Here is a 118,579-nt window from a genome sequence, read left to right on the forward strand (position 1 = left end):
AGACAACAAGAGACTTGGGACCACCCAAAGGTCTTCTATTTTTGGGCTACCAGAGCCTTGGGACCACCCAAAAATCTTCTAATTTGGACTACAAGAGTCCAACAGTGAAACGAGAGCAGAGCACGGGAGCCCACCTTCCTCCCAGCTGAAGACGAGGAAGACCACCACCCAACCTCACCTCCATCACTGCTTTCACCCGCCTCCTCCCTCCGGTTTCCGTCACCAGCGGGTGACCAAGCTGCCACCTCTGCTTCAGCCACCATCCTTTTTGGGGCTGGATCCGTCCACTTTGGGCTCGGCAATGAGCCCTGCCCGCCGCAATGACCGCCGGCGCCTGGGGACCGGTGGGGAGTTGGACCCCAAATCTTCCTCGGTGACTCCCCACGGCTGCTGGCCATCGGCCACGGTGGGGACGCCCCAGGAGAAGCTGTGACCGGCCACGCACTCCCACACCAGCTGGGCTGGGCTGCCCGAGGCTGGGGGTTTCACGTCGGGGACGAAGCCACACTCTTGGCCATGGCCATGGGAGAGGGCGACCAGGCGCTGCAAGGCATCGGCGTGGAGAAGGCTGGGTTCTGGGGTGCTTGGTCCTGGGTTAGGGCATGAAAAAAATAAGCGATTCGGTGATGAACAGGTCCAAAAATTCGACTTTTGGGTTGATTTTTGGTTCTCCGAACCCAATTAAAGATTTTTTGGTGTTGGATAACGTCAAAGGGCTCCCTCTGCCACCTCCCCACCTCCAACCTCCTGGTGTCCCCCACCCCATGAAGCACCCTCACAGCTGCTTCTTCCCTTCTTTCACAACCCCAAAACCTCACAAAGACCCCAAAAAGGAGCTGGGGGAGGGGACCACCATCCCCAACAAACCAACGGGGCAAGAGCCACCTCCGCGGCGACCCCAACCCCACACCGCCGCAAGCATCTCCTCCCAGGAAAGGGTGTCGTGCAATGCGAATTTTCACAATAAATGCATTTTGGGTGAAAAAATATAAAAGAAAATGTAGATGGGGGGTATCCATGGGGGAAAAAGGCACCTACCTGGGCTCAAAACACAACCCTGGGAGCTGTACCTGCGGAAGGAGGAGGCAGCGTGATCGACCTGAAGGTCGCCCCGACCCCACGGGGGTTTTTTTGGGGTATTTTTGGGGGGTTTTCTGGTCTACGGACCTGTCGAGGAGGAATTTGGCCAGCTGGGAGTGCAGGGCGAAGCCCAGCTGCTCCTTGAGGCGACACCACTGCTCCAGGTGGCCCCCCAGGCGGATTCGGCACTTGCTGCGGCGGGCGTCCAGCTCCCGGCGTTTCTGGCGGCGGACGCAATCGGGGGGCCCGCTGGCGGCCCGGGCGGGCCGGGATCCATGAGGGGGGGGGTCCTGGGGGGGTGATAAGGGGGTGATAATGGGGTGAGAGGGGGGGTGAGGGGGGGGCCCTGGGGGGGTGATAAGGGGGTGAAGGGGGGGTCTGGGGGGGTGATAAGGGGGTGAGGAGGGGGCTGGGGGGGGTGATAAGGGGGGTCTGGGGGGGTGATAAGGGGGTGAGGAGGGGGCTGGGGGGTGATAATGGGGTGATAAGGGGGTCTGGGGGGGTGATGAGGGGGTGAGGAGGGTTTAGGGGGGTGATAAGGGGGTTGGGGGGGTGATGAGGGGGTGGGGGGGGTCTGGGGGAGTGATGAGGGGGTGAGGGGGGGTGTTAAGGGATTGAGGGGGGGGTCTGGGGGGGGTGATAAGGGGGTGAGGAGGGGTCTGGGGGATGAGGAGGGGGTGATAAGGGGGTGAGGGGGGGTCTGGGGGGGTGATGAGGGGGGTGTGGAGGGGTCTGGGGGGGTGATGAGGGGGTAAAGGGGGGGTCTGAGGGGGTGAGGGAGGGGGCTGGGGGGGTGATGAGGGGGCTGGGGGGAGGGGGCTGGGGGGGTGGTGTGGGGGGGTCTGGGGGGGTGATAAGGGGGTGATAAGAGGGTGAGGGGGGGGCTGGGGCCAGGGCTATGGGGCCAGGGGCTCAGGGGGAGACCCCAAAAGCCAGGAGCCCCGCCCACAGATATTTAAACCCCGCCCCCTCCGAGCCACACCCCTCTAAGCCCCGCCCCATCTCTCATGGCCACGCCCCCCACCGCAGCCCTGACCCTGCGTGGTCACGCCCACCCCGTAGCCCCGCCCAGCGCTCCGTTTGACCACGCCCCTTCATCTACGAAGCCCCGCCCCGCCATCTAACCCCTCCTCCCCTTCCCACAAGCCACGCCCCCTTCCCACAAGCCCCTCCCCCTCATCAATTAGCCCCGCCCCCCTCCCTCACGACCCCCCCCCCCCCCCCCCCCCCCCCCCCCCCCCGCCCGACCCTGCTCCCGCCGCCGCCGCTCCTTAAAGCGGGCCCCGCAGCGGGGAAGGCGGGGCCATGATGGAGAAGGGGGCCAAGCTCCGCTCCGCCGCCCCGACCCGCACCGGAGCCTCCTCGCCCGCCGCTCAGCCCGCTCCGCCGGGCCCTTCTCCACCGTAACCCGAGGGGGCCCCACCCTGAGGCCGTGCCCCCTTTAAGAGCCGAGAGCCAACCCCCCCCCTCCCCCCCCCCATCGCTCACACTGCTCAGGAAGCGGCACAAAATGGCGGACGGCCCGCCCCCGCCACTGCGCATGCGCCTTGCGCCCCCCCCGCCTGGAGCCGGGTCCCGCGCGCAGGGGCTGACGGGAGTTGTAGTCCTCGGCCCTGTAATGGCGGAGGCTTCTCCAAGGGGGCTGAAATAAGGGGAAATATTCCCAATTTCGGGCATTTGGTTGTGAAATATTCCACATTACGTGCAACTTAGGCTTCACCACAGCCAGTTGTGCATGGGATCCTCTTCAAGAGCAGTTATGAGGCAGCGTCTGCCTCCCTCCCCAGCAGCCTGCCCCACACCACCCTTTTTTTGACCAAATTGCTCCTTTCTCACTTTTTTTCTAACCTAAACTTATTCTGCACACAGCCCAGGTCCCCAGTACAACTCTTGGCATCATTACAAAAGTGAAAGCAACAAATATCTTCAAATATGGCTTTTTTTGCCCCACCATTTTCCGTCTCCTTCCCCTCTCCCATTTCTCCCCAGGGCATTTCTTTGCTTTTATGACGTCCTCTTCCCCCCCCCCCAGAGGCCTCTTGAAGTTGTCAGAGTCTATTCTTTCTGTTTTATATACATTAAAACATACATGCAAATGAGTTGCCACCTCAGAGCAGAGAAAATGAATCCTAGTGCTTCAGCGCCACAGAATCACTCATTGTGGTTTATACACCTGGGGCTATTTTTTTTTTATTATTTTTTTTGCCAGAAACCATATGAAAATGTCGTCCTGTGCAACCCCGATCTTGTAAACCACCAGCCACAACGAGAAGAAGGTGGCCAAGGGCTACAGAGAGAAAAAAGGCCTTTTTTTTTTTTTTTTCCAGGAATCATATGAAAACGTCAGCTTGTGCAACCCTGATTCTGTCAGGGCTCATCCCACCTGCAGAATAAATAAAGAAACAAAGAAAAAAGCTGCCTTTTCACCTGCCTCCCCCCAAATCCCAGAACCTCATTTCCCCCTCTTCACACCAGCCACCCCTTTCCAAAATGCCCCCTGCGTGCTGAAAATACAGCAGCCCTAGCAGACAACACAAAGCCCGCAGGGGTGAGAAGGGACTTTATTTTGAAAGCAATGTGGTTTTTTTTTTATTATTTTTATTTTTTGTTTTTTTTCCCAAGTCGCTCAGAGCAGGACGGCGTCTTTCTGGCAGATCCACGCCAAGGCAGAGCCGCAGGTTTCCGAGATGATCCTGTCCTCCCTCAGCGCCCCGCAGGCTCCGCTGGCGTTCGGGGTGCTCAGGTTGAACCTGAGGGTGCAAGAGAGATCCCGTGGCACCTCACGGGGGTCCCTGAGGGGACATTGGAGGTGTCCAACCCCATATCCATCCCCTCCAGGCTTCTCCCAGGCTCTCACCGGCTCTGGTCCAGGCGGGAGCCATCCAGCCAGGTCCAACCCATCCCCACAGAGGGCTGGGAGAGGCCGATCCAGAAGTAGCGTGTGGGTTTCTGTATGACTCGATTTAGGAAGTCCTATGATGGGAAACGGGGCTGGTGACTATGGTGGTTTTTGCTGTCCCCACAACTGGCTCCCCCACCCAGCCAGGAGCCCTGCTGGCGTCCCTAATGCTACCCCAGAGCTTTGGGCACCCATCCCTGCACCCTATGGGTGCGGACCCCAAATTTCTGGACCCCACAGCCCCTCGGGTGCAACCCTGAGCCCCGTCCCACATCCTAGCCAGTATCAGCCCCGTTACCAGCTCGCCCTGGTCCTCTGGCACCAGCAGCTGGCTCTCTGATGGCTGCAGTTCTCCCGGCTCTCCCTCCAGGAGCTGCTCTTGCTGGTGACCCAAAAACACTTCCTCCTGTGCAGCGTCCACCCCACAGGACACAGCTTGCAGCCCCCACCGTCTGCAGACAGACAGACGGACAGACAAACAGCCACGCAAACAACCCCGTCACAGCGCCACGGGGTGGGTGATAGCGGGGTTCAGACAGGGGGGATGCAATATTTTAAGGGGGTTACCTCCAGGGGGGCACAGGCTCATCCTCAGCCCCAGGTGGGTGCAGCCCAGGGTGGCAAAACTTTGTCCCTGCGACGCGTTCCCGCACCCCACAGCCCCCTGGTGCCTCTCCACCAGCAGCCAAGACACTGGGGGAGAGGGACCCTGAGCCCAAACGGGGGTGTCCCCAGTCCCCAGCACCCCCGAAAAAGGACACCCAGGGGTGTCAACTCACCGCATATCGCAAAGGACAGCAGCAGAACGGCCACCAGGGCCCCAAGGAGGCAGCGGGGGGATCGCATGGGGGTGCGAATCCACCGTGGGGCGAAGCCTGGCTCGGGGTCCCTCGTGGCAGGGCCTGCAGCCAGGGGAAGGGACACAAAAGGAGAAGTGGCGGGGCCGAGAGCATCCGTCAGCCCTGTCCTCTGTCCCAGGGGGTGCCCCAATTCTTCAGAGCAAAAGGGTTTTGGGGGATGCAGCCGAGCCCGACGGTGACAAGATGGGAGCGAAACGGGGGCGCCAGCAGCCAGCGTCTGGGTGCCATGGGGTGGCCAAAAACCACAGGCAAGCATCCCCCCAAAGCATCCTCTCAGTTTCCCCAGCTTGAGCGACTCTCTGGGACCCCAAGAGCTGCTTCTTGCACCCCGCTTCTTCCCCCCGCCAAGCAGTCGCCACCTGGGGTATCCTCTCGCCACCACAAACCCGTGGTGGGGATGGAGGATCGGACCCCGCTACCTGCATCCCGGAGGGGTCCCGGCCTCTCCGCAGCACCCCGCTTGCATCGCCTGTCCAAGGCCATGTAGCCATCCTCATCCTCCATGGCAGGAGGACACGCGGCGGGTGGAGGGGACACGATGGAGTCCGGAGGACAGGAAACCAAAATGCTCAGAGCTGCACCGGTGAAGTGTGAACCAGCGGCGGGGCCGGAGCTTCCTGCCACAGCTCACGGCCGTTCAATGCCCCTGAAAGTTTTTGGGGTCACCAACACCCTCGCCTAGTGCCCGGGTGAGAGGCACAAGATCCTCCTGCCTCCCCCAGGCTCACGGTCCGCCCTATAAATTACATCCCTAATGAGAAGATAGGGGCAGACTTGGGTCTTAATGCTGTCTCATGGCCAAAAAAAGGTGCTTTTGTGTCTTTTAGTGTTTTTCCCCATCCTGGTGCATGCCCAGACAAATCCCTTTGATGGATACAAGGCACTGCTTCGTTGGGATTCCAGTAAAAAAGGCACACATGCTTGAAAGCAGCTAAGAAAGTGTTTAATTGATTAATTAATTTAGCTATTTCTATTTTTTTTATTAACACCAGCATTTAATCCTGTCTTCCCTGCTCTGCCAGGTGCCTTTGCTCAGCCTCTGCCGATGCACAGCTTTCCAGCTGTGTTCTTCCAGGATTTTCTTGCAAAGAAGAAACACAAAACCAAACCAAACCAAACTGGAAAAAAAAAAAATAATAATAATATAAATGAAACGCTGTTCTTTGTTTGTTTATTTATTTATTTATTTATTTATTTTTTCCTGTTCTCTTGTCACTGTAGCAAGTCACAGCTACAGATTGGTTTTTCACGCCGCGAAAAACCGTCGTGATCATCTAGGAGTTGTCGTTGCTCTGTCTCCCCCCTTGCCCTCTCCACCCTCAAGGAAAAAAATAAAAAAAATAAAAAAATAAATAAATGATAATTCTGTTCTGAGGGGAAAAAAGGCTATTTGGATACGCACCCTAAAGGATATGCACCCCAAAGGATACGCACCCGAAGGGATATGCGCCCTATTTTAAATATGTGGTCGGGCTAACCAGACCTCAAAAAGCCTCAAAATCACCGTTTTGCCCTCAGAAGAGGGAAGTTGAAGCAACATTCACCCACCCCTTTGCAGGGACATTTTGTCAGAGCAGTGAAAAAAAAAAAAAAAAAAAAAAAGGAAACATCTGGAAGTTTTTGCCATTATTTCTCCCCCTCTCTGCTTCTGCACCGGGGACAGGACATTTCAAACCGTCCTGTGAACGGGGTTTCTTCATCAAAAGCATCAGAGATTTGCTCCCCTTCCTCTTTTGGCAGCCAGGGTAACATGGTGAGGGCAACTCCAAGCAGCGAGCAGTGAGCTTTTGAGTCATTTCAGTTGCTTTTATTTATTTAATAATTTACATTCCATGTATGTGAAGGCGTAGCCGTGGCCAGGCATTGGGCAAAAGCAACGGCTTACGTAACGGGGGGCTGTCCTTCGTGATTCATTTAATCTCCGCACATTTATTGCAACAAATCACACCGGAGAAGACGCTCAGAAGGTAAGTTTGCCTCCGAGCAGCGAAATTCGGGGCCAGCTGAGCGAGCACCGCTCGGGCTCGGGGCTGAAACAGGAAGGAAACGAGCAGCCAGCCAGGGCGTCCTTCCCAACTTTTTTTTTCTTTCATTGCTTTAAAGTTCATTTGTTTACTTCGTTATTTGCTCCTTTGCCCGCCCTCTTCGTCTCTCTCTCGCCTTTCTTTTTTGCATTTCTGCTGTGTTTTATTTATTTATTTATTTATTTTTTCTCGTCCTCCTCTCGCTCGCTCCCTTCTTTCAATGAACTTGGCACCCGATGGGCGCACGCAGCGCCGTGGCTCGGCGAGGAGTGCCTCGAAAACCTCACGTTTCCCAAAACCCTTCTTTTTCAGCTGGCTTTATGAAAGTTGCTGCTGCCGCGGTGCTGGCTGAATTTTCTTGCAGCTCCTTAGCCTGCCCCTGCTCCTTTCTCCCCCACTCCGCTGCCTCCGCCCCGTGCATCTTCCTGTCCCCTTTTCCTTCCCTCACCCTCCTGCAATCTGCAAACCCTTTTCCCACCCACTTTTTCTCTACGTTTCCCCCCAGATCTCCAAAAATCCTCACACCCGGGGGGCTTTGCTGGCCCTCCATCCTCCTGTGCCCCCGGAGCTACAGGGAACCGTACAGCAGAGGTCCCCAAAATGCTTCTTTTCTCTTTTTCTTCATCCATTCCCAGCCCTCACGGAGCTGTGAAGCCGCCCACCTCCCCGGCATTTCCTCTGCTTCCCATCTTCCCAATTCTGGTGCAAAAAAAACCATTTTTGTTCTCACGGTACTGAGCTTAGCCCGAGGGAATATGCACTGCATGAGTTCATCGCCTGCCCTGCTCAGACCCTGAACGCTGCGAGGATCGCTTGTTTTGTACACATTAGTAGTAGTAGTGCTATTCCCGTTATTATTTCCCATTATTATTTTTATTTTCCTTTCGTTGCTGCCTTAATAAACTGTCTCTATCTCAACCCACAGGCTTTTTTTTTTTTTTTTTTTTTTTTTTCCCTCTGATTCTCTCCCACGTCCCAGAGACAGGGGGAGGGTAGGGCAGGAAGGTGGTGCAATAGTTGGTGTCGAGCTGCTGTGACATGAGGTCATAGCGCAGCACGGCTGCCGCTCCCTGTCAGATTCATAAAAGCTGGTGAAGAAGCAGAATTCACTTACTTGATGCACCGCTGGGGAAGTCCACATCTGAGCAGCAAAACGTGGGGCCAGCTGAGCAAGCAATGCTTGCAAGCAATGCAATGCTCAGAGCAAGCAATGCTCAGCTCGGGGCTGAGATGGGGAGGGAAGGAGCAGCCAGCCAGGGTGGGTTTCCCAACTTTTTTCTTTCATTTTAAAGATTTTTCTTTTTTGCTGTTGTTCCTTTGCCCTCTCCCATTTTTCCACCCTCTTTCAATTCTTTGTCTCTTTCTCGCCTTTCTTTGCGTTTTCACTGTGTTTTTTTTTGTTTGTTTGTTTTTGCCTCTTTGTTGTTGTTGTTGTTGTTTTGTTTGTTTTTTTTGTTCCCCCTTTTTTGTTGGTTTTTTTTTTTTTTTGTTCCCCCCTTTTTTTTTTCTGCTCCCCTCTTCTTCTCTGCCTTCACTTTCAATGCCAAAACTGCATCGGGTGAGCTCTCATGTTGCAGTGTGTGTGTGCATAAAACCCTCGTGTTGCCCAAATTGCTCCCTTTCAATTCCCTTTCAGAAACTAAACCCCAATGGAAGAGCTGTGTGAATCTGCTTGCAGACGTTGCGAGCTCCTTCCACCTCTTCCTTTCCTGAAGATGCTCAACACGCCCTGGGTGGGATCCTGCACGATATGCTTGGTGTTTCTCAACAGCTGGGTGCACGCTGGTGGAGCTACGGGGCCGAGCCTCGTGGTGCTGCTGTCTGCAGCCACCCAGGGATCTCTCCTTCAGCCTCGTTTTTCCACCTCATCACCCCGCTTGCTGGGCTTGCAGGGGAGGGGAACCGCATCCGAGCCTTGCCTTCTATGTTGTTTTTTTTTTTTTTAGCAGCACCAATGCCTTCTGACGTGCTAAGCACTCCTGGAGCAGTGAACACTATGGTGCAAGATGAGCAGAGTGGCCTCACCTCCCAATATGAGGACCCCGACCAGCCCCAGGACCCCCAGGACACGGCGGTGACCCTCTATGTTGAGATGTCCACAGATGCTGCACCCACAGGCAGAAACAGGACCCAAAGATGCCTGGGTGAGTGCAGGGCCAGTGCCCAGCTGGGTTTTGAGCTGTCCTCCTGCTGCTGCAGCACTTGTGGGGGTGAACCCCGTGCCAAGGAGGAGGGAAACAGGGTCGAGGGGTGTCCGTGATCCCCCTGGCATCGCCTTCTGGTCGTGCTGGCGACGTGAGGGCAGTGCTGCTTGTGGGACAGCCCCGTCCTCACCACAAATATCTTTTCCTTCTGCTGCAGGCAGGGTTTGCACAACCCAGCGACAGCGTGATGTGCTGCTATTCCTGGCCTTGATGCTGATTCTTAGCATTGCGCTGATAGGTAAGGGCAGAGTGGCCACCACCATCCCACCCCTCTACACAGAGCTGCCCGTGCCCCCCTGCAGCCGGGTTATAGAACTAGCCGGGGTTGCAACTGGGTGATCTGTAAGGTCCCTCCCAACCCGAGCCATGCTACGCAAAGCCCTCTGAGATCCTCCAGCCCAACCTTTAACGAGTCCACCACTAAACCATGCTCCTGAGTTCTACACCTACCCGTGTCTTGAAGACCTCCAGGGATGGTGACTCAACCACTTCCCCGGGCAGCCACAATCCCTTTGGTAAAGAAATTCCTCCTAATATACAACCTCAGCCTCCCCTGGTGTAGCCTGGGAGACTCTCCCCTTGTCTTACCACTTGGGAGGGAGAAGAGCCTGATCCCCCTCTTGCTATAACCTCATTTAATGTCCTCTTTGCTCTGCAGCAACCAGAAAACAGCGGGAGACAGCCCCGGTGCTGGCGTGCCCTTACAAATGGGTTGGGTACCGCAACGTCTGCTACTACCTGTCGGGGCAGCAGGAGCAAGGCAACTGGAGCTGGAGCCAGGAGCAGTGTTCGAGACACGGGGCCTCGCTGGTCGTGGTGAAAAAGGACTGGGAATTGGTGAGTGCGGGGTGCTGGGTGGCTGTGGGGCTGGGACAGCCGGGCGGGATGTCCCACAGCGGGGCAGCGAGTCCCGTGGGGCTGACGGAGCGCGGTGCTCCAGCAGCTTCTGACTGTCTGCCTCTCTCCTTGCCGCCCAGAAATTTCTGAGACAGTTCAAAGACAGCGGGGATTCCTGGCTTGGGCTGCGGAGACGGGGTGAACAACTGCAGTGGGTGGATGGCAGCAGCTTCAATTTGACGTGAGTCCTGCGAGGGGGCAGAGCCTGATGGCCCCGGTGTGCCGTGGCCGTGCACTGCTGCCAAAGGGCACGGGGAAGTGCAGAAGGCTGCAGTGGCATTCCTTGTCGTTGCAGGTTCCCGGTGCAGGGCGTCGCAGAGTGCGTCTACTTGAATGGCGAGGACGTGGCGACCTCAAGCTGTTGGCAGAGCCGGCCTTATATCTGCAGCAAGCCCCAGGCTGTGGGGGCAGCTCCTGAGAAAGATGGTGGAGAAAGGACTTTCTCCATGCTGGACACTGGCGGCTCCTCTCATTGATGAAGGATGATGCTCTTCAGAAATCCTTTCAAGTGTTTGCGTCTGTGGTTTTGAGGTCAAAACTGAAGCCTGATGACTAAGGATGGAACCTGAGGTGGAAGAGGTGCTGACTAACATCAGAGCTGAACAAGACTCAAACCTTACGGACCAGACCTGGGGATGATGTTCTCGACATCATCTGAAGAGCATCGACCACATTGCACTTTGTTGTGCCCCATGTTATTATTATTGTTATTGTTATTATTTATATATGGACAAAATGATTTTTCAAGCTCCCTTCCAATTACTAACTTTCTGTTATTCTGTGAAATATATTTTTATCCACCTATATACGTGCATGCGTTCCATTCCTATGGCCTTAGGGACAGTTTCGTGGGGGATCCCAGCCAGTAATTCCTTGAGCAGACAGAATTTTGTTCTCCTGAAGTTCAGGGTCCTCTTTTTGGAAGTTCAAGGTCTTCTGCTTTTTGCCAGACCCGTATTCCTCAGGGTCACCAACTCCACCAGGTAGTGGTCGTCACCAGGCAATCGAAACCTCTGTAAAGCTCTCTTCCACACTGGTGAGCACCAAGTCTAGTAAGGTTACACCTCGTGTCGGTCCGTCTATATTACCTGGACCAGGACGTTATCCTCAACAGACTCCAGGAATCTCCTGGATTGTCTGGATCTCACCATGCTGCTATCCCAGCAGATATCTGGGTGGTTGAAATCCTCCTCAGGACAAGAGCTTGTGAGCACAACAGTCAGGTGGGCTGTAGCAGACCCCAACCACCGGTCCTTTACCGGACCGATCCTTGATTTTCACCCACGAGCTCTCCGCCTGGTCGTGGCTGTTTCTCAGGCAGAGCTCTTCACAATCTATCCAATTCCTAATACAGGAATTATTTCCTCCCTTCTGAACAGTTCGTAGCCATCAACAGCCACACTCCAGTCCTGGGAATCATCCCACCAGCTTTCCATGATCTACATCCATGGTTCCCTACACGGTCTTCCTCCCAAAGACCACTGCCCACGTCCTGAAGACCCCAGCCCACAATTCTTGGGAGAAGTCAGGTTAAAAAGTTCAGTCTGGTTAAAAAGGGGAATAGAAAAAGCTTTTGGGGTGGTTTGTAAGCAAGGGATGCCTCGTAAGCAAATGGTGCTGCCTGATGGAAACAGCAGATGGCAACATCCCCATGAGAACCCTACAGCCCTCTTAGCAGAGCCCCAAGCTCACTTGCTCAGTCCAAACATGCTTGCCCAGTGCTCATTTTGTAGCTGGTATGGTGCTGTGTTTGGGATTTAAGATGGGAAGAATGTTGATATCACGCTGATGTCTTAATTGTTGCAGAGCTTACACCAAGCTGAGGACTTTTCAGCTTCTCGCTCTGTCCTGCAACCAGGCAAGCTGGGGGTGCAGCAGGAGCTGGGAGGGGACAGACCCAGGACAACTGCCCCAAACTGTCCAAAAGGGTATTCCACACCATTTATTATTAAAAAATTCATTTATTTTTTGTCTTAAGAAACGGTCTCTATCTCAGTCCAAAAGCTTTCATTTTTTTTTTATTTTTTTTTTTGATTCTCTCTGCAGTGTCACGGGTTGGGAAGGGGAGGTGGGGGGAGAAGTGGCTGAGTGGTGCTTATCTGTCAGTCGGGTTAAGCCATTACACCACCGCGTCCAAAAGAGGAGCACAGCTAAGAAATTCGACCCAAACCACCAGAAACCACCCTCCTCATCCTTTCAAGTTCAGTAACGGAAGCTCAGGTTCAGTAACGAAAGCTCAGGGGAAATGCGAGAAAGTGGCTGCTTTGTCTTCTTGCAAAACCATGACTCATGCTGGAGCCCGGCTTCCTGGGCAAGAGCCGAGCATCCGATGTGCGTTAATGAACCTTCTCTTCGTTGTCTTCAATAATACATGCTGTATGAGCCATGTATGGAAATGGGGGATATGGCCCTGAAGGAAGGAATAGCTGCTAAAGGGCTAACTGTAGAACTATAGCAGGTCTAGAGAAGTCACCCCATGGTGATTTTGCAAGTTTTAGCTCACACAGATGGACTAAACTGTGTGGAAACTAACCACAAGGAAAGGACTGAGGTGGGATAATCCTGGAAGACAAGGGATATCTATAACCATTGTAAACACTGGCTAGCAAGACATGAAAAGCAATAAAATGGGAAGACAGCTCATCCTCTGTTGAGCAAGAACTGGCTTAGATGAGTTTTGTGGCTGAGGTGGAAAGTCCATAAAGAGGAAGACGTACGACCTTCGCCCTGAGGACCCGGCCCACGACCACGAGGAAGCACTGTGCGTGCACAGCCAGGAGGAAGTGGAGGCAGAGACCGTGGCAATTTCTCAGAACTCATTGTAATAAAGACCATCCTTTTGTGGAGAGGTTCACAGAATCACAGAGTTGTCTAGGTTGGAAGAGACCTCAAGATCATCGAGTCTAACCTCTAACCTAACACCGAGAAGTGCTCCACTAAACCACATCGCTAAGTTCAACACCTAAACGTCTTTTAAAGACCTCCAGGGATGGTGACTCCACCACTTCGTGTAGTCCCGTGTGTCAGCTGCTGCTTTTAAACAATCCCTGCCACGACTGCAGAGATAAAAACCCCCATGACATGTATGCAAATAAATAAATTAAATAAATAACTCATACGCTCATTGCTCGCTGCTTGTTCTCTTAATGATGTTATCCCGGTGTCAAAAGAGGAAGAGGAGCAAATCCGTGATACTTTTGTTGAAGAAACCCGGTTCATGGGAAGATTTTTTAACACACACACACACCCTCCCCGGCGCAGGGGCAGAGGAGAGGAGGAATAATGGCAAAAGCTCCGGATGCAACATTTTTTTCTCAGCTGGACTGATGAAATGATGCAAAGGGGAGGGGATGCAGAAATGCAGCTACAACTCCCCTCTTCTTGAGGCAAAACTGGTGTTTTTGAGGCGCTTTGAGGTCTGGTTGGCTGTAGGACGCATATCCTTTAGGGCGCATATCCTTTAGGGTGCATATCCAAATACCTTTTTTTCCCCTCAAAACAGGATTATCATTTTTTATTTTTGTATCCTTGGGGATGCAGAGGGAAAGGGGGAGACAGGGCGACAATAACTCCTAGTTGATCAAGATGTTTTTTCATGGTGTGAAAAGTCAATCTGTAGCTGTGGTTTGCTATAACAGGAAAAAGAAACAATATTTTTGCTTTTGTTGTTGTTGGTTTTTGTTTTGTTTTGTTTTTTGTTTGGTTTGTGTGTGCTTTTTTTTTTTTTTTTTTTTTTTTTCCCCAATAAAATCCTGGAAGAACACATTTATTGGCTGCTTTCAAGCACGTGTACCTTTTTTACTGGAACCACAATGAAGCAGTGCCTTGTGCACATCAAGGGGATATGTCTGGGCCCACACGAGGATGAGGTAAAACAATAAAAGATACAAAAGGGTGGGCCGTGAGCCTGGAGGAGGCAGGAGGATCTTGTGCCCCTCACCTGAGCACCAGGTGTGTGCGGGTCCACTTCTCTCAGCTCGAGCTTCTTCCCAGCTCCGGTGCGCCCATTTCCAGTGACTTTCTGTACGAGCTTCTCTGAGCAGTTTGCTGAGTTTGTCTGAACCCATCTTCACGAGGCGATCAAAGAGCCTGTTCCCGTCCTGGTCTCCATTCTGCCAGCCTGCTCCTTTTCACTCCTTTTTCCTGCTTCTTTATTGATGTAACTTCATCGTGCTGCCTTCTTTTTTATCTTGAGGGCAGGCTCCCCTCTTATACCCTCCTCTCCACAGCAGTTCTTTTCAAAACAACTTTTCATTGGTCAAACAACTTTGCATATATCAGCAGCAAACACCCAGAAACATCCCTGCCTTAATGGTTGGAGAACAAGAGACCAGCTGGAGAACAAGAAACCAGAGACTGCATGGAGTCTCCTGAATCACCCTTCTTTGTTCCCTCTAAACTCTTTTATATTCCTGATGGCCTCATCCTTAAGAGTCTAATGTTATCTCAACCACGGGGCTTTCCAACCCCCATGGCCACACTCCCAAATCTCCCCCTTCTTTATTAATATCAACCATTGTCTCAACACGAATTACCACTCCATATATAACAGGGGCATTGCACGGCCGTGAGCTGTGGCAGGAAGCTCCGGCCCCGCCGCTGGTTCGCACTTCAGCGTTGCAGCTCTGAGCATTTGGGTTTCCTGTCCTCCGGACTCCATCGTGTCCCCTCCACCTGCCGCGTGTCCTCCTGCCATGGAGGATGAGGATGGCTACATGGCCTTGGACAGGCGGGGTGCTGCGAAGAGGCTGGGACCCCCCCGGGACGCAGGTAGCGGGGTCCGATCCTCTGTCCCCACCACGGGTTTGTGGTGGCGAGAGGATACCCCGGGGGGCGATTGCTTGGCGGGGGGAAGTAGCGGGGTGCAAGAAGCAGCTCTTGGGGTCCCAGAGAGTCGCTCAAGCTGGGGAAACTGAGAGGGGGCTTACAGGGGATGCTTGCCTTTGATAAGCTCGGTATTGTGGAACAAAAATGATTTTGCACCAGAACTGGGAACATGGGCAAGGACAGGAAATGCCAGAGAGGTGGTTCCATTCCTCCGTGAGGGCTGGAGATGGATGAAGTGTGAGAAAAGAGAGAGAAAGGAAGCATTTTTGGGACCTCTGCTCTACGGTACCCCCTTGCATGGCAAAGTACTCGGCAGTACACCCCCATTTTCTAGAATCATAACGTTGGTGTGTACTACCCCATAGGAGGTCAATTTCTGTACCAGCACACTTAAGGGGAATAGGAGAAATGGGACATAAGGTTCCCAGGGGACAGGGGGATGTCCCTGGGACAATGCCTACTGAGAGTCCTTTAGGAAGAATGCTAAGAAATCAGTTGCAGCAAGGTTTGTAGCTCTGGGGGAGCATGGAAGGATGGGGAGAGCATGCAGGGCTGATGCGTGTCTTTTGAAGGCACCTGCACTTGTTTGAGGACCTCCAGATGGATTTAGAGGTGGCTGCAGAGTCTGTCCTCACCCACCCAAAAAACCTGGCAACTGCCCATCCCACCAATGCCCCACCAGAGCCAGATCTTGCTTTCCCCCAGCATTACCCCCTTTATATTTTTTTTCTTCATCTCTGGGAGGAACTTCTTCAAACAGGAAGTTTTTGTAACCAGGCTATCCAAAATAATTATCTTGCAATTAAGTTATCTGGATGCAGATTTTTACATAAAAAAAAAAAATATATATATATATATATATATTTTAAGTTTTGCAAGCTATGGTCAAGATGGAGGCAGAGTCTTTGTGCAGCCTTTTTTTAGTTAGTGGTGGTGTGGTTTTTTTGACTAATTTTTTGGAACCGCAAAGGAAGTGAAATATAGAAGCGGGCCTCCCTCTGCTCACTACAGAAAATTGAGTACAAAACTTTTCATGTCAATGAGAGCTGAAGGCAGAGTAACAACAAACAGCAAAATGGACTGGTGGTGCTTTTTCCCCAGTCCTAGGAACTGCCAGCTTCTCCATGCAGCAGAGGTTAGGTCACGCTGGCATGAGAAAATGAAATTAAACATCAAGATAGTGCATATGTAAATTTGCTGCAGAAAATAAGCAAGGAAAAAAACCCTCTTTGCCTCTTCTGGTGCAAAAGTTACAGGATAAATTACTTGGCATGGAAGAAAAAGCAACAAATTGCAATCAAAACCATCCCTTTCCAGCTTTTGGGTTACACGCAACTGATGCCCAAGCGTATTCCAGGGAAGACCTACCAAATATCACCTTTCTCGTCCTTCCCTGACTATCTGCTGGTACGTGTTGGTCTGCCCCCATTAAAAATATATATATATATTATTTATTGGCTTTTATTTTGTCTTTTGTCACCTCTCTGCTCTCCTGACAGCTCAGCACCACAATGCTTACTGCACTCACTAAAGCCAAAAGGTGTTTCTGCACCTCCAGAGGTGCGACCTCCTCCTGCCTTGAGGATGTCTGCCTACCTGCCATCCTTCGACTGAAAGGGACCACCATCCCTGGAGGTCTTTAAAAAACATTTAGGTGTTGAGCTTAGGGATATGGTTTAGTGAAGGACTTGTTAGTTTTAGGTCAGAGGTTGGACTAGGTGATCTGGAAGGTCTCTTCCAACCTAGATGATTCTGTGAAAGGAAAGTCTGTTAAAAAAAAAAAAAAAAAAAAAAAAAAAAGACTACAAAAAGCCACTTCCTGGTGGTTCTAGATGCAGGCACAAGAACGTTAGTCATAACGCAAAGGTTGCCCGGGGATGTTGTCACTCCTGGGACGCTTCTGCGGGCAGGCAAACTGACCACAGCTGGGGAAATTATTTACGCCGATTTAAGGCAGACCAGAGGTGGCTCTTCAGCTGTTGAGAGGCGTCACAGTAAGTGCAATTTCGGGTGGTGGGCGCTCATGGCGAGCTTCATTTCCTCCAGGAAGAGCTGGCGTTTGGGTCTGCTTCCTTCTTGGCCAAGAAACATGGCCAAGCGCCAGTTGGGTTGCGGGGTTGATCCCGGTTTGTGCAGGCAAAGAAAGGAAGGAAGGAAAGAAGGAAGGACGGGGGAGAAGGAAGCTTGCAAACGGCCAGAGCTTCAACAATTTCACTGCTGGGGCTGCTCTCCCCGCAGCAAAAATCAGCCCCAACGCAAGCCGTTGGAAGTCAAAGCTTGGCAAAACACACCCAGGACCCTGGTGGAGAGGAGCTGTGGAGGGACCCAGGTCCCACCGGCCACCGTCTGCTCTAAATGAGGCCAATTTCCCAAGAGTTTGGGTCTGTCCCCGCATCCCCTCCAAGCTCCTGGAGGCTTTGCTTCAGCCAAAGCTGCACAACGGCGAGCAGCAGGACCCACGCAAGGAGGGTCCTGGGGTGGCAGATGCAAAGAGAAGGTTGTGATCGTTGGGTTTTCACTTTTTTGTGTGTGTGTGTGGAGGTAGCAAAGCATCTGCCAACTTCTGCTCAAACAGAGGGGCTTTATTTTGTTTTGTTTTATTTTATTTTATTTTATTTTATTTTATTTTATTTTATTTTATTTTATTTTATTTTATTTTATTTTATTTTGTTTTGTTTTGTTTTGTTTCGTTTCGTTTCGTTTCATTTCATTTCATTTCATTTCATTTCATTTCATTTCATTGTATTTTCATTTTATTTTACAAGAAAGCACTTTCTGAACAAAACCACGGACTCTTTCAGCTCCTGCCGTGTGCCCACGGTGGCACGGAGTCCTTCTGAAGCTGAGCGGGCTGGGCTACCTGGTGCTGCTGGTGCTGGTGGCGGTGCTCAGTGTGCAGGGTAAGTAAAACCCACGTGAAAACACATCTAAAACCCAAGCGATCACAAGGGAAAGTGTACTTTGTTTGTTGTTTTTTTCTTTTTTCTTCGCCAAGGGGAGGACAGGGTTTTATCTCAGGAACCATGTAGATGCCACGGGACGCATCCAACAAGAGTAAATCCCCTCTCAAAACAAACAAACAAACAAACAAAACAACAACAAAAACACAGAAAAACATACACACAAAAAAAAAAAAAAGGCTTTTAAAGCAAGTGTGGTGGACACAAGCAACATTTTTATGCTATTCCAAAAGTTGGGTGCAATCATGACCAGAAAAAGAGTTTGCACAATAGATCTGGAAACCCAACTCAGCCCTGCAAGGTTTTCATGGTGTTGTGCCCAAACAGCCTCAATCTCACCACAAAATTTTACCTCCAAGTTTTTCAGAAGACGCCGACACCTCCCAACGCTCTGCAGAACAAGAGTGAAGCCAGGGGAAGGAGCAGGACAGAGGAGTGTGTGATTCCCTCCCTGCTGCGCTACTTCTGCAACTGGAACGGCTCCGCAGGTAACCCCTTCCCCAGGGGGGTCCCTGGGGTGCAGTGGGTGTCCCCGGGGGGCTGCAAGCCCGGCTCAGTGACAATGAGCAAGGCGAGGAAGAGCTCGTTTTGCTGATCATCTCCATCCTCTGTGGGCCTCTGGGAGGAGGAGGCACCTCTCCACCTTCCCCATGCTCACTCCACCGTGTCCTCCTTGCGGTGGATGGGTGGGAAAAGCGGGCAGGAAAAATTTGGGAGGGGAGAGAGCTCCCTCCCCATTGCCTCTTGGCTAGTTTGAGCGAGACCTCGAGCACTTTTTGGAGTGTCTCATGGCTCCGTCTCCTCTCCAGGCCATGGGGGCTGCAAGCTGTGCCCCCCGTCTTGGCAGCTTTTTGGGGACCAGTGCTACCAGGTTTCCAAATCGACTGGGAATTGGATGGATGGTGAAAAAGACTGCAAAAGTCGGGGGTCCCATCTGGCCGTGCTCCGAAACACCACCGATATGGTAAGTGCAGAGTGGAGAAGGCTTGAAAAGGACCCAAAAGTCCTGGGTTTTGGTGGGTAGAGGGGCAAAAACGGCCCCGGAGCTGCTGGTTGGCGGCAGGAGGCTTGGTAGCTCCAAGCAACCACCTGCTAAGAGGTGGGAACAGGGCTGAATCACTTCCTAAAGGGCTTTGGAGGCCTCTTCCCACCTTTGGCACAGAAGGAAAGAAGGACACAGAGCTCAGGGGGAGCCTCTGGTGTCTTGGGCTCTGAATTTAAGCTCTTTCCACCCACTGAGCGAGGCAGCACCGAAGGCACAGGTGGTGTTTAGGGCCCATCTCTTTGAGGATAAACCAAATGGGTTCAAAAAGCCAGCTTTGCACCCCAACGAGCCTCTTGCTGAAGGCCTTCGGAAGCCACCACTCCTCTCCCATTTCCCAGGAGCACTTAAATGAGAGGATCCAGCAGGACAGCAAGGAGAAGCTGGCGGTGTGGATCGGATTAAAGGCATCCAACTACATATGGAAATGGGTGGACAACTCCTCCTTCGATGCCACCATGTGAGTACAGCTGCAACCCTCGTTGTGCGGAGCAGCTTTGCTCCACTTCAGCCCCAGTATCTTCAATATTTGGTATCTGCGACAGCTTTTTAATCCCCCCGAATGGCTTTATAGCCCATTAGTTGGCTGTACGAAGCGCTATAACCCAACATCTAGTCATGCCTACGCAGCCAACGTGGTTTTAATGCCCTGGGCATGCTCCAGTGGAGGAAGGAGCCAGATGGTAGTGCAAGCACAGCAATCTGCACGCGCATCTGGGCAAGCCAGCAGCAAGAAGCCTCCTGGAGCCCAGTGAGACAGGCTGGGGGAGAAGCTCCCGTTGCCCCCTCTCCCGAGAGCAAAAGGACCTGCTTTTGAGTGCTGACGGTTTTGGTTTGCAGGTTCGGTTCCCTTGGGAGTGTGGAGAACGGCTGCGTGACCTTCAGAGACAACAAGCTGGAGGTCGATGGCTGTGGGAGCAACCACAAGTGGGTTTGCCAGATAAAACCCTTCCATCTCCTTTCAAAGACTGCAGGAGACAGAGACCTGTGTGGTGCCCACCCCGAAAAGACCAGCCTGCAGGATGCTTGCTGCTAATATTTGGGGTGAAGCCAACCCTCCTTGTTACAGCTCTGCGAGGAATTTCGGGGTTTGAACCCGACCAATCCCAGCTGAGACTATCAGTGTATGGACTGGTGAAATTAGCATGTGGTTTATTTTTTTTTTATTAAAAAAAGCATACCTATATGTACACACAGACTGTATTTGTTGCATTCTTGCTTTGTCCTCCTTCCAACAGGAAACGTATAGTAAAAAAATAGCATAACTCCATAGCAAATCAGATTTGCAGGTTTCAGATTTATTATTACAAACATGCCATTTTCATCTGTAGAAAAATATAAACCAATTTTCTGCTGTACAATGAGAGAGAAAAGCACGACCATTGCTGACTTGAGTAGAATCATAGAACAGAATCATAACATAGAAGCATCGAGTTTCGCTTACTCTGTAGGCCTCACACAGGCTTACCCAAAAATTCATGACATGTGACTAAGAGCACAGATAAAATGCGTCTTAAACCCATACAGGCTTGCTGCAGTGACTGCTTCCCTGGGAAGCCTGTTCCAGTGTGCAACCACCCTCTCGGTGAAGAACCTCTTCCTGATGGCCAGCCTGAACTTCCCCTGCCTCAGCTTGACACCATTCCGTGGGTCCTATCCCTGGTCACTAAAGAGAAGAGATCGGTGCCTGTCCCTCCACTCCACCTCAGGAGGAAGCTGTAGGCCATGATGAGGTCTGCCATCAGCCTCCTCTTTTTGAGGCTGAACAGGCCAAGTGCCCTCAGCAGCTCCTCATACGTCTTCCCCTCTGGGCCCTTCACCATCTCTGTGGCTCTTCTCTGGACACTCTCCAACACTTTAATGTCCTTCTTGTGCTGTGGTGCCCAAAACTGCACACAGTACTTGAGGTGAAGCCGGCCCAGCACAGAGCAGAGCGGGACAATCACCTCCCTCAACCAATTAGTGATATAGTGCTTGATGCACCCCAGGGTATGGTTGGCCCTCCTGGCTGCCAGGGCAGACTGCTGGCTCATATTCATTCACCTTGCTATCAGCTAAAACTCCCACATCCCTCTCGTTGCTGGACAGCACAGAAGATTGACTGAGCCTGCAAGAATCTGAGCAGAAAATAAATTGTAATAATGTTGCTGCAAAAAAGCAGATTTAAGCAAGTTTTTTACCAGCTTTTGTGCTAGTTTTGGCACAAGCATTATGTTTATGGGATCTTTATTTGGGGTAAATCTTTTGCCTCCACTCGACGTAGTTGTTGGGCTTGCTGCAGATCCAGTATTTCTCCTTTTGGCAGAGGGCTGAGCTGATCTTCTCCTGGTTTAGGCACGCACAAGGGCCACCTCCCCGCACCTCAAACCTGCAATGCAGACACACTCAGGAGTGAGCAGAAGGTAAGAAAGCAGGAAAAGTACCCTAAAAACTGGAAGGAAAGCTGGGGTTTCCTCTCCTGGGAAGGTCGGAAGGGGCAGCATTCAAGGTTTAATAGGGGTTCAGAGCGCAGCATCCTTGGTCCGCACCAAGCCTCCCATGGAAAACCAGCGGTGCGGTGGCAGGTGAAGGTCCCCGTCCCAAACGAGGCCATCCCAGACCCTATAAGAACTCCTGCCCTAATTGCCAACCCAAAGTACCCAACCCCAGCAGGCAGAGAGACTGACCAGTTGTTGAAGGCTGTGCCGTTGGTCCACCTCCACTGGCCATTGACATCCTCGTGCAGCCCAAACCAGTGGTTTGCTTGGCCCTTGTAGCGCATCATGAAAGCCTTTAGAGAAAACAAACAAAAAAAAGGGGTTAGGTTGTTCTTTCTTCCTAAAATACAAGCTCCACCTCCAGCCTGCAGAGCACCTTGCAATAGGAAGGTGATTTGATTTGAGAGATGTGAATATTCTACAGTTTCACAGAAAAAGGAAGCCCCTTGAGAGCAAAGCTTAGGACAGGACCCAGCTGCATGTAGGGAGGGAGTTTTGGAGAAAATAACGTGATATTGCTCATGCCCCAGCCCAGGCTGGTGCTTTCCCCAGGGCATCTTCTCCTGGCTTTGGAAGTGGGTGAAATATGGGGGAAAATAGGTTTTTGTTCTTGACCCACACATTTTCCACACCAGAGCCGGCACTGGGACTCGTGCCCAGTTCTCACCAGTTCCTCCAGGCTGTCTATGGAGGTCAGGGAGGCTTCCATGGCCTTGCACTTCTCCAAGCTGGTGTTCCAGTTGCTTTCATTCTCCGAGAAATAGTAGCACTTGCTGTGGAAGACGATCCATTTGTCTGGGCACACGTCGGAGAATTGGGGATGTGATGAGCGAGACTGCTGCTGCACAACTGTAAAAGGAGAAAACCAAGCAGGTGAGATGCATGGATAGCCACAAAAAAAAAAAAAAAAAAAAAAAAAATTAATTATTTGTATTATATGGATGCACCAAGGAGGGGCACCTGCTTGGAAAGGCTGAGTAGAGCCTGGTTGAGGAGCCAAAAGGGAGTGCCCCGTGAAGCAGACTCAGTGCTATGCTTCGAGGGCTTCTCATCCTGCTGGGAAAACCCTGGAATTCCCCACTCCATCCCTGAAACAGGTTCCTGGCCCATCTCCCTGCCGTGGGGATGCTCCGGTGGGACTCACCAATCAAGACCACCACCAGAACGAGGACAACGACAATCAGCACCACACACAGCGGAGTCAGGAGCTTTTGTACACGACGACATTTTCTTCCCATCCCATGGGGGCTGGAGTCTGGTGGAGAAGAGAGCAGGAGATGTGTGCTGGGTCTTTCCACCCCCTATTTGCCCTTTTTCTGCTGGATCCACGGTTGATCCTATAACCCTCCCCCTTGGGATAGGAGCTCCCTTCTTTGAGGTCCTCCAGGTGATTCAGAGGTGGCTACATGGTAAAATTCAGAGTCTGTCCTCCCCCCACCAAAACACCCTGCCTGGTGCCCATCCCACCAGTGCCCCACTGGACCCAGATCTCGCTTTTCCCCAGCATTACCCCATTTAGATTGATTTTCTTCATCTCTTGGAGGGTTCAGCACTTCTTCTTGGTCAGGGTGAGTTTTTTCTTGGGCTCTTTTCCCCATGGCTGGAAAGGAAATGTCGGGTCCCACTGATCACATCCACACATCCAGGGCTGTCTCAGCAACTGGCTGACCACGCTGTGATAGCAAGGAGAGGGTTGAGTGTTGGGGGCCCAGCAAAGCCCCCCGGGTCTGAGGACTTGTGGGGATCTGGAGGGGACATGGGGAGACCGTGGTTGGGGAGAGGGCTTGTGGTCTGCTGGAGGGGAATGGAGGAAGGGTGAAAGAATGGGAGAAAAGAAAGAAAAGATGAAGAAAGAAAGAGAAGGGAAAAAAAGGAAAGAAAAGGAGAAAAGGAAAGAGAAGGAGAAAAGAGAAAGACAGGAGTTTAAACTGACTTTAAATGCTAAAATAAATTAAAAGAAGTGCACTGCCCATTAGGGTTCAAAGCTCAAAGGGAGTTGAGCTGTTTGTCACAGAGCACCCTCCGCCAGCTGGCTTCAGCCCAGCAAGCAAGCAAGAAGCTAAATTTGAAAAAGAAGCACAGGAGGTAATAAGCCACCATCAGTTTGTGCTGACATTCTTGGCTTGCAGCCATTCCGTATCTCAGTTTCCCCCGCAACGATAACAGGCTGTGCTGGCTGCTGTCCAAACAGCGCAGCTCTTGCACCACAGATCTTGGCACTGTTGTTGGGAAATAATTAACAAGAAAAGATTTTGTTTCCAAAATAGCCTTCATCCATGTTGCAAACTTTTAGGAATAAGCTCCTAAGGAGGAGAAAAGTTTTGGTTTTGAGTGAATACAGCAGCACGCAAGGAAAAATTGTAGGACCAATATTCAGTGCTAGGGGTCGTGCTGGGAAATAGTGTTTTCAAAGAAGTTTTAGGATTGAATTTGGTAGGGGGGAATAAACAGTGGTAATATGAGTGGGCTGCAGGTTCCCCAGACTCCGTACGACAAAGCCTGGCTTGGCTTCAGATTTGGCTTGCACACTGGGAAGCCTGCTCCAGTGTGCAACCACCCTCTCGGTGGAGAACCTCTTCGTGATGTCCAGCCTGAACTTCCCCTGCCTCAGCTTAACGCCGTTCCCACGGGTCCTATCACTGGTGATTATGGAGAATAGGTCACCTGCCTCTCCACTTTCCCCTTGTAAGGAAGTTGTAGACTGCGATGAGAGCTGCACACAGTACTCGAGGTGAAGCTGCACTGGTAGAGTAGAGCGGGACAATCACTTCCCTCGACTAACGATGCGACTAGCTTGTACCCAGGTTTCATCCTTCTTCCTCTCCCAGTCTTCTTTTTTTGCCGCAGCTCCACCCAGATTATTAATTCTACCGATTAATACTATTTTTTGCTTCTTTTCACCTTTATTCTTCTTTTCATTCCCTAGCAGAAGCAGCAATAAAGCCAGATGAAAAGGAACAATTTGGGCAATGTGGGGTTTTTTTTGGATCTATTCACAGAAACACATGGGTGGTGTGGAAGCTCATTGGGTACACATTTTTGGCATTAAAGAAAGGGAGAGAACAAGAGGAGACACAAACACATAAAGAAAAGTGAGAAAGAGACAGAGGGTAGAAAAATGGGAGAGGGCAAAGGAACATAAAAAAATCTTGGAGAAAAAAAAAAGAAGGAAAGAAGATGGAAACCCCTCCTGACTGGCTGCTCCTTCCCTCCCCATTTCAGCCCCTAGCCAAGCGTTCCTTGCTCAGCCAGCCCCAAATTTTGCTGTTCACACGTGGACTTACCCTAAGAGCAGTGTGTCTACTCGTGGTGTCTTATGTCTTGCTTGTGCTGCAATTCAATGAATGAGAGGAGTAGCTGCTGGTGGTGCAGGAACTGATACTTAAGAGCAAAGGGAGGGGTATCGCTCAGCCTACTGATCTTGAAGAAGAGCAGTGGTCATAGGAATGCCTCTCATGACCAATGTATGTGAAGTGACTCATACCTCACTGGCTGACCCTTGAACACCGGTTATAAATGTTTGCCTGTTAGCAAAAGGCGAAGGAAAGCAATCCTCTGTTACTTTTATTGAAGAAAGCCAGTGGAAGGAGTTTAAGGCCCCCGGGGGGAGTAATGCTGCATGTAGTGCTGTAACGCTGAAAGCACCAAAACAACATTTTATTGTCTGAGCTGGCTTACAAAGATTTGCATGCAAAGTGGGGGGCCACGGTAATGTGGCTTCACCTCTTCTTGGGGCAAAACTGAAGTTTTTGAGGATGTTTGAGGTCTGGTTTGCCACTCAAAATATCCTCTTGTCCCCTCAAAATAGGATTATCTTTTTGTTTGGTTGTTTGTTTTCTTGTGGGTACAGAGGGCAAAGGGGAGATGGGGTGAGGACGACTCCCAGGAGATCAAGATAATTTTTCCCCTTTCGGATGTGCAAGCACATGGCTGGGGGCTCAGAAAGGGGAACCTGTTTCCAACTGTTGTGGGTTTACGTGGCAAGGTTTCGGTAGCAGGACTCCACGTCCCAAAGGGCATCGAGCCCCATAGGATGCAGCCGAGTCTCTGCACATCTGGGGAACCTGAAAGACCCTGGCAGGAGAACGAGGGATGGATCCGATGGGGAAAAGTGAGCTGGGGGAGGGAGAATGAAACCATCTGGGCAGCAAAGCATTAAATGACCATGATTTCTACAATACTGGGCAAGATGACTAAGGCATTTTGCGGAAACTCAGTGGGAAGGAGGCAGAGCAAGCAGCCTTGTGCATTTGTGTGCCCTTCATTAACCATTGCTTTCCCTTCAGATATTCAAAGAATCAATCATCCAGGCGGGAAAAGACCCCCAAAAGGGAGACCCAGCCGTTCCCCTACCTCCGATGTCACCCACTAAACCGTGTCCCCAAGCACCACATCCAACCTTTCCTTTTTATGGAAAAAAAGGGAGCGGCCGTGTGATACAGCCGAGTCTGCGCACATTTGGGGAACCTGAAAGACCCTGCCAAGATCACGAGGGAGGGAAAAATGCTCGGGGGGGGGAAGGAAGGGAGGATGAAACCACCTGGGTTGCAAGGGTTTATTACTTCCAGCAGGCTGCTGTTGAGCATGATAATTTTAATAGTATGAATATTTAGAGAGCCTTTCTTATTTAATAAAATATTTTCATTTGACTCTGCAGAGCTATAAATAAATGGGAGGCTGCTGCTATGAGCAGCAGAAAGATACTTGGAAGAAAATACCAACTTTCTGGCACACATTTTCTGCCCGTTATCTGACTGTCCAGCCTGGATGCAGCTGTGTTTTTCTCTGTCTTCTTTCATTTTCCCCTGCGACAGAGAGGCACCAGCAGTGCCAAATAATGTAAGTAACCTTTTTTTAATTATTATTTTTATTTTTATTCCTGATGCTGGTGGGGGCAGAGCATTGTTGTTTTGTTCTCGTGACTCGGAGGCAGCTAGGAATGCAGCACGCTGTCTGCTTTTTATTCTCTACGCAGACACTGCCGAGTCTTTGTGTCTTTTTCTGTAGGAGTTTCATGGAGCAGAAAAAAAAAAATCAAAAAAAAACAGGTTTTGCATTTTTTAGCAACAGGGCTCTGTGGCAATGCCACGTATCGGCACGGGTTGAAAAGCCTCCAGCTGGTCCGTAGAGGGTCAAAAAGCCTTGAGTCAAAGAGCCAGGGAGCTGAAATTGGGTTTACAGATAACTGCATGTGCTGCCCTTCCCTTGGACCAAGCGGTGAGCTATAGGGATGTGAGCTGTGCGAGGTTTGGGCAAAGGATGCCTGAGCCTAATTCCAGGGATTTTTTTGAGCTAAAAACAAAAGAGGAGATTTAACCTGTGCAGCTGCAGAGTGACCAGCTGGAGTTATTTATTAAACCACCATTTGCTTGCCACCAGCTAATTAACTTCAATGGCGGTGAGGGGAAGAGAGTGCCTGCAGAATGTGCTGGAGGATGCAGGTAAGCTATGATTTGGGCACGGGGCTGCTGCTGCTGGGTGGATTTGGCTTATCGGAGCTGTTGTGTTGAGCTTACGGGGCAAGATTTGGGGAGCAGGGGGTGCCCACAAAGGAGCAGCAATGACAAAGCATTAGGGACCAACCTCAACCCCATTTCCCTGCCCAGCTCATGGGGAGCAGGTAGAAGAGGGTGGATGGGGCGGAATTTGGTTTTGTTTTGCTTTTAGTCCTCCCTGCTGCAGTCTGTTCTTAGCAGGCAATAAATTAGCAGGCAATAAATTACAATCTGTCTATACTGAGGCTGTTCTGGCTGTGTCATCGGGATCCCTTCTCCTTTTCTCAACCCTTGAGCTTTCTTTTCATCCTATTTTCTCCTCCAGCTCTTCGGGGATGGGGAGCAGGAGCAGCCCGATGGAGCCGAGCTGCCCACCAGCACCAAACAACCAGGCATAGGGTTTCTGTGTTTCTGTCCTTTTTTTTTTTTTTTTTTGCTTGGACAAAGAGCCTTTGTTTTCATTGCCAACATGTTTGCTGAGGCTGCTGCTGGATCAGGCAGTAAATTCTCTTCCCACTGGAGCCATGAAACTGAGACCAAAGTTTGCTCCTACAGATTTCAGCATGCTATCTGATGTGAAAACAGCCTTTATTGCCTTTTTTTTTTTTTTTTTCTTTTTTTTCTCCCAAACACACCAAGCTGTAGTCTGGGGCAGGAGCAGTTTGACTTCTGGGGATGAGTTGGTGCTGAGGAGGGTGGCAAAGAGCTGTTGTAAGGCAGCAAAGCTCTGCCCAGGTCCAACTTTATGCAAAATGGAGCAATTTAAAAACTGTACTGGGTCTGGCTGGGATGTTAACTTTCCCGGCAGCAGCCCATACAGTGCCGTACTCTGTACTTGTAGCTGGAACAGCAGTGTTACCACACCAGTGTTGTGTCTAGTGCTGAGCAGTGCTGGCACAGCATCGGGACTTTCTCTAACCCTCCTAGGGGGTGGGCAAAAAGGTGAGGAGGGAAACATCACTAGGGCAGCTGACCTAAACCAATCAAAGGGATATTCCGTACTGTGTGATGTCACACTCAGCAATAAAAGGTAGAAACAGGAAGAGGAGAGGAGGGGTGGGCTCTCGTTGGGAAAACATCGGTCCTCCTCTCGAACACCGGCTGCGTGCGTTGAGGCCTTGCTTCAAGGACTTGGTCAATCATCGCTCATTTGTGGGAAGTAGAGAATAATTTCTTTCCTCTGCACTTCCATATAGCCTTCATTTATTTTGTTTGTTTTCCTCTCTTCTTTTTATTTTTTCCTTTTCCCCTCTCTTTTCCCCTTTCCCTTTTTATTTCTCCTTAGTTAAACTGTTTAGTTCATGGTAGTCTTTATTTAATTGTTATTATTATTTCCCTTTAATTAAATTACCCTTATCTCAACCCGTGAGTTGTTCTTTGCTTTACTTCTCCCCCTCCTCATCTAAAGGAAGGGGAGTGAGAGAGCAGTTGTGGGGTTTAGCTGCCCAGCACGGTAAAACCACCACAAAAACAAAACCAGAAAAACTAAGACCTTTTTATGCTTTGCTTGGGAAATAAAGGGCCAGGCTGGTTTTGTCTGGGAAATTCTTGTGAAACAAAGCAGAAAAAAACAGCCGCATGGTCTGGATTTCCCAGTGTTTTGCCTGTTTACACAGAATAATCATCTGGGCTTTGTTCAGCGCACCTGGACGCTCTTCCTTTAAAGAGACTGAGCTCTTTTTGAGATGGAAATGATTCAGTGGCAATAGCTTCATCTGTGGTTTTCTTGTTTTATTGTTATTTTTTCTTTTTATTTATTTTCAGTTGTGAGCTGGGACATTTTCTGCAGCCTGTGGGACTGAACAAAGCTTGGAGTGAATATAAACAGCAAGAAATGAGGATGTTTTACCACGGGCTTTAAGAAAATGGTGCGTCCGGGCCTAATATAGCATCTCGGATATTTTTTAGAAGAGCTGGCTGGAGAAACAAACAAACAAACGAACAAAAAAAAACAACAGGAAAAAAAGGGACTTTGAGGATGTCAGAAGCCCTTCCTGATGCAGGTAAATAACCCCCGTGCTCTTTCCTTAATGGTCTTAAGGGCTGCCCTGCCTGCGATGGGTGGTTTGGATTTTAGGGTTATGTTGCTATAGTGTGTTCTTCTGGTGGGCTGTCTAAGTGGAGTGGGGGCTGGAGCCAAAAAACGTTGAAGAAATGGGGAAGTTATCGAGTCAGCACTTCCCCATGGCAAACAGAAGGTGCTGAAATGGTTTCCTGGCTCAGAAGCAATGGGCTCGAGCTCTCCTTCAAAGCCGGAAGGTGGAAACCATGCATCCGCCCCCGTCTGCTTTCCATCTCCCCCAAAATAAGGGGGTGAGCTGCTGCTGCAGCCCTTGGGCTGGCCCTAATGGGTACAGAGGGGTGTGTGGGGCCTGATCCTGCTCACGGGGCCAGGCAGGAGGCAGAGGGGCTCCTCCAAGTTCTTACCAGCCCCTTGGCTTTGTTATAGGTGAGGACCCCACTGCTGTGATGATGTCCCCACGCCAAGGAGCAACGGAGACGAGTAAGCACCAGTCCTGTTTTTGGGATGCCACAGTGCTGCTGGAGGTCATGGCAGGGCTTAGAGTTACATGGGCATAATTTAATTTAATTAAAATAGCTGGGGAGAGGAGCGTAAGGACGGGAAAGCTGTGAGAGGTATGGAATGGCCTGAGCTGTGGGTGTGGGTGCAATGCTCATATCCGAGCTTGAAGGGGATGGAAGTGATGCAATGAGCTCAGGCAGCCCTAAAATTCCTCAGAAGGCCTCTGAACTGAGCCTTTTCCCCCGGATAGGATAGGATATGTACTTTCTGGGTGTATTTTCAGGTGCTGGAGGGAATAGGGTGGCAGTGGGCAGCTCAGGGGGCTCTTGGAGGTACTTGTACCCCGTGTTTGTTGACCGTGCCTCTCCTCCATGCTCCGTTGCTTTGTTCTCCCTCCAGCTTTTAGCCTCAAGTGCCTTAAGGACAAACTGTTCCCCATCGGGGTCACCGTGCTCGTGACAGCGTTGCTGATCACCGTCATTGCCCTGGCGGGTAAGAGGATGGAGATGGCCCTACCAGAATCCTCTCCTCCCCTTTGGAAAACCCAGCGGTGAGGATAGGGCAGGGGCTGGGCATGGGATGCCGCAGGAAAACCTGGACGGGGGCAAAATTTGTCCCTAAAGGGGCCAAAACCGCCTCAAAACACTCTGCTCCAGGAGGAAGCTGCAGAAAGACCTTTATGGGGAGAGAAGGAGGTGTTTATTTCAGCCCCGAGTGGCTTCTGGAACTGAAAATGAATATTTTGAACAGAAAGGTGAAAACTACAAAAATAAAATGAGAAGTGGAAATGAACACGTTTTTTACAGGATTAGATCTCACAAATCATCACCACTGATTAAAATAAGCAGATTTCCTTCTGCTTATTTCCAGCCAGGAAATGTCCATCCTGCCCCTCTCCCATCCTTCCCACCTGCTCAGGAAAGGGCATCGGGTTCAGGGAGAAATGCTTCTACTTTGTGGATGTCGAGGCCAACTGGAACAAGAGCCAGAGCTTCTGCCTCTCCCAGGGAGCCCAGCTGGCCACCATCGACAGCCAGGAGGACTTGGTTAAGTGAGGGGTTTGCCGGATGATGGGGTGGCTTTTTGGGAAGCAGCTGTGGGGTTCCTTGGAGGGTGTAAGATAAAGATGGGCACAACATTTCTTCTTTGCTTTCCAGAGCTTCCTATTGCGTTACGGACGTGCCTTGCACTTCTGGGTCTGTCTGCATCGAGAGGGATCCGACCCCTGGAGATGGTGTAACGGGTCTCTCTTCAACAACCTGTACGTCCTGGCTGCTTTTCCTCACATTTTTTAATGGGCTGGGAGCAATTAACCACCCCTTCTTCTAATGCTTGGTCCTTGGTGTTACATATGGAGTGGTAATTCGTGTCAAGAAGATTGTTGATATTAATAAAGAAGGGGGAGATTTGAGAGTGTGGCCATGGGGGTTGGAAAGCCCCGTGGTTGAGATAACATTAGACTCTTAACGATGAGGCCATCAGGAATATAAAAGAGTTTAGAGGGAACAAAGAAGGGTGATTCAGGAGACTCCACGCAGTCTCAGGTTTCTTGTTCTCCAGATGGTCTCTTGTTCTCCAACCATTAAGGCAGGGATGCTTCTGGGTGTTTGCTGCTGATATATGCAAAGTTGTCTGACCAATGAAAAGTTGTTTTGAAAAGAACTGCTGTGGGGAGAAGGGTGTAAGAGGGGAGCCTGCCCTCAAGATAAAAAAGAAGGCAGCAAGATGAAGTTACATCAATAAAGAAGCAGGAGAAGAAGTGAAGAGGAACAGGCTGGCAGAATGGAGACCAGGATGGGAACAGGCACATTGATTGCCTCATGAAGATAGGTTCGGCCAAACTCAGCAAATCACTCAGAGAAGCTTGTACAGAAAGTCGCTGGAAATAGGCGCACTGGAGCTGGAGAGAAGCTCGAGCTGAGAGAAGCGGACCTGTGCACACAACTGCCCCTCGCTGGTCAGCAGCTACGCATTATGGGGAGTCATACGTCCTTAGGAACAAAGACTGTCCTGGTAACCTTACAGCTTATTCTCCTTCTTAACAATCGGACAGTTTATGAGCCTGAAACAGGGGACCAAACTGAGGTCAAGGTGTGGGACTCTGCAACTAAAAACGACAAGGTTGCAGTGGGATTGCTCGGCACCTGGCGAGCAGTCTCTGAGGCCTTAAAGAGCCGTGTGGGGTCACAGTCAGAGATGTGTGGTTTACCAGACAGTGAGGGAGCTGCGGGCTCTTTTACTGATCTGACTGCTACGCCATGGGCCCCTCTGCTGCTACAGCCATCGAAGGCTTTTGCTGTTCCGCCCCCTGCTGACCTAAACGTGGCTTTTGTCCCAGGCCTCATTGGCCTTGAAAAGGAGATGGATATGCTTTTCTTCGATCTGGGAAGAATGGGATACATAAGGCCCAAAGGCCAAGTTGCTTGACAACTTAAAGCGAGACATATTGTTCAAAAGGAATGGAAAATGGAGACTTGTTTGTAATCAAGAAAAGGAGTGGAAGATTGAGACTGTTAAGTCATGGAACTTAAAGGATTGTTTGTTACCTTTCCTGATTGTACATATGTATAGCTGTACTCGGGTTTAGTGCGTGTTTGTGAATATTAGTATTATAAATGAAGTCTCAACTCAATCTGAATTTAGTAATAATTATAAAAGCTATAAAAAGTATAAAAGCTATAAAAGGTATAAAAACTATAAAAGGCAAGTAAACAGGGCTGGGTGTGCGGGGAGTCTACGCTCCACCAACACGCACACATGAACATCAAACATTATAAATATACAGAACATTGCTTTTACATACTAAACCTGAGTACAGCTATACATATGTACAATCAGGAAAGGTAACAAACAATCCTTTAAGTTCCATGACTTAACAGTCTCAATCTTCCACTCCTTTTCTTGATTACAAACAAGTCTCCATTTTCCATTCCTTTTGAACAATATGTCTCCCTTTAAGTTGTCAAGCAACTCGGTCTTTGGGCCTTATGTATCCCGTTCTTCCCGGATTGAAGAAAAGCATATCCATCTCCCTTTTCAAGGCCAGTGAGGCCTGGGACAAAAGGCACGTCCAGGTCACCAGGGGGCGTAACAGCAAAAGCCTTTGACGGCTGTAGCGGGAGAGGGGCCGATGGCGTAGCAGTCAGATCAGTAAACGAGCCCGCAGCCCCCTCACTGTCTGGCAAACCACACATTTGTGATTGTGGCCCCACAGGGCTCTTTAAGGCCTCAGAGACTGCTCACCAGGTGCCGAGCAATCCCACTGCAACCTTGTCGTTTTTAGTTGCAGAGTCCCACACCTTGACCTCAATTTGGTCCCATGTTTCAGGCTCATAAACTGTCCGATTGTTAAGAAGGAGAATAAGCTGTAAGGTTACCAGGACAGTCTTTGTTCCTAAGGACGTATGACTCCCCATAATGCGTAGCTGCTGACCAGCGAGGGGCAGTTGTGTGCACAGGTCCGCTTCTCTCAGCTCGAGCTTCTCTCCAGCTCCAGTGCGCCTATTTCCAGCGACTTTCAGTACAAGCTTCTCTGAGTGATTTGCTGAGTTTGGCCGAACCCATCTTCATGAGGCAATCAATGTGCCTGTTCCCGTCCTGGTCTCCATTCTGACAGCCTGTTCCTTTTCATTCCTTCTTTCTGCTTCTTTATTGATGACATAACTTCATCACATCCTGTTGCCTTTTTTTTTTTTTTTTTTTTTTTTTTTTTTTTATCTTGAGGGCAGGCTCCCCTCTTATACCCTTGTCTCCACAGCAGTTCTTTTCAAAACAACTTTTCATTGGTCAGACAATTTTGAAAGTAACAACAGCAAACACCCAGAAACATCCATGCCTTAATGGCTGGAGAACAACAGACCAGCTGGAGAACAAGAAACCTGAGACTGCATGGAGTCTCCTGAATCACCCTTCTTTGTTCCCTCTAAACTCTTTTATATTCCTGATGGCCTCATCCTTAAGAGTCTAATGTTATGTCAATCACAGGGTTTTCCAACCCCCATGGCCACACTCCCAAGTCTCCCCCTTCTTTATTAATATCAACCATTTTCTCGACACCAATTACCATTCCATATATAACACTGGGAAGCAGCTTGTGGATGCAGAGGGCATCCCTGGATGAACCCATATGGGATTAATCAACCAAAAATATTCCTCCCTTCATGGAAGGGGGCAGACTTAGCTTTGCATAGGGGTCATTGTCCGCTGGAAAGGATTCTTCCTCCTCCTTCCAGCACCGTTTTCTTATGTGGGAGATGCTCAGCCCCTTGACTTCTCCTTCTGCTACTCTGTGCAGGTTTGATATCCGGGGCAATGGCCAATGTGCCTACATCAACAGTGATGGGGTCAGCAGTGACTGGTGCTCCCAGCTGAAGTATTCGGTCTGCAGCCACCCCCTGCAGAGCCCCAGGGGAGCGTGGAGGGGAGTAGAGCCCTGAGCTGCCCCTTTCAGCATCCTCCTGCGTCCTGGAGTCTCTTCCGAATTTACACCATGAAGATGATGAAGAGAAAGCTGCTACCATTAAATCCCCTTGCGTAGGGTTCCTGACGGTACTTTATTTAAAGAAATAACTATTAATTTATTTTAACTTCAGCTTGCAGAAGTAGAAACTCCTCGAAGCAACAGCGTGGAGTTCTGGGATCAAAGGATCCTTCAACCACTCGTGTCTTTGCAGCAGTTGCAGAGAGACTTGGGAATATCCAAAATGTTTGGAAAAAAACATTTTTCCAGCACTCTGAATATTGAGGGCTTGATGCCCTTGTTTGTGGGATTCAGATGTAGGAGGAGAAAGGGAAAGCGGAGGAAAGAAGCAGAGCTGGGAGAAGCCACCAGCCTCGAAGCTCTGTAGCTGCTTTTTGGCATCCTGGTGCTGTGTCCCATCCCGTTTGTGCCTTGTCGTGGCTCCCTCGGGTGAAGCTGTGCTTAAATCTTAGTGGCCTCTTTCTGGCAAATCCAATGCAACGGCGTGCTGCACAAGTGGGAGCGGAGCTGCCCCTTCAATATCGCCGCACAGGCATTCGCCTTCCTTTCCCCCATCACCTGCAGCCTGGGGAGCACCGTAAGCACGATTTTAGTCAACACAACAGAAAACACTTGGATGCTGCTTCCAGCAGCAACATTTCATCTCTTCAGATGGTTGTTTAGCCCCCCGAAAAACTTTAACCAAGTCAGCCGTTCAGCTTGGAGTGTAGCACCCTGTTTTCCTCCTGTTTCTCCAGAGAAAGCAATTTTCCAGCTTTTGCCCCCCCCCAAAAAAAACAAACAAACAAACAAAAAAAAAAAAAACACTCGTTTCTCCTCCCCATACACCCTCTGCTTTGTCTAATAAAAATTTATCTCTCCCAAAAGCTCTATTTTTTTTTTTTTTTTATATCAAAGTCCATGTGGCTACAGCAGGACCCCAGTTGCAAAATATCCCGGATTGGGGCATCTCCTTTTTAACCAGTTGCAATTTCCCTGCCTGAAATTACAGGGAAAATACGTAGGAAAAATGCTTTGATCACTTCTTCCTCTCCTTGCCGAGCAGCTGGGGGCTGCAGGCCCGCATTGCCCAAATTTCATTTGCTCCCCACCAGCTCAGGAAGGATTCTGGGGGGAGTTTGCTGTCAAGGAAGTGGGGTGAGCAACCCAAATTTCTCCTGGGATGGGGTTTTTGCACGGGGCTCGGGAACAACTCACAAATCATCCTGCAAAGGGGATCCATCCATCCACGTCCACTCCTTGCCCTGAGTCGGCATGGTGCTGAGCCCCGTCCAGCTCCCCGTTGTTTCTTTTCTCATGGCCCCAGTGAAGTTCTAGGGGAGGAGGAGGCAGACCCCATCTCCCTGTTTTTCCCCCCCTTTCTCTCCCTTTTCCCCCCTTCTCCCCCGTTTTCTCCCTCTCCCCGTTTTCCCCTCCTCCCCATTTCCTCCTCCACCCTTTTTCACCCCCTCCTCCTTTTTTCCCCCACTCTCTCTTTTTTTTTTTTTCCCACCTTATCCCCCTTTCCCCCTTATCCTCTTTTTCTCCCCCTTCCCCCCTTCTCTCCCTTTTCTTCCCCCTCCCTCTTTTTCCCCCCTCTTCACCTCCTTTTCTCCCCCTTCTCCCCTTTTAACCCCCTTCCATCCCTCTTTTCTCCCCCTTCTATTATTATTGTATTATTTTATTATTATTATTTCCCCCCTCTTTATTATTATTTATTTTCCCCCGACATCCAATTGTCTCTGCAACTTGGGCAGGCAGCATCAGCTGGAAAAAAAATCCGATTGCAGTCGTGATGCTTTCTCTTTGGTCCTTTACCTTCTCCTCCACGCTCTTCAGCACCACCAGCTCTGCCCTCCTGTCCTTGCAGTCACGTCCTGCCTCTTCCCAGGACAGGGTTTTTGCAGAAACCCAGTAGCATTTGGTGGCGAAGGGCTGCCAGCCCACAGGGCAGAGCCAGCAGCCCTCAGCACCTGGGGCAGGGGTTGGGGACGTGAGCTGGGTAAGGGGTGAAGCTGGGAGACCCCTCCCCAGGACCCTCCCAAGCTTTTCTCAACCCCCTGTTTTGTTTTGTTTTGTTTTTTAGGAGAAAAATCTTTATGAGAACTGGGGGGAAAGCTGGGGTTGGAGGGATAGGAGCAGAGGTTGAAGGTACAAAGAGGGGTGCATGGAGAGGGCAAGGATAAAGGTGACAACACGGAGGGAAAGCAGCAGGATAGTGAGGTCTAGGGGGGGCTTTCCCTCGCTGTTGGGCCCCGTTTTCTGCGTGGAGGGGGCCCAAAGCAAGCCAACACCCCCGTAACAGCGTGGGCTACCTGGTGCCTGGTGGCTCTCGGCCTCGCACAGCCGCTCTCTGAGCCCCAGCTGGAAGTAGTTCAGGGAGCAGTTGGAGCTGGGGGTGTCCTTGCCCAGGCAGGATTCCCAGGAGCATGAGCCAGTGGGATTGAGGCTGTTTCCATCTGAAATTGGGGAGCGGGATGGGTTTGACCCCAGGATGCAAGCAGTGGGGTGAAACCCTCGTGCGGAGCCACCCTCGGCGTGGGATGGAGCAAGGTGCTGCCGGAGGGAGCAGGGATTTGTGGCAGCACAGGCATCAAACCCACAAAACAACAAACAAACAATAAAAACAGCCTGGTGGGTCCAGGGGATGTTCTCCAAATATAGGCGAAATACGGAGCTGCCATGGCTTTTTGGGGGGGGATGTGATTTGTTTTCCCCCCACACACCCTGACACCCCGCCACTCACCGTGTCGCTGCAGCAGCCACACCACGATGCCCGCCAGGACGGCGGCCCCAACCCATCCGGTTCCCAGTATCACCCAGTACCACTGACGACCTGCAACGGGACCTGTATTGGGAGAGTAACCCACATCGTCGCCATCCCTTCCCTGTTTTAACCCCCTTCAGTTTGGTGTCCACGTCATGGGGACAGTCAAGTCTGTCCCCCCTCCCCCCCTCACCCTGCATCCTGCAAGGTGGCTTGGAGGGGAGCTGAGAAGCAAAAAAAACACCCACAAGCTGCCTCCCTCACTTGCCCGAGGTGATAAACAGCAGCTCAGCTCCTCTACATCCCGTGCTGCACCTGGGAGGGGGCTTGGGGGGGGTCCTGGCTCAAGGGAAGGGCACAAAATGAAGCCTTTGGGTGCTCAAAGCCACAATTGCTGCTCGGTTGCAGCCCGCTTGCAGAAGACCTCGTGCGAGGTGAGAAAGGGGAGCGTGCAAAAGCTCTGCAGGTAGCGGTGTCCTCGGGGAAATTCTCCTTGCAGCACATTTCAGAGAGATTTGGGGAAAGAAATCTGCTCGTGCAGCTGCTCTGCCCTGTAGCAGAGGTGGACAGCAAACATCCTCGAGAAAAATGAGGATTTGGGCCGGAAAAAAAAAACCTCTTCTTCCTGTGTTTCCCCCGCCCCATTCTAGGGCCCAGCAGCTCCGGGGTGGCACCAGGGACAGCACCAGCACCGTTTGTAGGGTGTCCAGCCCACCTCCCCCAAAAGATATAGGCCCAAAGCCCAAAGGGACCCCAGCACCCATGGGTACGAAGCAAATCCACTCACCGGGAGGCTTTGGGAGCTGTGGGATGCCTCTGGGACCCGGTGGCAACTGCAGGTCGGTGTAAACCGTTGTCAGCGCCATCGCCAGCAGTCCCCAAGGAGCAGCAGAGCCAGGTGCAGGGGCAGAAAAAGGAAATTATTATTATTTTATATATATATTTTTTCCTGGAGGTAAAGCTGGGTGAAGCGGCGCTGGGTGTCTGAGCCTCGCCTGCTGCCCTCTGCTCCCCAACCTGCTGAGGCCGCCCACAAAAAGCGGTTTCCGAAAGCGAAGCAGCCTCTGAGAGGTGCAAAGGGAAGGACATTTTATTTAGTTAGCATAAAACTTGAAAAAAATATATATATAGCAAAAAGAAATATCAAAATCAAAAGCATTAAAAAAGCAATAGCAACCCCTTCTTCTCCAGGAGAGCGGGGTCAGGGCAGGGCTTTCATCTCATTTATTATCATGTTTGTATTGCAATTATCTTCTTGCACAGAGGTTTCTGCACCTTGGCACCAAGCTGGGGAGGGGAGCATAACGCCCTTTTCCATGCAATTATCCCCAAAATTCCACTTAATAATCAGTACCTCTCCCTTTCCCACCTTTGGAGGTGAGGGTAAAACCTTGGAGGGGGGAAGAAGAAGCAGAAGCCACCAGCGCTCAGCCCCTTTGCCTCCAGCACCTCTGCAAGCCAGAGACAGGTGTAAGGGATGGGGATTTTAGCAAAAATAAATAAAATGAAATAGATTTTAAGGTAGAATCTGCACGGCTGCTCCCTCCCTAACATTTTTTGCAAAAGTGCTGCAAAACTGTTCCCTTGACAGCAGCATCGGGTGGTTTAGCACCTTTTCAGAACCTCATCCACGACAAGAGTTAACAGATTAACACCTCGTAATGTTTTGTGTCTTCGTTTAATTTTTAAGCCACCAAACCTCCCCATCCTCAGCCCTTCCTGCCTCTGGGCTTTTGAATTTTCTTGGTTTCTCTTGGATTCTGCACTTTCTCTTTTAAATAACCCCCAGGCGAATTTCTTTTCTTGCAAAAGAAATTTGCAGCAGCAAGAAGTCCACGCCAGGATGAAATTTCCTTCCTATTTTTATTTTTCATTTTAATTTATGGGCCCCTTCCAACTAAGGATATTCTATGATTCTGGTTTTTAAGTCCTAGCATCCTTGTTTCCTCTGATTTATTTTTGCTCCTTTTCACCCCATAGTTTAGCACCTTCATTCATTTTATTTTAATTTATATTCTCACAAATCGTGGGCAAGCATGAAGAGATGCTTCACCCCAAACATCACCCCCATCATCTCCCTTCCTTTAGATGGCTGAGGCTTTGGAGGTGCAAAATTTCCATTTTCCATAAATTTCTCCACCAAAAGTCTTTGGGAATATGGGCAGTGAAGAGCCACCTCATTAAGAAGGTTGGATGTAATGATTTCGTCAACGAACCTCGCTGGATTTATCAACTGAATTCAGGTTTGAGATATCTGAGCTCACATCGCAGCCTCTCCACCCCAACTATTGCTCCAGAGCAAAGAGTACAAGGGTTGCAGAGCAAAGTGGTGGAAACGTCTCCTCTGTTTGGGGTGGAGAGGACAAAAATTGGTGGAATTAATGACTGAGAGAAGCTTTTTGTGGAGAAGAGCTTGCACAAGCCTCTGTGGTTGGTGGTGGTGAACCAGCTGAAGAAATGCTCCAGGGGAAGAAATGGGTGAAAAACCTGCAACTTTTCCCACTTTTCCTGCAGCCCATCCCAAAATCCAAAACACCTTCACACACCAACCAATGCCAACTGGGTGACGGCTCCCATCATCGCGGCACGGATCCCCCAGACCCTTCTTGTCCCCTCTTAGGCTGGGGAAAACAACTGAAGCCCTGAGGTTTCCTCTTGCAGCACCAGTGCCCTGTTCTCCCTCCTGCTCTGTGAAGTACTGGAGGATGTGGCTTTGCTCTGCAGGTTGTTTTTTTGGTCAAATAAAGCAGACAAGAAATCATCATTCTCTACCAGACAGCCCCAAATGGGGATCCCAGGGCACAGCAGAAAGGATGCGTCCATCCCATTGTCCTTTGCCTACGTTTTGTGGCTGTACAAATTCATGTTGGGGATTTTTAGGTGTCCTTTCAACACCCAAAATTTTGGTTCAAATGATTTTGCATCCACTGTGTTTGATTTTTAGTTTTTTTTTTTTTTTTTTTTTTTTTTTTGTAAATAGTTTCCTCTTCCAAACTCCATCCTTCACCCAAAACCCAGAGCTTGGTCCATCCCAGTAGCCCGTCCCCTCTTTCCTGCTTCACCCCCTCTCTTTTGGGGCTGGAGCTGCCCAAAACTAACCTATAAACCCCCTTTTTATTCGACCACCTCAAACACAACCTTTCCCAACCCAAAACACATTATTATCACCTTATTTTCTCCGGTAGAGGGAGCAACACACAATGACTACTCCTGCTCTGGATCACAGAGGCTTCGCCCCAGCTGAGCCAAAGCTCCCTCCAGGCATGGGGCCCAATTCCGGAAAACTTCAAAAATCAGCGGATTAAAATTGAGCTTCGGGTTTGCGAAGGGCAGGGAGTAGGGGAATTGAGCCGGGCAAAATTCATTTACACTTGCAGGGAGCAAACCCGCTATAAAGCTGCCACTCAGCACGTTCAAAAACCCTTTTTTTCTCCATAAAAGGGATGTTTTCACCAGTCTGTGGCCAACCTAAATGTGCTCTTTCAAACCCAAGTGTGAAGAGACGCTGCTCTAGCTTTAAAGATAAAATTGAAAAAAAAAATAAAAATTGAAAGATGGCTTTCTTGCAAAATTTGTCATTTTTGAAGGAAATGGGGGTTGGACCTGATGATTTCTCGAGGTCCCTTCCAACCCCTACAATTTTATCATTCTGTGAAAACATAAAGCAAATTTCTAGGGACTCCTTCTGCCTTGGCGGCTGAGGAATTTGGTGCTCTGATTTCTGCTGGTTTAAAAGCAGAAAATACGGCCTGAATATATGGCATTTGATGGAGAGCTTCCAATGCCTTCTCATCGTGTGCTGCATGCTCTGCAGAGCTCCTGTGTCTCCAAGAGCTGCCCACAGCTTCAGCTGGGAGAAAATCTGTGTTTTAGCAAACGGGCAGTTTTCTAATGGAAATGTGCGCTTCTCTTTTTAGTTTTATTTTTTGGCCACTCCTTCTCAATATCTTCATTAGCAAGGGGGAGTGGTTAGAGCAAGGGGCAGTATTTAAAGGGGGAAAAAAAAAAAAAAAGTTTCTCAGCACACCGATCGCTGATCCACAGCTTTGGTAACACCCTTACTCACACAGCACTGGAGGAAGCAGGGAGAAGAGAGATTAGGAATAATGAACAACGCAGCATGAAATAATTTTCCGGGCCAAAACAACCGGGAATTGTTCCAGTGAGGAAGCTACACCCTGCTGTCATAAGCAGAACTTCTGGATGCTCTGAACTATCACGGCTGAGACTGGGAGGAGGCTCGGCGACAGCAGCACAGCCGCCTTTAACCACACAGGTGCTGGGATATGCCTGGGGAAAAAAATAATAATACATTTTGGGGGACTTCAGGGAGCAATTTGCAATGCCAAAGGGTGTCCAGGATGAGGAAAGCAGCCACGGGTGCACAAATGCACACAGCCGCTTGCTCCGCCTCCTTCCTGCTGAATTCCCACAAAATGCCTGGGTCATCTTGCTCAGTGCTGTGGAAATCACCGTCATTTATCTTGTTGCTGCCCAGATGGTTTCATTCTCCCTCCCCCAGCACGTTTTTCCCCATCGGATCCATCCCTCGTGCTCCTGGCAGGGTCCTTCAGGCTCCCCAAATGTGCAGAGACTCGGCTGCATCCTATGGGGCTCGATGTCCTTTGGGACGTGGAGTCCTGCTACTGAAACCTTGCCATGTAAACCCACAACAGATAGAGACACGCTCCCCTTTCTGAGCCCCCAGCCGTGTGTTTGCCCATCCTGAGGGGGAAAAATCATCTTGATCTCCTGGGAGTCGTCCTCTCCCCATCTCCCCTTTGCCCTCTGTACCCACAAGAAAACAAACAAGCAAACAAAAAGATAATCCTATTTTGAGGGGACAAAAGGTTATTTTGAGCAGCCAACCAGACCTCAAACATCCTCAAAAACTTCAGTTTTGCCCCAGGAAGAGGTGAGTCAAAGCCACATTACCATGACACCCACTTTGCATGCAAGTCTTTGCAAGCCAGCTCAGACAATAAAATGTTGTTTTGGTGCTTTCAGCGTTACAGCACTACATGCAGCATTACTCCCCCCGGGGGCCTTAAACTCCTTCCACTGGCTTTCTTCAATAAAAGTAACAGAGGATTGCTTTCCTTCGCCTTTTGCTAACAGGCAAACATTTATAACCTGTGTTCAAGTGGCAGCCAGCGAGGTTTGAGTCACTTTACATATATTGGTCAAGAGAGGCGTTCCTCCTGCCACTGCTCTTCTGCAGGATCACAGGCTGAGCAATACCCCTCCCCTCGCTTTAAGTTTAACTCCCTGCCTCTGCAGCACCTCCTCCTCTCCTTCACTGAATTGCAGCACAAGCAAGACTTAAGACACCACGAGTAGACACACTGCTCTTAGGGTAAGTCCACGTGTGAGTAGCAAAATTCGGGGCCGGCTGAGCAAGCAACGCTCGGCTAGGGGCTGAAATGGGGAGGGAAGGAGCAGCCAGTCAGGATGGGTTTCCATCTTCTTTCCTTCTTTTTTTTCTTAAGATTTTTTTTTTTTGTTCCCTTGCCCTCTCCCACTTTTCTACCCTCTGTCTCTTTCTCGCATTTCTTTACGTGTTTGTGCTGTTTTTTTTTTTTCTTTTTCTTTTTTTTTTCTTTTCTTCTTTTTTTCTCATTGTCCTCATTCTCAAATTGGAAAGCAATTTACCTCCAAAATTTGCTGTTGTGACAAAATTGAAAGCAGCAAGACCTGAAGTCACATCCTTTGCTGCCTTCTCACCTTGCCTTCTCCTCACCTTCTCCCCCCTCTGGTGTCTATGGGTTTAATAACCACAAAGGGCTCGTTTTTTCAGTCCTAGATTAACTGGTCCAGGGCAAGAAACCTGTGGCCATCTACCAATGGCCTTGCTGTCACATCTGCTCATGTAGAAATGGTTTTCGTGTCCCTTCCCCTAGGTGGTTGGCTGGGACCTATCCTGGCACCTTCCCAATGAGATCTTGGGTGTCTGTGACACAGAAAGGAGGTGGGATGGGGATCCTACTCCAGCAGCCTTTTTCCCCTATATTTTTTGGGAGCTCCAAAACCTGGCTGGGCTCAGCCAGCTCGAAGCAGGTGATGGATTCAGCCCTGGCCCTAAAACCAGTGCATTCCCCTTCCCGAGAAACAAACATGGTTGTGCTCACACTGCCCCAGTGGAGACCTTTCCGACGGGAAAAAATGCAGTGGGAAGATGGGGAAAGCACCAAAATGTACCCCAAAGTGCCCCTTGATGCTGGAAATTCTGGGGAAGGCTGAGCCATATCCTCTACGCAACTACCACAATGAGCTGTATCCTTTTTGAAACGATCTGAAAGGAACTTGTGGTGACCTGGGGGTCGGCCTGTTATTGCAGATAATTAACGATAGGACTAGAGGAAATGGCCCCAAGTAGTGCCAGGGGAGGTTAAGGTTGGAAATTTGGAGAAATTTTTTCCTCAGAATTAGTGATTAGGACTGGGAACAAGTTGCTCAGGGAGGTGTCTCAGTCAGCAAGAGATGGTAGAGTTCAGGAGACCTCAATGGTTAACCAGGCAACTGCTTGGCAAATTGAGTGGGAGAGGAGTGTCTAAAGGTCATGGGGCTGGCCATGTGGGAGGAATATAAGGCTGTTAGCTGATGTAGAGAGGCAACTAGGAAAGCAAAGGCCTCCCTAAAATTCAACCTTACTCAAGGGGTAAATGACAACAAAAGGGCTTCTTTAAATACATCACAGATACAACTAACATTAGGGGCATCGTAGGCACACTTTGCTTCACCAAGGGAGTTGTGCTTGACCAAGCTGACAGCCTTTCATGAGGACATAACTGGGTGGATAGAAGGTGGTAAAGCAGCGGATGTGGCTATCTTGATTTCAGTAAAGGCTTTGACACCATCTCCCACGGCATCCCCACAGCTAAACAGAGGAAGTGTGGTCTGGACGATGGGGTAGTGAGGTGGGCTGTGAAGAGGCTGAAGGGAAGAAGCCAGAGGGTTGTGGTCAGTGGGACGGAGTCAAGTTGGAGGCCTGTATCTCGTGGAGTCCCTCAGGGGTCGGTACTGGGAGACCAGTTGGGGAATTGGGCAGGGAGACCTTATGGCTCCCTACAGCTACCTGAAAGGAAGGTGTGGGAGCAGGGGGTCAGCCCCTTCTCACAGATAAGTAGTGATAGGACCTGAAGGAACAGCCCCAAGTAGTGCCAGGGGAGGTTGAGGTTGAAAATTAGGAGACACTTCTCAGAAAGTGTGGTTAGGCACTGGGACGGGTTGCCCAGGGAGGTGGTGGAGTCACCGTCCCTGGGGGTGTTCAGGGAAAGGTTGGACGTGGTGCTTGGGGACATGGTTTAGGGGGTGACATTGGTGGGAGGGGGATGGGTGGGCCTTCATTTTGGGGGTCTTTTCCCGCCTTGATGATTGATTCTTTGAATATCTGAAGTAAAACTAGACAAGGGCACACAAATGCACTTAGTCACTTCCTCCACACCCCCTCTGCCGTTTCGTTTCCCCGAAATGTTGTGGTTTTCTTGCTCAGTGATCACGCCCACTCTTTAACTCTTTGCTGCCCGAATAGTTTCATCTTCCCTCCCTCAGCACACCTGTCCATATCGGATCTGTTATAAAGAAACAAAGAAATGAAAGAAATAAAGAAACGTCCTTAGGAACAAAGACTGTCCTGGTAACCTTACAGCTTATTCTCCTTCTTAAAAATCGGACAGTTTATGAGCCTGAAACATGGGACCAAATTGAGGTCAAGGTGTGGGACTCTGCAACTAAAAATGACAAGGTTGCGGTGAGATTGCTGGGCACCTGGCGAGCAATTTCCGAGGCCTTAAAGAGCCATGCGGGGCCACAGTCATAAAAGTATGGTTTGCCAGACAGCGAGTGTTATAAATGAAGATACAACTCGATTTGAATTTCGTAATGTTTATAAAAGAATATTTATAAAAGGCAAGTAAACAGCGCTGGGTGTGCGGGGAGTCTACGCTCCACCAACACGCACACACGAACATCAAATGTTCCAAATATACAGAACATTTCTTTTACATACTAAACCCGAGTACACCTATACATACGTGCAATCAGAAAAGGTAACAAACAATCCTTTAAGTTCCATGACTTAACAGTCTCCATTTTCCATTCTTTTTCTTGATTACAAACAAGTCTCCATCTTCCATTCCTTTTGAACAATATGTCTCGCTTTAAGTTGTCAAGCAACTCGGTCTTTGGGCCTTATGTATCCCGTTCTTCCCGGATCGAAGAAAAGCATATCCATCTCCCATCTCCTTTTGAAGGTCAATAGTGCCTGGATCAAAAGGCACGTTCAGGTCAACAGGGAGCAGAACAGCAAAAGCCTTTGATGGCAGTAGCAGCAGAGGGGCCCATGGCGTAGCAGTTGGATCAGTAAACGAGCCCAAAGCTCCCTCACTGTCTGGCAAACCACACATTTTTGACTGTGGCCCCACACGGCTCTTTAAAGCCTCAGAGACTGCTCGCCAGGTGCCGAGCAATCCCACTGCAACCTTGTCGTTTCTAGTTGCAGAGTCCCACCCCTTAACCTCAATTTGGTCCCATGTTTCAGGCTCATAAACTGTCCGATTGTTAAGAAGGAGAATAAGCTGTAAGGTTACCAGGACTTTGTTCCTAAGGGTGTATGATTGCCCATAATGCGCAGCTGCTTATCAGCGAGGGGCAGTTGTGTGCACAGGTCCGCTTCTCTCAGCTCGAGCTTCTTTCCAGCTCCTGTGCACCTATTTCTAGCGACTTTCAGTACAAGCTTCTCTGAGCAGTTTGCTGAGTTTGGCCGAACCTATCTTCATGAGGCAATCAATGTGCCTGCTCCCGTCCTGGTCTCCATTCTACTAGCCTGCTCCTTTTCACTCCTTCTTTCTGCTTTTTTATTGATGACATAACTTCATCACATAGTGTTGCTTTCCTTTTTTACCTTGGAAGGCTGGCTCCCCTCTTATACCTTTGTCTCCACAGCAGTACTTTTCAAAAACAACTTTTCATTGGTCAAACAACTTTGCATATAACAACAGCAAACACCCAGCAACTTCCATGCCTTAATGGCTGGAGAACAAGAAACTGGAGACTGCATGGAGTCTCCTGAATCACCCTTCTTTGTTCCCTCTAAACTCTTTTATATTCCTGATGACCTCATCCTTAAGAGTCTGATGTTATCATCAACCACGGGGCTTTTTGACCGCCATGGCCAAATTCCACATCTCCCCCTTCTTTATTAATATCAACCAACTTCTTGACACGAATTATTATGCTTGATATCCTTTGGGACATGGAGTCCTGCTACCGAAACCCTGCCACATAAACCCACAACAGATGGAGACAGGCTCCCCTTTCTGAGCCCCCAGCTGTGAGTTTGCCCATCCTGAGGGGGAAAAATCATCTTGATCTCCTGGGAGTCGTCCTCGCCCCATCTCCCCTTTGCCCTCTGCACCCACAAGGAAACAAACAAACAAACAAAAAGATAATCTTATTTTGAGGGGACAAAAGATTATTTTGAGCAGCCCACCAGACCTCAAACAACTTCAGTTTTGCCACAGGAAGAGGTGAGTCAAAGCCACATTACTGTGGCCCCCCACTTTGCATGCAAACCTTTGCAAAGTAGCTCAGAGGGAAACACCTTGTGTTGTATTAGGACATGCAGAATTACTCCCCCTGGGGTCTTAAGTTCTCCCCACTTTGTTTCAAGAAAAATAACAGAAGATTGCTTTCCTTCCTCTTTCATAAACAGGAAAAAATTTGTAACAGAATTTCAAGGAACAGCCAGTGGTGTTTGGAAATCTTTAGCCCTCTTGGTCAAGAGGGTTATATATCTTGGTGAGAAGGCGTTCCTACCACATCAGCAGTAGGCAGGCTGAGTGCTACCCCTCCCTCGCTGTTACAGGACCGCGCAACAAACAGAATGACTCACACAGGAAACCAGGACTAGGCAGAGTACTGCTGGGGTAAGTCCACGTCTGAGAAACTAAATTTGGGGCTAGCAGAGCAAGAAACGCTCAACTCAGGGCTGAAATGGGGAGGGAATGAGCAGCCAGCCAGGGCGGGTCTCTATCTTCTTTATTTTTTTACAGATTTTTTTATTCCTTTCTCCTCTCCCGTTTTTCCACCCTCTTTGTCTCTTTCTCGCCTTTCTTTTTGCATTTGTGCTGTTTTTTTTCTCATTCTCCTCATGTTCTGTCCCTTTTTTAAATCCAAAATTGTGCACCCAGTGAGCTTGCCTGCCACTCATATTTTCTGGGAAAAGACAAAAAAAAAACACATTCCCAAATTTGTCCTTTTCAGCTGGCTTTAGTGAAGCTTCTGCTGCCTCAAGGGCTGTGTGAATCTTCTTGCAGATATTTAGAACTCCTAGGGGATTTTTTTTGTTTTGTTTTGTTTTCTGGTTTTAAACATTTCCATCTGTTTTTGCTGGATATTTTTGCCTGTTTGTTACTTTGGGAGAGCTTTTCCAGTTTCTCTTCTAGCTAAAGCATCTGGGTGCTTTCTTTGTGCTTTTCCTGGAAGGGAATTAAAAGAAAAATAAAGATGAAATGAAGCAAAAAATAATACTGATCAGTAGAATTAATAATCTGGAGGGAGCTGCAGTAAAAAAGCAGACTGGGGGGGGAAAGAAATAAAACCTGGTTACAAGCTCAGGCTCTTTTGAGTCTGCAGGGTGCAAAATCCACCAACGTGTGTGCTTTTTTCTAGGGAATTTTGCTTAATTTTACAATTGTTACAAAATGGAAGCTTAACCAAAAGGAGAAGAGAAGCTCTTCTCTTGAAATGAAGAAACGAAAGCATGTAACTATCAGTTTCCTTACTGGTATCAGAAACATTTGGTTTTCAGAGAAGTCTTAGTTGGGTTAGGGTAGTTTTAGCTCATGCAAGCCAAATTTGAAGCTGAGCCAGGCTTTGTACTACAGAGTTTGGGGTACCTGCATCCCACACTTGTTACAAATTTTTATTATCCCCTGCCAAATTCAATCCTAAAACTTCTTTCAAAATACTATTTCCCAGCACGACCCCTAGCACTGAATATTCCTCCTACAATTTTTCCTTGTGTGCTGCTGTATTCACTCAAAACCAAAACCTTTCTCCTCCTTAGGAGCTTATTCCTAAAAGTTTGCAATGTGGATGAAGGCTGTTTTGGAAATAGTTTTTTCTTGTTAATTATTTCCCAACAACAGTGACAAGATCTGTGGTGCAAGAGCTGCTCTGTTTGAACAGCAGCCAGCACAGCCTGTTATCGTTGCAGGGAAAACTGAGATACGGAATGGCTGCAAGCCAAGAATGTCAGCACAAACAGATGGTGACTTATTACCTCCTCTGCTTTTTTTCAAATTCAGCTTCCTGCTTGCTTGCTGAGCTGAAGCCAGCTGGGGGAGGGTGTTCTGTGACAAACAGCTCAACTCCCTTTGAGCTTTTAACCCTGATAGGCAGTGCACTTCCTTTAATTTTTTTTAGCATTTAAAGTCAGTTTAAACTTCTGTCTTTCTCTTTTCTCCTTCTCTTTCTTTTTCTCCTTTTCTTTCTCTCTTTTTTTTTTTTTCCTTCTCTTTCTTTCTTCATCTTTTCTTTCTTCCTTTCTCCCATCCTTTCACCCTTCCTCCATTCCCCTCCAGCAGACCACAAGCCCTCTCCCCAACCGTGGTCTCCCCATGTCCCCTCCAGATCCCCACAAGTCCTCAGACCCGGGGGGCTTTGCTGGCCCCCCAACACTCAACCCTCTCCTTGCTATCACAGTGTGCTCAGCCAGCTGCTGAGACAGCCCTGGATGTGTGGATGTGATCAGTGAGACCCGACATTTCCTTGCCAGCCATGGGGAAAGGAGCCCAAGAAAAAACTCACCCCGACCAAGAAGAAGTGCTGAACCCTCCAAGAGATGAAGAAAATCAATCTAAATGGGGTAATGCTGGGGGAAAGCGAGATCTGGGTCCAGTGGGGCACTGGTGGGATGGGCACCAGCCAGGGTGTTTTGGTGGGGGGAGGACAGACTCTGAATTTTACCTCTGAATCACCTGGAGGACCTCAAAGAAGGGAGCTCCTATCCCAAGGGGGAGGGTTATAGGATCAACCGTGGATCCAGCAGAAAAAGGGCAAATGGGGGGTGGAAAGACCCAGCCCACATCTCCTGCTCTCTTCTCCACCAGGCTCCAGCCCCCATGGGATGGAAAAGAAATGTCGTCGTGTACACAAGCTCCTGACTCCGCTGTGTGTGGTGCTGAGTGTCCTTGTCCTCATTCTGCTGGTGACCTTGATTGGTGAGTCCCACTGGAGCATCCCCACAGCAGGGAGATGGGCCAGGAACTTGTTTCAGGGATGGAGTGGGGAATTCCAGGGTTTTCCCAGCAGGATAAGAAGCCCCCCAAGCATAGCACTGAGCCTGCTTCATGGGCACCCCCTTTTGGCCCCTCAACCAGGCTCTACTCAGCCTTTCCAAGCAGGTGCCCCATTTTGGTGCATCCCAACCCCCCTACATTTGCTGGAGGGGAATACATATAATTAAAAAAATGCTATTTTTCTGCCTTTTTTTTTTTTTTTTTTTTTTTTTTGTGGCTGTCCGTGCATCTCACCTGCTCGGTTTTCTTCTTTTACAGTTGTGCGTCTGCAGTCTCACTCATCACATCCCCAATTCTCCGACGTGTGCCCAGCCATGTGGATTGGCTTCCACAGCAAGTGCTACTATTTCTCAAAGAATGAAAGCAACTGGAAAACCAGCTTGGAGAAGTGCAAGGCCATGGAAGCCTCCCTGACCTCCATAGACAGCCAGGAGGAACTGGTGAGAACTGGGCACGAGTCCCAATGCCTGCTCTGGTGTGGAAAATGTGTGGGACCAGACCAAAAACCCATTTTCCCCCAAATATCACCCACTGCCAAAGCCAGAAGAAGATGCTCTGGGGAAAGCAACAGCCCAGGCTGGGGAGTGAGCAATATCACATTATTTTCTCCAAAACTCCCTCCCTGCGTCCAGATGGGTGCTGTCCCGATCTTTGCCCTCAAGGGGCTTCCTTTTTCTGTGAAATTGTAGAATATTCACATCTCTCAAATCAAATCACCTTCCTATTGCAGGGTTCCTATTGCTGGCTGAGTTGTATTTTAGATAGACAGGATCACCTAAACCCTTTTCTTTCTTTCTTTTTTTTTTCCTTTTTTCTCTAAAGGCTTTCATCAAGCGCTACAAGGGCCCAGCAAACCACTGGTTCGGGCTGCACGAGGAAGACAATGGCCAGCTGAGGTGGACCAATGGGACAGCCTTCAACAACTGGTCAGTCCCTCCGCCTGTCAGGGTTGGGTGCTTCGGGTTGGCAATTAGGGCAGGAGTTCTTATAGGGTCTGGGATGGCCTCTTTTGGGACGGGGACCTTCTCCTGCCACCGCACCGCTGGTTTTCCATGGGAGGCTTGGTGCGGACCAAGGATGCTGTGCTCTGAACCCCTATTAAACCTTGAACACTGCCCCTTCCGACCTTCCCAAGAGAGGAAACCCCAGGTTTTCTTCCCGTTTTTAGGGTAGTTTTCCTACTTTCTGTTCTGCTCACTCCTGAGTGTGTCTGCATTGCAGGTTTGAGGTGCGGGGAGGTGGCCCTTGTGCGTACGTAAACCACGAGAGGATCAGCTCAGCCTTCTGCAACACAGAGAAATACTGGATCTGCAGCAAGCCCAACAACTACGTCGAGTGGAGGCAAAAGATTTACCCCTAGTAAAAGATCTCATAAATATAATGCTTGTGCCATGACTAGCACAAAAGCTGGTAAAAACTTCCTTAAACCTGCTTTTTTGCAGCAACATTATTACAATTTATTTTCTGCTCAGATTCTTGCAGGCTCATTCAATCTTCTGTGCTGTCCAGCAACGAGAGGGATCTGGCAGTTTTAGCTGAGAGCAAGGTGAATGAATATGAGCCAGCAGTCTGCCCTGTCAGCCAGGAGGGTTGCCCCAATATCTTCCATATTTGGTATCTGTGACAGCTTTTTAATCCCCCTGAATGGCTTTATAGCCCAATAGCTTGATGCATCCCATACCCCGGGGTGCATCAAGCACTATATCACTAATCAGTCGAGGGAGGTGATTGTCCCGCTATACTCTGCACTGGGCCGGCCTCCCCTTTGAGTACTGTGTGCAGTTTTGGGCACCACAGCACAAGAAGGACATTGAAGTGTTGGAGAGTGTCCAGAGAAGAGCCAGAGAGATGGTGAAGGGCCCAGAGGGGAAGACGTATGAGGAGCTGCTAAGGGGGCTTGACTTGTTCAGCCTCAAAAAGAGGAAGCTGATGGCAGACCTCATCATGGCCTACAGCTTCCTCCTGAGGTGGAGTGGAGGGACAGGCGCTGATCTCTTCTCTTTAGTGACCAGGGATAGGACCCGCGGAATGGTGTCAAGCTGAGGCAGGGGAAGTTCAGGCTGGCCATCAGGAAGAGGTTCTTCATCAAGAGGGTGGTTGCACGCTGGAACAGGCTCCCCAGGGAAGCAGTCACTGCAGCAAGCCTATTTGAGTTTAAGACGCATTTTATCTGTGCTCTTAGTCACATGGCATGAACTTTCATAATCCTGTATGTTTGTAACAACAGATTTGAAACCTACGAATCTGACGTGCTATGGAATTATGCTATTTTTTTCCTATACATTTTCTGTTGGAAGGAGGACAAAGCAAGAATGCGACAAATGCAGTCTGTGTGTACATATAAGTATGATTTTTTTTAATTAAAAAAAAAAATAAACCACATGCTAATTTCACCAGTCCATACACTGATAGTCTCAGCTGTGATTGGTTGGCTTCAAACCCCGAAATTACTCGCAGAGCTGTAACAAGGAGGGTTGGCTTCACCCCAAATATTAGCAGCAAGCATCCTGCAGGCTGGGCTTTTCGGGGTAGGCACCACACAGGTCTCTGTCTCCTGCAGTCTTTGAAAGGAGATGGAAGGGTTTTATCTGGCAAACCCACTTGTGGTCGCTCCCACAGCCATGGACCTCCAGCTTCTTGTCTTTCAATGTTGCGCAGCCGTTCTCTACACTCTGAAGGGAATTGAACCTGCAAACCAAAACCGTCAGCACTCAAAAGCAGCTCCTTTTGCTCTTGGGAGAGGGGGCAACGGGACCTTCTCTCCCAGCCTGTCTCACTGGGCTCCAGGAGGCTTCCTTCTGCGGGCTTGCCCAGATGCGCGTGCAGATTGCTGTGCTTGCACTACCATCTGGCTCCTTCCTCCACTGGAGCATGCCCAGGGCATTAAAACCACGTTGGCTGCGTAGGCATGACTAGATGTTGGGTTATAGCGCTTCGTACAGCCAACTAATGGGCTATAAAGCCATTCGGGGGGATTAAAAAGCTGTCGCAGATACCAAATATTGAAGATATTGGGGCAGAAGTGGAGCAAAGCTGCTCCGCACACCGCGGGTTGCAGCTGTACTCACATGGTGGCATCGAAGGAGGAGTTGTCCACCCATTTCCATGTGTAGTTGGATGACTTTAATCCGATCCACACCGTCAGCTTCTCCTTGCTGTCCTGCTGGATCCCCTCATTTAAGTGCTCCTGGGAAATGGGAGAGGAGCGGTGGCTTCTGAAGGCCTTCAGCAAGAGGCTCGTTAGGGTGCAAAGCTGGCTTTTTGAACCCATTTGGTTCATTCTCAAAGAGATGGGCCCTAAACACCACCTGTGCCTTCGGTGCTGCCTCGCTCAGTGGGTGGAAATTGCATAAATTCAGAGCCCGAGACACCAGAGGCTCCCCCTGAGCTCCATGTCCCTCCTTCTTCCCATGCCAAAGGTGGGAAGAGGCCTCCAAAGCCCTTTTAGTGGTGATTCAGCCCTGTTACCTCCTTAGTACGAAGTGGCTTGGAGCTACCAAGCCTCCTGCCGCCAACCAGCAGCTCCAGGGCAGTTTTTGCCCCTCTACCCACCAAAACCCAGGACTTTTGGGTCCTTTTCAAGCCTTCTCCACTCTGCACTTACCATATCGGTGGTGTTTCGGAGCACGGCCAGATGGGACCCCCGACTTTCGCAGTCTTTTTCACCATCCATCCAAGTCCCAGTCGATTTGGAAACCTGGTAGCACTGGTCCCCAAAAAGCTGCCAAGACGGGGGGCACAGCTTGCAGCCCCCGTGGCCTGGAGAGGACACGGAGCCATGAGACACCCCAAAATGTGCTCGGGGTCTTGCTCAAACCAGCCAAGAGGCACCGGGGAGGGAGCTCTCTCCCCTCCCAAATTTTTCCTGCCCGCTTTTCCCACCCATCCACCGCAAGGAGCACACAGTGGGGTGAACACAGGGAAGGTGGAGAGGTGCCTCCTCCTCCCAGAGGCCCACAGAGGATGGAGATGATCAGCAAAACGAGCTCTTCCTCACCATGCTCATTGACAAGGAGCCAGGTTTGCAGCCCCCCAGGGACACCCACTGCACCCCAGGGACCCCCCTGGGGAAGGGGTTACCTGCGGAGCCGTGCCAGAGGCAGATGTAGCGCAGCAGGGAGGGAATCACGCACTCCTCCGTCCTGCTCCTTCCTCCAGCCTCGCTCTTGTTTTGCAGAGCGTTGGGAGGAGTCGGCGTCTTCTGAAAAACTTGGAGGCAAAATTTTGGGGTGAGACTGAGGCTGTTTGAGGGCAACGTCGTGAAAACTGAGCAGGGCTGAGTTGGGTTCTCCAGGCTATTTTGCAAGCTCCCTTTCTGGTCATGACTATACCCAACTTTTGCAGAAGCATAAAAATGTTTCTTGTGTTCTCCACTCTTGCCTTAAAAGCAATTTTTTTGTTGTTTTTGTGTTTCATTGTTTGTTTCAGAGGGGATTTACTCTTGTTGGATGCATCTTGTGGGGCAAAATTGTCCCCATCCAAATGGAGATGGTCACTAGGATAAAACCCTGAACACCCCTTGGTGAAAAAGAAATAAAATTAAAAAATCCCTCGTGGTCGCTTGGGTTTTGGACGTGTTTATGAGTGCTTTTTACTCACCCAGCACACTGATCACCACCAGCAGCACCAGCAGCACCAGCAGCACCAAGTAGCTCAGCACACTCGGTTTCAGAAGGACTCCGTGCCACCGTGGGCATGTGGTAGGAGCTGAAAGAGTCCGTGGTTTTATTCAGAAAGCACTTTCTTGTAAATTAATATTTATTTACAATGAAAAGAAATAGATTGATATAAAATAATATCAAATAAATAAATAAATAAAATTTAATAAATACAATATAAAAATAATATATTTTTAGAGCTCCTCTCTTTGAGCAGATCTTGACAGATGCTTTGCTACCTGCACATAAACAAAACAAAAAAAAAAAAAAAAAAACAAAACAAACAAAAAAAAAAAAAAAACAAGTGAAAACCCAATGATCACAACCTTTCTGCTTCTCCCACCCCAGGACCCTCCTTACAAGGGTCTTGCTGCTTGCCGTGGGGCAGCTTTGGCTACAGCAAAGCCATCAGGGACTTGGAGGGGATGGGGAGAAGCTGAGCTGTAGCTTCCCAGTTACACCAAATTTATGGCTCTAGAAAATCGGTGTGTACTGCCGAGCACTTTGCCGTGCAAGGGAGTACTGTACAGCAGAAGTCCTAAAAATGCTTCCTTTCTCTCTCTTTTCTCACACTTCACCCATCTCCAGCCCTCATGGAACAACGGAACCACCTCTCTGGTATTTCCTCTGCTTTCTCATGTTCCCAGTTCTGGTGCAGAACCATTTTTATTCCACGATACTGAACTTATCACAGGCAAGCGTCCCCCCCAAGCCCCCTCTCAGTTTCCCCAGCTTGAGCGACTCTCTGGGACCCCAAGAGCTGCTTCTTGCACCCCGCTTCTTCCCCCCGCCAAGCAATCGCCACCCGGGGTATCCTCTCGCCACCACAAACCCGTGGTGGGGACGGAGGACCGGACCCCGCTACCTGTGTCCCGGGGGGGTCCCGGCCTCTCCGCAGCACCCCGCTTGCATCGCCTGTCCAAGGCCATGTAGCCATCCTCACCCTCCATGGCAGGAGGACACGCGGCAGGTGGAGGGGACACGATGGAGTCCGGAGGACAGGAAACCAAAATGCTCAGAGCTGCAACGCTGAAGTGCAAACCAGCGGCGGGGCCGGAGCTTCCTGCCACAGCTCACGGCCGTGCAATGCCCCTGTTATATATGGAGTGGTAATTCGTGTTGAGACAATGGTTGATATTAATAAAGAAGGGGGAGATTTGGGAGTGTGGCCATGGGGGTTGGAAAGCCCCGTGGTTGAGATAACATTAGACTCTTAAGGATGGGGCCATCAGGAATATAAAAGAGTTTAGAGGGAACAAAGAAGGGTGATTCAGGAGACTCCATGCAGTCTCAGGTTTCTTGTTCTCCAGCTGGTCTCTTGTTCTCCAGCCATTAAGGCATGGAAGTTGCTGGGTGTTTGCTGTTGTTATATGCAAAGGTGTTTGACCAATGAAAAGGTGTTTTGAAAAGAACTGCTGTGGAGACAAGGGTATAAGAGGGGAGGACAGCAAGGTGAATGAATATGAGCCAGCAGTCTGCCCTGGCAGCCAGGAGAGCCCTGGGGTGCATCAAGCACTATATCACTAATCAGTCGAGGGAGGTGACTGTCCTGCTCTGCTCTGCGCTGGGCCGGCCTCCCCTTCGAGTACTGTGTGCAGTTTTGGGCACCACAGCACAAGAAGGACATTAAAGTGTTGGAGAGTGTCCAGAGAAGAGCCACAGAGATGGTGAAGGGCCCAGAGGGGAAGACGTATGAGGAGCTGCTAAGGGGGCTTGACTTGTTCAGCCTCAAAAAGAGGAGGCTGATGGCAGACCTCATCATGGCCTACAGCTTCCTCCTGAGGTGGAGTGGAGGGACAGGCGCTGATCTCTTCTCTTTAGTGACCAGGGATAGGACCCACGGAATGGTGTCAAGCTGAGGCAGGGGAAGTTCAGGCTGGCCATCAGGAAGAGGTTCTTCATCAAGAGGGTGGTTGCACGCTGGAACAGGCTCCACAGGGAAGCAGTCACTGCAGCAAGCCTATTTGGGTTTAAGAAGCATTTTATCTGTGCTCTTAGTCACATGGCATGAATTTTTGTAAACCTGTATGTTTGTAATACTAGATCTGTAACCTACAAATCTGATGTGCTATGGAATTATGCTATTTTATTCCTATACCTTTTCTGTTGGAAGGAGGACAAAGCAAGAATGCAACAAATGCAGTCTGTCTGTACATATATTTTTTTTAATAAAAAAAAAATAAACCACATGCTAATTTCACCAGTCCATACACTGATAGTCTCAGCTGGGCTTAGTCGGGTTCAAACCCTGAAATTACTCGCAGAGCTGTAACAAGGAGGGTTGGCTTCACCCCAAATATTAGCAGCAAGCATCCTGCAGGCTGGTCTTTTCGGGGTGGGCACCACACAGGTCTCTGTCTCCTGCAGTCTTTGAAAGGAGATGGAAGGGTTTTATCTGGCAAACCCACTTCTCGTCGCTCCCACAGCTGTTGACCTCCAGCTTCTTGTCTTTCAATGTTGCGCAGTCGTTCTCTACACTCTGAAGGGAATTGAACCTGCAAACCAAAACCGTCAGCACTCAAAAGCAGCTCCTTTTGCTCTTGGGTGAGGGGGCAACGGGACCTTCTCCCCCAGCCTGTCTCACTGGGCTCCAGGAGGCTTCCTTCTGCGGGCTTGCCCAGATGCACGTGCAGATTGCTGTGCTTGCGCTACCATCTGGCTCCTTCCTCCACTGGAGCATGCCCAGGGCATTAAAACCACGTTGGCTGCGTAGGCGTGATTAGATGTTGGGTAATAGTGCTTCGTACAGCCAACTATTGGGCTATAAAGCCATTCGGGGGGATTAAAAAGCTGTCGCAGATACCAAATATTGAAGATACTGGGGCTGAAGTGGAGCAAAGCTGCTCCGCACACCGCGGGTTGCAGCTGTACTCACATGGTGGCATCGAAGGAGGAGTTGTCCACCCATTTCCATACGTAGTTGGATGCCTTTAATCCGATCCACACCGGTCGCTTGTCCTGGCGGATGATCTCACTTAAGTGCTCCTGGTGAATGGGAGAGGAGTGTTGGCTTCCGAAGGCCTTCAGCAAGAGGCTCGTTGGGGTGCAAAGCTGGCTTTATGAACCCATTTGCTTCATCCTCAAAGAGATGGGCCCTAAACACCACCTGTGCCTTGGGTGCTGCCTCACTCAGTGGGTGGAAATTGCTTAAATTCAGAGCCCGAGACACCAGAGGCTCCCCCTGAGCTCTGTGTCCCTCCTTCTTCCCATGCCAAAGGTGGGAAGAGGCCTCCAAAGCCCTTTTGGTGGTGATTCAGCCCTGTTACCTCCTTAGTACGAAGTTGCTTGGAGCTACCAAGCCTCCTGCCGCCAACCAGCAGCTCCGGGGCCGTTTTTGCCCCTCTACTCACCAAAACCCAGGACTTTTGGGTCCATTTCAAGCCTTCTCCACTCTGCACTTACCATATCGGTGGTGTTTCGGAGCACGGCCAGATGGGACCCCCGACTTTTGCAGTCTTTTTCACCATCCGTCCAATTCCCAGTCGATTTGGAAACCTGGTAGCACTGGTCCCCAAAAAGCTGCCAAGACGGGGGGCACAGCTTGCAGCCCCCATGGCCTGGAGAGGAGATGGAGCCGTGAGACACCCCAACAAGTGCTCGAGGTCTCGCTTAAACCAGTCAAGTGACACTGGGGAGGGTGCTCTCTCCCCTCCCAAATTTTTCCTGCCCACTTTTCCCACCCATCCACCACAAGGAGGACACGGTGGACTGAACACAGGGAAGGTGGAGAGGTGCCTCCTCCTCCCAGAGGCCCACAGAGGATGGAGATAATCAGCAAAACGAGCTCTTCCTCACCATGCTCATTGACACTGAGCCGGGCTTGCAGCCCCCCGGGGACACCCATCCCACCCCAGGGACCCCCCTGGGGAAGGGGTTACCTGCGGAGCCGTGCCAGAGGCAGATGTAGCGCAGCAGGGAGCGAATCACACACACCTCTGTCCTGCTCCTTCCCCCGGCCTCACTCTTGTTTTGCAGAGCGTTGGGAGGAGTCGGCGTCTTCTGAAAAACTTGGAGGCAAAATTTTGGGGTGAGACTGAAGCTGTTTGAGGGCAATGTCGTGAAAACCGAGCAGGGCTGAGTTGGGTTCTCCAAGCTATTTTGCAAGCTCCCTTTGTGGTCATGACTATACCCAACTTTTGCAGAAGCATAAAAATGTTTCTTGTGTTCTCCACTCTTGCCTTAAAAGCAATTTTTTTGTTGTTTTTGTGTTTCTTTGTTTGTTTCAGAGGGGATTTACTCTTGTTGGATGCATCTTGTGGGGCAAAATTGTCCCCATCCAAATGGAGATGGTCACTAGGATAAAACCCTGAACACCCCTTGGTGAAAAAGAAATAAAATAAAAATGTCCCTCGTGGTCACTTGGGTTTTGGATGTGTTTATGAGTGGTTTTTACTCACCCTGCACACTGATCACCACCACCAGCACCAGCAGCGCCAGGTAGCCCAGCCCGCTCAGTTTCAGAAGGACTCCGTGCCACCGTGGGCATGTGGTAGGAGCTGAAAGAGTCCGTGGTTTTATTCAGAAAGCACTTTCTTGTAAATTAAAATTTAAATACAACGAAAAGAAATAAATTGATATAAAATAATATCAAACAAATAAATAAAAAAAATAATAAATACAATATAAAAATAATATTTTCTTAGAGCTCCTCTCTTTGAGCAGATCTTGACAGATGCTTTGCTACCTGCACATAAACAAAACAAAACAAAACAAAAACAAAAACAAAAACAAAAACAAAAACAAAAACAAAAACAAAAAAAAAAAAAAAAAAAAAAAAAAACAAGTGAAAACCCAATGATCACAACCTTTCTGCTTCTCCCACCCCAGGACCCTCCTTACAAGGGTCTTGCTGCTTGCCGTGGGGCAGCTTTGGCTACAGCAAAGCCATCAGGAACTTGGAGGGGATGGGGAGAAGCTGAGCTGTAGCTTCCCAGTTACACCAAATTTATGGCTCTAGAAAATAGGTGTGTACTGCCGAGCACTTTGCCGTGCAAGGGAGTACTGTACAGCAGAAGTCCTAAAAATGCTTCCTTTCTCTCTCTTTTCTCACACTTCACCCATCTCCAGCCCTCATGGAACTATGGAACCACCTCTCTGGTATTTCCTCTGCTTTCTCATGTTCCCAGTTCTGGTGCAAAACCATTTTTATTCCACGATACTGAGCTTATCACAGACAAGTGTCCCCCCCAAGCCTCCTCTCAGTTTCCCCAGCTTGAGCGACTCTCTGGGACCCCAAGAGCTGCTTCTCGCACCCCACTTCTTCCCCCCGCCAAGCAATCGCCACCCGGGGTATCCTCTCGCCACCACAAAGCCGTGGTGGGGACGGAGGACCGGACCCCGCTACCTGCATCCCGGGGGGGTCTCGGCCTCTCCGCAGCACCCCGCTTGCATCGCCTGTCCAAGGCCATGTAGCCATCCTCATCCTCCATGGCAGGAGGACACGCAGCGGGTGGAGGGGACACGATGGAGTCTGGAGGACAGGAAACCAAAATGCTCAGAGCTGCAACGCTGAAGTGCAAACCAGTGGCGGGGCCAGAGCTTCCTGCCACAGCTCACGGCCGTGCAATGCCCCTGTTATATATGGAGTGGTAATTCGTGTTGAGACAATGGTTGATATTAATAAAGAAGGGGGAGATTTGGGAGTGTGGCCATGGGGGTTGGAAAGCCCCGTGGTTGAGATAACATTAGACTCTTAAGGATGGGGCCATCAGGAATATAAAAGAGTTTAGAGGGAACAAAGAAGGGTGATTCAGGAGACTCCATGCAGTCTCAGGTTTCTTGTTCTCCTGCTGGTCTCTTGTTCTCCAGCCATTAAGGCATGGAAGTTGCTGGGTGTTTGCTGTTGTTATATGCAAAGGTGTTTGACCAATGAAAAGGTGTTTTGAAAAGAACTGCTGTGGAGACAAGGGTATAAGAGGGGAGGACAGCAAGGTGAATGAATATGAGCCAGCAGTCTGCCCTGGCAGCCAGGAGAGCCCTGGGGTGCATCAAGCACTATATCACTAATCAGTCAAGGGAGGTGATTGTCCCGCTCTGCTCTGCGCTGGGCCGGCCTCCCCTTCGAGTACTGTGTGCAGTTTTGGGCACCACAGCACAAGAAGGACATTAAAGTGTTGGAGAGTGTCCAGAGAAGAGCCACAGAGATGGTGAAGGGCCCAGAGGGGAAGACGTATGAGGAGCTGCTGAGGGCACTTGGCCTGTTCAGCCTCAAAAAGAGGAGGCTGATGGCAGACCTCATCATGGCCTACAGCTTCCTCCTGAGGTGGAGTGGAGGGACAGGCGCCGATCTCTTCTCTTTAGTGACCAGGGATAGGACCCACGGAATGGTGTCAAGCTGAGGCAGGGGAAGTTCAGGCTGGCCATCAGGAAGAGGTTCTTCATCAAGAGGGTGGTTGCACACTGGAGCAGGCTCCCCAGGGAAGCAGTCACTGCAGCAAGCCTGTTTGGGTTTAAGAAGCATTTTATCTGTGCTCTTAGTCACATGGCATGAATTTCTGTAAACCTGTATGTTTGTAATACTAGATCTGTAACCTACAAATCTGATGTGCTATGGAATTATGCTATTTTTTTACTATACATTTTCTGTTGGAAGGAGGACAAAGCAAGAATGCAACAAATACAGTCTGTGTGTACATATAGGTATGGTTTTTTTTAATAAAAAAAAAAAAAAAACCACATGCTAATTTCACCAGTCCATACACTGATAGTCTCAGCTGGGCTTAGTCGGGTTCAAACCCTGAAATTACTCGCAGAGCTGTAACAAGGAGGGTTGGCTTCACCCCAAATATTAGCAGCAAGCATCCTGCAGGCTGGTCTTTTCGGGGTGGGCACCACACAGGTCTCTGTCTCCTGCAGTCTTTGAAAGGAGATGGAAGGGTTTTATCTGGCAAACCCACTTCTCGTCGCTCCCACAGCTGTTGACCTCCAGCTTCTTGTCTTTCAATGTTGCGCAGTCGTTCTCTACACTCTGAAGGGAATTGAACCTGCAAACCAAAACCGTCAGCACTCAAAAGCAGCTCCTTTTGCTCTTGGGTGAGGGGGCAACGGGACCTTCTCCCCCAGCCTGTCTCACTGGGCTCCAGGAGGCTTCCTTCTGCGGGCTTGCCCAGATGCACGTGCAGATTGCTGTGCTTGCACTACCATCTGGCTCCTTCCTCCACTGGAGCATGCCCAGGGCATTAAAACCACCTTGGCTGCGTAGGCATGATTAGATGTTGGGTAATAGTGCTTCGTACAGCCAACTATTGGGCTATAAAGCCATTCGGGGGGTTTAAAAAGCTGTCGCAGATACCAAATATTGAAGATACTGGGGCTGAAGTGGAGCAAAGCTGCTCCGCACACCGCGGGTTGCAGCTGTACTCACATGGTGGCATCGAAGGAGGAGTTGTCCACCCATTTCCATACGTAGTTGGATGCCTTTAATCCGATCCACACCGGTCGCTTGTCCTGGCGGATGATCTCACTTAAGTGCTCCTGGTGAATGGGAGAGGAGTGTTGGCTTCCGAAGGCCTTCAGCAAGAGGCTCGTTGGGGTGCAAAGCTGGCTTTATGAACCCATTTGCTTCATCCTCAAAGAGATGGGCCCTAAACACCACCTGTGCCTTGGGTGCTGCCTCACTCAGTGGGTGGAAATTGCTTAAATTCAGAGCCCGAGACACCAGAGGCTCCCCCTGAGCTCTGTGTCCCTCCTTCTTCCCATGCCAAAGGTGGGAAGAGGCCTCCAAAGCCCTTTAGGAAGTGATTCAGCCCTGTTCCCACCTCTTAGCAGGTGGTTGCTTGGAGCTACCAAGCCTCCTGCCACCAACCAGCAGCTCCGGGGCAGTTTTTGCCCCTCTACCCACCAAAACCCAGGACTTTTGGGTCGTTTCCAAGCCTTCTCCACTCTGCACTTACCATATCGGTGGTGTTTCGGAGCACGGCCAGATGGAACCCCCGACTTTTGCAGTCTTTTTCACCATCCATCCAAGTCCCAATTGATTTGGAAACCTGGTAGCACTGGTCCCCAAAAAGCTGCCAAGACGGGGGGCACAGCTTGCAGCCCCCATGATCTGGAGAGGAGATGGAGCCGTGAGACACCCCAACAAGTGCTCGAGGTCTCGCTTAAACCAGTCAAGTGACACTGGGGAGGGTGCTCTCTCCCCTCCCAAATTTTTCCTGCCCACTTTTCCCACCCATCCACCACAAGGAGGACACGGTGGACTGAACACAGGGAAGGTGGAGAGGTGCCTCCTCCTCCCAGAGGCCCACAGAGGATGGAGATAATCAGCAAAACGAGCTCTTCCTCACCATGCTCATTGACACCGAGCCGGGCTTGCAGCCCCCCGGGGACACCCATTGCACCCCAGGGACCCCCCTGGGGAAGGGGTTACCTGCGGAGCCATGCCAGCAGCAGAAGTAGCGCAGCAGGGAGCGAATCACACACACCTCTGTCCTGCTCCTTCCCCCGGCCTCACTCTTGTTTTGCAGAGCATTGGGAGGAGTCGGCATCTTCTGAAAAACTTGGAGGCAAAATTTTGGGGTGAGACTGAGGCTGTTTGAGGGCAATGTCGTGAAAACCGAGCAGGGCTGAGTTGGGTTCTCCAGGCTATTTTGCAAGCTCCCTTTGTGGTCATGACTATACCCAACTTTTGCAGAAGCATAAAAATGTTTCTTGTGTTCTCCACTCTTGCCTTAAAAGCAATTTTTTTGTTGTTTTTGTGTTTCTTTGTTTGTTTCAGAGGGGATTTACTCTTGTTGGATGCATCTTGTGGGGCAAAATTGTCCCCATCCAAATGGAGATGGTCACTAGGATAAAACCCTGAACGCCCCTTGGTGAAAAAGAAATAAAATAAAAAAGTCCCTCGTGGTCGCTTGGGTTTTGGACGTGTTTATGAGTGCTTTTTACTCACCCTGCACACTGATCACCACCAGCAGCACCAGCAGCGCCAGGTAGCCCAGCCCGCTCAGTTTCAGAAGGACTCCGTGCCACCGTGGGCATGTGGTAGGAGCTGAAAGAGTCCGTGGTTTTATTCAGAAAGCACTTTCTTGTAAATTAAAATTTATTTACAACGAAAAGAAATAGATTGATATAAAATAATATCAAATAAATAAATAAATAAAAATTAATAAATACAATATAAAAATAATATTTTTTTAGAGCTCCTCTCTTTGAGCAGATCTTGACAGATGCTTTGCTACCTGCACATAAACCAAAAAAACAAACAAAAACCAAGTGAAAACCCAATGATCACAACCTTTCTGCTTCTCCCACCCCAGGACCCTCCTTACAAGGGTCTTGCTGCTTGCCGTGGGGCAGCTTTGGCTACAGCAAAGCCATCAGGAACTTGGAGGGGATGGGGAGAAGCTGAGCTGTAGCTTCCCAGTTACACCAAATTTATGGCTCTAGAAAACAGGTGTGTACTGCCGAGCACTTTGCCGTGCAAGGGAGTACTGTACAGCAGAAGTCCTAAAAATGCTTCCTTTCTCTCTCTTTTCTCACACTTCACCCATCTCCAGCCCTCATGGAACAACGGAACCACTTCTCTGGTATTTCCTCTGCTTTCTCATGTTCCCAGTTCTGGTGCAGAACCATTTTTATTCCACGATACCGAGCTTATCACAGACAAGCGTCCCGCCCAAGCCTCCTCTCAGTTTCCCCAGCTTGAGCGACTCTCTGGGACCCCAAGAGCTGCTTCTTGCACCCCGCTTCTTCCCCCCGCCAAGCAATCGCCCCCCGGGGTATCCTCTCGCCACCACAAAGCCGTGGTGGGGATGGAGGACCGGACCCCGCTACCTGCATCCCGGGGGGGTCCCGGCCTCTTCGCAGCACCCCGCTTGCATCGCCTGTCCAAGGCCATGTAGCCATCCTCATCCTCCATGGCAGGAGGACACGCGGCAGGTGGAGGGGACACGATGGAGTCCGGAGGACAGGAAACCAAAATGCTCAGAGCTGCAACGCTGAAGTGCAAACCAGCGGTGGGGCCGGAGCTTCCTGCCACAGCTCACGGCCGTGCAATGCCCCTGTTATATATGGAGTGGTAATTCGTGTTGAGACAATGGTTGATATTAATAAAGAAGGGGGAGATTTGGGAGTGTGGCCATGGGGGTTGGAAAGCCCCGTGGTTGAGATAACATTAGACTCTTAAGGATGAGGCCATCAGGAATATAAAAGAGTTTAGAGGGAACAAAGAAGGGTGATTCAGGAGACTCCATGCAGTCTCAGGTTTCTTGTTCTCCAGCTGGTCTCTTGTTCTCCAACCATTAAGGCATGGAAGTTGCTGGGTGTTTGCTGTTGTTATATGCAAAGTTGTTTGACCAATGAAAAGGTGTTTTGAAAAGAACTGCTGTGGAGACAAGGGTATAAGAGGGGAGGATAGCAAGGTGAATGAATATGAGCCAGCAGTCTGCCCTGGCAGCCAGGAGAGCCCTGGGGGGCATCAAGCACTATATCACTAATCAGTCGAGGGAGGTGATTGTCCTGCTCTGCTCTGCGCTGGGCCGGCCTCCCCTTCGAGTACTGTGTGCAGTTTTGGGCACCACAGCACAAGAAGGACATTAAAGTGTTGGAGAGTGTCCAGAGAAGAGCCACAGAGATGGTGAAGGGCCCAGAGGGGAAGACGTATGAGGAGCTGCTGAGGGCACTTGGCCTGTTCAGCCTCAAAAAGAGGAGGCTGATGGCAGACCTCATCATGGCCTACAGCTTCCTCCTGAGGTGGAGTGGAGGGACAGGCGCCGATCTCTTCTCTTTAGTGACCAGGGATAGGACCCGCGGAATGGTGTCAAGCTGAGGCAGGGGAAGTTCAGGCTGGCCATCAGGAAGAGGTTCTTCACCGAGAGGGTGGTTGTACACTGGAACAGGCTCCCCAGGGAAGCAGTCACTGCAGCAAGCCTATTTGGGTTTAAGAAGCATTTTATCTGTGATCTTAGTCACATGGCATGAATTTTTGTAAACCTGTATGTTTGTAATACTAGATCTGTAACCTACAAATCTGATGTGCTATGGAACTATGCTATTTTTTTACTATACATTTTCTGTTGGAAGGAGGACAAAGCAAGAATGGAACAAATACAGTCTGTGTGTACATATAGGTATGTTTTTTTTTAATAAAAAAAAAATAAACCACATGCTAATTTCACCAGTCCATACACTGATAGTCTCAGCTGTGATTGGTTGGCTTCAAACCCCGAAATTCCTCGCAGAGCTGTAACAAGGAGGGTTGGCTTCACCCCAAACATTAGCAGCAAGCACCCTGCAGGCTGGTCTTTTCGGGGTGGGCACCACACAGGTCTCTGTCTCCTGCAGTCTTTGAAAGGAGATGGAAGGGTTCTGTCTGGCAAACCCACTTGTGGGCGCTCCCACAGCCATCAACCTCCAGCTTGTCTTTCAATGTTGCGCAGCCGTTCTTCTCTCTCCCAAGGGAATCGAACCTGCAAACCAAAACCGTCAGCAGTCAAAAGCAGCTCCTTTTGCTCTTGGGAGAGGGGGCAACGGGACCTTCTCTCCCAGCCTGTCTCACTGGGCTCCAGGAGGCTTCTTGCTGCGGGCTTGCCCAGATGCGCGTGCAGATTGCTGTGCTTGCACTACCATCTGGCTCCTTCCTCCACTGGAGCATGCCCAGGGCATTAAAACCACATTGGCTGCATAGGTGTGATGAGATGGTGGGTTACAGTGCTCAGTACAGCCAACTTTTGGGCTGTAAAGCCATTCGGGGGGTTTAAAAAGCTGTCGCAGACACCAAATATTGAAGATATTGGGGCTGAAGTGGAGCAAAGCTGCTCCGCACAACGAGGGTTGCAGCTGTACTCACGTGGTGGCATCGAAGGAGGAGTTGTCCACCCATTTCCATATGTTGTTGGATGCCTTTAATCCGATCCACACCGTCAGCTTCTCCTTGCTGTCCTGCTGGATCCCCTCATTTAAGTGCTCCTGGGAAATGGGAGAGGAGCGGTGGCTTCCAAAGGCCTTCAGCAAGAGGCTCGTTGGGGTGCAAAGCTGGCTTTTTGAACCCATTTGGTTCATTCTCAAAGAGATGGGCCCTAAACACCACCTGTGCCTTGGGTGCTGCCTCACTCAGTGGGTAGAAATTGCTTAAATTCAGAGCCCGAGACACCAGAGGCTCCCCCTGAGCTCCATGTCCCTCCTTCTTCCCATGCCAAAGGTGGGAAGAGGCCTCCAAAGCCCTTTTGGTGGTGATTCAGCCCTGTTACCTCCTTAGTACGAAGTGGCTTGGAGCTACCTAGCCTTCTGCCACCAACCAGCAGCTCCGGGGCCGTTTTTGCCCCTCTACTCACCAAAACCCAGGACTTTTGGGTCCATTTCAAGCCTTCTCCACTCTGCACTTACCATAGCAGTGGTGTTTCGGAGCACGGCCAGATGGGACCCCCGACTTTTGCAGTCTTTTTCACCATCCGTCCAATTCCCAGTCGATTTGGAAACCTGGTAGCACTGGTCCCCAAAAAGCTGCCAAGACGGGGGGCACAGCTTGCAGCCCCCGTGGTCTGGAGAGGAGACGGAGCCGTGAGACACCCCAACAAGTGCTCGAGGTCTCGCTTAAACCAGTCAAGTGACACTGGGGAGGGTGCTCTCTCCCCTCCCAAATTTTTCCTGCCCACTTTTCCCACCCATCCACCACAAGGAGGACACGGTGGGGTGAGCACGGGGAAGGTGGAGAGGTGCCTCCTCCTCCCAGAGGCCCACAGAGGATGGAGATGATCAGCAAAACGAGCTCTTCCTCACCATGCTCATTGACACTGAGCCGGGCTTGCAGCCCCCCGGGGACACCCACTGCACCCCAGGGACCCCCCTGGGGAAGGGGTTACCTGCGGAGCCGTGCCAGAGGCAGATGTAGCGCAGCAGGGAGGGAGTCACGCACTCCTCCATCCTGCTCCTTCCCGTGGCCTCACTCTTGTTTTGCAGAGCGTTGGGAGGAGTCGGCGTCTTCTGAAAAACTTGGAGGCAAAATTTTGGGGTGAGACTGAGGCTGTTTGAGGGCAACGTCGTGAAAACCGAGCAGGGCTGAGTTGGGTTCTCCAGGCTATTTTGCAAGCTCCCTTTGTGGTCATGACTATACCCAACTTTTGCAGAAGCATAAAAATGTTTCTTGTGTTCTCCACTCTTGCCTTAAAAGCAATTTTTTTGTTGTTTTTGTGTTTCTTTGTTTGTTTCAGAGGGGATTTACTCTTGTTGGATGCATCTTGTGGGGCAAAATTGTCCCCATCCAAATGGAGATGGTCACTAGGATAAAACCCTGAACACCCCTTGGTGAAAAAGAAATAAAATAAAAAAGTCCCTCGTGGTCGCTTGGGTTTTGGACGTGTTTATGAGTGGTTTTTACTCACCCTGCACACTGATCACCACCAGCAGCACCAGCAGCACCACGATGATCAGCACACTCAGTTTCAGAAGGACTCCGTGCCACCATGGGCATGTGGTAGGAGCTGAAAGAGTCCGTGGTTTTATTCAGAAAGCACTTTCTTGTAAATTAAAATTTAAATACAACGAAAAGAAATAGATTGATATAAAATAATATCAAATAAATAAATAAATACAAATTAATAAATACAATATAAAAATAATAATTTTTTTAGAGCTCCTCTCTTTGAGCAGATCTTGACAGATGCTTTGCTACCTGCACATAAACCAAAAAAAAAACAAACAAAAACCAAGTGAAAACCCAATGATCACAACCTTTCTGCTTCTCCCACCCCAGGACCCTCCTTACAAGGGTCTTGCTGCTTGCTGTGGGGCAGCTTTGGCTACAGCAAAGCCATCAGGGACTTGGAGGGGATGGGGAGAAGCTGAGCTGTAGCTTCCCAGTTACACCAAATTTATGGCTCTAGAAAATAGGTGTGTACTGCCGAGCACTTTGCCGTGCAAGGGAGTACTGTACAGCAGAAGTCCTAAAAATGCTTCCTTTCTCTCTCTTTTCTCACACTTCACCCATCTCCAGCCCACATGGAACAACGGAACCACCTCTCTGGTATTTCCTCTGCTTTCTCATGTTCCCAGTTCTGGTGCAGAACCATTTTTATTCCACGATACTGAACTTATCACAGGCAAGCGTCCCCCCCAAGCCCCCTCTCAGTTTCCCCAGCTTGAGCGACTCTCTGGGACCCCAAGAGCTGCTTCTTGCACCCCGCTTCTTCCCCCCGCCAAGCAATCGCCCCCCGGGGTATCCTCTTGCCACCACAAACCCGTGGTGGGGACGGAGGACCGGACCCCGCTACCTGCATCCCGGGGGGGTCTCGGCCTCTCCGCAGCACCCCGCTTGCATCGCCTGTCCAAGGCCATGTAGCCATCCTCATCCTCCATGGCAGGAGGACACGCGGCGGGTGGAGGGGACACGATGGAGTCTGGAGGACAGGAAACCAAAATGCTCAGAGCTGCAACGCTGAAGTGCAAACCAGCGGCGGGGCCGGAGCTTCCTGCCACAGCTCACGGCCGTGCAATGCCCCTGTTATATATGGAGTGGTAATTCGTGTTGAGACAATGGTTGATATTAATAAAGAAGGGGGAGATTTGGGAGTGTGGCCATGGGGGTTGGAAAGCCCCGTGGTTGAGATAACATTAGACTCTTAAGGATGAGGCCATCAGGAATATAAAAGAGTTTAGAGGGAACAAAGAAGGGTGATTCAGGAGACTCCATGCAGTCTCAGGTTTCTTGTTCTCCAGCTGGTCTCTTGTTCTCCAGCCATTAAGGCATGGAAGTTGCTGGGTGTTTGCTGTTGTTATATGCAAAGTTGTTTGACCAATGAAAAGGTGTTTTGAAAAGAACTGCTGTGGAGACAAGGGTATAAGAGGGGAGGATAGCAAGGTGAATGAATATGAGCCAGCAGTCTGCCCTGGCAGCCAGGAGAGCCCTGGGGTGCATCAAGCACTATATCACTAATCAGTCAAGGGAGGTGATTGTCCTGCTCTGCTCTGCGCTGGGCCGGCCTCCCCTTCGAGTACTGTGTGCAGTTTTGGGCACCACAGCACAACAAGGACATTAAAGTGTTGGAGAGTGTCCAGAGAAGAGCCACAGAGATGGTGAAGGGCCCAGAGGGGAAGACGTATGAGGAGCTGCTGAGGGCACTTGGCCTGTTCAGCCTCAAAAAGAGGAGGCTGATGGCAGACCTCATCATGGCCTACAGCTTCCTCCTGAGGTGGAGTGGAGGGACAGGCGCCGATCTCTTCTCTTTAGTGACCAGGGATAGGACCCACGGAATGGTGTCAAGCTGGGGCAGGGGAGGTTCAGGCTGGCCATCAGGAAGAGGTTCTTCACCGAGAGGGTGGTTGCACACTGGAACAGGCTCCCCAGGGAAGCAGTCACTGCAGCAAGCCTATTTGGGTTTAAGAAGCATTTTATCTGTGCTCTTAGTCACATGGCATGAATTTTTGTAAACCTGTATGTTTGTAATACTAGATCTGTAACCTACAAATCTGATGTGCTATGGAATTATGCTATTTTTTTACTATACATTTCCTGTTGGAAAGAGGACAAAGCAAGAATGCAACAAATGCAGTCTGTGTGTACATATAAGTATGTTTTTTTTAATAAAAAAAAATAAACCACATGCTAATTTCACCAGTCCATACACTGATAGTCTCAGCTGTGATTGGTTGGCTTCAAACCCCGAAATTACTCGCAGAGCTGTAACAAGGAGGGTTGGCTTCACCCCAAATATTAGCAGCAAGCATCCTGCAGGCTGGGCTTTTCGGGGTAGGCACCACACAGGTCTCTGTCTCCTGCAGTCTTTGAAAGGAGATGGAAGGGTTTTATCTGGCAAACCCACTTGTGGTCGCTCCCACAGCCATGGACCTCCAGCTTCTTGTCTTTCAATGTTGCGCAGCCGTTCTCTACACTCTGAAGGGAATTGAACCTGCAAACCAAAACCGTCAGCACTCAAAAGCAGCTCCTTTTGCTCTTGGGAGAGGGGGCAACGGGACCTTCTCCCCCAGCCTGTCTCACTGGGCTCCAGGAGGCTTCCTTCTGCGGGCTTGCCCAGATGCGCGTGCAGATTGCTGTGCTTGCACTACCATCTGGCTCCTTCCTCCACTGGAGCATGCCCAGGGCGTTAAAACCACGTTGGCTGCGTAGGCATGACTAGATGTTGGGTTATAGCGCTTCGTACAGCCAACTAATGGGCTATAAAGCCATTCGGGGGGATTAAAAAGCTGTCGCAGATACCAAATATTGAAGATATTGGGGCAGAAGTGGAGCAAAGCTGCTCCGCACACCGCGGGTTGCAGCTGTACTCACATGGTGGCATCGAAGGAGGAGTTGTCCACCCATTTCCATATGTAGTTGGATGCTTTTAATCCGATCCACACCGTCAGCTTCTCCTTGCTGTCCTGCTGGATCCCCTCATTTAAGTGCTCCTGGGAAATGGGAGAGGAGCGGTGGCTTCTGAAGGCCTTCAGCAAGAGGCTCGTTGGGGTGCAAAGCTGGCTTTTTGAACCCATTTGCTTCATTCTCAAAGAGATGGGCCCTAAACACCACCTGTGCCTTGGGTGCTGCCTCACTCAGTGGGTGGAAATTGCTTAAATTCAGAGCCCGAGACACCGGAGGCTCCCCCTGAGCTCCGTGTCCCTCCTTCTTCCCATGCCAAAGGTGGGAAGAGGCCTCCAAAGCCCTTTTGGTGGTGATTCAGCCCTGTTCCCTCCTTAGTACGAAGTTGCTTGGAGCTACCAAGCCTCCTGCCACCAACCAGCAGCTCCGGGCAGTTTTTGCCCCTCTACTCACCAAAACCCAGGACTTTTGGGTCCATTTCAAGCCTTCTCCACTCTGCACTTACCATATCGGTGGTGTTTCGGAGCACGGCCAGATGGGACCCCCGACTTTTGCAGTCTTTTTCACCATCCGTCCAATTCCCAGTCGATTTGGAAACCTGGTAGCACTGGTCCCCAAAAAGCTGCCAAGACTGGGGGCACAGCTTGCAGCCCCCATGGCCTGGAGAGGAGATGGAGCCGTGAGACACCCCAAAATGTGCTCGAGGTCTCGCTCAAACCAGTCAAGTGACACTGAGGAGGGAGCTCTCTCCCCTCCCAAATTTTTCCTGCCCACTTTTCCCACCCATCCACCGCAAGGAGCACACAGTGGGGTGAGCACGGGGAAGGTGGAGAGGTGCCTCCTCCTCCCAGAGGCCCACAGAGGATGGAGATGATCAGCAAAACGAGCTCTTCCTCACCATGCTCATTGACAAGGAGCCAGGTTTGCAGCCCCCCGGGGGCACCCATCCCACCCCAGGGACCCCCCCTGGGGAAGGGGTTACCTGCGGAGCCGTTCCAGTGGCAGAAGTAGCGCAGCAGGGAGGGAATCACGCACTCCTCTGTCCTGCTCCTTCCCCCGGCCTCGCTCTTGTTTTGCAGAGCGTTGGGAGGAGTCGGCGTCTTCTGAAAAACTTAGAGACAAAATTTTGGGGTGAGATTGAGGCTGTTTGGGGGCAACATTGTGAAAACCGAGCAGGGCTGAGTTGAGTTCCCCGAGCTATTGTGCAAGCGCCTTTTCTGGTCATAACCCAACTGTTGCAATAGCATAGAAATTTTGCCTTTTTTTTTTTTTTTCTTTTTTTTTTTTTCTTACCTTTTTTTTTGTTTTTGTTGTTGTGGTTTTGTGTTTGTGTGTTTGTTTTGAGAGGGCATTTACTCTTGCCCACATGGGTCAAAATTGTCCCCACCCAAACAGTATCACTATCCCAGTTCCTGGGATAGAACCCTGTCCTCCCCTTGGTGAGAAAAATAAAAAAATAATAATAAAAAAAAAAATAAAAGTACAATTTCCCTTGTGCTCGCTTGGGTTTTGGACATGTTTTCAAGTGGTTTTTACTCACCCTGCACACTGAGCAACACCACTAGCACCAGCAGCACCAAGTGGCTCAGCACACTCAGCTTCAGAAGGACTCCGTGCCACCGTGGGCACACGGCGGGAGCTGAAAGAGTCCATGGTTTTGTTCAGAAAGTGCTTTCTTGTAAATTAAAATGAAAATACAATGAAATGAAATAAATCAATAAAATACATTAATACCATATCACATCATATCATAATAAAATAAAATAAAATAGAGCCCCTCTGAGCAGAACTCGACAGACGCTTTGCTACCTCCACAAAAACAAAAAAAAAAAAAACAAGTGAAAAACCAATTATCGCAACCTTCTCTTTGCATTTCCCACCCCAGGACCCTCCTCGTGTGCGTCCCGCTGCTCGCCGTGGTGCAGCTTTGGCTGGAGCAAAGCCTCCAGGAGCTTGGAGGGGATGGGAAGCAGCTGGGCTGCGGCTTCCCAGTTGCACCAGTGGGGCCCAGTGGGGAAGGAGTCCCAGTGGCGGGCTTTGCTCCTGTTGGAGGCTGGGTGCTGAGGTTGGGCTCAGAAGCGAGGCCGTCACCTCCGAGTGCTCTGGGAGGCAGTGGGGGTCCTCAAGAGCAGGGGGGAAAGACCCAAACTCTTGGGAAATTGGCCTCATTTAGAGCTGGTGGGACTCAGGTCCCTCCACAGCTCCTCTCCACCAGGGTCCTGGGCGTGTTTTGCCAAGCTTTGACTTCCAACGGCTTGCGTTGGGGCTGATTTTTGCTGCGGGGAGAGCAGCCCCAGCAGTGAAATCGTTGAAGCTCTGGCCGTTTGCAAGCTTCCTTCTCCCCCGTCCTTCCTTCTTTCCTTCCTTCTTTTCTTTGCCCGCACAAACCGGGATCAACCCCGCAACCCAACTGGCTCTTGGCCGTTTTTCTTGGCCAAGACGCAAGCGGACCCAAACGCCAGCTCTTCCTGGAGCTCGCCGTGAGCGCCCACCACCCAAAATCACACTTACTGTGACGCCTCTCAGCAGGTGAAGAGCCCCCTCTGGGTTGCCTTAAATCAGCATAAATAATCTCCCCAGCCATGGTCAGCTCGCCCGCCTGCAGAAGCGTCCCAGGGGCGACAAAGTCCCCGGGCAACCCTTGCGTTACGACCAACCTTCTTGCGCCTGCGTCCAGAATCAGGAAATGGCTTTTTTTAGTCCTTTTTTTTTTTTTTTTTCTTTTTTTTTTTATAGATAGGTAGGTAGATATCTAGACGTATCCTACAGCCTTTTCCCTTCAATCAAAGTCTGGCAGGAGGAGGTCGCACCTCTGGAGGTGCAGAAACACCTTTTGGCTTTAGCGTCCGCAAGCCAGCACTGTGGTACTGAGCTGCCAGGAGGGCAGAGCGGTGACAAAAGACAAAATAAAAGCCCTTCAACCTTTATTTATTTATTTATTTATTTATTTTTAATGGGGGCAGGCCAACGTGTAGCAGCAGATAGTCGGGGAAGGAGGAGAAAGGTGGTATTTGCTGGGTCTTCCCTGGAATACGGCTTGGGCATCGCTTGCGTGTAACCCAAAAGCTGGAAGGGGATGGTTTTGATTGCAATTTGTTGCTTTTTCTTCCACGTCAAGTCATTTATCCTGTAACTTTTGCACCAGAAGAGGCCAAGAGGGTTTTTTTCCTTGCTTATTTTCTGCAACAAATTTACATATGCATGATCTTGATGTTTAATTTCATTTTCTCATGCCAACTTGACCTAGCCTCCGCTGCATGGAGCAGCTGGCACTTCCTAGGACTGGGGAAAAAGCACCACCAGTCCAATTTGCTGTTTGTTGCTGCTCTGCCTTCAGCTCTCATTGACCTCATGGAAAGTTTTGTACTCAATTTTCTGCGGTGAGCAGAGGCCGGCTCACTTCTGCATTTCTCTTCCTGCAGTGCTAAAAAGAAAAAAAAAATAAGAAAGAAAGAAAAAAAAAAAAAAACAACATCAAAGGCTGCACAAAGGGCCTGAGTCAATCTTGACCATAGCTTGCAAAAACAAAAACAAAAACAAAAAAAGTTTAAAAATAAAAATAAAATAATTTTTTAAAAGTGTGTTTTTTGCAAGACTTATTTTGGATAGCTTGATTGCAAGCACCTCCTTTTTGATCGCTTGATTGGAGAAACACCTTTTTTTGAATAATTTAGTTTCCGAAGCACCTATTTTCCGATTGCTTAATGGCAACACCTTTGGTGGCTAGCTTAATGGCAAATCCTCCTATTTTTGGCAGCTTAATTTCACCTTTTTCTTTGCATTTCTCCCCTTGCATGCATTTACCTGGTAACCCCATTTTTTAGAGGCAGGAAGGGACGAAAATCTGCATATATTTGCAGAGGCAAATTAAGGAGAGAGGCATTAAGGAGAGAGAGCACAGCCCAAGCAGGCTTTGTCGGAACAAGTCAGCTTGAAAGTGAGCCTCAGTGAAAACAGACACCGGCAACGGTCCAAGGACAACACCCCAAGCCACTCCTAGGGCAAAACATACATTATCTATACATGCAGTACCTCTATCTAAACTGCATGCATACTTGAAAATAGAAATACGAATATGTAAGATAAAATTATATGTAATATATAAACATTTAAAAGTAAATAAATATATGTAAAGTAAATATATAAATACATAGATACAATTATATACGTTTATTCTTATAAATATATGGGTATGCTTAAATATATAATTTATATGATATATATAATTTGCATTATATATATCATATGTTACATATATATAATTTATAATATATATAATATATATAATATATATTTATTATATATATTTATTATATATATATTTATTATGTATATTTACATGTACATATATTAATTCTCTGATTACAATAGTATATATAGAAACTACATATATAGAGAGAAAAATTCTATGTATTTATATAAATGCTATGTGTATATATCTGTAAATATTACGTGTATATCTCTATATAAACACTATGTGCATATATCTATAAATACTATGTGTATATATCTATGATATAAAAGCTATGTGTATATATAAATACTATATATATAGAATACTACATATTATATAGGGAGAAATAGTACGTATATATAGAGAAAAATACTATATTATATAAATTACTACATATATATATAAAACAGTACATATATATTAAATTCTATAAATTAAGTATATATAGTAATTCTATGATTAAAATACTATATAAAAATATAGTATATATAGTATATATATACTATATAGTATATATATATACTGTATATACTATATATACTATATATATAGTATATATATACACTATATATATAAAAATATATACTATATATATTATATATGATATATATAGTATATATATAGTATATATAAATAAATACTATATATATAAAAATATATACATATATATTTATAGCAACCCCCATGGAGTGAAGGTGGTGAGAGCAGAGCTGGAGGGGGGGCCAGGGAAGCAGCTGCTTCCTGCTCATGGGCATCTCCCCACCAGCTGCACGGCCCCTTCCCCAGCTGGATCCTCTGGAAAATCCCCCAGAAAAAAAAAAAAAAGAATAAATAAATAAATAAATAAATAATAAATTATTTGACACAAGGCTTCGCACTTCACACAGCAGCTCCCACACCGGCAGGACGCAGGTACTGGGGCTGGGGAGGGTTCGGGCTTGGAAGTGGGGGGAGAACGAGTTGCAAGGGGTAAAAAATGAGTTGCAGGGCGGAAAAAATGAATTGTAGTGAAAAAATAAAAAAAAACAGTTGTAAAGGAGGGGAAATCAAGCTCAAGGGGGGCAAAATCAAGTGGGGGAGAATCAATTGCAGGGGGAAAAATCCAGGATTGCTGCTCTGATGGTGCCCGACTGCTGGTTGGCAGTGGGTGGGCGGGGAGTTGATTTTGGTGCTGAATGGAACAAAATTCTTTCTTTTGCAAAGCCTTCACCCATCCCCAGCAAGGCTGAGGTGTAAAGGTGGTGTAAAATTAACATCAGAGGGAGGGGAAATTACATTTTTCTTTGAATGGTTGCAATGAGTTTGGCTTGAGCTTGGATGGACCTCGAAGACGACCACGATTTGAGAATCAGATGGAGAGAGCCCCCCCAAAAACGCATCCCTGCGTGGGTCACAGCTTCTGATGGGTGAAATCTTCTGGTTTTCAGGTCCCCCATCGCCACTCCACCTGCATCCCCCGAGATGAAGGAAATGAGGGAATATCCTGGCTTTTTGGGCACGGAAAGAAGCCAGCGGGGAGGTAACTGCAGAGCACTTGCCCGAACAAGGCTTTCTTCTGCCTTCTATAATCTGAGAACAAAATCAAGCTGATGTAAGGCCGAGGGGGTGGTAAGAAATACTGAGTCTTCCGTTTTCTAGCACTTCCCTCGAGAGGAAATTTTTTTAGCTCAGCGAGCACGAGGTGGAACTTTGCTAAAAAGTCACAGTTTGGAAGATCTTAGTTATGAATCCTCCGTGAGTCAGTGTTTGTTTTGTGTCTTCACCCCCTGGTTCTCAATTTAAGAATAAAGAGATGTTGGTAGAGAAGAAGGATGAAAATACTAAAAAAAAAAGAGCATGGAATTAGATAAATTAGCATACTATTATTGAACCTTTGCCTTCCTTTCTTCAACACTGCCTTATTTTGGTTCACCCGACTCTTCCTCCCATCTCCACCATCCTCTTGGTAGACCAAAGCAGGTGGGAAAGGGGATTTGGGGCCTTTCGAGATGTCCCAATTTTGAGCCATGGTTTTTCTATTGTCATATTTGCTGTCGGAATTATCGTCTGCAATGATTCCTGTTCATGGGGGAGGGAAAAGAGAGGGAAGGAGGGCTTGTGGCATGAGATGTGGTTCATGTGATGATGTGCAAGGAGGAGGAAGGGAAGGCAAACCTCATAGAAAACAGATGTTTCTTTGAGCTGAGTTAAGATAAGAGCGTGCTCTAGATCAGAAGACCCAGCCATGGGCTGAGCATGACTCGAGGCATTGCAAAACCCAAAGCATCTCGGTTCGGGTTGTGAAAGAAGTTCCTCGAGCTGTAATGATGACACAGAACCCAGAAATTCAAAGGAAATCGCTTCTGGGTACGGTGCAATGCCCACAGGCATTTCAGAGCAGAGGTTTGCAGCTGGAGCTGGGGAAAAGGCAACGTCCCCCTTCTAAGGAAGCGTATCCAAGAAGGAAAAACCCGAGAAATAAAGGATGAAATAAAGGAGAAATGAGGAATAAATCATTTTATTCCTCATGGGGAAGAATTCAAAACTTCTGGCTGTTTCTCACCCCAAATGATAGCGAGTACAACCAGTGTAGGGGAGAGACTGACCCCTTCCTCTTCCTCCTGGAGCAAAAGGAGGCAAAAAAAGCACGTTTTTGGGCTCAATTCCCTGGACCTGCAGTGTGCTCTTGCCCTTGGTGCTCCCAGGAAGGTGTTGAAGGTCTCTTCTCCTGCAGGTTCCAGCCTGGAGATGAAGCCAGGGGCACGCGTTGCCTGCCGGGTCACCATGGCAGTGGTGTTCCTGGTTCTGCTCGTCACCGCCATCGCTTTCGCAGGTGAGTGTGGAGGTGCTCACCGTGGAGACAACGTCTCTGTGCCCTCCAAAGACTCTTTGGGTCATTGCACTTGGGCCAAGTCCAGCCCCGTGCTCCTGACGAAGACAAAATCAAGGCCAGGAGGCGTCCCCTCCAGGTGAGGGCCAGTTTGATGAGCGCAAAAAACCAGAAAACCAAACCCATCTCCTCTGCGGCATCGTTCTTTAAAAAAAAAAATAAATAAATAAATCAGACTTTACCCACATGAGGCTTTTTTTGGCAAAGAAGGGGCTGGCCAAGCAGCAAGAGATGTTGACGCAAGTCTAGCCACACCAAGAAGGCCGCAGAAACAAGAGAAATGCTTTCGCTTTCATTTGTCCGCCGCTGCTTTGGTATTAACGTTGAATAGCAATACCTTAGGGCACGATTAGGCATATGACTTTTTGTAAATCCTCCCCAAACCCGCGTTGTTGGTGGCCTGTTTTCTGCTTCGAAGGTCCAGCCTCCCACATTTCTTGTCCCCCTTTGCTCTATCGATGACAGTGCACGCTTTTCAACCTCGCCCCCAGCCCTGTGCTCGGTGTCCGTTCGACTGGATCGGGTATCGAGGAAAATGCTACTATTTTTCGGAGGCTGAGAGGAACTGGACGTCCAGCCAGGACAACTGCTCAGCTCTCGGTGCTTCCCTGGCCATGTTCGACAGCGTGGAAGACTTGGTATGGAGACCCCCAGAAAAGCCACCGAGGTTTTTGCCACCTTTTGGTTTCCTTGCCTGCTATTTCAGTGTCTTCTTCCCAGTCCTGGGTCTTCTCCTCAAGCTTCTCCCCAAAGCCAACCAGTGCAAGACCTGTAGCAAAAAGGGGAAAAAAGAAAAAAAAAAGAAAAAAGAAAAATAACCTAGACAACAACGAAGTAGGTCTCTGCCTCAAAGATTATGGGTTTTGGTAACAGACTGAATAATTTAAGCACCAAAAGAGCGCAGGCGACTCGTAAAATGTAAATTATTGGTTGGAGGGAGGTTTCTGCAGATGACTTGCTGGGCACGTCCCGAAACCCTGAGAGCTGCCCTAAAGCCTTTTTTTGTTTTCCAGAGTTTCACAATGAGGTATAAAGGCATCTCGGAGCATTGGGTCGGCCTTTCACGGGACGGGGAGGAGCAACCATGGAAATGGGTGAACCGCTCGCGGCCGTCCCCCCTGTGAGTCTGCGGGGTTTTCATCGTTCTCGTGCTGGCTGCTGGTTCTCCAGCCCCAAAACTTGCGTTTTGTCTGGGATTTGGGACCAGCTCCAGAGGTAGAGGTGGGGCGATGAGACCCGGAGAGGGCCACGATGCTTCCAGAGCCGTTCTTTGCTTTTCGAGCTGAGAGGTGGAAGCAAGGGCAAAACGCTGTTAGATTCCCGCTTTTGATCGTTTTTTGTTCTTCTTAGAGATCATCGCTGAGATTTTTCTCCCTTTTCCTCTTTGAGGCCGGTTGTTTCTTCTGTCCTTCAGGTTTCAGGTCCAAGGGGGTGGCTTCTGTGCCTACCTGGGCGACACCGGGCTCCACTCCTCCCAGTGCAGCACGGAGAGAAACTGGGTTTGCACCAAGCCCGCGCTGAACAGCCCAGACAAAGGCAACAAGACAAGACGAGCTCGAAATCTTTGCATCAGCTCCTAAATACCCAAAGCAAACAGGGGAAGCGAAACAGGGGAAGCTCAGAAACTTTGAAGGAAGCTCAGGAGGGGAATTCAGCTGGGAACTGCTGAAGTTACTACTTGAATTTGCAACCCAACAGCTGATATTTTCTCACGGCAGCACGGTCATACGTGGCAATGACTCATTCACGACTCATTTCACAATGAAATGAAATATCAGAGCACCACAGAAGTCGCAAAGCTGCCAATGAAACCATGCCTGAGCGTGCAGAGGATTCACCCTAAGGAGACATCAAGATGCAGCGTGTACGGGGGGAAAAAAAAAAAAGGTCAAATGGCATGGGATTCGAGTTTTTCCCAATTTTTGGCAAGTTAAATCAGCAGTTTTCAAGCTTGCTCGGCTGGGAAAAGCTTTCCAGTTCCTTGCGAGCATGTGGAAACGGTGCAAGGACGGACTTCCAAGGATTTTCTGGAATCTTTTGCTTTGGGAATCTTTTTGCTTTGGGGATCTTTAGCTTTGGGGATCTTTTTGCTTTTCGGGTCTTCTGCAGGTGAAACACGAGACATTTGCACGGCTAACTCCATCCTGGGAGGGCGTTTTTTTGAGGAGCACCTCAGCTCGGAGACGGTTGGTGAAGGTGTGCCGGTGAGGATCGTAGGGTTCGTAGCAGCGCTCTTATTTTTGGTTCCATTTGGAAAACAACAGCATGAGAAACGGACTCCGGGAGCTTCAAGAGCTGGCTCCTCCCAGCAAGCAGCCAGCTCCAAATCAAGTCCACCAGTGCCACCTCCAGGACTGGAGATGGAGAAGCAAATCCACGGAAGAGCCTCCTCGTACAAACACCTCATGGGAAACGCGACCTTTCAGCCTTGATCTGGCTTGACTCGATCCCGTATTTTGAGGGCTTTTGATGCCCTTTGAGCTGTTTGCAAGAGTTTCACAAGATGAGGGGCTGTCAGAACCGGTGAGCGACGTGTTCGGTAACGAGTACCGACGTTGTAATTACTTCTCAAAGACAGAGCCAGCCTTAATCTGGCGTTTTCTGTTCTCTCTTTCCTTATTTTGCACACTGAGAGCTACAGCCTGCTTGCCTCTCCTGCTACACGCATGCTCCAACTGTTGTTATTAAGTCTTTTTGCCTCAAACGCAGCTAATTTAGCTTTAACTTGCTCTTGCAGCCCAAACTGGGAGAATTTTGCAGCGGTGGACTTGGCGCATTGCCTTTAGCTAAGCACATAAATTCAAGGCTTGTTGGTTTTCCTCCATCAGTCCCAGGCAGGGCACTTCCATGCAATAAAAACGCACTTTTGGTTAACAAATTCAATTCACCGGCCTGAAATAGAGCAGAAACCACTTCACCAAGATGCCAGTTCCTGCTGTTAGTCTTTTCTCCAGACTTCACACACCTAAATGTCACGAAGTCTGGCTTAGGTCAGCAAAGAACGAGGGCTTCCTGCACAAAACCCTTCCGCACCCCACCCTCAAGCATCATTTAGCATCGTTGTGTTCATCCAGGATCCAAAGCAGAGAATTTCTTATTTTTTTGGCAAAGATGATCTGCTGTTTCTCGAAGGCGCTGTCCTAAAAGCAAGATTTGGGTGACTTGCAGTGAAGTTTCCTGGGCTTTCTTAGGAAATCCTTAATATTTTCAGGAGATGTGGCACAGGGTGGAGCTCTGGTCTTATAATGAGAGAGTTTTCATGGAGGAGCAGAAAGCAGTGGGGTAAAACTCACCTCGTGCCGGATCCCAGGGTAACGCAAGAGGAAATAATAAAAGAGCCAGACTTAATAAATTTTTTTTTTTACTAAGAAATTGTACATAAATTAAAACAGTATGTAGAATAATAGTGTTGATAAAATACAAAGATACAGGGGAGCAGAGAAGCAAGAGAAAGGCACCGTTTATCTCCACGGGCACCATTTCACATTAACGTAGACCTGACTCAACTCCTACTTCCATCCAGCCTGGGAGCCCGTGAAGAGTTTGTTCGAGTACAGGAGGAATTTCAAGTATGCGAAGTTGTTCCTGGTCACAGCCCCACACCTGCTATTCACATTTCTCAGGATAGCACCAGCAGGGCTGATGGGTGACAGCTGATTTCCACCCCCAGCAGGAGCTCAGGGACTTCAGCCCAAGGCAGTGAGGTTGGAACAGGACCATCTTGAAGCCTTCTTCCAGTCCAAACCATTTCCACGATGCGGTTTGAGATATTCCCATCCTGTGACAGTTTCTGCCTGGGCACAATACTGATATCTCTTTGACAAAACACTGTATTTTAAAATGCTCCTCCTCCTCTGCTAAAAAAGTGCAAGTGCCCTTAGAAAAGGGTTTCAAGAGCTAAAAATGGACTTTTCCTACTACAGCCTTGGCTCTGCTATCTACCTTAATGCTATGCACTGATAAAGACGGAGCAAAAATGTAGTGCAGAAGAGCTTGAGATGACAAAAACGTTTTGCAGAAGCAACAGAACCGGGTAGTGGGAAGTGAAAAAAACTGAAAATGCTGCAGAAGCAGCAGCTATGCCAAAGCGCCACCTGCAGGCCTGAGGAATGAACCCTGGTCTTGTCAGTTCTCCAAAATATCCGCCAAGGCACCAAGGTGTGAGGTATTTTCTGTACGAGGCCTGGAGGCGCCCTGTCTGCCGGCCTCAGGGCTGCCTGGTGCAGATCCAGTGCCGCTCGCCGCTGCTGCGCGCGCTGGTGACTTTTTGGTTGTTCAAGAAAGCAAAATCCTCGCCTCCTCCGATGGGAAACCTGCAGGGGAGGCAGCGGGGTGAGCATCCTGCGTGCTTCCTGCCCCCTCGCCCCAAAAACCCCTGCGTGCAGAGCACGGCGGACTCACAATGAGCTGTCAAATTCGGTGCCATCGTCCCATTCCCAGCGCTGCCTCGGGTTCTGGCGGCTCAGCCCGATCCAGTGGTCGGGAGCACCTTTATAGCGCAGCACGAACTCCTGGGAGCAGAGGGGGAGCAGGGTTGAAAAGGGGGCTCACCGACACCCCCAGAGCTCTGCCCCCCACCCAAAATAAGAAAGGAGAAAAGCCCCAGCCTCACCAGCTCCTCCTCGGACTGGATCACGGCCAGGTTGGCGCCGCGCGCGTGGCAGTCAGCCCGGCTCCAGGTCTGGTTCTTTTCCATGTCGGAGAAGTAGAAACATTTCCCCTCGAACCCGATCCAAAAGCGGGGGCAGGAATACGCACGTTGAGAGAGCCCTAAGGACAAAGAAATCCAGGGGTTTGCAGGAGCAAAAAAAGGCAGCGGGGTTGGATACAGGCACTGAGCCTCCTTTTTTTCCCCCTCCCTGCAGCTGGGGCCACAGGGCAGAGCGGAAACCACCTGGGAACACTCACAGATGATAACGGAGATCAAAATCACTATGATGGCACCGAAGAACACGCATAGCTTCCAGGCCACAACTCTTCTAACCCTGTACCTGGTAAAAAGACCTGCAACAAAAAGAAGGGGGCGAAGTGAGGGGTCCCAGCGCCGTGCAGACCCCCGGCAGCAGGGCTGAGAGAAACCAGGCCCTCCCCACACCCTGGGGGTGCTGTTGGTGGTAAGGGGACGGTTGGACCTCCACGGAACGTCAGGGAACGGAAGAAACCTTGGAAGATCATCTAGGCCACTCCCTGATGGAGCAGGAGCACCTAAATCAACGGGCTTCTTGCCCCTCTGCACGTGCCCTCGTTTACATTTCAGTAAGTTTCTCCCCAGCCCGCTGAGGTCTCTCTCGCTGGGTGGCAGCGCAGCCTTCTGGCCTGTCAGGTCAGTGCCGCGAGGAACAACGTTGAGTTTTGCAAGAGAAGTTGTTTTTTGAAGCCAAAAATGCCACTCATCTCGCATCCTCAGAAGTGACCGTGCGCTACGGAAGTGGGTAGCGCGTTTAGCAAAGGGGAAGTGCCCACAGGCCCAAAAGAAGGAGGATAGCGAAGAGAAACAGAATGGAAGACCACAAGTGACAATCTAGTCACTAAAAGGAAGTGGTTAAAAAAAAAAAAAAAAAAAACAAAGGAGAAATTAACGGTAGGCCAAATACATGTAAAATTGTACATTTAGAGTACAGAAGAGCATGGAGGAGGTTTTGAACATGTAGTACTCTGCCAATATGTCAAAAGGGGAGAAATGAGGAGTCAGGTAACACAGAATAGAAGGGCGCGAGAAACTTTTACTCTGAGCACCTGCTTGCAGGACGCCTGCCATTGTAATCAGAACTCCAAGAAATCCCAGGAAATTCCAAAATTCGACGCTGTCTCATTAACCACATCTTTCACCAGCCATCCCAAGGCCTTGAAGCTTTTCTTTGTTCCCACGGCTCCCTTCCCTCTGGGACACGAGGGAGCTACTCCACCACCCGACCTCCTGCTCACACGCCCTGATGCTCCTCAGTCTCTCTTGCGACAGCTGCTGGGTGGCAAAGGAAGTGCCAAAATCCTCCCATAACTCATGACCGGGCGCTGCGGCTGCAGCACCTCCGAGGCCCCAACCTCGACTACTAACCTCCACCTCGGGGGCCTTTTCCAGCCTCGGTGGCTCTCTGACTCCCCACGGATCTGTCGCCCTCCAAACAGGGAAGGATGCTTACCCAAAACCCACTGCTTCACGCCTGCCTCAGAGCACTTACTCTCTGTCACAGAATTGTTATCCTCATTGTTGTGCTCCTCCACAGGCAGCGTCACATCCATATCTCAGGAGCCTCCCCTCAGTGGCCTCCAAGGGCCAAAATCTCCACGGGTCCTCTGAGGGCAGCTTGTGGCTGGGAAAGTAGCAGCCAGGGGCAGGCCACAAGGGGTGCTGCAGAGGAGGAAGGACCTGGAAGGAAGGGAGAAAGTCAGAAGAGACAGAAAAATGACAATAAAAACATGTGGGGAGGTGATGCCGCAGTGAGAAGGTAACGGTAGGCGGCGGCAGCGCCCCGGGCCCGGCGGCGGCAGCGCCCCGGGCCCGGCGGCGGCAGCGCCCCGGGCCCGGCGGCGGCAGCGCCCCGGGCCCGGCGGCGGCAGCGCCCCGGGCCCGGCGGCGGCAGCGCCCCGGGCCCGGCGGCGGCAGCGCCCCGGGCCCGGCGGCGGCAGCGCCCCGGGCCCGGCGGCGGCAGCGCCCCGGGCCCGGCGGCGGCAGCGCCCCGGGCCCGGCGGCGGCAGCGCCCCGGGCCCGGCGGCGGCAGCGCCCCGGGCCCGGCGGCGGCAGCGCCCCGGGCCCGGCGGCGGCAGCGCCCCGGGCCCGGCGGCGGCAGCGCCCCGGGCCCGGCGGCGGCAGCGCCCCGGGCCCGGCGGCGGCAGCGCCCCGGGCCCGGCGGCGGCAGCGCCCCGGGCCCGGCGGCGGCAGCGCCCCGGGCCCGGCGGCGGCAGCGCCCCGGGCCCGGCGGCGGCAGCGCCCCGGGCCCGGCGGCGGCAGCGCCCCGGGCCCGGCGGCGGCAGCGCCCCGGGCCCGGCGGCGGCAGCGCCCCGGGCCCGGCGGCGGCAGCGCCCCGGGCCCGGCGGCGGCAGCGCCCCGGGCCCGGCGGCGGCAGCGCCCCGGGCCCGGCGGCGGCAGCGCCCCGGGCCCGGCGGCGGCAGCGCCCCGGGCCCGGCGGCGGCAGCGCCCCGGGCCCGGCGGCGGCAGCGCCCCGGGCCCGGCGGCGGCAGCGCCCCGGGCCCGGCGGCGGCAGCGCCCCGGGCCCGGCGGCGGCAGCGCCCCGGGCCCGGCGGCGGCAGCGCCCCGGGCCCGGCGGCGGCAGCGCCCCGGGCCCGGCGGCGGCAGCGCCCCGGGCCCGGCGGCGGCAGCGCCCCGGGCCCGGCGGCGGCAGCGCCCCGGGCCCGGCGGCGGCAGCGCCCCGGGCCCGGCGGCGGCAGCGCCCCGGGCCCGGCGGCGGCAGCGCCCCGGGCCCGGCGGCGGCAGCGCCCCGGGCCCGGCGGCGGCAGCGCCCCGGGCCCGGCGGCGGCAGCGCCCCGGGCCCGGCGGCGGCAGCGCCCCGGGCCCGGCGGCGGCAGCGCCCCGGGCCCGGCGGCGGCAGCGCCCCGGGCCCGGCGGCGGCAGCGCCCCGGGCCCGGCGGCGGCAGCGCCCCGGGCCCGGCGGCGGCAGCGCCCCGGGCCCGGCGGCGGCAGCGCCCCGGGCCCGGCGGCGGCAGCGCCCCGGGCCCGGCGGCGGCAGCGCCCCGGGCCCGGCGGCGGCAGCGCCCCGGGCCCGGCGGCGGCAGCGCCCCGGGCCCGGCGGCGGCAGCGCCCCGGGCCCGGCGGCGGCAGCGCCCCGGGCCCGGCGGCGGCAGCGCCCCGGGCCCGGCGGCGGCAGCGCCCCGGGCCCGGCGGCGGCAGCGCCCCGGGCCCGGCGGCGGCAGCGCCCCGGGCCCGGCGGCGGCAGCGCCCCGGGCCCGGCGGCGGCAGCGCCCCGGGCCCGGCGGCGGCAGCGCCCCGGGCCCGGCGGCGGCAGCGCCCCGGGCCCGGCGGCGGCAGCGCCCCGGGCCCGGCGGCGGCAGCGCCCCGGGCCCGGCGGCGGCAGCGCCCCGGGCCCGGCGGCGGCAGCGCCCCGGGCCCGGCGGCGGCAGCGCCCCGGGCCCGGCGGCGGCAGCGCCCCGGGCCCGGCGGCGGCAGCGCCCCGGGCCCGGCGGCGGCAGCGCCCCGGGCCCGGCGGCGGCAGCGCCCCGGGCCCGGCGGCGGCAGCGCCCCGGGCGGCCCGGCGACCCCCCACGCCCAGGCCGAGGCCGGCCGGCGCAGCCCCCACCCCGAGCCCATTCATGGCTCAAACCCCAGCCCCGGCCCCAGCCCTAATCCCAGTGACCAACCTTAATCGCACCCCAATCTCAAAACACTGCCCGCCAGGTTGTAATGCAAAGCCACAGACACGGCATGCGCTCCTCATATACGGAAGAACATTTAAGCCAGCCTCCTATGTGGGTGGGGTAATCGGGGGCTCCTCCCAGCCCCGCTCCTTACAGGAGCCCTTCAAAGGGCTACACAAAACGTGGAACCCCCCCAGAAACCCTCCCCCCGAAGCCAAACTCACCGTGTGCTGCCGGCCCCTGCCGTGACCCCGGCCCCTGCCGCCATCCCGGGCCCTGCCGCGACTCCGGGCCCTGCCGCCATCTTGGCGCCGCGGAGGTCCCGCAGGTCCCGCTGCCTCCATGGCGGCGCAGAGCAGAGGAAGGGAGCGGTGACAGCAGCTCCAAGCGCTCGCCCGCGTGCAGCGCTGCGAGAACGCGCGTAAGAAGGTAGAAAAAAGGCCAAAAAAAAGGCAAAAAAACGACCAAAAACAGCGAATTTTTCCCTGTCCGGCCCCATAACGACAGCAACCACCGGAAAAGGGAGAACGTCGCTGCCATATGCAAATCAGCAGCCGACAGCCAATCAGCAGCCAGCAAGGGCGGGACAACGGAGGCGGCCAGCCAATCAGCGGCCGGAGCGAAGCCCGCCTCCTCTGTGGCGGCTCTGAGGGGAGGTCCCGGCCGCCATTTTGTGAAAGGCATTGTAGGGACTTTTTTTTTTTCCCTCATTTTTTTTTCCATTAAATCCCAACCCAAACGTATTACCTCCCGCACACCTCCTCCTTATAACAATAAAACCTGTTAATTTTGGTCTGAACCCAGTGATAATCGCACATTAATTGCTCAAATAAACGACAGTGGGGAAAACAGAGAAGGGAAGGGAAGGGATGGCAAATTCCTGTGAAAAAAAACTGATTTTAAACAATTTCATTTAAAACTCAGTTCTGTTATCAGGTAGCTGCAGGCGGTATTCAAGCAAATTCTGCTGAAATTAGGAAATTACGACAACAGCATTCAAGAGAATTCTGCTGAAATTTGGGAGTTTAATCAGGGTGGAAAGGCAGCATGGGTTTGGGGGAAAAAACAAAGTTTTCAGCTCAACACCAGCTCGTTAAACTATTAACATGCTTTTAATAACCCTAAAACCAGCAACTTTCAGCTGAGACTGGGGGTTCCGGCTCAAACCGCCACAAGACCCAAAACCTCCCAGATTTAACCCATAACAGAGACATTGGAGCCTGAGGCAGGTGGTGGAAATCACCCCAAATCCTGAAGAAAAAATAAAAGTACCATAAAATGAATATAAAAATAAAAGTAAAATAAAAATAAAAGTTAAAAAAGTAAAAAAATAAAAAAGTAAAAAAAAAATAATACAAATAAAGTAGCAGACCCATGAGCTACAGGCAGTGGAAATCACCCCAAATCCTCAAAAATAAAATAAATAAATTAATAATGATAATGATAATGATAATGATAATGATAATGATAATAATAATGAGGTGAAGGAGACTCATGAGCCACAAGTGGTGGAAAAAATAAAATAATTAATAAAAAGAGGTGATCCAGACCCGTGAGCTACAGATGGTGGAAATCACCCAACAGCCTGAAGAAAAAAAATAAAAAAAAATTGAAAATAAATGAACATAAATACTAAAAATGAATAAAAATGAACAAAATGAATAAAATTGAAGAAAAATGAAGAAACATAAACATAAATAAACACAAATTAAAATAAAATGAGGCGAGGCAGACCCATGAGCTATGGGCGGTGGAAATCACCCCAGACCCTGAAGACAAAAAATGAATAAAAATGAATAAAAATGAATGAATAAAAATGAATAAAAATGAAACGAGGTGAGGAAGACCCGTGAGCTACAGATGGTGGGAATCACCCCAAACCCTGACGGAAACAAAATCCAAATCATAACAATAACATGAGGCGAGGGGCGGCGAGGGGCGTCTCCGTTCCTCCTGGAAGCACCCGAAGGGTTTCGGGGGGACCCCGTCGCCGCCTCGTCAGGCCCTGGGGGGCAGTTTGATGGTGGAGAGCAGCACGCAGAAGTAGGGGAAGACCCTCTCGCCGCTGAAGGAGGCCACGCGGAAGGTGAAGACGCAGCAGCGGGTGCCCAGGGCGTAAAAGGAGACCTGCCCCACCTCGTAGTCCAAGTAGACCCCGATCTCCCCGCTGCGGAGCGGGACGAAGGTGTTGGAGGGCGCCGTGAGGGCCACGCAGAGCTCGTCGTACTTCTGCAAGCCCCAGATCTCGGCGTTGGGCTTGAAGAGGATCCGACCTTCCCTCCGCACCGATTCCCGAGCCACCCCCACGGTCCAGAAGCGCCCGCTCGCCTCCACCTCCCAGTAGTGGCGACCCGAGGTGAAGCCCTGGCTGCCCAACATGCACGGATCCGTGTCGAAACGGCCCGGACCCTGCGGCCAGCGGCGTCCCGGTCTGCCCCAGGTGGCCTCCTTGAGGTCCTCGGAGAGGATCACCTCGGGGCCGGCCGTGGTGGGATCCAGGGTGACATCCACTGGAAAGGGAAAGAGAGGAGGAGTCGGGAAGAAGCGCGAGCACAGAGGATCAACCGCCCCCCGAAAATCCACTCCAGTTGCTCGGTTTTCAAGGAGAAAGGGAGAGGAGGCGGAGAACCTCCAGGTGAAGCCAGAGATGGAGGTTCAAGGAGGTGGAGGACCTCCAGGTGAGGCTGGAGATGGAGGTGCAAGGAGGTGGAGGACCTCCAGGTGAGGCTGGAGATAGAGAATCCAGGAGATGGAGGCAGAAGGAGGTGAAGGACCTCCAGGTGAGGCTGGAGATGGAGGACACAAGAAGGTGAAGAACCTCTAGGTGAGGATGGAGATGGAGGACACAAGGATGTGGAGGACCTCCAGGTGAGGCTGGAGGTGAAGAACGTGGGAGATGAAGGCACAAGGAGTTGGAGAACCTCTAGTTGAGGTTGGAGATGGAGGCAGAAGGATGTGGAGGACCTCCAGGTGAGGTTGGAGATGGAGAATCCAGGAGATGGAGGTTCTCCAGGCGAGGCTAGAACTGGAGGAGCCTCACCCCCAACAGACTTCCCAGTTTATGGAGCCCAGAAGACACCAGGAATTGGGCCTTGGCTCCTTCTTGACCATTTTCTCTTACCTTGAAACTGTTTCGCTGCGTTGTAGTCCACAGCCAAGTCCCACGTGCACGGCCGGGGTTTGAGGAAGAAAGCCATCGCGCCCACCGTGTCCTCTCCTCCTGTCCAGAAGGGCCAAAAGAAGGACAAAAAAAAGAATAAAATTAAATTATTATCCCACATAATTGGCTCATCCACCATCTGTAGTCAAAACGCTTGAAAAAAATTGCTATTTTCCTCCAGCAGCCATCAAGGAGCTGGGTTTATTTAGGGCAAAACCCACAGATTTAATCTCTCAGATTAAATTTGAGATTAATCAAATTAATCAGATTATATCTCTCAGATTAAATCAGATTAAATCTCTCAATTCCTTGTCACTACAAAGGGAACACAAGGAGCGAGCCCGGACAAAGCAATCTTCCGCCAGATATGATTTATACCCAAAAATTCTCGTTTTGGGGCCAATTCAGCGACAAATCTGCCCTAAACCCACCCCTGCCTTCTCCTTGCTCTTTGGGCAACAAAAATGAATTTATTTTATTTAGAGGAGCAAGAAACATCCTTAAAATCGAGCTAAGTTGACACTGAGTTTCCAAAGGATAGTGTTTTGAGAGAAATGTTGCCAAAAGTGGAGAAATTTGCTTCCAGCCCCAGGGAAAAAGTGTGCACGGGGAGATAAGGGCTGGCACCGAAGGCTTCAAATCCCTCTTATTGAAGCCCAAAGCGGGGTTTTGCCCACAAAAAAATAAGTGCCTGTGGTAAACGGCTGCAGTTCTGAGCAGGAAAATTGTAAGAAAAGCCCCAAATAGTTGCAGAAATGCTACAAAACTCATAAAAAAAATATAAAAAAGGGAAAATTTAAAAAAAAAAAACAAAAAAACAAAAAACAAACAGACCCACCTTGCAGTGCTGGGATTTTCTCCTCTGTCAAAACTTTTTGGGTATTTCTTGGCCGTTTCCAGCGCCGATTTGGGGTTCCTCTGGCTGCTTTTTTCCCCCCACTTGTTTCTCCTCGCTTGGTTTTTCCCCTTTTGGCTTTTTTTCCCCCCGTTTCTCTGGCAGAGGCTCAGCGAAAGCTCGGTCCCGTCTCTGTCCCCGCCAGCTTTTATCAGCTGGGGGGGGAGGAGAGCCCCAATCTCCCGGCTGCAGACGGGGCCACGACACGTGTGATCACCTCCTGCCCGCTCCGATTGTGCCCTTTCTGCTTCAAGGCTACATTTTATATTTTCAATGCATTAAAAAAGAAAAAAAAAAAAGATAAAAAAAAAAAAGGAGAGAGGATGTGCTAAAAACCTGCATTCTTACACCGCAGCAGAAAGGAGGAATTTGGCGAACCAGCTGCGTTGCCATCAGCAAGAAAAGCCTGGAAACGTGACGATTTAGTCAACCACTTGCTTAAAAGTCATCTGGGGGCAGGACGAGGATGACAAACTCTGATTTTTCCACCCGGGAAGGTGGCGCTGGGGTAATGGGAACACCCCGGGGCGGGTCGCGGGATTTCGGCTTCGCCCCGTGCTGCTGCAAACCTCCGGTGGTGAAGCATGGAAGCAGCAAGGAGCCTCCACGCCGAGGCCGATCGCTCGCAGAATTTCCTCGCCGCTTTCTCCTGGCCCTGAAGAAACCCCGAGGGGTGAAAATCCTCCAGGTCGAGGCCGTCGGTGGCAATGGGCGAGCGGCTGCGGGCTCCGGCCACGAAGCTTTTTGGGACGCACCAGGAGGAGGAGGAGAAGGAGGAGGAGGAGGTGAGGCTGGCTGCGGGCATCCCGATGGGTTCGGCAGCTGGATGAGGCTGGCGCAAAGGGAAAATTTTTTTCATTTTGCGGTGCAAAAGCAAAAAGATTTGGCTCCTGAGGAGAAGCAGAAAGCTGGGGCCGGTTCCAGAGGTGGATTTGGGGAAGCTGCTTTCCTCCCCCAATTGACTGAGGATTTTAAAGCCAACAAGCCAAGCTGATCGCTTCATTATTTTTATTTTTTGGGGGTCTATATTTAGGAGAAAATCCAATCTCACCTACAATCCCTACGGAAAGTGTTAGCGGAGTTTTTAGACTGGAGAGTGGCCGACGAGAAACGCCGCCTGGACTACCTGGTAAGGGCCCTTTGGTGGTTCAGCAGCTCCGTTGGGGGCTTTGGGATTTTTTTTTTTTTCTTTTATTCTGCCCGAAACGCTCGGGAACATCCCCGCGACGCGCCCTGCAAAGCCCCACACCCGGTCGAGCCCGACCGCGCGGATCCCGGGCAGGTTTGGTGAGTGCTGCCTCCACGCCCAGCTGCGATTCCCCCGTGCACCTGCATATTAGCGTTTTAAATTGCTTTAATTAGCAGCATCGCTTCTTGAAATTCCATACCGAGCCCCCAAAGGGAAGTTTATTAGTAAGGAATTAAAACTTTCCCCTCGACGCTCACTTTCCGAGGCTCTGGTTTGGATTTTTGCGCTAATTATAAAAGCAAAAATGGTGATAGAAGGGGAAAAAGAGCAGAAAAAGCACCGGATAAACTGCACAACTCCCCTCCGGGCATTAATTAACCACATCCTGCTCTACCCCAGCCTTCCAACCCCCTGCCTCCAACCAAAGCGCTTTGTCCTTAGCTTAAAAAAGGAGGAAAATAAATCAGGTCTGGGGGAGACGCGCGGTCACGGGGGGGGAGGTTTCCCCTCCTGCTTCCTTCCCCCAGGAGACGAGCGAGGCCGAGCGGCGGCGCATCGGGGGCGAGTTCGAGCGGCTGCGGCGGCTGCTGGACGAGAAGGAGCGCGCGGTGCTGCAGAGGCTGGCCGAGCTCGACGCTGCCTTCGAGGCCGCCCAGGTGGAAAAAGCCTCGCGGGTGGCCGAGGAGATCGCGCGGCTCCACGGCCTCATCGGGCAGCTGGAGGCCGGGCGGCTGCCCCAGGTGAGGCTCCCGCTCGCCAGGATGAAGGTAAAACCCCCCAAAAACCACACACGGGGCCCTTAATCCCGTTTTTTTCCCTCCTTTTAGGATACCGGGAGCAGGTACGTGGCGCACCATCGCTTCCACACCTCATTACCCTGCTTCGAAGCCAATAAAACCCCAAAGCTTCACCCTCCAGGGATGAAACCAGCACCGCCACTTTCACTTTTCTGCTTCTCAGCACTACAAAACCCTCATCTCCCATTATTTCGGGTTTGTTACCTGCACGGGTTTAGCCCCGACCCTCACGCCGAGTCCACCTCTGTAATTTCTCTCCCCAGCTGGAACGAAGCGAGGCCGCAGCTTCCCCCCGAGCTGGAAAAGAGCCTGCGCTCCTGCCGCCGCCAGCACGCTGCCCTCGAGGAGGCTCTGAAAGAATTGCGAGGTAATTTTAGGAGGAAAAGGAGCTTGGGGGAAGGAGGCAGCGACTGAGGCGCATCCACCACCTCCCTGCCTCCTTCCTTCCAGACCCAGGGAGACCCAAACCGAAGCTGGAAACAGGAAAAATCCTGAGCACTGAGGAAAAGGGTAAGGCAGCTATTTTTATTTTTATTTTTTTTTTAAGTTTTTCTTCTTACTTCAGCTTTTCCTGGGCTTTGCCTCTGACCTGCGTGGGTCTCCCCTCAGCAAAGGGGACGCCAGATCCCGGCTCGGCTCCCCCGCAGGTTTTGGGGGACAGAAAAAGCGTGCGGTGGGACGAGGAGCAGGATAAGGCCAGGGAGCCCCAGCGATGCGAGGAGGCGCCGGGCGCCCTGGGCTGCGAGGGGGCTGCCCCGCGGCGCTGCTCGTGGGAGGTGGAGGAGAAGGCGCAGATAAGCGGACTCTGAAAGGGATCCCGGGCATCCCCCTTCCCGGCCATAAATGGGTTCAAACCGGCATTTTTCTGTGCACGTGATAGGTTTGTTTTAAAAAAAAAAAAACCAAAAAAAAAAAAAACAATTGATTATTTTCTCCTTCCTGGTTGCCATCCAAAGAGCGTGGGTGGGAGGAGGACTTGCGGTCCCATGCGGACCGGATTGAGAACTGCACCCGGCAGGTCCGCACCTGTGCATGGGAGGGGGAGACGGGGGACGTGCGGACCTGAGTGAGAACTTCATATGGGGCTGGGCAGCGGCGCGCTCCCCGCCCCGAGGTCTCCGGGCTCTGCCGGCGGAGCCGCCGCCGCCGCCGCTCCCCCGGGGGCTCTTTGAGGGACCGCGGGCGGCGCCTCCCTCCTTCCCCGCCTCCCTCCCTCTTTCCCTGCCGCCGTGCGCCCGTCGGGGAAGCCGCGGCGAGCGAGCGGCGCTGCCGCCGCGCTTTCATCAGCTCCGGCCACCCCGCGCGTACAGCCCCTCTGCTGAGCTCTCGGGGGTGGCTCTTAAAAGAGCCTTTGGGTTTAAGGTTTTATTGCTTTCTTCCACCGCGCGCTCCTAACGCTCCTCCTCAACCGCCGCCGCCGCCGCCGCCTCCGGGCGCCCGGCTGCCTCCGCACCCTCGGCCGCCGGCTCCGCTGGTGCCGCCGCGGTCTTGCCCCGAGGTCTCCTCGGCTTCTTCAGCCGCTGCGGGGTGGCTTTGACAGCGCGCCTCGGGCCCTTCGTCTTCCCCGCGGGGCGCTGGCGGGTTTCGCCGTCCGCCCTCTCGCTCCGCGCGACTCCCTCCATGCGCTCCTTACCGACGCGGCCGATGCGGAACGAGCCGGCGATGCCCGTGCCGGTTACGCGCTGCAGGAGCCCCTTGGTAACCAAACCGCCGAGCGCCGCCTTGAGGCGGCCGCTGTTCCTCACCACATCGTATCCCTCGGTGGCCAGCGTCTTCTTGATGAGAGCCAACGAGACGCCTTTGCGAGCCGTGGAAACGCAGACGGCGCGGAGAATGAGGTCCGACAGCGACGGCCGCCCCCGCTTCCTCGGCAGTTGCACCGCTAAGCCCGCCCGGGAGGTGGAAGGCTGGGACAGCGTGTTGCCGCGAGGCATGGCCGGTGCCACACCGGAGCCCCCACCGCCGTGCTTCGAGGCGCCGCTCCCCCCCCCTTCTCCGCTCCGCTCCCCGCGCCGCTCCCGCACGCGCCGCCGCCGACCTCCGACTGCGGGGTGGCGGGGTCCCCGCGGCCCCTTTATATAGCACCGGGCCGGACGGAACCGAGTCAACGTCCCCCCCCCCCTCCCCTCCCCGGCGGACGCAACAGGGTCAACCGCCGCGCGCCCCTGCTCCCCCCCCCACCCCCGGTTGGGCTCCCGCTGCCACCAAAACGCATTTTTCCGCCCCAAAATGGGGCATTTCTCCCCCAAAACCGCATCCTCTCGTCCTGGGACCTTTTCCTCCAGAAAAGCCATAGCTTTTTTTTTTTTTTTTTTTTTTTCCTGGATCCAGAAAAGCTGAGTTAAAGTCTCCTAAAGTACAGGAATTTGCCCCAAAAAGCCGAACACGGGACCAGGCATACAGCAGGTGCAACACATCCTTGCTCCAAGACGTTGGAGCTCCAAAACCTGCTCATAAGTAAAAAATAAACCTCACGTAAGAAGAGATATGGGCTTGCTTCCACACGTAATTTAATTTCCTTCTAGAAATTAAAAATTAGAGATGGAGAGAAATAACAGTTTCTGCAGGAATATTTTTATCCAGCACAGCTCTGGATTCCCCTGCTGCCGCTTGCAAGCTGGGCTGCCTCTTGGGAGGAAAAAGTAGCTGAAGCAACCGAGATTTAATTAAGCTTGAAATTACCCTCCTGGTGATTAACGCCCTGTGCCAGGTGTTTCCTGGAGGAAAGGGAAAAAGGGGAAGGAAAGGAAAGGAAAGGAAAGGAAAGGAAAAGAAAGGAAAGGAAAGGAAAGGAAAGGAAAGGAAAGGAAAGGAAAGGAAAGGAAAGGAAAGGAAAGGAAAGGAAAGGAAAGGAAAGGAAAGGAAAGGAAAGGAATTATTTTTTCCTTTTCTTTTTTTTTTCTACCTCGAGATCTGCCAGGATTTATTTTCCTTTCTTATTTTTATTTATTTATTTTTTAACGTTTTCTCGCGCCCCATCCTCGCGCACCAACGGCCCCTCGAGTCCCCCCCAGCGCGTGTGCGGCGCGGGGAGGGGGATCAGAAACTCCCCTTCTTATTGGCTGCCTGCCGAGCTGCGCGTTCCTATTGGCTGCGCGCAACAAACCAATGAGAACGCGCCTCTGCGATCCGCTAAGCTGAGCCTAGCTCGGCCCCTCCGGCCCCGCCTCTCAGAGGGGCGCTTTTGGGGTTTATTAACGGGGTTTGGCAGCATTTTTATTATTTTATTTATTTATTTTTAATTTATTTTATTCTATTTTATTCTCTTCTATTTTATTTTTATTTATTTTATTTTATTATATTTTTATTCTATTTTATTTATATTTTATTATTTTATTTTATTTTATTTTATTTTATTTTATTTTTATTCTATTTTATTTTATTCTATTTTATTTTATTTTTAGCAAATGCCTGCTGGGTTTTTGCACCACTCCTGCCTCTTTTCACCCTCGCTGCAAGCCACCTCCCGGGAGTTTCTGTGGTTTTCCTGGACAAAAACCAAACCAGATTCATTTGCGGCTCGGGCACCCGTTGTTTTTACAGCCATATCGGAGTTATTTTATTTTTTTATCAGCATAATTCATAACCGTAAAAACTTTTTGATAATCCTTTAAAAAAAAAAAAAAGTGGGTTACGATCTCTAAAAGTGAATATTTAAGTCAGAAACCCTTGCTCAGCTTGGTTCGCTGAATTAATTAGTAAATAAATGCATTTATAGCATTCCTTTCTGAGAAAAAGAGCCTGACGGCCTCAGCTTCCTCTTCCTTTTCGCTTCTTGGGTGGGGTTTCTCTTTTTTTTTATTATTTATTTATTTATTTTTCCTTTCGCTTTAAACCCCGCTGTGTTTACGGCCGGCTTCCAGGAAAAACCCAGCGCCCGGCCCCTCGCCGTGGGCGTTTCTCCGGTGGCCTCGCCGATTCCTCAGGACCATGGCCCAAGGAAACGCGGTGAGAAACCTCCAGGAGGAAGCCACCTGCGCCGTCTGCTTGGATTTTTTCCGCCAGCCCGTGATGCTCCTGGCTTGTGGCCACAACTTCTGCCGCTCCTGCGTCGCCCGCTGCGCCGAAAAAAGCCAAGACGGGGCCGGATCCTGCCCCCAGTGCCGCCTCCCTTTCCCCCCAGGAGGATTTTGCCCCAACAGGCAGCTGGCCAACGTGGTGGCCGTGGTGCGGGAGCTGGTGGAGGGCGAGCAGGATTTGTGCCTTGGGGGTGGGAGCCGAGCTCGTGGCGCAGACCTCGAGCATCGCGTCCCCCTCGCCGAGCCCCTCGAGGATCGGGTGAGCCAGGCCCCGCGGCCAAAAATGCTTGGATGAAAGTTGATTGCCCTCTCCTTCCCCAAATCACCCCTAAAAAATGCTTGGTGGTGAGAGAATTGCCCTCTCCCTCCCCAAATCCCACCAAAAAAATGCTTGGAGGCAAGAGAATTGCCTTCTCCTTCCCCAAATCACCCCAAAAAATGCTTGGATGTGAGAGAATTGCCCTCTCCCTCCCCAAATCCCCCCCCAAAAAAATGATTTCCCTTAAAACTCAGTTTTTCCGCCACGGGGTGAAGCTCTCTGCCTTCCTTCCCAGCACCCGGGAGAGGAAATTGGGCTGAAACGCTGCAATTTGGAGAGTTTTGAGCGAGTTTGGAGGAAGTGGGAGGGGTTGGCAGCCAAAAACGAGCGATTGAAACCCAAAAACCACAGGAGAAAAGGGGGGCCCCAAAAGGGTCTCACGAGGGAGGGAAAAGGGGGAGATTAATGGGACCTGGGGGGGGGGCTTTTAGGGGATTTAAGGAGCTCAGCCAAGAGGAGCAGCAGGCTGGGACCTCCAAATCTGGGCGTTTTAGGGCTTCTCACCTCTTTTTCCCACCCCTGCAGGAACCCACCCCGTCCTCCTCCACACCCCAGGAGCCCCTCGGACCCCCCCAAAATAAAATGCAAGAGGACGAGCGAGCGGCCACGCTGCTGACACCCCCGGGGGGGGCCCAGCAGGCGCTGCTGGTGGGTGCCAGATATTTTTAGGGCACAAAACGTGGCCCTTGACCCTTTTCCCTGCTCCCAGCCTCTTTTTTTTTTTTTTCTTTTTTTTTTTTTTTTTTCCCTCCCCAGGCACGAGTGGAGGCCGAGAGGCAGAAGCTGCTGGCGGTGCTGGGGGGGCTGCGGGGGGTCGTGGGCCAGCAGGAATCGTGGCTACTGGCCCGCCTGGGCCACCTACGGCGGGGGCTGGAGGAAGCCAAGGGCTGGCGAGGCGGTGGGAATCGCTGGGTGAGCCAAAATCCTCCCTAAAAAATCCCAATTTTCAGTTTTTTTGCACCAAAATAGTGCCTGAGCGTCTCTTTTCCTTCCTCCCCCCCAGGACGCCGGAGTCGCCCCCAGCAGGTACCGGGGGGGTTGTCGCCGCTGGGCAAAAAACATCGCTGGGAGCACGGCTTTGAGACACCATTTCTGGGCACAAATCTGCTATTTTTGGGACACAAAACTCCTTTACTTTGGGGCCACAAAAACTTCCACTTTGGGGCAAAAATCGCTCTATTTTGGGGGCACAAAACCCCTCTGGTTTTGGGCCATAAAATCCTCTATATTGGGGGGCACAAAAATCCTCTACTTTGGGGGCACAAAACAAAAAAAAATATTTTGGGGCCCAAAAAAGAAAAAAAATATAGTATTTTGGGGCCATAAAATCCTCTGTTTTCGGACACAAAACCCCTCTACACTGGGGGCACAAAAAGGACTCCATTTTGGGGCCCCAAACCTGGCTACTTTGGGGCACAAAAAAATTCTATTTTGGGACACAAAAATCCCCTACTTGGAGGCCAAAAAACTCTATTTTGGGGGCACCAAAAAAATATTTTGGGGGCATAAAAAAAACCTCTATTTTTGGGTCCAAACCCCCTCTATTCTGGGGGAAAAAAAAAACTATTTTGGAGGCCCAAATACCTCTACTTTGGGGTCATAAAACCCTCTATTTTTAGGCCATAAAATTCTCTATTTTGGGGCACCAAAAAAAAAAATAATAAAATAAATCAATTTTGGAGCACAAAACTCCTCTACTTTGGGGCACAAAATCCTCTACTTTTGGGCCATGAAACCCTCTACTTTGGGGCACAAAACCCTCTATTTTTGGGCACAAAACCCTCTATTTTTCGCTTCCCCCTGGCTTTACGGCACATTTTGGGGGGGGATTTGGGGTTTCCTGGCCAGGAGCCGCGGTGTTAAATATTCTGATTTTCCCCCCAACGAGGAGCACGGAGCCGAGGCCGCGGCCGCTGGAGCTCGAAGCGGAGCTCGAGGACTTCTCCCAAAAAAACAACGCCCTGGAAGCGGTGGTGGAGAGGCTCAAAGGTGCCTGGAGGGGAAAACAGGGCAAAAAACCGGTGATTTCGTGAGCAGAAAACGAAGCCTGGGCAGGGGGCAGGCGTCCCAAGAGCTGGCAAAATTGGGTTGGGAAGTCCAAATGCACCAAACACCCGTTAATTGAAAGAAAAAAATTAATAATTTTCACCCTAGAGACCCATTATAGCTCCCTTAAGGGAGGGAGAGCTGCAGACAATTAATTAGGGATTAAATCAGGGCATTAATTAAGTGTTCAGGGTATTAATTAGTTCTCCAGCCCTCTTAATGCCCAGAAGAGGTGGGGAAGGAGCAGGGCTGTAAATCTCTGGGTTTTTCTCTGTTTCCAGATGTCCTGGCTTGCTCCCTGGAGGAAGACCTGGGGGGATACCAGAAAGGTAAATCCTGCTAAATCCTCACCTTCTAGTTTCATATCCAATATTCGGGGCTGGAAAACCCAGGGCTGAGATTCTGGAGCAGTATTTGGAGCTGATAATCAGGTTCGACTCCCAAAACTGATGTTCTGGAGCAATATTTGGAGCAGGTGCAAGACCCAGAGCTGATAGGATGTGCAATATTTGGAGCTGATAATTGGGTTTAACTCCCAAAATTGATAATCTGGAGCGATATTTGGAGCTGATAATTGGGTTCAGCTCCCAAAACTGATAATTTGGAGCAATATTTGGAGCTGATAATCGGGTTTGACTCCCAAAACTGATAATCTGGAGCAATATTTGGAGTTGATAATTGGGTTCAACTCTCAAAAGTGATGATCTGGAGCAATACTTGGAGCAGGTGCAATACCCAGAGCTGATATTTGGAGCTGATAATTGGGTTCAGCTCCCCAAACTGATAATCTGGAGCAATATTTGGAGCTGATAATCGGGTGCAAGACCCAGAGCTGATAACTGGGGTGCAATATTTGGAGCTGATAATTGGGTTCAACTCCCAAAACCGATAATCTGGAGCAATATTTGGAGCTGTTAATTAGGTTCAGCTCCCAAAACTGATATTTGGAGCTGATAATTGGGTTCAAATCCTAGAGCTGAGATTGGGGTGCAGTATTTGGAGCTGTTAATTGGGTTCAGCTCCCAAAACTGATAATCTGGAGCAATATTTGGAGCTGATAATTGGGTTCAGCTCCCAAAACTGATAATCTGGAGCAATATTTGGAGCTGATAATCGGGAGCAAGACCCAGAGCTGAGATTGGGGTGCAATATTTGGAGCTGACGCCCTAGAGCAAAACCCGAAGCCGATATTGGGGTGCACTCTTTGGAGCTGATAACGGGATGCGCCAAATAATCAGGACTCAAGCATTGAACCCCCTTCTGTCCCCACAGCGAGCGTCACCCTGGACCCGGCCACCGCTCACCCCCAGATCCTGGTGTCCCCGGACGGCCGCAGCGCCCGGCGTCGCAAAACCCCTCGGGACCCTCCTCCGGGGAGCTCGGAGCGCTTCGAGGCTCTTCGTTGCGTCCTGGGCCGCCAGGGTTTCGCTGCAGGACGGCACCGTTGGGCCGTGGAGGTGCCGCCGGGACCCGACTGGGCTTTGGGGGTGGCTCGGGAATTCGTGCCCCGCAAGGGATGCTTCGGGTTGAGCCCCGCGCGGGGCGTTTGGGCTGTAGGGCAGTGGTTGGGGCAACTTCGGGCGCTCACCTGGCCCAGTCCCACTTGCCTGCCCTTGGCCCGGGTGCCGAAACGCATCGAGGTGGCCCTGGATTACGGGGGAGGGCGGGTGGCTTTCCGCGACGCCGACAGCGAGGCCGAGATCTTCGCCTTTCCCCCCGCCGCCTTCGCCGGCGAGAGGCTGAGGCCCCTGCTGTGGTTGGGAGAAGGGCCGGCCCTGCTCACTTTCTGCCCCTAAAAAGCCCCCCAAAGCCTCAGGTTTCACCCCAAACGCCTCCCTACCACTGTGTCCTGCCACTCACGCAGCGCCCGAGCTCAATAAACGGCTCTAAAAACCACCCTTGCTCCATTTGTTTTTTTCTTTCACCTCTTTTTTCCAGGCAGAAAGGATTCACCCGACTTAAATTTCACCCTCCTGATCCACACCAGGCTTGGACAGACCCCAAATTCCCCTTAAATGCAACAGAAGACCCCAAATTCCCTTTAAATGCAACAGGATGGACCCAAAATTCCCTTTAAATGCAACAGGATGGACCCCAAATTCCCCTTAAATGCATGGAAATGGACCCAAAACCCAGTGCAATTGCTTCGGGTTTCAGAATTGCTGAAATAAGTCCTAAAACCAGCGAAATAGGGGAAGTATCCTCATCTCCCACGGCTCTGGTTTCCCTCGCTTCGCATCTCCGCCCTTCCCCGTAGGAAACGCTGTGCCAAGGTTCCCATTTCACCATTTAATATTTGCCAGAAAGAGGGGAAAAAGAAAAAAAAAATACAAAGGAAATTGCACCCAGGCAAGCAGGAAGCAATTTCCCATATAAAGTGTTAAATCAAAGTCTATTTGAGGGGAAAATCCTCTTTTTGCTCATGCTTTTAGTATCCTGGAGGAAGAATCAGCACTGAATGAGAGCTTCTAATTAGGATTGAGAGCAAAAAGTGGAGAAAAAAAAGGAAATTAGGTCCCAAAGCTCAGCACCGTGGGGTTTTCCCCACCTGGAGCATCCCGATATCAAGCTCCTGGTGGTTTCTGTGTAGTATCCTGGCTGTTTGGACCAAAATTGTGGGTTTTTTTTGGTAATTCTGGCCTCCAGGCTCATCAGGACGCCCTCTTCCTCCTCCTGCAGGCATCGCAGCTCTGCCCTCTGCAGGTTCTGGTGGGTTTCTTGAACTCTCGGATGATTTTCCACTGGCACATGCCTGAAAAAAGGAAAAAAATACAGAAAAAAAAGAGGAAAAAATAAGGAATTAGCACATTTGTCTGCACACTCAGCCTCTCTTGGTGGGTTTTCTCTCTAGGTTGAGGCATGCACCTCCCAGCTGTCCCCTTCCTTGTTTTTTTTTTCCACTATTTTGTTAAATAAAAAGGATCAGGAGCTGGTTCATCATCACCTGGAGCATCAAATTCCCCACGGGAGTAGGCACAGGGATGGTCAAATCCTCCCCAGCACAGCACTGAGCCCAGGTCAGGTCACACCCAGCCACGTGCAACCTTGTGCACACCCAAAAATGGGGAGAAATGCCCCAAAAAATGAAAAATTCAGCACGGAGGAGATATTAGATGTGTTGTATAAGGGTTTTTTAAAGTGAAAAAGTCCATTTATGGATTGTGAACGCACACAGCCCTGAAAAGAAGGTTTTCTCACCAGAAAAAAAAGGGATTTATAATCAAGTTTTCCACTTTTCTTACCTGGTAATCCCATGCAGCTTGCTGGAGGGGGACAAGGCTCTGGAGCAGCGCTGATAACACAACTCCTCCCTGGGGGAAATCCTTTAAAATCCGCCTCAGGCCCTGGAAAAGCGAATTATTTTATTTTCCCCATTAAAACGGGCATTGCTCGGAGCTGTATTAGAGTAAACGCGTGGTGATATTGGGTGGAATTAGCCTGAGATTGGGGCTATTTGCTCTAATGAGATTTTAAGGGAGTTTTATAAGATAACAGACACCCAGAGGCAGAAGGAAAGGCAATTATTAAGGGGAAAACTGTGAGATTTAAGGGAAAATAAACACCACGAGGGTGGGTGAATGTGGTAACAGGGACCCAGAGCCCTCAGGGATCCCTTCCATGGATCTGGTCTGGGGCCGGGGAGGGGGCTTGGGTTATTTTTAGCTTGCACCGAGCGCTTTCAACCCATAGAAAGGAGAAATTGCATGAAAACCACGTCCTGTTCCTGCCCAGGTCGCTCGGGGACTTCACCCGGTGCCACAGTCGTTGCTGGGATGCGGGGCCAGGCTTTTATCACCATTTCACCACCTGTGAGCAAAAGGGAGGGGAAAGAGCAGGCTCGAGGGGGAAATTAAAACGTTTTTGAGACAGCAGGAGTGCATTATTCCAGATAAAGAACATAATAAATTGCTCTTAATGCTGGCTGATTTGGGGGGGTGCCAACAGCCCAGGACTCAGCAGGGTTAAAACCCTCCTTTCAACCCAAATTGCTCTGCCTGCTGCCACTCTCTGTGCCCCACTCACGAAAACTCAGCTTACCAGGCTAGGAGAGAGCACAAAACACCAGGAAAGGCACCGAGGAGCGCGGCTGGTTTCATCCCCAGGGCCCCAACAACTTAAATCAGGTCATCGACAAACCACAGCGGCTCAGATCTCCGCCAAACCAAAATTACAGCCCGGCGCAGCCTCGGTGGCGGAGGGTTTGTAATTCACTCTTCTCCACGAGGTAGTTTTTCCATTAGGTCGCTTTCAAAACAGAAGAGGTTGCTAAAGGGAGCCTTCTGGCACAAGCAACGTGCTTCTATTACGCCAACCAACGGCTCCTCGCGTGAATAAATTAAATTGCTTCTTGGCAGCGCCGTGCTCTGACAAGAGACAAGCTCCCGATGCTCTGATTTCTTCTCCTTTTCATCAGAAAAGCGTCAGAGAACTCCAAAGTCCACGTATCAAAGCCAAAACAGCAAACAAGCACAAACAAAAGAAAAAGTTGCCTTTCTGTGGAGCTCCACAGGCCCTGAGTCAGCTCGCTGGCGCTGACCCCGCATCGCTGCAGGGGAAATCAGACTCTTTTCCTCTGAATACACCTCACCAGCCTCGCGTCGGCGGCCTCGACAACAACCCTCTTGGCGTGGCGGGCACACAGCCCCCAATTTTCAAGCAGAGTCAGGAGGTGAACCTCACAGCCCGCCTGCAACGCTGCCCAGGCGGCCACATGGAGCCCAAATTCCCCCAGCAGCCTGCGAATAAACGCCGTAGGGAGCCTCAAAAAGAAGCGCTTCTGGGAAAACCAAAGTTTCTTACGCAGCGCCGAAACCCGAGAAGCCAGCGATGCCGGTGGAGGTTTTAATTTAGATTTTTTAATTGCTTTTTTACCACTCACCGGCTGCGGCCCCACCGCCTGCTTCACCCGCGCCATAGCCCCTGCGCTACCAAAATGGCTCACGCTTTGTCGCGCTGCCTTTTATAGGCGCCAGGCGCTCTCTGATTGGTCATCGCCCCCACAGCAGCGCTCCCATTGGTCACTCCACATGGCGCTCCCCCCCGCCCTCCAGAACAGACCTGATTGAAAACTGCGATCACGGCGAAGCGCGGCGGGCAATGGGGGGAGCGGACCTGAGTGAGGACTGCGCCGCTGCTCTCCACCATCGACCGTTCGGAAGCGTTAAAACTGCTTTTTTTTTTTTTTTTGCTCGTTTTTGGGGGGTTTTTAGTGAAAAAGGCAGCAGGGGGAGGGACGGGATCGCAGGGGACGCCGGTTAAATGTGGGATCTGTATAAAAAAGGAGGGGGTTGGGTAAAAATGCGGCTCAAAAGGCTCATTTTGGGATGTAACAGGTAAATTATAAAAATTTATAATTTCCCCCTAGAATTGAGTAAACAAATTTCCTCAAAAATTCACCCATAACAACAGCTCCTGGACAAACTGCAGCAGCAGGGCTGTGCCCTCGCCCTGCCTCATCCCCGGGGTGTTTTCTGTTAAATAATTTATTTTATTTGTGCCTTTCCCCAGGGTGAGCTCGGCAAGAAACCCAAACCGAGGAGAAATTTAAGAAAACATCAGTGCCCCGTGCCACCGCTTGAAAAGTGTTCATAATCCTAATACTTCCCCCTTTTTCTTCCTCGTCCCTAAAAATCACCCTGATTTAACCCAAAGCCCGCCGGGGAGCAGCAAATCCCCAGCTTGTTGCATCACTTTTCCCTCCCTACTTTCACCCCTTTACCCAGTCCTTCCCGCTGCCCTTTTCCCCTCTTTTTATCCCAATTTAATCGCTCCATTTCATAACCTTCCCTGCTCCAAAAAGAGGCGTTTTTTCCCTAAAAATAATAATCAGAACTGAGCATTTTTTTCTCATCCTAAACCCTCACTGCCCGCTTCAGCACGGGGCAACCCACGGGCCTCAACAAAGCCGCAGCTCGGGGTTTATTTGATATAAAAAACTGGGGGTTTTGTAAAATAAAAAGGGCTTTTTGGCTGCAAAAATGACACCCCCAGACCCAAATATAAATCCCCTGTACAAAAAGGGTGGTGCAGAACATATAGAGCAGGGAGCGGGGCGTAGGATGGGGCAGATGTAGTGAGGGGAGCAGCACGGAGCAGGATATAGGACACAGCCCCCTGTATATGGGATCCAGGCCATATGAAATATAGGGACCAGAGCACGCAGCCTGATGCAGATCCCAAACCATAAAGGGCTTAAAATATAGCAGCAAGGCCCTAAAGCCATATATAAGGACCAGATCCTACACAATATGGTCAGTTAACCCATATAAAGGAGTTTATGGCCTGTAATGCCCAGGCCATATAGGGCCCAGGCCATATATAACCCAATATAGGGTCCAGGATGTGCCGAGAGCCACAGCAAAACCAACAAAAAAATGAGGCTTTGGGGTTTGTTTTCTGTTTTTTTTTTTGTCGTCGTTTTCTTTTTTCCTTTTATTCTGGAAAATAATTTCTGCCTTCGGCGGCGCCGCTCTGGCCAAACCCCCGCGGATTCGGCTGCGGGGATGTTTTTCCCCCAAACCATCCCCCCCAAAAAAAAAAAAATAAAACCCCGCGCGGCTAAAATCTCCCCCGGCTGGAAGAAAACGCGCGAAAAAAAAACGCAATTTGGGGGAAATCAACCCGAAAAAGAAGACGATAAACGCAGCTGCTAACTCCAGCTGGGGTCGTAGCCCGTCCAGTCCGAGGGGGGCGCGAGGTAAACGCGCCGGCCGCGGTAGACGAAGCTGACGATGCCGCGGTAGCCGGCGCGGGGCACGCCGGATTTGAGGTCGTCCATGAGCCCCAAGGCTTTGGCGAAGGCTTTGAAGGAGTCGCGGCCGGTGTACTGCACTCGGACGGCGCCCAGCTCGCGGCGTTGGTTGCCCTGCAGCTCCTCCACCCGCACCTCGGGCGCCGCGTAGACGCGGGGCAGGAAGGAGCGTTCGTACTCCTCCTTTTTGAGGTAGGAGAGGTCCAGGCGGGTGAAAGGCACGAAGCGGTCGTTGAGCTTGATGAATTTCAGGTACTGGTCGAAAAACTGCCCGTGGCTCACCCCTTTGCGGCCGAAAGTCATGGTGCGGGATACCTCGGGGCGGATGCAGGAGCGGCCCCGCCGTTGCTCGGGTTGCCTCATCCAATCGTCCCAAAAAGCCCGCGGCCACTTGGGTTCCAGCTCGTCCCACAGCTCGGCGAGGAGCAGCCAGCCCAAACCGGGGAAGAAATCGGTGCGGTAAAGCAGCTCGGCCTGCCCGGCGTCCACCATCTGCTCCTTGCCGTTGTCGTTCCAAGCCGAGACGCACCAGAGGCTGCGGTCGGAGAGGAGGAGGGGAAAAGCGGCTTGGAAATACTCGAAAAAATCAGGGGCCACTTCCAAATCGTCCTCCACCACGATGGCGGCGCGGTAGCGGAAGGTGCGGAAGATTTGCCCCAAAGCCCAGCGGTAATGCCGGGCGATTTTATAATACCCTTGGAATTTTCGGTGCTCGGCGGGGACGGGGATGTCCCCGAGCTCGGGTTGACGGATGTGAGCCACGGCGTTGCCGTAGGAGGCGATGACCCGCGCCGTTTCGGCGTGCCCGCAGTCCTGGCTGACGATGACGGGGAAACGTTGGGCCGAGGGCCGGTAGCGGAGGAGTTTATCCAGGCAGCGCCGCACCGTGCTGCGGTCGCAAGCCATCACCAGCACCGGCAGCACCGTGGCGTCGCCCTCGGGTGCCACGGGGGGCGGGGAGGGAGTTTGGGGGGGTTTTTGGGGGGCCCGGCGGCGGCCCCAGAGCCCGCTGTAGCGGTGGATTTGGCGCAGGAGCTCTTTTTGGCGTTCCAGCTCGGTTTCGGCATCCTGCGCCAGGCGGATCACCTCCTCCGTCAGCCGGCCCCGCTCGGCCGAGGAAGAGGAGGAGGAGGAAGAAGGCGAGGAGGGCGGGCGGCTCCAGAGGAAGAGGAGGAGGAGGCCGTTCCAGGCGACGAAGAGCGCCGCCCCCCACAGCACCAGGCTGCTCTTCTTCAGCATCCTTCACCCGCGCCGCCGCTCACTCCGCCGCCATGGACCTGTGGGGGGACACAAACAAGGGGTTAGAGACCCCAAAAGGCCACCCTAATTCAGGAAATCCCATAAAAAGAGGGCAAAAATTGTTTTAGAGGGACATGGGGAACCAGGAAAAGCTCACTCTGCCACCATGGACCTGCGGGGGGGACACAGGAAGGGTTAGAGAGCCCCAAAAGGCCGCCCTAATTCAGGAAATCCCATAAAAAGGGGGCAAAAATTATTTTTTGGGGGAAAAAGGCATAGGGAAAATCTCACTCTGCCACCATGGACCTGAAGGGGGACACGTACAAGAGGGTTTCAAGCCCCAAAAGCCCACCCCAATACAGGAAACCCCATAAAAAGGGGGGAAAAGTGGTTTTAGGGGGACACGAGGAACCAGGAGAAGCTCACTCTGCCACCATGGACCTTCAGGGGGACATGAACGAGGGGTTAGGGAGCCCCAAAAGGCAACCCTAATTCAGGAAATCCCATAAAAAGGGGGCAAAAATTATTTTTTGGGGGAAAAAGGCATCGGGAAAATCTCACTCTGCCACCATGGACCTGAAGGGGGACACATACAAGAGGGTTTCGAGCCCCAAAAGCCCACCCCAATACAGGAAACCCCATAAAAAGGGTGCAAAAAATATTTTTTTGGGGGGAAAAAGGCATCAGGAAAAGCTCATTCTGCTGCTACAGACCTGCGGGGGGACACAGGAGGGGTTAGAGAGCCCCAAAAGCCCACCCCAATTCAGGAAATCCCATAAAAAGAGGGGAAAAATTGTTTTAGGGGGACACGAGGCACCAGGAAAAGCTCACTCTGCCACCATGGACCCGCAGGGGGACACGTACAAGAGGGTTTCGAGCCCCAAAAGCCCACCCCAATACAGGAAACCCCATAAAAAGGGGGCAAAAATTATTTTTTTGGGGAAAAAGGCATAGGGAAAAGCTCACTCCGCCGCCATGGACCTGCGGGGGGGACACAGGAGGGGTTAGAGAGCCCCAAAAGGCCGCCCTAATTCAGGAAATCCCATAAAAAGGGGGCAAAAATTATTTTTTTTGGGGGAAAAAGGCATCAGGAAAAGCTCATTCTGCTGCTACAGACCTGCGGGGGGACACAGGAGGGGTTAGAGAGCCCCAAAAGGCCGTCCTAATTCAGGAAATCCCATAAAAAGGGGGGAAAAGTGGTTTTAGGGGGACATGAGGCACCAGGAAAAGCTCACTCCGCTGCTATGGCCCTGCAGGGGGACACATACAAGAGGGTTTCAAGTCCCTAAAGCACAACCCAATTAAGAAAACCCCATAAAAAGGGGGGAAAAGTGATTTTAGGGGGGGGAAAAGGGACTGGGAAAAGCTCATTCTATCACCATGGACCTGCAGGGGGACATGCACGAGGGGTTTCGAGCCCCAAAAGCCCACCCCAATGCAGGAAATCCCATAAAAAGGGGGGAAAAAGTGGTTTTAGGGGGACATAAGGTACCAGGAAAAGCTCACTCCGCCACCATAGACTTGGAAAAGGGATTAGCGAGCCCCAAAAGCCCACCCCAATGCAGGCAGCCCCATAAAAAGGGGGAAAAAGTGAATTTAGGGGGGCACGAGACAGCGGGAAAAGCTCAGTCCCCCAAAAAAACCCCTTTTAGGACCCCCCCCCCGCGCCACGAGGGCAGCACCCGGCCAGAGGAAACCCCGAGAGGAAGCGAAACGCCCGCGGCCCCAACTCACCCGAGAGCCTCCCCCGAGAGACGTGGCACCGAGGGCGAAGAAAAACCCCAAAAGAAAGTCTAAATTAATTAATTAAGGGGAAAAAAAGGTCGAAATCCCCAGCACGGGGCTGAGTTCCCTCTCGGGGGAAGAGGGGCAGAGTCCGCCGGCGTGAAACATTAACCCGACGGGGCCGGGAAGGGAACGGAGGCGATTTGGGGTCAAAAAAGGGGGGAAAAGGATTAAAAAACCCTAAAAGCGAAGCCCCAGAAGGTTGCCGGGGGCCGGATCCTGCACGAGTTTTACTCACCCGGCTCCTGCCGGCGGAGGGAACACGTCAGCAAGGGGAGGAAAGGGGCGGAGAGGGGGGAAAAGGGGAAAAAAAAAAACAAAAAAAAATAAAAAAGGGAGATAAAGGATTGCTCAACCCCATATGGGGAGGGAGGGCAGCTCGGCTGGGCCCCGGCAGCTCAAGGGTTAACGGCGCGGGGCTGGAAAAGAGGGGGAAAAAGGGAAAAAGGGTTAAAAAAAATAAATAAAGGGAGGTGTGAGCAGGGGGAGGGGGAAGCAGCGGGGCTCTGGGTCGCGTCCCGATCCCAAAAGGAGGGGTTGGGGTCAGCAAAACGCCCCCCTCGGGCTGAAAAAGGGGGAAAAGGGTTAAAAAAGGGTGAATTGGGGATTTTTTTAGCTTATTTGGGGGGTTTTTAGCTTATTTGGGGAGTTTTTTTAGCTTATTTGGGGGGTTTTTAGCTTATTTGGGGAGGTTTTTTAGCTTATTTGGGGTCCCTGCGCAGGTAAAAGCAGCCCCAGGGGATGGGGATTAACCCCCAGCAGGGTTTTAGGGTCGCAGCCGTACCTGTAGGGGCAAAAGCAGGCGGTGGCACTCGCAGCCAGTCCCCAAATCTCCTTTTTTTTGCCTCAAAAAGGGGCCGGGGAGGACGAGGGGACGAGGTGTCAGTGCTGAGTAAGCGGAGCCGGGGATTTTCCCTGCCCTTGCGCCCGGGGAAGGGGGATTAGGGCCAGCGGGATCCCGCCCGCACCAAGAGCACACAAAACTCCTTCTGCCACCCCCAAATTCTTCGGTTTTTTACCCAAAACGGGCTCCTCTTTTCATCCGAGAAGGGAACGAGGCACCGCAGAGTCCCAGCAGAGAGAAACTTCCCGGGACAGCCCGAGGAAGTGGCATCAATTATCGTTAGGATCAGGAAATCCCAAAGATTCCCCTTTTTCCCCCCTTGTTTTTCCCATTCCTTTCTGTTTCGCTTCAAAAACGGGTGAAAACAAAGCGATTTCCGCCAAATTTGGGCAAAACAGTGATATTCACCCCAGTTTTTTTTGCTCGTCCAGGCTCTTCACGCAGAGGCTGAAGTCGGAGTTCAATAAGGACACAATAAGCATCCCATAAAACACCCAAATCCCCAAAAAAACTCGTTTAATACTACATTTAATAATTAAAATTAATTATTAATTTGCATTATCTTGGTGGCATAACTTTCTCACGAGGTTCTTGAGGGCGGTGTGCCAAAAATCCGCCCCCGTTTCCTTAAAAATCCATTTTTTTCCCCGTTTTCCAGGGGATTAAACGCATTTTGGGATGGAAAAGCAAGAAAATAGTTCATTTTGGGGGAAAATATTAAAATTTGGCGCTTACCTGGCTGCGGGGCCAGGGGGAGGGGGGTCGCTGGGGGGTCCCCCCCCCCCCCCTTTTCAGGGCCCCCCAAGGGCTCGATCCCTCGGGGTTTTGGGGTGAGGGCTCGGTGTGGGGTCGGCCGGGAGCTGTGGGTTCTGCTGCCTCCGTCCGGCCGTAGCAAGCTCTGAAAAGTGGAGAAAAAGGGGGAAAAAAAAGGGAGAAAAGTTAAAAAATTGGGTTATTTTCACGCAGGAGCCACCCTCGAGCCCTTCTTCCTCCTGTCCCCCAAATCCCTTGGGTATGGGGCGGCCCCAAAATGTCCCTATGGGTAAATCAGCCCCAAAATATTCCTATGAGGTAATAAATTTGCCCAAAAATGTCCCAATTGGGTAAAAAATTGGCCCCAAAATGTCCCCATGGGGTAAATCGGCCCCCTATGGGATAATAAATTGGCCCTAAAATGTCCCTATGGGATAAAATGGCCCCAAAATGCCCCCCAGTATCCCCATAGGGAAAAAAAAAAAAAAGGATAAAAGAAGGGGAAAAAGGGAAAAGAAGGGAAAAAGGGGAAAAAAGAGGGGAAAAGGGGAAAGGAAAAGGAAAGAAAAAGGGAAATGGGGAGGAAAAGGGGAAAAGGAGCCCCCCTAAATGCCCATAGGGAATAAGGGAGCCGTCCCCAACCCCGTATAGGGGACAGGGGAGGGCTCCTGGTATTAAAAATAGGGAAAAAAGAGGGAAATCGGGGAAAAATTAGGGAAAAATGATGAAAAAAAAAGGAAAAATGATGAAAAAAAGGAAAAAAGGAGGGACATAAGGAGGAAAAAGGAGGGAAAAAAGGTAAAAGGGCCCCTCCGAGCTCCTATAGGGTACAGGGGAGCCCCCCGGCCCTATAGGGCCCGTTATGGGGGGGTCCCGGCCCCCCTCAGCCCCCCCCCGGGCCCGGCCCCCCCCCCCGCCCCGGGCCCCGCTCCGGTACCGCGGCGCCTCCCGGCAGCGGCCGCCACTTCCGGTCCGCCGCGCCGGAAGCGACGCCATGGCAACGGCGAGGCCCCGCCCCCAACCCCCAAGCCCCGCCCCACCAGCCCTAAGCCCCCGCCCCCGTCCATCAAGCCACGCCCCCGGCGCTGCCCCGCTCCCCCCCCCCTCCTAAAAACAGCCTTTAAATCCCGTTTTCTCACGAAATCGACCCAAAATTTCACCTCAGGCCCGCGCCGCGCCGCGGAGCGCAGCCACCGACGCCCCCAGCGCGGCCACGGAGCGTTTTTTTTGCCCCCAATTTGGGTAAATTTAGCCATTTGGATCTAAAAATGGTGAAAATAAGCGATTTGGGGAGTTTTTTAAGTTTTTATCCCATTTCACCGCTCTTCATCCCTCCTGCTGCTGAGCTCAGTGGTTTTTAACTAATTACGGGCTAATTAATCAATGTAACGCCGCATTTTCAGCGCTTCATAATGAAAATCCTCCATAATCAGCACCAGCGAAAACTCCATTTCCCCAATAAAACAAAAATCAACTCTAAAACATTAATTTTGGGGCCACAAGCTGCAATTTTGGTCCATTTGGGTGGGGAAAACAGCATTTAGAGGCTGCTTCCCCCATCAACCCCCATGGCTTCCTGCAGAAAACCCGCCCTAACCGCTTTAACTCCCTTCCCACCGCCATTATTAAATAAAAATTAATCATTTAATAAATAAATGTAATTAATTATGGGAATTAAGGCGTTTTGGGGGCTGTTATTTTGACGGAAAACGCGCGTTTTGCCGGCGAAGTCCGGCAGGGGGCTCCCGCCGCGCCTCGCCGCCGCCATTTTGTAGCAGGAGGTGAGGGGCCGGAAGTGGCGTAGGGGAAGGGGGCGGGGCGACGCGAGGCGGCCGCTCTAGGCGGCGTGGTGGAGGTTGGACTTGTCTGCTCCGGGCGGTGGGGGGGCTATAGGGGGGGGATTATAGGGGATGGGGGGGATTTGGGGGTAAATGGGGGGGATTTGGGGCACTGGGAGGGGTGATTGGGGGCAGTAGGGGAGGGTTTGGGGTGATTTAGGGTGGTATGGGGTAATGGGGGGGCAGTAGGGGGGTGATTTAGGGCACTGGGGGATGATTTGGGGTAATTGGGGGCAATGGGGGGGCTATTTGGGGCAATAGGGAGGGATTTGGGGTAATTGGGTGTGGATTTGGGGTGATTGGGGGCAATGAGTGGGTGATTTGGGGGTAATTGGGGGTGATTTGGGATGATCGGGGGCACTGGGGGGGCTCTTTGGGGCAGTGGGGGGTGATTGGGGGTAATTGGGGTGGATTTGGGGTGATTGGGGTAATGGGGGAGCAATAGGGGGGTGTTTTGGGGTGATCAGGGCCGACTGGGGGGCACTGGGGGGGCTATTTGGGCTAATGGGGGGGCCGATTTGGGGCAACGGGGGGGTAATTGGAGTCAATTTAGGGTGATGGGGGCAATTGGGGGGGGGATTTGGGGGCAATAAGAGGTAATGGGGGGGGATTTGGGGGGCAATTAGGGGTAATGGGGGGGGGGTCATTCAGGGATTTTTTGGGGGGATTGGGGGCGATCAGAGGGTGTTTAGGGCTGATTGGGGGGGATTTGGGGCGATTTGGGGCAACGGGGATTATTTGGGGCAGTTTTTGGGGGGGATTTGGGGTAACTGGGAGGGGATTTGGGGTGATTGGGGGGGGATTTGGGGCAATTTGGGGCGATTTGGGGCAATGGGGAGGAATTGGGGGATTACAGAGGGGAAAAAACGCCTCAGAAAGGATTTGGGGCGCCGTGCCTAACGGGGCCGAAAGACGAGGACATGGGGGGCACGGAGGCGACCCTATAACCCCCCCCGCGTCCCCAAAAAAGCCATGGAGCCCCCCCCCTCGTCGTGCTTCCAATCCTGCCTGGATTTCTGCCCCGAATGCGGCTCCATCCTGCCCCGACCCGGCCCCCCTCAGCACCGTCCTCTGCCCCCGCTGCGCCTTCGCCCTCGACATCGCCGGTGGGGTTTTTTTTTTGGGGTGGGGGGGCACCTAAAACCCCCCCCCCGATCCCAAAAAACCCCTACGACCCTAAATTTTTGCCCTTTTTTGGGTAGATTTTGAGGGCCGGGCCGTGCGAAGCGCCCTGGAGTTCAACCGCCTGCAGGCCGGGGGGGGGGGGGGGCGAGGCCCCGAGCCTGCCCCCCAAGCCGAGGGGCCGGTGGTGAGTGGGGGCACCCCAAAACCTTCCCCCCCCCACCCCCAAAAAAAAACCCCACAACCTGAAACCCCCTTAGGGTGGCTGGAAACCCCCCCAGAAACGCGATCCTCAGCCCACAAATCCCGTTGGGATGGGTTTAAAGCCCCCCCATTTTGGGGACCCCCACCCCAAAATCCCCATTTTTATGGGTATTAAAGCCCCCCCAAATTGGCACCCCAACCCTAAAATCCCCTTTTTATGGGTATAAAGCCCCCCCAAATTGAGACCCCCACCCCAAAATCCAATTTTTATGGGCATAAAGCCCCCCCAAATTGGCACTCCCACCCCAAAATCCCCTTTTTATGGGTATAACCCCCCCCCCAAAATTGAGACCCTCACCCCCCAAATCCCCCTGGGATCCCTTTAACCCCCCCCATTTTGGGCCTCCCACCCCCAAATCCCCTTTTTATGTGTATAAACCCCCCCCCAAATTGAGACCCTCACCCCCAAATCCCCCCCAATCCCTTTAATGCCCCTTCATTTGGCCCCCCCCCACCCAAAATCCCTTTTTATTCCTACAAACCCCCCCATTTCACCCCCCCCCCACCCCATAAACCCCCCCCTAGAACGTAACCACATCCCCATAACCCCCCCCCCCGGGCGGGCTTCAAACCCCTCCGGGATCCCAATTCGGGGGTGTCACACCCTCAAAAACCCCCCGAAATTTTTTTTTTGGGGTGGGGGGGTCCAGGTGGAGCGGCGCTGCCCCCGCTGCGGCCATGAGGGGATGGCCTACCACACCCGCCAGATGCGCTCGGCCGACGAGGGCCAAACCGTCTTCTACACCTGCACCCGCTGCCGGTGAGACCCCCCCCCCAAAAAAAATCCCCCCCCCAACACATCGGGGACAACCCCTAAAAAAGCGGGGACCCCCCCCAAAAAAAAACGGGGACCCCAAAAAAAGGATCCCTCCGTAACCGCCCCCCTCTTCTCTCTGCAGGTTTCAGGAGAAGGAGGATTCGTGACGGGGATATTTGCCCCCCCCCCGGGAATATTTGCCCCCCCATGTTGATATTTGCCCCCCCCATGTCGATATTTGCCCCCCCATGTCGATATTTGCCCCCCCCCTTTGTTATTTGCCCCTTTTGTGGTGTTATTTGCCCCCCACCCCTCCCTGTATGGGGAATAAAAGCCCCCGTGGGGCCGTTTTAGGGTTGTTGTGGGTGTCTTAATTGCCCCCCCTGCCCCATAATGCCCCCCCCCAGGTCATAAACTGCCCCCTTCACCCCTATTTACCCCCCCAAATTGCCCCCTTACCCCATATTTACCCCCCCAAGCCCCTTAATTGCCCCTTTTACCCCCCCAGCCCTACACCAGCCCCCAAACCTCTTTAATTGCCCCCTGAGCTGCCCCCCCCAGTCCACCAACTGCCCCCTTTGCCCCTATTTACCCCCCCCCAATCCCCTTAATTGCCCCTTTGGACACCTGAATTGTCCCCCACACCCCCCTATTTACCCCCCCCCAAATCCCTTAATTGCCCCCTTTTACACCCCCCCAACCCTAAATCACCCCCCTACCTCTTTAATTACCCCTGAACTACCCCCCCCCGGTTATAAACTGCCTCCCTTGCCCCTATTTGCCCCCCTAAGCCCCTTAATTGCCCCTTGGACACTTGAATTGCCCCCCATGCCCCCTATTTACCCCCCCAATCCCCTTAATTGCCCCCAAACCCCCTTAATTTCCAAAAAAAAACACATTAATTGCCCCCCATTCCCTTAATTTCCCCCCAAAATAACATTAATTGCCCCCCGTTCCCTTAATTACCCCCTTAATTACCCCCCTCACCCCCCTTAACTGTCCCTCCACTCCTTTAATTGCCCCCTCCCTAAACGGTATCTGCCCCTTTAAGACCGCCTTCCCCGTTAAGCGCCGCGCATGCGCACTCCGCACCGTACGGCGGAAGCGCCCCTAGCGGGGGACCCCATTAAGCGCCGGACCGACCGGAAGTGCTCTCAGGGGGACCAATTGAAGCGCCGCGCCGCGGGGCTCGGTACCGGGGGCGGGGGGGGGCGCAACCGGAAGCGGAAGCGGCGAGGCCTCGGCCCCGCCCTTCCGGGCCCGTGACGGGGCCTCGGCGGCGGCGGCGGCCCCCGGGGGCCGGGCTGGGGCCATGGCGGAGACGGCGGAAAGCGGCGGCTGCGGCACCGCCACCGTCACCCAGACCGGCACCGCCGAGCCGGTGAGGGCCTTAATTAACCGGGAAGGGGGTTAATTAACCCGGGGAGGCGGTTGAAGTACCGGGATGGGCCTTAATTACCGGGGGAGGGCCTTAATTACCGGAGGGGGGGGGCCTTAATTAACCGGGGGGGTCTTAATTATCGGGGGAGGGGGGTATGAATAACGGGGAGGGCCTTAATTACCGGAGGGGTGGCTTTAATTAACCGGGGGGGGACTTAATTACCGGTGGGGGGGGGCTTTAATTAACCGGGGGGGGCTTAATTACTGGGAGAGGGGGCTTTAATTAACCGGGGTGACCTTAATTACCGGGGGAGGGGGATATAAATAACGGGGGGGGCTTTAATTAACCGAGGGGGGGGCTTAATTATTGGAGAAGGGGGCTTTAATTAATGGGAGGGGCCTTAGTTACCGGGAGAGGGGGCTATGAATAACGGGGGGAGGGCCTTAATTAACCGAGGGGGCCTTAATTACTGGGGGAGGGGGGCTATAAATAACGGGGAGGGTCTTAATTACCGGAGGTGGGGGGCTTAATTAACCGGGGGGGGCTTAATTACAGGCGGAGGGGGCTATAAAGAATGGGAATGGCTTTAATTACTGGAGGGGGGGGCCTTAATTAACCCGGGGGGGGTCTTAATAAACCGGGGAGGGGCTTAATTACCCGGGGGAGGGGGGCTATAAATAACGGGGAGGGCCTTAATTAATGGAGGGGGTGGCTTTAATTATGAAGGGGGGGCTTTAAATACTGGGGAGGGATTAATTACCGGGGGAGGAGGCTTTAATTAACTGTGGGGGGCTTAATTACTGGAGGGGGGGGCTTCGATTAACGAGGGGGCCTTAATTACCGGGAGGGGGGTCTTTAAAGATCTGAGGGGGGGCCTTAATTAAGCGGGTTTGGGGGCAATTAAGAGGTTTTAGGGGCTGTAAGGACTGAGGGGGGGGGCAAAAAGTGTGTGTGGGGGGCAATTAATTGGGGGAGGGGCAATTAATTAGGGGGGTGATAAATGGGGGGGGCTTTTTAATGAGGTTTTAGGGAGGGGCTGTTAATTGGGGGGCAAGACAGACAGGAAGGAGGGGGCAATAAGGACATGGAGGGTGGGCTAATTAAGCCCTGGGGGGGGGTTAATTAAGCCCTGGGGGGGTTAATTAAGCCCTGGGGGGGGGGGTTAATTAAGCCCGGGGGGGGGTTAATTAAGCCCGGGGGGGGTTAATTACCCAGGAGAACCGCAGCCTGACGCTGAAGCTGCGCAAGCGAAGCCGGACAAGAAGGTGGAGTGGTCGAGTGACACCGTGGACAACGAGCACCTGGGGCGCCGCTCCTCCAAGTGTGAGACCCCCCCCCAATTGATAAGGACCCCCCCCCGAACTGATAAGGACCCCCCCGGATTGATAAGGACCCCCCCCAGTTGATAAGGACCCCCCCAAATTGTCCCCGATCCCCCCCTTTCCCCCTCCAATCCCCGCCTTTCCAGCACCTGGGGCGCCGCTCCTACAAGTCTGGACCCCCCCCCCAATTGATAAGGACCCCCCCGAACTGATAAGGACCCCCCCAAGTAGATAAGGACCCCCCCCAAATTGTCCCTGACCCCCCCATTTCCCTCCTAACCCCCCCAAATCATCCCCGATCCCCCATTTCCCCCCTGACCCCCCCCAAAATGCCCCCAACCCCCAAAAACTGCCCCAACTTGCCCCCAGCCCCCCAATTTCCCCCCCAACCCCTCAATTTCCCTCCTGACCCCCCCAAAAATCCCCCTCGATCCCCCCAAATCCCCCTCAGCTCCCCCATTTCCCCCCCAACCCCCCAAAAATCCCCCCAACCCCCCCCCAAATCATCCCCAATCCCCCCATTTCCCCCCCTGACCCCCCCCCAAAATCCCCCCTAACCCCACAATTTCCCTCCTGACCCCCCAAAAATCCCCCCCCAGCTCCCCAAATCATCCCCAAAGCCCCAATTTCCCCCCCCAACCCCCAAAAAATCCCCCCCCGACCCCCCAATTTCCCCCCCAACCCCCCCCAAATCATCCCCAATCCCATTTCCCCCCTGACCCCCCCCAAAATCCCCCCCAACCCCACAATTTCCCCCCCAACCCCTCAATTTCCCTCCTGACCCCCCAAAAATCCCCCCCAGCTCCCCCCAAATCATCCCCAAACCCCCAATTTCCCCCCAACTCCCCCCAAAATCACCCCCAGCCCCCCCCATTTCCCCCCTGAGCCCCCAGTTTCCCCCCCCCAGCCCCCCAATTTCCCCCCCCAACCCCTCAATTTCCTTCCTGACCCCCCAAAAATCCCCCCCAGCCCCCCCAATTTCCCCCCCAACTCCCCCCAAATCATCCCCAAACCCCCAATTTCCCCCCCAACCCCCCCAATTTCCCCCCTAACCCCCCCCCAAATCATCCCCAGCCCCCCCCATTTCCCCCGTGAGCCCCCAGTTTCCCCCCCCAGCCCCCCAATTTCCCCCCCCCAACCCCTCAATTTCCTTCCTGACCCCCCAAAAAATCCCCCCCGACCCCCCAATTTCCCCCCTAACCCCCCCCCAATCATCCCCAGATCCCCCATTTCCCTCCCTGGCCCCCCCCATTTCCCCCCCAACCCCCTAATTTCCCCCCCCAACCCCCTCAATTTCCCTCCTGACCCCCCAAAAATTCCCCCCCAATGCCCCCAATTTCCCCCCTAACCCCCTCCAAATCATCCCCAAACCCCCAATTTCCCCCCTGAGCCCCCAAAAATCCCCCCCAGCCCCCCAATTTCCCCCCCCGACCCCCCAATTTCCCCCCTGAGCCCCCAAAAATCCCCCCTAACCCCCCCCCAAATTTCGTGCCCCCCCCCCAGGCTGCTGCATCTACGAGAAGCCGCGGGCGTTCGGGGAGAGCTCGACGGAGAGCTCGGAGGACGAGGAAGAGGAGGAGGAGGAGGACGAAGGCTGCGGGAACGTGCACTGCGTGCGGGGTCACAAACGGGGCCGGGGGCGGCGGGGAGGGGGGGGGACAACGGGGGCGGCGCCGGGGGGGGGACCCCCAAACGTTGCCCTCCGGGACTCCGGGGCCGCCGGCCCCCATGGAGCACTGAGGGACCCCGTGGATGTCCCGAAAAGTGAGATCCTGACCCCAAACATCGAGATCCTGACCCTAAACATTGAGATCCTGACCCCAAACCTCGGAATTCGGACCCCAAACATCCGAATTTTGACCCCAAGCATCGAGATCCTCACCCTAAACATCGAGATCCTGACCCCAAGCATCGAGATCCCGACCCCAAACATCCGAATTTTGACCCCAAGCATCGGGTCCTGACCCTAAACATCGAGATCCTGACCCCAAACATCCGAATTTTGACCCCAAGCATCGGGTCCTGACCCTAAACATCGAGATCCTGACCCCAAACATCCGAATTTTGACCCCAAGCATCGGATCCTGACCCTAAACATCCAAATTTTGACCCCAAGCATCGGATCCTGACCTAAAACATCAAGATCCCAACCCCAAACCTCGGAATTCCAGCCACAAACCTTGGGATCCTGACCCCAAACATCGAGATCCTGACCCCAAACGTCCGAATTTTGACCCCAAACATCGAGATCCTCACCCCAAACCTCGGAATTCCAGCCACAAACATCGAGGTTTTGACCCCAAACCTCAGAATTCGGGCCCCAAACATCTGAATTTTGACCCCAAGCATCAAGATCCCGACCCCAAGCACTGGATCCTGACCCCAACCTTGGAATTCTGACCCCAAACTTTGGAATTCTGATCCCAAACATCCGAATTTTGACCCCAAGCATCGGATCCTGACCCTAAACATCAAGAATCCAACCCCAAACCTCGGAATTCTGGCCACAAACATCAAGATCCTGACCCCAAACCTCAGAATTCTGACCCCAAGCATCAAGATCCCCGACCCCAAGCACTGGATCCTGACCCCTAAACATCAAGATCCCAACCCCAAACCTCAGAATTCTGACCCCCAAACATGGAGATCCCAATCCCAAGCATTGGATCCTGACCTAAAACATCAAGATCCCAACCCCAAACATTGGGATTCTGACCCCAAACATTGGAATTCAGACCTCAAGCATCAGATCCCGACCCTAAACATCAAGATCCTGACCCCAAGCACTGGGATCCTGACCCTAAGCATCAAGATCCCAACCCCAAACCTTGGAATTCTGACCCCAAACATCAAGATCCTGATCCTACACGTCAAGAGCCTGACCCCAAACATTGGATCCTGACCCAAAACATCTGAATTTCGACCCCAAACCGCGGAATCCCGACCGGAAACTTGGAATCC

At 51.6% G+C, this 118,579-nt stretch overlaps 16 protein-coding genes across 26 annotated transcripts in view; 7 read left to right on the forward strand and 9 right to left on the reverse strand.

Moving 5' to 3' along the window:
* Positions 1 to 184, reverse strand: part of LOC311220387 (zinc finger protein 692-like) — a gene marked incomplete at its 5' end in the record, with an annotated part of 9,073 nt that extends 8,889 nt beyond the window's left edge. Inside the window, one exon of the mRNA XM_084303895.1 lies at positions 179 to 184. Coding sequence (XP_084160021.1) covers positions 179 to 184 — 6 coding nt within the window. The remainder of the gene's footprint in view (positions 1 to 178) is intronic.
* A 46-nt stretch (positions 185 to 230) lies between these two features.
* Positions 231 to 2,622, reverse strand: LOC311220388 (zinc finger protein 692-like; the record flags this gene model as incomplete). Its single annotated transcript, XM_084303896.1, has 4 exons — positions 231 to 590; positions 1,039 to 1,070; positions 1,168 to 1,370; positions 2,569 to 2,622. 4 exons carry the CDS (start codon positions 2,620 to 2,622, stop codon positions 253 to 255), a joined length of 627 nt encoding a protein of 208 aa, XP_084160022.1. The 3' UTR covers positions 231 to 252.
* Positions 2,623 to 3,706: 1,084 nt separating this feature from the next.
* Positions 3,707 to 5,343, reverse strand: LOC311220389 (killer cell lectin-like receptor subfamily F member 1; the record flags this gene model as incomplete). The annotated part of the gene is made up of 6 exons (XM_084303897.1): positions 3,707 to 3,830; positions 3,938 to 4,053; positions 4,286 to 4,431; positions 4,547 to 4,672; positions 4,759 to 4,881; positions 5,259 to 5,343. The coding sequence occupies 6 exons, from the start codon at positions 5,341 to 5,343 to the stop codon at positions 3,707 to 3,709; spliced, it is 720 nt and encodes a 239-aa protein (XP_084160023.1).
* A 1,449-nt stretch (positions 5,344 to 6,792) lies between these two features.
* Positions 6,793 to 10,749, forward strand: LOC311220439 (early activation antigen CD69-like). Its single transcript, XM_084303975.1, has 6 exons — positions 6,793 to 6,806; positions 8,810 to 9,007; positions 9,225 to 9,305; positions 9,726 to 9,904; positions 10,045 to 10,145; positions 10,260 to 10,749. The coding sequence occupies exons 2-6, from the start codon at positions 8,818 to 8,820 to the stop codon at positions 10,438 to 10,440; spliced, it is 732 nt and encodes a 243-aa protein (XP_084160101.1). The 5' UTR covers positions 6,793 to 6,806; positions 8,810 to 8,817; the 3' UTR covers positions 10,441 to 10,749.
* Positions 10,750 to 20,070: 9,321 nt separating this feature from the next.
* LOC311220440 (C-type lectin domain family 2 member B-like) lies at positions 20,071 to 24,657 on the reverse strand. Its single transcript, XM_084303976.1, has 6 exons — positions 24,555 to 24,657; positions 22,781 to 22,943; positions 22,415 to 22,525; positions 21,938 to 22,119; positions 21,460 to 21,563; positions 20,071 to 21,161 (listed from the first exon to the last, which is right to left on the reverse strand). Exons 2-6 carry the CDS (start codon positions 22,866 to 22,868, stop codon positions 21,020 to 21,022), a joined length of 627 nt encoding a protein of 208 aa, XP_084160102.1. The 5' UTR covers positions 22,869 to 22,943; positions 24,555 to 24,657; the 3' UTR covers positions 20,071 to 21,019.
* Positions 24,658 to 28,602: 3,945 nt separating this feature from the next.
* LOC311220443 (C-type lectin domain family 2 member A-like) lies at positions 28,603 to 34,541 on the forward strand. 2 transcript variants are annotated; one of them, XM_084303979.1, is made up of 6 exons: positions 28,603 to 28,768; positions 29,215 to 29,268; positions 29,689 to 29,781; positions 30,160 to 30,335; positions 30,447 to 30,550; positions 33,584 to 34,541. In XM_084303979.1, the coding sequence occupies exons 1-6, from the start codon at positions 28,744 to 28,746 to the stop codon at positions 33,723 to 33,725; spliced, it is 594 nt and encodes a 197-aa protein (XP_084160105.1). In that variant the 5' UTR covers positions 28,603 to 28,743; the 3' UTR covers positions 33,726 to 34,541. The 2 variants fall into 2 exon arrangements, with proteins under 2 accessions (XP_084160105.1, XP_084160106.1); XM_084303980.1 differs by lacking the exon at positions 29,689 to 29,781.
* A 7,190-nt stretch (positions 34,542 to 41,731) lies between these two features.
* On the forward strand, positions 41,732 to 51,222 carry LOC311220441 (C-type lectin domain family 2 member B-like). Its single transcript, XM_084303977.1, has 7 exons — positions 41,732 to 41,871; positions 46,228 to 46,441; positions 48,222 to 48,384; positions 48,629 to 48,739; positions 49,076 to 49,257; positions 49,640 to 49,743; positions 50,039 to 51,222. The coding sequence occupies exons 3-7, from the start codon at positions 48,297 to 48,299 to the stop codon at positions 50,175 to 50,177; spliced, it is 624 nt and encodes a 207-aa protein (XP_084160103.1). The 5' UTR covers positions 41,732 to 41,871; positions 46,228 to 46,441; positions 48,222 to 48,296; the 3' UTR covers positions 50,178 to 51,222.
* Positions 51,223 to 69,516: 18,294 nt separating this feature from the next.
* On the reverse strand, positions 69,517 to 72,323 carry LOC311220390 (C-type lectin domain family 6 member A-like). The gene is made up of 5 exons (XM_084303898.1): positions 72,236 to 72,323; positions 71,265 to 71,363; positions 70,707 to 70,835; positions 70,230 to 70,435; positions 69,517 to 69,813 (listed from the first exon to the last, which is right to left on the reverse strand). Exons 1-5 carry the CDS (start codon positions 72,306 to 72,308, stop codon positions 69,691 to 69,693), a joined length of 630 nt encoding a protein of 209 aa, XP_084160024.1. The 5' UTR covers positions 72,309 to 72,323; the 3' UTR covers positions 69,517 to 69,690.
* A 411-nt stretch (positions 72,324 to 72,734) lies between these two features.
* LOC311220438 (C-type lectin domain family 2 member D-like) lies at positions 72,735 to 85,653 on the reverse strand. 5 transcript variants are annotated; one of them, XR_014619221.1, is made up of 8 exons: positions 85,141 to 85,226; positions 81,736 to 83,194; positions 81,440 to 81,597; positions 81,229 to 81,338; positions 80,922 to 81,140; positions 74,621 to 74,753; positions 73,529 to 73,720; positions 72,735 to 73,148 (listed from the first exon to the last, which is right to left on the reverse strand). XR_014619221.1 is itself a non-coding variant. In XM_084303974.1 (6 exons), exons 2-6 carry the CDS (start codon positions 83,065 to 83,067, stop codon positions 81,035 to 81,037), a joined length of 531 nt encoding a protein of 176 aa, XP_084160100.1. In that variant the 5' UTR covers positions 83,068 to 83,194; positions 85,362 to 85,653; the 3' UTR covers positions 79,954 to 81,034. The 5 variants fall into 5 exon arrangements, 2 of the variants coding, with proteins under 2 accessions (XP_084160099.1, XP_084160100.1); XR_014619222.1 differs by lacking the exon at positions 72,735 to 73,148 and having other exon boundaries at positions 73,324 to 73,720; XR_014619223.1 differs by lacking the exons at positions 72,735 to 73,148; positions 73,529 to 73,720; positions 74,621 to 74,753 and adding an exon at positions 77,460 to 77,596.
* Positions 76,917 to 79,557, forward strand: LOC311220449 (C-type lectin domain family 2 member E-like). Its single transcript, XM_084303986.1, has 3 exons — positions 76,917 to 77,465; positions 77,841 to 77,947; positions 78,242 to 79,557. The coding sequence occupies exons 1-3, from the start codon at positions 77,286 to 77,288 to the stop codon at positions 78,405 to 78,407; spliced, it is 453 nt and encodes a 150-aa protein (XP_084160112.1). The 5' UTR covers positions 76,917 to 77,285; the 3' UTR covers positions 78,408 to 79,557.
* Positions 85,654 to 86,706: 1,053 nt separating the features above from the next.
* Positions 86,707 to 89,402, reverse strand: LOC311220444 (zinc finger protein RFP-like). The gene is made up of 3 exons (XM_084303981.1): positions 89,136 to 89,402; positions 88,259 to 88,357; positions 86,707 to 87,647 (listed from the first exon to the last, which is right to left on the reverse strand). Exons 2-3 carry the CDS (start codon positions 88,332 to 88,334, stop codon positions 87,136 to 87,138), a joined length of 588 nt encoding a protein of 195 aa, XP_084160107.1. The 5' UTR covers positions 88,335 to 88,357; positions 89,136 to 89,402; the 3' UTR covers positions 86,707 to 87,135.
* Positions 89,403 to 92,252: 2,850 nt separating this feature from the next.
* Positions 92,253 to 93,112, reverse strand: LOC311220392 (histone H1.3-like; the record flags this gene model as incomplete). Its single annotated transcript, XM_084303900.1, has 1 exon — positions 92,253 to 93,112. The coding sequence occupies one exon, from the start codon at positions 93,110 to 93,112 to the stop codon at positions 92,570 to 92,572; it is 543 nt and encodes a 180-aa protein (XP_084160026.1). The 3' UTR covers positions 92,253 to 92,569.
* A 1,950-nt stretch (positions 93,113 to 95,062) lies between these two features.
* Positions 95,063 to 99,428, forward strand: LOC311220436 (zinc finger protein RFP-like). 2 transcript variants are annotated; one of them, XM_084303970.1, is made up of 7 exons: positions 95,063 to 95,456; positions 96,042 to 96,164; positions 96,273 to 96,428; positions 96,520 to 96,542; positions 97,405 to 97,505; positions 97,844 to 97,891; positions 98,835 to 99,428. In XM_084303970.1, the coding sequence occupies exons 1-7, from the start codon at positions 95,109 to 95,111 to the stop codon at positions 99,356 to 99,358; spliced, it is 1,323 nt and encodes a 440-aa protein (XP_084160096.1). In that variant the 5' UTR covers positions 95,063 to 95,108; the 3' UTR covers positions 99,359 to 99,428. The 2 variants fall into 2 exon arrangements, with proteins under 2 accessions (XP_084160096.1, XP_084160097.1); XM_084303971.1 differs by having other exon boundaries at positions 97,408 to 97,505.
* A 3,996-nt stretch (positions 99,429 to 103,424) lies between these two features.
* On the reverse strand, positions 103,425 to 109,942 carry MGAT1 (alpha-1,3-mannosyl-glycoprotein 2-beta-N-acetylglucosaminyltransferase). Of its 5 annotated transcripts, XM_084303964.1 has the most exons (3): positions 109,872 to 109,942; positions 108,917 to 109,079; positions 103,426 to 105,590 (listed from the first exon to the last, which is right to left on the reverse strand). In XM_084303964.1, the coding sequence occupies exon 3, from the start codon at positions 105,550 to 105,552 to the stop codon at positions 104,212 to 104,214; it is 1,341 nt and encodes a 446-aa protein (XP_084160090.1). In that variant the 5' UTR covers positions 105,553 to 105,590; positions 108,917 to 109,079; positions 109,872 to 109,942; the 3' UTR covers positions 103,426 to 104,211. The 5 variants fall into 5 exon arrangements, with proteins under 5 accessions (XP_084160093.1, XP_084160094.1, XP_084160090.1 ...); XM_084303967.1 differs by lacking the exons at positions 108,917 to 109,079; positions 109,872 to 109,942 and adding an exon at positions 108,357 to 108,382 and having other exon boundaries at positions 103,425 to 105,590; XM_084303968.1 differs by lacking the exons at positions 108,917 to 109,079; positions 109,872 to 109,942 and adding an exon at positions 107,576 to 107,594 and having other exon boundaries at positions 103,425 to 105,590.
* Positions 109,943 to 111,630: 1,688 nt separating this feature from the next.
* On the forward strand, positions 111,631 to 113,267 carry POLR1H (RNA polymerase I subunit H). The gene is given in 5 exon segments (XM_084303984.1): positions 111,631 to 111,831; positions 111,833 to 111,878; positions 111,975 to 112,081; positions 112,809 to 112,918; positions 113,058 to 113,267. Coding segments are annotated over 5 exon segments (375 nt in total). The 5' UTR covers positions 111,631 to 111,744; the 3' UTR covers positions 113,083 to 113,267.
* An 893-nt stretch (positions 113,268 to 114,160) lies between these two features.
* Positions 114,161 to 117,645, forward strand: PPP1R11 (protein phosphatase 1 regulatory inhibitor subunit 11). Its single transcript, XM_084303982.1, is given in 5 exon segments — positions 114,161 to 114,296; positions 115,512 to 115,542; positions 115,545 to 115,619; positions 117,122 to 117,303; positions 117,305 to 117,645. Coding segments are annotated over 5 exon segments (411 nt in total). The 5' UTR covers positions 114,161 to 114,227; the 3' UTR covers positions 117,359 to 117,645.
* The last annotated feature ends 934 nt before the right edge of the window (positions 117,646 to 118,579 follow it).

This window comes from Netta rufina (genome assembly GCF_964035555.1).
Source record: "Netta rufina genome assembly, chromosome: 31".
Lineage (NCBI taxonomy): Eukaryota > Metazoa > Chordata > Aves > Anseriformes > Anatidae > Netta > Netta rufina.

Excerpts from the sequence above, each read along its gene's own strand:
- LOC311220439 (XM_084303975.1), top strand. The coding sequence starts at position 8,818 with ATGCCTTCTGACGTGCTAAGCACTCCTGGAGCAGTGAACACTATGGTG. Across the intron at positions 9,008-9,224 it reads CAGGACCCAAAGATGCCTGG|GCAGGGTTTGCACAACCCAG; the intron begins GTGAGTGCAGGG and ends CTTCTGCTGCAG. Across the intron at positions 9,905-10,044 it reads TGAAAAAGGACTGGGAATTG|AAATTTCTGAGACAGTTCAA; the intron begins GTGAGTGCGGGG and ends CTTGCCGCCCAG.
- LOC311220440 (XM_084303976.1), bottom strand. The coding sequence starts at position 22,868 with ATGGGGAAAAGAGCCCAAGAAAAAACTCACCCTGACCAAGAAGAAGTG. Across the intron at positions 22,526-22,780 it reads AGAAAATCAATCTAAATGGG|ACTCCAGCCCCCATGGGATG; the intron begins GTAATGCTGGGG and ends CTTCTCCACCAG. Across the intron at positions 21,162-21,459 it reads GGCACAGCCTTCAACAACTG|GTTTGAGGTGCGGGGAGGTG; the intron begins GTCAGTCTCTCT and ends TCTGCATTGCAG.
- LOC311220443 (XM_084303979.1), top strand. The coding sequence starts at position 28,744 with ATGTCAGAAGCCCTTCCTGATGCAG. Across the intron at positions 29,269-29,688 it reads CCAAGGAGCAACGGAGACGA|CTTTTAGCCTCAAGTGCCTT; the intron begins GTAAGCACCAGT and ends TTCTCCCTCCAG. Across the intron at positions 29,782-30,159 it reads CACCGTCATTGCCCTGGCGG|CCAGGAAATGTCCATCCTGC; the intron begins GTAAGAGGATGG and ends GCTTATTTCCAG.
- LOC311220441 (XM_084303977.1), top strand. The coding sequence starts at position 48,297 with ATGGGGAAAGGAGCCCAAGAAAAAACTCACCCCGACCAAGAAGAAGTG. Across the intron at positions 48,385-48,628 it reads AGAAAATCAATCTAAATGGG|GCTCCAGCCCCCATGGGATG; the intron begins GTAATGCTGGGG and ends CTTCTCCACCAG. Across the intron at positions 48,740-49,075 it reads TCTGCTGGTGACCTTGATTG|TTGTGCGTCTGCAGTCTCAC; the intron begins GTGAGTCCCACT and ends CTTCTTTTACAG.
- LOC311220390 (XM_084303898.1), bottom strand. The coding sequence starts at position 72,308 with ATGGCTGGGGAGATTATTTATGCTGATTTAAGGCAACCCAGAGGGGGC. Across the intron at positions 71,364-72,235 it reads ACCTGCTGAGAGGCGTCACA|CTCCCGCCGTGTGCCCACGG; the intron begins GTAAGTGTGATT and ends GGACTCTTTCAG. Across the intron at positions 69,814-70,229 it reads TCCGAAACACCACCGATATG|GAGCACTTAAATGAGGGGAT; the intron begins GTAAGTGCAGAG and ends CCCATTTCCCAG.
- LOC311220449 (XM_084303986.1), top strand. The coding sequence starts at position 77,286 with ATGACAGTGCACGCTTTTCAACCTCGCCCCCAGCCCTGTGCTCGGTGT. Across the intron at positions 77,466-77,840 it reads TCGACAGCGTGGAAGACTTG|AGTTTCACAATGAGGTATAA; the intron begins GTATGGAGACCC and ends TTTGTTTTCCAG. Across the intron at positions 77,948-78,241 it reads CGCTCGCGGCCGTCCCCCCT|GTTTCAGGTCCAAGGGGGTG; the intron begins GTGAGTCTGCGG and ends TCTGTCCTTCAG.
- LOC311220438 (XM_084303973.1), bottom strand. The coding sequence starts at position 82,228 with ATGCGAGATGAGTGGCATTTTTGGCTTCAAAAAACAACTTCTCTTGCA. Across the intron at positions 81,598-81,735 it reads TTTGATCTCCGTTATCATCT|GGCTCTCTCAACGTGCGTAT; the intron begins GTGAGTGTTCCC and ends CTTTGTCCTTAG. Across the intron at positions 81,141-81,228 it reads ACCGAATTTGACAGCTCATT|GTTTCCCATCGGAGGAGGCG; the intron begins GTGAGTCCGCCG and ends CCTCCCCTGCAG.
- LOC311220444 (XM_084303981.1), bottom strand. The coding sequence starts at position 88,334 with ATGGCTTTCTTCCTCAAACCCCGGCCGTGCACGTGGGACTTGGCTGTG. Across the intron at positions 87,648-88,258 it reads CGCAGCGAAACAGTTTCAAG|TGGATGTCACCCTGGATCCC; the intron begins GTAAGAGAAAAT and ends TTCCCTTTCCAG.
- LOC311220436 (XM_084303970.1), top strand. The coding sequence starts at position 95,109 with ATGGCCCAAGGAAACGCGGTGAGAAACCTCCAGGAGGAAGCCACCTGC. Across the intron at positions 95,457-96,041 it reads CCGAGCCCCTCGAGGATCGG|GAACCCACCCCGTCCTCCTC; the intron begins GTGAGCCAGGCC and ends CCACCCCTGCAG. Across the intron at positions 97,506-97,843 it reads GGTGGTGGAGAGGCTCAAAG|ATGTCCTGGCTTGCTCCCTG; the intron begins GTGCCTGGAGGG and ends CTCTGTTTCCAG.
- MGAT1 (XM_084303967.1), bottom strand. The coding sequence starts at position 105,552 with ATGCTGAAGAAGAGCAGCCTGGTGCTGTGGGGGGCGGCGCTCTTCGTC.